The 144,179-nt window shown below is 45.7% G+C and overlaps 1 long non-coding RNA gene across 1 annotated transcript; it reads left to right on the forward strand.

Moving 5' to 3' along the window:
- Positions 1–31,943: 31,943 nt before the first annotated feature.
- Positions 31,944–115,384, forward strand: LOC141048227 (uncharacterized). Its single transcript, XR_012220001.1, has 3 exons — positions 31,944–32,267; positions 32,978–33,282; positions 114,882–115,384. It is a non-coding gene; the product is annotated as an uncharacterized lncRNA (long non-coding RNA).
- Positions 115,385–144,179: the final 28,795 nt, after the last annotated feature.

Consider the following 144,179-nt stretch of genomic DNA (forward strand, 5'->3'; position numbering starts at 1 on the left):
GGCTGAGCAAACGATGGGGCCCAAACTAACTAGAAAGGAAAGGAAAGACACTCTCTGCAACCTGCAAAAAACCCTACAAAAATAATGTCCAACACTTCTGAGAGTAAAATTAACCCTGAAGTCACTAGACTTCTCCCACTATATCAGCACTGTGAAATATTCTGAGACAGAGCAAAAAGAGGCCAAACTAGTAAGGGACAAAAAGCAAATTGGCAAAATACTGATAAATAAGAGTAGAAATTCAGCACAGCCCCCTGCCGGGGCTGGCTGACCACACAAAAAACTGAATAGACCAACAAAATCATGTGTGAACATTAGCAGAAAAACTTAGCTTTAGATGACTGGAACAGAGCTGAAAATCAAGAGCTGACAAGCCAGAAGGAATCACCAGCAACTGAATAGGGCGTCGGCTGTCTTAAATCCAATCTGAGACTCCTGAGGCCCAATCGTCATCCTCATTCTCAGGTGGCAGATCTCCACCGATCAAATCAGCCTCACTACCTCCTGTTACCACCAGAGGGAGTCTGGAAGGAGAACTCACAACTGGTGAACCAGAGAATGAACTCACAACAGACTTGTTATGGAAAAGGTTGAGGTGTACCCCACAGGGGAAAATGTTTGACAGCCAACACACTTAGTGTATGGGCATTCCAAGTCTAGGAGACCCACTCCTTTAAATTGGGCATAGTTTTTAATCAGGCCTTCCTCCATGTCTCATCATCCGCCGCCACTAGATCACCAGCGTTAACGTGTTCCATGCTGCTACAGCCATTGTCAAAATCCTAACAAGGGTGGGTGTTTTTGCTGGCCGTTAAATACTTGTTATGGAAAAGGTTGAGGTGTACCCCACAGGGGAACATGTTTTCCAGCCAGTACACTTAGTGTATGGGTATTACAAGTCTTGGAGACCCGCTCCTTTTTAATGGGACATTTTTTGTTAATAGGCCCTCCTCCATGTTTCCTCCAAGGTTTGATTGGGGTTATTGGTGTGCATGCGACTTGGTAGCAGGGCAGGCCTTGCAGTCAATGCATAAGAAAACAGAATGGGAGTAAAAAATGAATAATGTGAAGTGGATTTTCCTGTGCCTATCCAGTATGTGGGTTCAAAGGCTTATTGGAGTGCATATGACTTGGTAGCAGGGCAGGCCTTGCAGTCAATCCATAAGAAAACAGAATGGGAGTAAAAAAAAAACAATGTGAAGTAGATTTTCCTGTGCCCATCCAGTATGTGGGTTCAAGGGCTTATTGGGGTGCATGTGACTTGATAACAGGGCAGGCCTTGCATTCAATGCAACATTTTTTAGAGAAGCCCTCCTGGACAACTTGTGAAAGGGGTATTGGGGTGCGTCGTAATTCTTGGCAGCCCATCCACTCACTGCATAGGCTATAACAGACCAATTGTTTAATAATGGCCCTTTAAGCAGATTAATGCTGCCTGATCCCCCTGTAAAAATAGGCTCTGTGACTTTAAGGGGTACTTCACACATAGAGAGATCGTTAGCGAGATCGCTGAAACGTCACAGATTTTGTGATGCAACAACGACCTCGCCAGCGATCTCGCTATGTGTGACACATAGCGGTGACTGGCCCCCCCGCTGCTATATAGCTGATCATGCTCGAATGTGCCAGGCCATTTTTTGATCATTGGTGTCCCACTGGCCAGCATGCATCACTGTGTTTGACACCATAACAACAACGAGCGACCTCGTTGGCGACTCAGAACTCACACTTATCAAGGTCTGAGTCATCAGAATAGCTGCTGTGTGACAAGGTCCCAAAGACCGCCGAGGTCGTTGTACAGATCGCCATATCATTGCTGCGTCGTTGAGTAGATCTGCCTGTTTGACAGCTTAAAAGCGACCATGTAGCGACGCACAAGTAATCCTTACCAGGTCGTATCGTTGTCGGGATCACTGGAGCGTCGCTATGTGTAACGGTACCCTAAGAGTCCCTCCTTCATAAATGAAACAAGATATGTTTGCTTATGTGTCACACACCACATGGCCAGCTAGGGTTGGTAAATGTTACAATGACATTTCCCAGTGAATGCATTTGTTTTGGTTGAAAGCAATGTTAAAGTTGAAAAACGCTTAAAAACGCTGCATCTGAACATAGCCCAAGTGGTGGAGGAACATTTTGGTCTGGGATTAATTATTTTGCCTTATATATAAGTCAATAACGTGGAAAGGATGTACCTTAACTTATTTCCCAGCAAAATCTGTTTTAGTTTCGTTTTGGTATGTTTTTTGGTGCACCGGTTAAAAATGGCATGAAACTCTCACAACTGTTTAAAGCTGGGAACTAGGAGTCAGGAATGCTTCCAGGGGCAATCCCCATGATGTCCCCGTGTCATTTGAGCAGTGTTCCATCCTTTTCAGAAGTTTTTAGACCTTAAAATGACCCCCGGGGGGAGATCACAGTAAAAATGCTTGGGTCTCCCATAGACTTACATTGGGCTCGTTGTTCTGTCCGAGTACCCGAGTATTCCAATTTGCTTGACCCGAACAATGAGCACCCGAGCATTTTAGTGCTTGCCCATCACTAATAGGGACAGTTAGGCTTGAGACTCCATTGAAAGTTGTGGCCATTGACTCCACTCCTCTCACCAAGTGGGGAGTCACTTATGTTTCTGAGGTGTTCCTACACAAGGTGGGCCCTGTACATGTGGAGCATATAACTTGATTTGTTTTGGACAATTTGTCTGCGGGTTTGGTTCTGGGTTTTTCCTGGTTGCAACGTCATAATCCTGTTATTAATTGGGAGACCAGAGAAATTGTTCAATGGGGTCAAATTGTGTTAACCAATGTTGTAATTCTATGTCTGTATCGTCTGTTGGTCTGGAGGATATTCTGGAATACCTAAAGGATTTCGAAGACATGGTCTCAGAAAGCGAGGCTGAGTTTTTGCCACCACATTTTGATTTCACCATTGATTTAATTCCGGTTGCAAAATTGCCCAAGGCCCATTTATTTAATCTTTTGGGTACGGAGCAGGTTGCCATGAAGGAGTATATTTCTGAGAGACTTCATAAGGGGCATATCCGCCCTTCTGTTTCTTCTGTGACAGCCGGATTCTTTTTTCTGAAAAAAAAAAAGATGGTGGCTTGCGCCCTTGCCTTGACTTTCGTGAACTCAATTATCACGGTGAGAAACACGTACCCGCTCCCTCTCATTCCCGATCTATGTAACCAGTTGTCCGGGGCAAAATGGTTTTCAACAATAGATTTACGGGGGGCCTATAATTTGATCAGGGTTCGAGAGGGGCATGAGTGGAAGACGGCATTTCTCACGCCCGAGGGTCTCTTTGAGAATCTAGTTATGACTTTTGGCTTGACAAAAGTTGCTTGATGATATTTTGATTTATTCCTCGGACAAGCCCAACTGGGGCAATTGCGCATGGTTCTCCAGAGACTTAGGGAGAATCAACTGTTTGCTAAATTGGAAAAATATTCATTTTTTTGTACAAGAATTGTCATTTTTGGGGTTTATTGTGTATAAGGAGGGTTTTCGCATGGATCCCAAGAAGGTCCAGGCTATCATTGGTTGGGCTCAGCACTGAGATTTGAAAGGTTTACATTGCTTCTTGGGGTTCGCAAATTATTACCGAAAATTTATCAAGGGATTTTCACAGGTGGTTAAACCCTTCACACATCTTACGCTAAAGGATGCTGATGTAAAAAAAATTGGTCAACGTCTGCTGTAGACTCTTTTTTGGCATTAAAGAAGTGTTTTATGTCCGCTCCAGTTCTGGTGCAACCTGATCCATCCAGGCCCTTTATTGTGAAGGTTGATGCTTCTGAGGTGGGGGTGGGGGAAGTGTTGTCACACGGACCCGCCACTTTGACCAATCTTAGACTGTGTGCCTCGTTTTCCAAGAAGTTCTCTCCAGCCAAGAGAAATTATGATGTGGGCAATCGAGAGCTTCTTGCGGTTAAGTTGGCTTTTGAGGAGTGGAGGCATTTTTTGGAGGGTGCGGCTCATCCCATTACTGTGATTACAGATCATAAAAATTTGGCTTACATCGATTCCACCAAAAGGTTAACTCCTAGGCAGGCCAGGTGGTTTTCCTGGTTTCAGTTTTCTATTATATTTCATCCTGGATCTAAAAATGTTAAGGCTGATGCATTGTCCCGGAGTTTGGATCCCATGTCCCCTCCCGAGCCTCCATCCTCCATTCTTCAACCTGGGGTGGTTGTGGCTCATATTTCGTCTGAGTTTCAACGGGAGATTCTTGAGGCCCAGTTGCTTGCACCTAGCTTTAAACCAGTTGGTAAACTGTTTGTCCCTGTAGTTTCACCTCACGCTCCTTCGGGAGTTCCATGAGTCAGTTTTCAGTGGACATCCTGGGATCCCTCCTACTTGTGGCGCCGTTGCTAGGATTTTTTGGTGGCCCTCACTGGTTTCTGATATGAGAAACTTTGTATCTGCATGTGGGGTTTGTGTTCGTACTAAAAGCTCTCATAGCTGGCCAGCCGGGGAATTGGTGCCTTTGCCAATTCCTGATAAAATCCATGGAGAGGTAAGTCCATGGTCTATCACCAATCTCCCTCCTTCTAGGGGTAATACTGTTGTATGGGTGGTGGTGGACAGGTTCACTAAGCAAGTTCATTTTGTACCTTTATCGGCATTGCCCTCCGCAGAGACCTTGTCCAGGCTGTTTATGCAACATGTGGTGCGTTTGCATGGTGTGCTGTTGAACGTGGTGTCTGACAGGGGTGTTCAGTTCGTCTCTAAGTTCTGGAGGGCGTTTTGTAAATGATTAGGATCTACTCTGTCCTTTTCTTCTTCATATCACCCGGAGTTGATTGGTCAGACCGAACGTACGAATCAGTCCTTGGAACAAATTCTGCACTATTTATCCTCTACTAGACAGGATGATTGGTGTGATGACTTGCCTCTGGCTGAGTTTGCATTTAACAATTATGTAAGTCAGACCACTGGTATGTCGCCCTTTCTTGCCAATTATGGATTTAATCCGCATTTTGGGGAGTTCTCACGCTTGGTCTACGGTTGTCCTGGGGCTGATGGGGCTGTGCAGCATTTAAAGGAGTTGTGGGCTAAGGTCCGTCAAAATATTACCAAAGCTCAGAAAAAGTACAAGTTTATTGTGGAAAAGAAGCGAGTTTCAGGTCCAACGTTCAGGGTAGGTAGAAGGTGTGACTGTCCACTCGGAACATTAAACTTAAGGTTCCCTCTGCTAAATTGGGCCCTAAGTTTATTGGTCCATATGAAGTTGTTGAGATTATTAATCCAGTCTCCCAGCCTCTTTCAAGATCTCCAATGTTTTCCACAAATCTCTTCTGAAGCCATTGGGAGCAGTTGACGAGGGTTCTTTGTCTGCTGCTCCCCCGGTCTTGGTAGGTGGTCACTTGGAGTACGAGGTGGGATGTATTGTGGATTCTCGGTGGGTTTGTAGTACCTTGCAGCATCTTGTACACTGGAAGGGTTATGGTCCGGAGGATCGGTCATGGTTCCAGCTCATTCCATACATGCTGATCGTTTGGCACGTGCGTTTCATGTCAAGCATCCTGGGAAGCCTGGGGGGTCCGGTGGCCCCCTGTTAAGAGGGGGTTACTGTCATGGTTCAGGATGGGATTTCCTTCCCTGTCCTGAATTTGTTGGGGTTAACTTTGTATGGCCTCTCTTTTGTTTGGGGAGGTCAGTTGTGAGTTCATTTTTCCCTTCACCAGTGAGGTCTGATGAACTCCCTCTTCTGGCGAAGGAAGGTAGTGAGTCTGATTACCAAACAGCTGAGCAGGTAGATGATGACTGGGTCACAGGAACTGATGACTGGATATAAGGCAGCCGACGCCCTGCTGCCTTGCCGGTGATTTTCCTGCTGGATTCTTGGAGACCAGTCTGATTTCTGCTTCTCAAAGCTAAGTTTTGCTCTGCCTTTTGTACACTTTAGTTCTGGTTTTGTTTGCCTTGTTTTTTGGAGTTCAGCCATCCCTGGCCGGGGGTGAGCTGAATTCCATTTTTGTCTCTGATCTGTTAATCTCTGGCTCTGTCTTCAGAATATACCTGAGTGCTGATATAGTCTTTTTGAAGCCTAGCAACATCAGGGCCTGTTTTTCCTATCAGTCTGTTGGGTCATTTTTGGATAGGGTTTTTGCGGATTGCAGACAGCAGCTTTTCTATCCTGACCTATTTAGTTAGCTTGGGCCCCATCATTTGCTCAACCTATCTTTCTATCTGTGTTAGTGTTTTTTCATCTTGCTTCACAGTCATTTTATGTTGGGGGCTGCCTATTGCTTTGGGGTCTGCTCTGGGGCAGTTTAGATTTCCCCTTTCTATCTTTAGGCTAATTTAGTTCTCCGGCTGTGATCGAGGGGTCTAGGGCACCGTAGGAACCCCCCACGGCTACTGCTAGTTGTTGTGTATAGGTTCAGAGGACTGCAATCCGATAGCTTCCAACTTCTCTGGTTTTCTGGACTTAGCTATTATTTTTGTTTTTTCCTCCTTCGGTGACTCGTCCATAACAGAGGTCTATTTTAACATACTCTTAAGCGGGACTTTTTGCTGTTTGTTCCTCTGTGTGCTTGTACTGTTGTATAATTCGGCTTGTCCCTTGTTTTGCTTCTGTATCCTGATTCTATACAACTGATATCTCTCCTTGCCTGACCCTTGGCTTGTTTTCTTACTTCCCCCTCGTCTTTGTCCCTGGTTACAGCATTCCTGTCCAGTTTCTGACTTTAGCTCGTATTGCACTATTCTCCTGTCTCATCCCTAGGATCCTGCATTACCCTCTGGTTACTGAGCTCGGCTGTTCTGACTATTCTTCCGGCGCTGTCGGCTCTCGCTCTCACTCTCTTGTTCGTACGGGGGATGGCTCCACCTCAAGCCAATCCCCCGGTGGTCACATGTCTCGCCAGGTCCTGCTCTGGTATTGCTTTACACACAGTGGCAGCTGCACGCTCCTTCATGAGACTGCTGTCCCCTTTACAATACTCCCTCTGGTGTGTACACTTAAGATGCACAATCAGTGTGTCTTTACAAAAACTCTGACCAACTTGCGTCAATGTGCATTTTTCTCCAGGAAATTTTAATCTGTGAAAATAAATTAGGAAGTGGGGAATCGCGAGTTGCTCACGGTCAAATTATCTTTTGAAGAATGGAGAGACTTTTTGGAGGGAGATATTCATTCTATTACTGTGGTGACAGATCATAAAAATTTAGCCTATATTGAATCTGCTAAACGTTTAACCCTGAGACAAGCCAGATGGTCCCTATTTTTCTCTAGATTAAATTTTTCCATCACGTTCAGACCAGGGTCTAAGAATGTTAGGGCTGATGCTTTGTCACATAGCCTTGATTCTGTTTCTCCTCCAGAACCTCCAAGCTCCATTTTTCCTCTAGGAATTGTGATTTCTATGGTATCTGCGGAATTGTAAGCAGAAATTCGTCAGGTCCAGTTGTTGGCCCCACCCGCTACTCCTGAATTAAATTATTTGTGCCTGTGTATCTTAGATTACATCAATTGCAGGAATTTCATGACTCTTAAGTGGTCACCCAGGAGTCACTGCTACACAGAAAGCTGTTGCTAGACTCTTTTGCTGGCCATCCATGCGTAACGATATTAAGGAATTTGTATCCTCTTGAGAGATTTGCACACGCGCTAAAGTCTGTCAAACCCGGCCGACAGAGAAATTGGCTCCATTGCCTATTCCAGACAAACCATGGACTCATTTGTCCATGGACTTCATTACGGAAATTGTCATTTGGGTGGTGGTTGACCGATTCAGTAAACAAGCTCACTTTGTTCCGTTATCAGGGTTACCTAATGCTGTAGCACTGTCCAGGTTACTTATCAATCATGTGGTGAGATTGCATGGCATTCCTTTTGATAGAGTATTCAGGGACCCTTCTAATACACACGAAGACCCCTTTAAAATATTTGTTATACAATATGGCTTTCATAGCTAGAATTATGTTAAAGCAATACTTATTGATTCAAGATAATGTTTGTCCACAGTGAACTTTGAATCGTTAGATAAGTTGTACATTCCTCTGGGTCAACACAACTTGACAACTGATAAACACGCAAGTTAGCACTTAGCACAGTATTGATTAAGGTAGCTAATGACAGTTGGTATATAATTAATTAGATAAAGGCTTAGTAACTATGGTGACTAATGATGATTATTAAACTTTAGACTCTCATCCACTTCTAAGATGAGAGTCACCTGGTGATAAGACAGTTATCTACATAATTACTGGATCACTAATGTGTTTTGGGACATTTCACCATAATTAGTAATTCTCTACCTAATTCTGATATGATGTAATGATGTAGTGTGTACGCCTCTTTCAGTAGAGGATATAAACCAAGCCGAGTTCAGTAAATGTATGCAACATCTTGAATTCAGATACCTGTGTCTGTGTTCATTTGTTCATCACCTTGCTCCGATCAAAGTGCTATCCAATTCGAACATCATCTGATATATGGAGTCTTGAGACTCAGATCTGATAAGATCCCTGACACTTTAAACATTGTATCTGATAGGGGGTGCAATTTGTCTCAAAATTCTGGAATGCATTTTGTAAGAAATTGGGGATTGATTTGCCTTTTTCTGCTGCTTATCACCCTGAGACAAATGGTCAGACAGAGAGGAAGAATCAATCGCTAGAACAAATTTTATGATGTTTTGTGGCTGCTCAGCAGGAGGCCTGGTCCTCATTTTTGCCTATTGCAGAGTTCGCCTTTAACAGTTGGGTCAATCAGTCTACAGGAAGCAATCCTTTCTTTTGCAATTATGGTTTTCATCCTCATTTTGGTGAATTCACTAGGATGAGTTTTGGATGCCCTGGAGTGGAGGTGACCATTCAGAATCTTTAGGATGTTTGGAGGGAGGTTCAGTGGAATATTGAGATGGCTCATTTTCGGCATAAACGTAAGGCCGATAGGAAATGTTCGGTGGGTTTCACTTTCAAAGTTGGGGATAAAGTTTGGTTATCGTCGAAGAATATAAGGTTAAAAGTACCTTTGGCAAAGTTGGGCCCAAAATTCATTCACCTGTATGAGATTTTGGAGGTTGTAGATCCTGTTGCCTTTAGATTAAAGCTTCCACAGTTCCTTCATGTCTCCAATGTTTTTCACAAATCCCTGTTAAAGAAGTTTGCTCCGTCTGTGTTGTCTGTCTCTTCCCCTCCTCCTGTTGATGGAGGTTTGGAGTACGAGGTGCAGAGAATTGTGAATTCTCGGAGGGTTTGAAATTCCCTCCAATATCTGGTTCACTGGAGGGGATTTGGACCCGAGAAGAAATCCTGGGTTCTGGCTCATTTGGTAAAGGCTGACCGTTTGGTCAGAGATTTTCGCCGTAGGTTTCCTTGGAAACTTGGGGGTCCAGTGGCCCCCCTCAAAGAGGGGGTACTGTCATGATTCCTCTGTTCAGAGTGTCTGGGACTTTGCGATGGACAGCTCTGGCATCCTATCCTGTGCTGGGGCATGCTGAGCTGTCGGTGCTTTAATCAACAGCTCGGTTGACCTATCTGTCTGGAAGGTGCAGAGGCTTCCACGGGTGTTCCATATTCTTGGTAATTGCCCTGCTATTTAGGGAAGCTGCCTGGCTCAGATCCTTGCCAGTCAAAAGCTTGTCCTAAGCAGGTGCTCTCTGGTGTGTTCGCCTGTACCCGTGCTGTAAGTTATGATCGTCTACTGCTGACCTTTGGACCTTGTTCAGACTACCCATTTGTCATTGCCCCTTTATATCTGATATTCTGCTGCTTACCTTTGGACCGCATTCAGACTAGCCATTTGTTATTGCCCCTTTGCATCTGATATTCCATTGCTGATCTATGGATCGTGTTCTGACTACCCGTTTGTTATTTCCCCTTTGCTTATCCGCTGTTTCTCTGACATTCTGACCTTGGCATGTGACCTGATTGTGACTTTTTATTTTCCCTTGGTTTACTATGTGATCTTTTGGTATTGATCCCGGAATGTCCGACTGCGCTCATTCATGGCCAAGCCGTGGGTTGTGACTAGCGTCACAGGGCGTAGGTTCATCTTCCAGCAGGACAAAGACCCTAAACATACTGCAAGAGCTTCAATGGATGGTTTAGATCAAAGCACATTCATCTGTGTAATAGCCCAATCACAGTCAAGACCTTAACCCCATTGAGAATCTATGGCAAGACTTGAAAATTGCTGTTCACAGATGTCTTCATCCAATCTCACTGAATTAGAGAGAGTGTGCAACGAAGAAGGAACAAAAATTTCAGCCTCTAGATGTGCAAAGCTGGTGGAGACAGACCCCAAAAGGCTTGCAACAGTAATTGCAGCAAAAGGTGGCGCTACAATGTATTAAGTCAGGTAGGCTGAATTCAAATGCACATCACAGTTTTCAGATTTATACTTTTAAAATAATTAGAAGTTCACGGAGTATGAATACTTTTTCAAGGCACTGTATAACTTTACATTTTATTTTTTGCACATCACCAGAGCTTGTCATCTAGGCTTTGGTGTGATTTTATTATTCTGCACTTCATTAGCTGTAATTAACCTCTGGATATGCTGAGTGATGACACACTGGGAAAGACGGTTAATGCCAACAAATAAATGAGATTACTGTTCTTAAACATCAATCAAAGGACAGTAACAATGTAGTGAGACACAAATAAGTGGATACATTGCCCTAACTATAATAGAGATGAGTCTTTAATATGTGACTAACACTTCAATGTACCCTCAGTTCATCAAGAGGACACAAATTATCTATTAATGTAGGTTTTATTTTTCAACTCTCTGTGGAGTATTTTTCACCTTTCTACAGTATATTATGCTTCTACTTTACAAGGTTACGCTAGCTCTTATCAGAGTGCAATTATTTTATACGAGTGGATTAGAGATCTGACTGTCTGAAGTATAAGAATAAACATCATTGCTTTAATTAATGTTTTTGAACTTTTATCAGTGGTAGTGTTTGTACAGAGCCAAAATAACTGTCCCATAGAGGCAAACGGGACCTAGACAGTAATTTCACTGGTCTCAGATTTCATATAAAGACAAACAATGGAAAAATTGGGCAGTTTATAAGGAACTATTCACTGTGGGAGAGAGAATATGCCACCCAGTCTTATAAAATCCATATGTCAGCAAACAGACTGGACAGCTCTGTGCGCTGCTATGCAAGTTCTGCGCCTGTGTGCATTATTATTATTATTATTATTACTCATATAGCACCATTAATTCCATGGTGCTGTACATGAGAAGGGGGTTACATACAAAGTTATAGATATCGTTAACATTAAACAAAATTTACAATGACAGACTGGTACAGAGGGGAGAGGACCCTGTCCTTGCGGGCTTACATTCAGCTCTTATGCCTGTTTTACCCCATAACACAACGAGAAAAAACGAAAAAAACGTCCAATGATAATTATAAATATTTATTGAAAATGAGTTTTCAAACAATAAATGCAGGGGTGGGAAAAAATTACCAAAAGAGGCGACACAGGAGATAGTTTGCACAAATAGAATGCACTCAAATATAACACAACTTCATGAAATATTGTACAAATACAAAAAGAATAAATAAATCATTCCATAAATATGAAAAAATATGAAAAAGTGCAATTAGATAGTTCATAGATAGGCTCAGGTAGATGCAGCATAAGGCCGGGGTCACACTGGCGAGGAATACGGCTGAGTGAGAGGCGCTAAAAGCACGCATTAGACACGGACAAATGATTCTCTATGGGGTCACTCGCACCAGGCGTATATTTCTCATCCGTATTCTACACTCCGTGCCAATCGCAGCATGCTGCGATTGTCAGCGTACTACGCCCATAGTACGCCAATGCAAGTCTATGGGTGCGCAAAAAATACGGATTACACACGGACCAGACGTGTGACCTGCGAGCAATACACAAGTCTTTTGGCTGGTGACAGGAAATGGGCCAATCCATCATCAGGAAGCCTAGACATGCAAATGAGCTCAAAAAGCGCTCCAGACATCCCGGAAGTACGCCTCCACGGAGTACAGCAGCAGCATGGCGTCCACTTACATAAATGTGGAGATGCTCATTGTCCTGGTGCAGGAGCGTCCCGAAATCTGGGACTAACGCGATGCCAATTATGCTAACCAGGCAAGAAAGGAGGCGTCATGGAGGCGCATCTGTCGCCAGATGTACCATGACTTTGGTGACCGACCACGTGAGGAGCAGCATAAAATTCGTAAGTACAAGGTAAAACATGAGTAACCTTAGCGCACAACAAAAAAGGAATATAGAATCAGCACCCCCCTTCCTGTGCATGTACTTTTTGCCTCATGAGGCCGTTAGATTTGGATGTGACACATGGATTCACACAGCCATAATTTGGGTTTAGGCCACAAGCTCCTCATCCTCCTAGACAAACCAATTATTAAGTGTAGCTAAAGAGACCCTGTGTATCTGCCCAATTAGATATGCCACCATGGGTAGAAAGCACACCCCAGGAGGCCCCATGCCTAGACTACTGGTAGCAAATGAGACCTATCAAATATGTGAATTTGACAATATTTCCTGTCACATTGCAGTGGAAGATGTGATGAAACGCTGGCGAAGCATCCGGGACCAGTACCGCCGGGAACGCCAGCAGCGGTCCAGGAGTGGGGATGCGGGATACGTCAAAAAGAAATATATTTATTACGACCGGCTCTCCTTCCTCGCCCCAATTCTGGACCTGAGACCGTAAGTAGATACCTCACACAACATTACACAAATACTTTACAGGGCCAAAAATATTGATGTATTTTTGCCTCTGTTCTATTTCATAACAGAACTCAATCCAACCTTACGGATCGAGGAACGGCCTCAGAGACAGAGCCCATAATAGATCCTGTAGGGGATGAGGTGGCTGGCCCATCTTCTCCCCCTACAAGAAGGATGGCAGAAGATGAGGCATCACAGGAGAACCCATTGGCTTCCCAACACACAACACCACCAGCTGCTACTCCATCACCCATCCTGGAAGAGCCGGGCAACTTGAGCAGCAGCCCAACTGGCCATATCAGGGGATCCCCACAGGCTGCTGTTACATCCCGGCGAACACGAAGAAGGCGCCAGGTCACTGTTCAAGAGAGCAGGACCAATGTGGACACAGGGGTGCTAAATTATTTATCAAGAGTAACTACAGATGATGGGGAGGAGGCCTACTCACGTAGCTTCACCCTTTATCTCCGTGCCCTTACCCGTGAGATCAGGCTCCGTATTAGGGGATGTATTCAGATCCTGCTTGATGCAAGCACCCCCCCAATACCCCCCCAATACCCCATATGAGCTTTTTGAATATCTGGAGAGGTGGCAGCTTTCCCCCAGAAATCGAATGCGCATGAGACCATCCACACAGATGCTTGCTCAAGCAGGGTCCGAACATCCTCTAATACGTGGGCCTACACCTCACCCCCTTCCTCCCACTACCCAACTTTCTATTCAGCAGCCACAAATGTCAGCCTCTAGCCAACCCCACCAATATGGCCACTTGTACCCACCCAGTGTTGGTGTCATGTCGGACGCTGTTCACACCACAGCGTCCGGCAGGCAGAGGTAGTTCCACCTCCAGCCACTATAGCCTCAGTGGCGCCGGCCTGATCTTCAGGCTCTCGGGGGTTAATCCTGCTGGAGACCAGGTTGGATGGTTAGTCACGCCCACGGTCTTTAAATAGTCATGCTGGCCTATGGGCGTCGCCGATTATAGCTTGTGTTTCATACCAAGTGGTTCCGGTCTGGAGTGGAGGTGTTGCAGAGAGAGAGATTCGTATCTGGTGTCGTATGATCCGTTGTTATCCTTTCTCCTTCCCATATTTGTGTTTAGTTGTGCCCTGTTCACATTACTGTATAGTCCTGTGTGTATGCGGCGCGGTGCAGTTTAAGTTCTTCCTGTCTGTCATTATTTGTGTGGGGGCTTTGGTGGTGTGTCTCCTCACTGGGTGGAGGGTGGAGGGTTAAGTGCAGGGCTGAGCAGGAGACAAGGAAAGGGTGGAGGCTCAGGCACTTGCACCATCAGCAAAAACCCTGGGTTGAGGGTCAGACAGGGTTTCCCCTAGTTATAGGGACATCACAGGGCCCCCGGGTATTACAGCCTTAGTGGAACTAAGCCCCACGTGACATTTTAATCGGCCCACATTTTTTCAGGAGTCCATGGATCCATTAGATTCCATAACCCGCCAGTTGGCGGCGCTGTCCTTACAGGTCTCCGAGTTGAAAGGGGCAGTTCAGCAGCAGGGCCTGGTAGTAGCGAAAGTGCAAACGGCATCTGCAGGTATCGGTGCAGAGCCGAAGTTTCCGCTGCCAGAACGTTTTTCAGGGGATCGCAGCAAATTTGTCGTATTTCGGGAGGCCTGCAAGTTATACTTCCGCATGCGGCCAATCTCCTCAGGTAATGAGGCCCAGCGGGTAGGGCTGGTGTTGTTATTACTGAGTGGTGACCCCCAAGCATGGGCATTTTCCTTTCCAGCTGACTCTGCTACATTTCTTTCTGTTGATAATGTTTTTTCTGCCCTCGGACTCATTTACGATGATCCTGACCGACTGGCTCTAGCGGAATCTAAAATCCGCGCCCTCCGCCAGGGGGAGCACTTGGCAGAGGACTATTGTTCGGAATTTCGCCGCTGGGCCGTAGACACACAGTGGAAAGACCCAGCGCTGCGGAGCCAGTTTATGTATGGGGTGTCAGGGAGGGTTAAACAAGCCCTCCTGATGTATGAGTCTCCGGCATCGTTGGAGTCTGCCATGAGTTTGGTGATACGTATTGATCGCCGTTTTTGTCAGGGGGCACAGGAGACGCTACCTCTGGGGGAAAGCAGAGGTGCAAGTGTGGTTGAAGTAGATGAGTCCCCTGAACTTATGCAGATTGCTGGCGTGGCACAGGTTAAGCGTCGCGCTCCGGGATTCCGGAAGCCCGGAGCATGTTTCTACTGTGGTAAAAGAGGTCATTATATTAACGTTTGCCCGGTACTACCTAAGAGGGTCACTTCGGCGGAAAACTGTTAAGCTCAGAGGGTATGGAGGAGACCCAACTGAGCGTATGCATATCCTCCATGATGGTATCTCAATGTATGCTCCCTGCCAAGGTTATTATCGCGGGCAGAGAGCTACCAATATCAGTGTTTGTGGATAGCGGTTCCGCCACCAATCTCATAGATGAGGAGTTTGCACACACCACCGGGTTTAAGATTGAAAAACTTCCTCACCCCATACAGGTGGTGACCATTAATGCTGTTCCCCTCCCTCAAGGGGAGATTACGGAGTTTGTGGCAGAGGTGAAACTCCACATTGGGGTCCTACATTCTGAGTCGGTTACATGTAGGGTCCTCTGTAATCTCCCAGCACAAATGGTCCTGGGTTTTCCATGGTTGTCCAGACACAACCCGGTAATTGATTGGAAAACTCAGGACATAGTACAATGGAGTGGTTTTTGCCAAGACAATTGCTTGGCCACATGTGTGTCCGCCGTGACGCCCAGCCTGCCGGAGGCTTTGCAGGATTTCGCAGATGTTTTCTCTGAGAAGGGTTGCTCAGAACTGCCTCCACATAGAGCCTATGACTGTGCAATCAGGTTAAAACCCGGGGCCAAATTACCTAAGGCCAGGATGTTTAATATTTCTGGTCCTGAGAGACAAGCTCTGAAAGACTACATCGCGGAGAGTCTGAGCAAAGGACACATCCGGCCTTCGTCCTCGCCTGTAGCCGCGGGGTTTTTCTTCATTAAGAAGAAAGATGGGGGGTTACGCCCGTGTCTGGATTTCCGAGAGTTAAACCAGATTACTATCCGTGATCCTTACCCTATGCGGTTAATCCCGGATTTGTTCAACCAGGTAGCGGGGGCGAAATGGTTTTCCAAGCTGGACTTCAGGGGGGCGTATAACCTCATAAGGGTCCGTCAGGGGGATGAGTGGAAGACGGCGTTTAACACTCCTGAGGGTCATTTTGAGAGTCTGGTTATGCCGTTTGGGTTGACCACCGCGCCTGCCGTTTTCCAACATTTTATTAATGATGTATTTGCTCATGTCCTGGGGAGATTTGTGATTGTATACCTGGATGATATCCTCATTTATTCTAGCGATCGGGACACTCATTTGGAGCATGTCAGGCAGGTGTTACAGTTGCTCCGGGAGAACCAGCTCTATGCTAAGCTGGAAAAATGTTTATTTTTTGTCCAGGAGTTGCCCTTTTTGGGATATATTGTGTCCGCAGCCGGCTTTAAAATGGACACCGCTAAGGTGCAAGTGGTGCTGCAATGGGAGAGGCCGGAGAGTCTGAAAGCACTCCAGCGGTTCCTTGGGTTTGCGAATTATTATAGGAAATTTATAAAACACTTTTCGACTATCGCCAAACCGCTCACGGACATGACAAAAAAAGGTGCCGATCTGGCGAGCTGGCCTGAGGTGGCTATACATGCATTTGAGCGTCTGAAGAATAGTTTTGCTTCAGCCCCCATTCTGGTGCAACCAGATGTGTCTAAACCTTTTGTGGTGGAGGTTGATGCGTCGGAGGTGGGAGTGGGGGCAGTACTGTCTCAAGGCTCGTCCTTGAGCGAGATGCATCCATGCGCCTACTTCTCCAAGAAGCTGTCGCCGGCCGAACAGAATTATGATATCGGCAACAGGGAGTTGTTGGCCATCAAACTGGCTTTTGAGGAATGGCGACACTTCTTGGAGGGGGCGGCTCACCAGGTCACAGTCATCACCGACCATAAGAATCTGCTCTATCTGGAGTCGGCTAAGCGTCTGTCTCCTAGGCAGGCTCGCTGGGCATTGTTTTTTACTCGTTTCAATTTTCTGGTGACTTACCATCCCGGGGCTAAAAACACCAAGGCGGATGCTTTGTCTAGGTGTTTTCTGGGGGGGAGAACCTCGGGAAGAGCCGGTACCCATCCTCCAGAAAGGGGTAGTGGTCTCGGCTCTCACGACGGAGGTAGAGGCGGAGATTGCCGAGGCCCAAGAGGAGGTACCACCAGGACTTCCCGCCAACAAATCATTTGTACCCCTGCATCTTCGGCTTAAGGTGTTGAAGGAACACCACGACTCGGTACTGGCTGGTCATCCAGGGGTGAGGGGCACCTTAGAGCTGGTATCGCGTCGTTTCTGGTGGCCCAAAATCCGGCAGGACGTGGTCTCATACGTGGCAGCTTGCATCACGTGCGCTAGGGCTAAGTCACCCCGTACCCGTCCTGCTGGCATGCTACAGCCTCTGGGGGTACCCAATAGGCCATGGACAGAAATCTCCATGGATTTCATCACTGACTTGCCAGCCTCGGCGGGGAACACGGTCATCCTGGTGGTGGTTGACCGTTTTTCAAAGATGGCGCATTTTGTGGCGTTGTCTTCATTGCCCAATGCTAAGACGTTGGCTCAGGTATTTGTGAAGGAGGTGGTCAGACTCCACGGAGTACCGTCGGACATAGTATCTGATAGGGGTACGCAATTTGTGGCGAGGTTTTGGAAAGCTTTTTGCTCACATTTGGGGATCAAGTTGTCACATTCATCGGCGTTTCATCCACAGTCTAATGGACAAACTGAGCGCATGAACCAAAATCTAGAACAATATTTACGATGCTTTGTGTCCGACAACCAGGAGGAGTGGTCTACTTTCCTTCCTCTGGCCGAATTCGCGTTAAATAATCACCGCCAAGAGTCATCGGGAGAGTCTCCATTCTTTTGTGTGTACGGTCAACATCCTCAGTTTTGTACCTTACGTCAGGGTGACTCGGGGGTGTCCCGGAGGAGGATCAGCTAGGAGCCCAATTGTCATCAGTCTGGAGGCGGGTGAAACAGCGTTTGTTGAGCATGAGTGCCAGGTACAAACGGGTGGCTGACAGTAGACGTGTGCCAGGTCCGGACCTGTGTGTGGGTGAATGGGTGTGGTTAGCTACGAAGAACATAAGACTCAAAATTCCATCTTTAAAACTGGGTCCAAGGTTTATTGGGCCTTTTAGGATTTCTGCCATCATTAACCCAGTGGCGTATTGGTTGGAACTTCCTACGGTGTACAAGATACACAACGTGTTTCACAGAGCTTTATTGAAAAAGGTGGTAGGCTCTGTGGACATGACGCCGATGCCACCTCCAGTCATGGTGGATGGCGATTTAGAGTTTGAGGTCGCCAAGGTAGTGGACTCTCGAGTAGTACGCCATACTCTTCAGTATTTGGTGCACTGGCGGGGGTATGGTCCGGAGGAGAGGTCTTGGGTTCCAGCCTCAGACATACATGCGGATCGGCTGGTCAGTTCTTTTCACCGTCGTCATCTGGACAAGCCAGGTCCTATGAGTCTTGAGGGTCCGGAGGTCCCTTGTAGAAGACGGGGTAATGTCATGTCGGACGCTGTTCACACCACAGCGTCCAGCAGGCAGAGGTAGTTCCACCTCCAGCCACTATAGCCTCAGTGGCGCCGGCCTGATCTTCAGGCTCTCGGGGGTTAATCCTGCTGGAGACCAGGTTGGATGGTTAGTCACGCCCACGGTCTTTAAATAGTCATGCTGGCCTATGGGCGTCGCCGATTATAGCTTGTGTTTCATACCAAGTGGTTCCGGTCTGGAGTGGAGGTGTTGCAGAGAGAGAGATTCGTATCTGGTGTCGTATGATCCGTTGTTATCCTTTCTCCTTCCCATATTTGTGTTTAGTTGTGCCCTGTTCACATTACTGTATAGTCCTGTGTGTATGCGGCACGGTGCAGTTTAAGTTCTCCCTGTCTGTCATTATTTGTGTGGGGGCTTTGGTGGTGTGTCTCCTCACTGGGTGGAGGGTGGAGGGTTAAGTGCAGGGCTGAGCAGGAGACAAGGAAAGGGTGGAGGCTCAGGCACTTGCACCATCAGCAAAAACCCTGGGTTGAGGGTCAGACAGGGTTTCCCCTAGTTATAGGGACATCACAGGGCCCCCGGGTATTACAGCCTTAGTGGGACTAAGCCCCACGTGACAGTTGGAGGCTGTTCCCAACCTGGCTGGGGACGTTATGGCTATCTTGGTGGGTATAAGCCACGTGCCTACCACAGCCAACAAGATGCCCCTCCCCATCATTACTCTGGCCAGTATCCCCAACAGTCCCAGGAGGCAGGACACTTCCCACATCATGGGCAACAGTATGGCCCCACACAGGGCGATGTTGGCCACAGTGTCCAGCAGCACCCACAGGCTGCTCTTCCACGTTCCCCTTCCCCAACCTTTGAGGATTTATAAGTCTGATGGCCGTAGATGTCCAGTGCGGTTTCACTGGTGCTCCAAATACAAAGGAAAAAACAGGTGTTCTCCATCACCAAACTTTGTTACAAAATTTAACATTCTAATTTTTTAACAATGTTTTCCAATCATATTAAGAATCCATCATGACAGGCAAGGCTACCTCACACTTTTCAGACAGATATTACATGTGTGTACAAAAGAGAATATTTAAACGCGCTATACTGTAAAGTCAAAGGATGAAAATACACTACTCACTTGCTAATGCCTAGGAAAGGTGTGCTGGCCTTAGTGAAGTAGTCACCTTTTTTGCTAGCAATCTATAGTAACAAATCAAGGCGACCAGCCTTCAGAATATCACGCTCTCTCTATGTCTTAACAAGTGAGTTTTGTTTTTTCATCCTTTCCAGTATAGCATGGTTAAATATTCTCTGTTCTACAGACAGGTAATATCTGTCTGAAAGCCGTGAGGTAGCCTTGCCTGTCATGGTGGAATATTTCTATAATTGGAAAACATTCTGAAGAAATGTGAGTGTTATCTTTTAGCATTAATTTTGTTGATGGAGCTCACCTATTTTTTTCCTTTGTATTTAAATATTCTCATGCAGCAATGTTGTTATTGCCTAATGTTTTTTTGGGTTATGTTACTTTTCAAAAAAGTTTAAGAAGGCAAAAAGGGCAATTTTGCCCATTGCCAAAATGTTCATATGGCAATATTATGTTTGTCTTTAAGAAACAAAAAAAAAGGCAAAACTAAAAATTTGTCTACTATAGTTAACGTCTCTGTGTGATTTCTCAAAAACCCTGTCAACATACTAACATACACTAACCAATGCAATTAAACAGTCATAGAATCATAAGGGGTTGAGTAATATATATTTAGACACACTTAAAGAAACAAATTATAACATAGACACAGCATGCTCTTTCCAAGAAGTTGCCCCCTCAGGTGAGATCAAGTAATTAGTGAAAATATCACGCACTTTGAGGCCAGAGAGCGGTCTACGTTGAGGGTTCATAGGTGGTCTCACCCTGCGCACATTGTCCGGCCTACGCACAACACCAGCAGAGGAGGAACAATCATGTATCCTGGTGAAGTTATGCAGAACCACACAGGCTTTCACAACTTCATTCACATTTTGGTCACTCAACTGAATGGCAGACTGGAGTACCTGCCATTTGGCACAAAGAATCCCAAAGGAACACTCCACCAGTCGCCTAGCACGTGATAGGCGCAAGTTAAAAATTCTGCGCCTGTGGTCAAGGTTGCGCCGGGGATATGGCCTCATGACATTGCGCGATAACTGAAACGCCTCATCTGCCACAAGGACATAAGGGACTGATTCTTCAGGGGAGCCTGGTAGCTGGCGTGGTGGTGGTAGATCCAACTGGTTGGTGCGTAGCCGCCGAGCCATTATGGAAGTATTGAAGACTCTAGAGTCTCCTGTCCTTCCATAGGCCCCAATGTCAACAATTATAAACTTGTATTGAGGGTCTACCAGAGCCAACAATACAACAGAAAAGTATTGTTTATAATTGAAGAATTGGGAGCCAGAGTTCGGCGGCTTACGCACCCGGATACGTTTGCCATCCAGGGCCCCAATACAATTTGGAAACTGGCAGTCCTCCTCAAAGTCCCTTGATATCCTCAACCAGTCTTCCATCCTGTGCTTGGGCATGACCACTTGATGGAGTCTTGTCCAGATTTCGGTACATGTAGACCTCACTAGGCCTGAAATGGTTGATCTTCCAATGAGAAACTCATGGTGGAGGGCGGCATAAGACAGGCCAGTGGACAGGAAGCTGTAGAGCAACAGAAATTGATAATTTTAGAATGCATAAAGTCCGAAAACATCAGTTACATGCCGACCAAACTTGGTAGGAATTGAGATAGAATAACACACACATATTTGGTTGCACAATGACTAAGTGATATGCAGTACATATTAGACATAACATTCTGTTGTGTAAGTTGAACCATATTTGGAGTAAGATGAGGCCATTAAACTTAGTCCAAGAAGGCAAAAAAACATACTTTAGCCCACACATTATGAACATAGAGAATGTGGTTGTGTAGTACATACCGTATTGTGAGTAGAAGTCGCTCCTCTGCAGATATAGCTTTGCGCATCCTTGTGTCCTGAAAGGTTATCCCAGGGCGCACTGTCTCCAAGAGTCGATCAAATGTGGAAATGCTCATGCGACAGTATTGGTAAAATTTCACTGCATGCTCCCGCAGAGAAGAATAGAGGTGGTGAAAATGACCTCTTGTGAGTCGTTGCCTCAAAAGTGGATGGACCCACATGCGTCTCCTCCTCCGCGGATCCACTATCACTGGGTTTGGTTGCCCAAAGCGCCGTGACAAAAGCCAGTTGAAGAGAACCTGTTCAGTTGTATTGAATCTCAGACCCTCTGCCATGTTGCACAAAGAACACCAACACACCTCGTGAAAGCAAGGTCACAAATGGACAGAATGGAGGCAGCCACCTGTTTCTGAGTGTATAAATAGGGTGCAGGCTAATGATTTAAATTGTTAGCAGGCCTCAAAACCGTTAAATGTCCATTTTGCAAGGCTGCGAGAAAATCTCGCCATACGGATTGCATACGGATGCCATACGGATTACATACGGATGCAGACATGCGCAAAATATGCGACCGCACCTTGCTTACGGATGACCTACGGAGCACTATTTAGGGGTCATTCATCCGTACTATGCCTGTAATCTACGGACCGTATATTGCGCAGGTTAGTGTGACCCTGGCCTAATTCATACAAAGGCAGACGCCAAAACGCACGTCGGGCATGGGCGCATCCAGGAGAGCTGTCTGCACATTGGCCTAAGGTATTGTTTGGGCACTCTTATTTGGCACAACCACTACATATTTTTATGAGCGGCATGGATTAATACACAATCCTTTAGGGATCCATTTTTGTCCATATGATTATCCATAATCACTCTCTAAAAAAATCTTTTTTCATTACATGGTTGTATGCCTAAGCCCATGATATTTATATTGCACATTGCACTTTATATATGAATTATGCTGCATCTATTTATTCTTTTTGTATTTGTACAATATTTCATGAAGTTGTGTTATATTTGAGTGCATTCTATTTGTGCAAACTTTCTCCTGTGTCGCCTCTTTTGGTAATTTTTTCCCACCCCTGCATCTATTGTTTGAAAACTCTTTTTCAATAAATATGTATAATTAACACTGGACTTTTTTCCGCTTTTTCTCGTTGTGTTATAGTTTGATACCCGAGTTGTCCTTTTTCCTACAATTGTCCATTTGTGCTTCAACAAGGTTTTTACAAGTTTTCCTTTTTGAATATGCACCCTTTGACCCGAGAATTTTGTTGAATCTGTTTTACCCCATGCAAAACTTTGCTTAGTCTATAACTTTAAATAGGTTTTCCGTGACCAAGATTGGTGAGAATCCAGCAGAAGAAATTCCTTCTCCTTCATTATTAATCAGGCACAATGTGGTTTGTTTTGTAGCACCTGTGCCTGATACTACAACTCGCTCTCACTTGAATTGGATCAATCTGCACACAGCTGCAGGACCAGGCACAGTCACTATTTAGGCTATGGTCACACTATCAGTATTTGGTCAGTATTTCCCATCAGCAATTGTAAGCCAAAACCAGAAGTGGGTCAGAAATGGTGAGGTGTTTCTATTATACTTTTTTCTGATTGTTCCTCACCTGGTTTTGGCTTATAAATACTGATGTAAAATTCAGACAAAATACTGAGTGTGTGACTATGGTCTTAAATGCACTGTGCAATGCCTAGTAAACGATAAAGTGTTAAGTATTAGGCTGTGTTCACACTAAGGGCCTGATTCATGTGTCTCTTAATGAATTAGGGACATCTTGTAACTGCTGTTGACCAGTCAGAAATATTCTTGCAAACAGCAGCTGGAGATCATTTCTGGCATAATTTACGCTAGATTAGACATGCACACTTGGTCCTTCCTCATCCTGCCCTAGCTCTGACCACTTTTCTAAAGGTTGTCAGTGCAGGCCAAGAGTGCAAACAAAAAGTAAACACTCGCAATATTGATGCACAACTCCAAATCTTGGCAACATTTCAAGGTGTTTTACACCAGATAATTTAACCTAAGATTTCTGTGGAGCATTTTTTTAGCTGATCTGCTCCAAAAATCCATCTAAAAATGCTGCGAAAACACCTTACTTATTTTTATGGGAAATCCGAAATGATATCCATTTTTCCTGAAAAGGTTTTAAGGAACTTCAGGTGGGATGAAAAGAAGTACATGTCATTTATTTGAAGCAGATCCTGATGGAATCCACTTCAAAATAGCAACTGTCAAAAGGATTAACAAAAGTATTTCAGCAAGGAAACTCTTCTAAAACTCTTTAAAACTGCTGCAGGAAAATAAAAACTCCTCCAACGTCCCAAAAAAGGAATACGATATTTCTTAAAGTGTTTGTTTTTCACTGGAAAACGTATGTTGCTGTTAAACTCCTTAAAAACTTTGTGCCAATTTGTCTAAATTACCGGTATTATATTGATGGCCTATCAACAGAATTGACAAATAAGCCATTAATAACAAACACCCAGAAAATACTTTTAGATCCTGATTTATTAAGTTTTCTGTTGTAAACTTGAAAACTGGCAAAATTTTAACGCAACTTGAAGATGTGCAAAATTTTTAGGAACATTTGAAATTTTTACACCAGACCCAAGTCGGCTTTGCCAAAGTGGGCAGAGTTTAGGCAGGAAGGAGCATGGTGCTGCTCACCTATCAAATTTTTTATAATTTGCACCACAAACATAGTGCAAATTATTCTAGAAAAATACTTTAGGTAGAGGTAATATTTCTGGTTTAGGAACATGTGTGTTTTAAAGTTCATCAAATGAATTAAGTGAACTGCACCTCTTAACGAAATTGGTGCATCTGATGCCTGTGCACCTTTCATTAAAACTTTGTGTGCAAATTTCCAGCCTTAATGAATCAGAGCCTTAGAATTTTACTACACTTTAAATAAGGAACTCAGTTATTACAATATAAATTGGCACAGCTGGCAGCTGTTTTTCAAGGGTACTTCACTTATCTGATCTCCATGTGCAAATTTTAAACGTGATCATCTAGTACTAACCATAAAACTGCCGTACTGTGTTTATCAGATTTTTTATTAGCCTTATTTTGGCTGTAAGCATTTCTTCCTATTGATAATTTACCATTATATCATAGAAAGCACTTACCACAGTAGTAGTAGAGGCTTGGTATAGTCCACTTTAATAAAAAACCTTTCATCCAATAACGTTCAATTTTTTTAAAAGAGTGATAAAAGAACTGTTCTACTGCATGAAGGCATTTAAGGCCGGGGTCACACTAACCGACGCAAAATACGGTCAGTATTTTACATGCGGAATACGGATGAATGGCCCCTAAACAGTGCTCCGTATGTCATCCGTAATCAAGGTGTGGTCGCGTATTTTGCGCTTGTCAGCATCCGTATGTAATCCGTATGGCATCCGTATGGCGAGATTTTCTCGCAGGCTTGCAAAATGGACATATAATGGAGCCCTATGACAGGTTTTATAACACAAACCAAAGAATAGATATAGACACATAGAATGCATACAGTTGTGGCCAAAAGTATTGACACCCCTGCAATTTTGTCAGATAATACTCAGTTTCTTCCTGAAAATTATTGCAAACACAAATTCTTTGGTATTATTATCTTCATTTAATTTGTCTTAAATGAAAAAAACACAAAAAGATTGTCCTAAAGCCAAATTGGATATAATTCCACACCAAACATAAAAAAGAGGGTGGACAAAAGTATTGGCACTGTTTGAAAAATCATGTGATGCTTCTCTAATTTGTGTAATTAACAGCACCTGTAACTTACCTGTGGCACCTAACAGGTGTTGGCAATAACTAAAATCACACTTGCAGCCAGTTGACATGGATTAAAGTTGACTCAACCTCTGTCCTGTGTCCTTGGGTGTACCACATTGAGCATGGAGAAAAGAAAGAAGACCAAAGAACTGTCTGAGGACTTGAGAAACCAAACTGTGAGGAAGCATGGGCAATCTCAAGGGTACAAGTCCATCTCCAAAGACCTGAATGTTCCTGTGTCTACCGTGCGCAGTGTCATCAAGAAGTTTAAAGCCCATGGCACTGTGGCTAACCTCCCTAGATTTGGATGGAAAAGAAAAATTGACAAGAGATTTCAACGCAAGATTGTGCGGATGTTGGATAAAGAACCTCGACTAACATCCAAACAAGTTGAAGGTGCCCTGCAGTCTGAGGGTACAACAGTGTCAACCCGTACTATCCATCGGCGTCTGAATGAAAAGGGACTGTATGGTAGGAGACCCAGGAAGACCCCACTTCTTACCCCGAGACATAAAAAAGTCAGGCTGGAGTTTGCCAAAACTTACCTGAAAAAGCCTAAAACATTTTGGAAGAATGTTCTCTGGTCAGATGAGACAAAAGTAGAGCTTTTTGGGCAAAGGCATCAACATAGAGTTAACAGGAGAAAAAAAGAGGCATTCAAAGAAAAAAACACGGTCCCTACAGTCAAACATGGCGGAGGTTCCCTGATGTTTTGGGGTTGCTTTGCTGCCTCTGGCAGTGGACTGCTTGACCGTGTGCATGGCATTATGAAGTCTGAAGACTACCAACAAATTTTCCAGCATAATGTAGGGCCCAGTGTGAGAAAGCTCCGTCTCCCTCAGAGGTCATGTGTCTTCCAGCAGGACAATGACCCAAAACACACTTCAAAAAGCACTAGAGAATGGTTTGAGAGAAAGCACTGGAGACTTCTAAGGTGGCCAGCAATGAGTCCAGACCTGAATCCCATAAAGCACCTGTGGAGAGATCTAAAAATGGCAGTTTGGAGAAGGCACCCTCCTAATATCAGGGACCTGGAGCAGTTTGCCAAAGAAAAATGGTCTAAAATTCCAGCAGAGCATTGTAAGAAACTCATTGATGGTTACCGGAAGCGGTTGGTCGCAGTTATTTTGGCTAAAGGTTGCGCAACCAAGTATTAGGCTGAGGGTGCCAATACTTTAGTCTGGCCCATTTTTGGAGTTTTGTGTGAAATGATCAATGTTTTGCTTTTTGCTTCATTCTCTTTTGTGTTTTTTCATTTAAGAATTTGTGATTGCAATCATTTTCAGGAAGAAACTGAGTGTTATCTGACAAAATTGCAGGTGTGTCAATACTTTTGGCCACAACTGTGTATATTTATATATATATATATATATATATATATACACTCACTGGCCATTTTATTAGGTACACCATGCTAGTAAGGGGTTGGACCCCCTTTTGCCTTCAGAACTGCCTCAATTCTTCATGGCAGAGATTCAACAAGGTGCTGGAAGCATTCCTCAGAGATTTTGGACCATATTGACATGATGGCATCACACAGTTGGCGCAGATTTGTCGGCTGCACATCCCTGATGCGAATCTCCCGTTCCACCACATCCCAAAGATGCTCTATTGGATTGAGATCTGGTGACTGAGGAGGCTATTTGAGTACAGTAAACTCATTGTCATGTTCAAGAAACCAATCTGAGATGATTCGAGCTTTATGACATGGCGCATTATCCTGCTGAAAGTAGCCATCAGATGTTGGGTACATTGTGGTCATAAAGGGATGGACATGGTCAGCAACAATACTCAGGTAGGCTGTGGCGTTGCAACGATGCTCAATTGGTACCAAGGGGCCCAAAGAGTGCCCAGAAAAAATTCCCCACACCATGACACCACCACCACCAGCCTGAACCGTTGATACAAGGCAGGATGGATCCATGCTTTCATGTTGTTTACGCCAAATTCTGACCCTACCATCCGAATGTCGCAGCAGAAATCGAGACTCATCAGACCAGGCAACGTTTTTCCAATCTTCTACTGTCCAATTTCGATGAGCTTGTGCAAATTGTAGCCTCAGTTTCCTGTTCTTAGCTGAGAGGAGTGGTACCCAGTGTGGTCTTCTGCTGCTGTAGCCCATCTGCCTCAAAGTTCGACGCACTGTGCGTTCAGAGATGCTCTTCTGCCTACCTTGGTTGTAACGGGTGGCAATTTGAGTCACTGTTGCCTTTCTATCAGCTCGAACCAGTCTGCCCATTCTCCTCTGACCTCTGGCATCAACATGGCATTTCCGGCCACAGAACTGCCGCTCACTGGATTTTTTTTCTTTTTCGGACCATTCTCTGTAAACCCTAGAGATGGTTGTGCGTGAAAATCCCAGTAGATCAGCAGTTTCTGAAATTCTCAGACCAGCCCTTCTGGCACCAACAATCATGCCACGTTCAAAGGCACTCAAATCACCTTTCTTCCCCATACTGATGCTCGGTTTGAACTGCAGGAGATTGTCTTGACCATGTCTACATGCCTAAATGCACTGAGTTGACGCCATGTGATTGGCTGATTAGAAATTAAGTCTTAACACACAGTTGGACAGGTGTACCTAATAAAGTGGCCAGTGAGTGTATATATATATATATATATATGTATTCTATGTGTATATATCTATTCTTTCGTTTCTTTATTAAACCTGTCAGTGTGAGTTTACTGTATAGCGCACTGAATTGCCGGCTTTGCTAAAAGACACAAGGTGCATATTTCTCGCAAGTCACATGTGTGGTCCGTGTGTAATCCGTATTTTTTGCGCACCCATAAACTTGCATTGGCGTTCTACGGGCGTAGTACGCAGACAATCGCAGCATGCTGCGATTGCCACGGACCGTAGAATACGGATGAGAAATATACGACTGGTGCGAGGGACCCCATAGAGAATCATTTGTCCGTGCCTAATGCGTGCTGTTAGCACCTCTCACTCAGCCGTATTCCTCGCCAGTGTGACCCCAGCCTAACTCATAAGTGCAGAGGTGAGCAAATAAATTTGAGTGGGATTAAATTCTACTTAAATACTATAAATACACGAATTTGCTAAAATGCAGATTTTTAGCATTTCACTTTTATGCAAATTGAGCATTATGGCTGCAGTTGGCTGCCATTTCTCTGAACCATAAATGGCCATCAAAAGTTTTTAAAAAAATCCTGTTCCGCTCAACTCTCTGATTCCTCACCATCATCTGTCCAGTCCTCATTGCATCGTTTATTCCCCGCCTCACACACTAGAATCCCAGATGTGACCGCTCCGGATTGGTCCATTGGCAAGGTCCTGTCTGTCTGGACATGAGCCTAAAGGCCCCGTCACACATAGCAATCTCGCTAGCGAGATCGCTGCTGAGTCACAATTTTTGTGACACAACAGCGATCTCACCAGCGAGATCGCTGTGTGTGACAGCGATCAGCGACCGGCCCCCCTGCCGGTATCGCTGCAGGAAAGGCCAGGACTTTTTTTTGGTCGCTGGTCTCTCGCTGGCCACCACGCATCGCTGCGTGTGACAGGCGGGAGACCAGCGATCTGCTGGTAACTAATGTACACATCGGGTATCCAAGGGACGTGCGTCCCTTAGATACCCGATGTGTACGTTAGTTACCAGCGCGCTGATGCAGGGAGCTGGTAACTAACGTACACATCGGGTATCTAGGGATGCACGTCCCTTGAATACCCGATGTGTACGCTAGTTACCAGCTTCCTGCATCAGCGCGCTTGTTACTAACGTGCACAGCGACACCAGGTGCTCAGCGTCGCTGTGCTGATCGCTGGTGAAGCTGTCTGTTTGACAGCTCACCAGCGATCACATAGCGATTCACCAATGATCCTGACACATTGATATCGTTGTCAGGATCGCTGGTGAGTCGCTATGTGTGATTCCAGCCTAATGTATAAAAGGCTCTCAGGGGTGCTAATATCATTTGAGATTGTGTGTGTGTATACTATAACACTCTGCCTACATGTGCTATTCCTCCATTTAGTCTGGGACTGAACTTGAAGGTAGGCAGCTAGCGTCAGTCGGGGCAATTAGCATTGGCGCTTGGCATAGCATCTGAAGTTTGCAGAGTATGTCCAACCCATAGTTAGGGCTCCATACTCAGCACCTATTTTGTTACTGTGTGCTACTCTTAGCCCTTAGACCTCAGTCCAGAGCCTCTCACCTAGCCAAATCAGTTCTCTTACTTTGCACTGACAAGAGCCAATAGCTCGAAACACCGTGTCTGCAAATTGAGATTATGATTTGGCTTTTATCCTAAGTCATATTACAAGACTCGTTAAAGGGTTGATTGTGACTTGTAGGATCACTAGTACCAACAGGTGGCGCTATAGAGTTCAAGTCCTCTTTTTCTCTGAAGAGGCAATTTGCATATTATTTTCCCAGAGGAGCATTGCACAGCGAATAAGCCTCCTTACCTTGACAAGCCAGAGCTGGCATGTCACTCTCCACAAGGAGAAACCTTACCCCTTAGGCCGGGGTCACACTGGCTTGGAATACGGCCGAGTGAGAGGCGTTAAAAGCACGCATTAGACACGGACCAATGATTCTCTATGGGGTCCCTCGCATCAGCCGTATATTTCTCATCCGTATTCTACGCTCCGTGCCAATCGCAGCATGCTGCGATTGTCAGCGTACTACGGCCGTAGTACGCCAATGCAAGTCTATGGGTGCGCAAAAAATACGGATTACACACGGACCACACATGTGACATGCGAGAAATACGCACCCGGTGTCTTTTAGCAAAGCCGGCAATTCAATGCGCTATACAGTAAACTCACCCTGACAGGTTTAATAAAGAAACGAAAGAATAGATATAGACACATAGAATACATATATATAAATATATATATATATATATACACGCATTCTATGTGTCTATATCTATTCTTTCATTTCTTTTGTGTTTGCAATAATTTTCAGGAAGAAACTGAGTATTATCTGACAAAATTGCAGGGGTGTCAATACTTTTGGCCACAACTGTATGCATTCTATGTGTCTATATCTATTCTTTGGTTTGTGTTATAAAACCTGTCATAGGGCTCCATTATATGTCCATTTTGCAAGCCTGCGAGAAAATCTCGCCATACGGATGCCATACGGTTTACATACGGATGCTTACATGGCAAAATACGCGACCACACCTTGATTACGGATGACATACGGAGCACTATTTAGGGGTCTGTCATCCGTATTACGCATGTAAAATACTGACCGTATTTTGCGTCGGTTAGTGTGACCCCGGCCTTAGACCTGTGTGCTACTGACACGGTTCTGTTGCATTGCGAGTTCAGTCCATATGCTTTTTCTTGTGACAGATAACAGGACTTAGCACTTAGTACTCATCTGTGCTTTTCCTCTCTGTGAAGAAACAAATCTTGGAACTCTGCTTTTTGTTCATACTGAGTGGTGTGTATGAGCATCCGCTTGCCATGTGCACAGCCATTGTTCACACTAGCAGCAGTTTAACATCTCTGCACGATGGACCCCGAGTTGTGATTGCACTTCATAATTTATTTTAATTTAGTGCAATCCGCCAACCATAACATAAGGATTATTTTTTATTCAAGGAGAATAGCTTCTTTGCTAATTGAATTTCTCTGAAAAAAAAACATTCAAACAGTCCAATTCAAAATTTGTCTGATCTGCTTAATCTCTGTATGTATTTTATTGGGATGTTATGTATTATTTAAGTATTTGTGAAGGGTAAGGCTCTGTTCACACGTAGCGTTTTTTTTTGCGTTTTTGAGGCAATTTTAAACGCGCAATTTTGCCACGAAAACGCAAAAAAAGAGCATCCCATGCAATCCTATGGCATTCCGCACATGCTGTGCTAATGCTGCGGATTCTTCCGCGGCGGAATTGCATCACGGAAAAATACGCAGCATGCTCATTCTTTGTGCGGAATTGCGGGAAAATCCGCACACATAGGATTGCATTGTTCTGCATACTTTCCACATGTGGCTGTGCACATCATGCGAAAAGTAAGCAGAACATTTGCAGATGGTACCCACGGTCTGGAGGAGAGGAGATTCTCCTCCAGGCTCTGGGTACCATATCCCTGTAAAAAATAGAATTAAGATAAATAAACATTATATTCTCACCTTCCGATGTCCCTCGCAGCGTCACCAGGCCTCAGCGATGCTCCCCGGCAGGTCCTGTTCCCAATGATACATTGCGACAATGACCTTTGACGTCACAGTCTCGCGATACCGCGACATCATCAAATGTCATTGTCGCAATGCATCACTGGGAACGGGACCTGCCGGGAGCATCGCGATGATCGTGAACGCTGCGCGGGACGCCGGAAGGTGAGAAAAACACCATTTTTTATTTTTTTTTATTTTTAGCATTAGATCTTTTTACTACTGATGCCGCATAGGCAGCCTCAATAGTAAGAAGTTGATCACACTTGTCAAACACTATGTTTGACGAGTGTGACCAACCTGTCAATCAGTTTTCCAAGGGACGCTACAGATTGCTTGGAAAACGCTAGCATTCTGCATGCTAATTACGCTTGCAAATCGCTAGTTTTTCTACGGGAAATAGGCGGGAATTAAAATGTGGTTTTCTCACATATTTACCGCGGAATGGAATTCCGGAATTCCCGCGGAAATTTCCGCGGCAATTCCGCAACGCATGCACAAAGCCTTAAGGAAATGATACATTGTTTAAAAAACATTAATCTGAAAATTGTGACTTGTATTTTTGTATTCAGCCCCCTGTATACAGCCCCCTGTAGATCGATACCCCTAAATAAAATACTGAGTGACCTATTGCCTCCAGAAGTCAAATAATTAGTAAATTTAGACCACCTGTGTGTAATTTATTGTCAGTATGGCTACAGATGTTCTGTGAAGGCCTCAGAGATTTGTTTGAGAAGATTTGGGACCAAACAGCATAATTTCTGTCTGAATTAAGAATGACCGCATGAATATTTCTACCCAAGTGTTCAAAATAAATATTGAATGCAAACTCATTACCAGAGGAGAAACAGTCACAATCACAGAGGTTGCGACCAAGACGAGGCCTATGGAGTCAGGGAGCCCACCAACGTCAGTACTGTTTTCTAAATGGCTAAATGTGTGGTACTTTCTCCAAAATGTCGATACATGACTGCCAGCGATTTGTGGGTGACACCTGAGATCTGTCATGAGCCACATGACACCTTGCACCAGGATGGAGCAGGAAGAGATACCGATCGCTGAGAGAGTGGGCTGAGGTAACAATAATTGTTTAATTTATTTTTCAATAATATTGACAGGATGGGGGATGTTGCTACATAAAGAGATCAGGATGGTGGACTTTACTACAAGGGGGCCAGGACAGGGAACATTATTATCAGATAGGTACCAGAATGGGGTACATTTTTACAGGATAGGGTCCATATGGGGGACATTATTACAGCTTGGGGGCAATACTGGATACATTATTGCAGAATGTTGGCAGGATGGGGAGATTATTATAGGATGGTGACCAAGACATGGGACATTATTACAGGATAAGGGCCAAGACGGAAGAAATTATTGCAAGAAGGGGTCCAGGAATGAGGACATTACTTGATGGGGGACATTACTACAGGATGGGGGACATTATTGTAGGATAAAAACACTGTTGAATTAACCATTGATTTATCCTCGTAATCAAATTTTAATGCAATCAACAACGTTTTAAAAAAATTCCCAATTTTATTATTTTATTTCTCAGGAACAAAACTACATCCTCCCATATTTTATAACTGTTTTACACAAACTCTTCCATTCCATAATCCAGGTCTCTTTCCATTTCCATTTCATAGCTAACGTAACCTTGCCTTAAAATGCAACAAACTGAAAAGCTCTTTTCCTCTTTTGAGCACTTCCAATCAAAGCAGCAGTATAAAATTGATGACAAACTCAAATGAGATCCAAATTCTTACTTTCCCCTCTCTAGCTTTATATCCTCTGCAGGGGCGTAGCTACAGTGGTCGCAGCTGCGAGGGGGCCCGGATTGCTTAGCGGCCCATCCACCCATCTAGCAATAGTGAAGGAGAAGGACCCAACCATGTGACTCACAGGAAATAGTCACCACAGGTCCTCCAGTTACATGGGGGAAGATGGATTGAATGCGGTCACCGGAGAGAGGCGTGTCCACAGTTCCTTCAGCTCCCGCTGCTTAAGTGTGAGTGGCTGAGTGCTTTCCATGCTGCTTAAGACCTGCACACCCAGATCAAAGGCTTTGAGGCTCCTTCTTACCAGGTAAGATATAATAGCTATGTTATATGCACCTTTCTGCATGCATGGCATCTCTGTACAGTATAGCTGGTATGTGAGATTGTTCAACTCCAGTGAGCAATTTAATCTAAATTTTGCAGTAATTTATGATGGTATTACAGCTCTAAACCTTTGCAGACTGTTACGTAGGTTGAGGTTGGGGTCTGCGCCCACTACTCACCTTTCCCTTGTGCTCCTTAAGTGACCACACATTTCATAGGAGACGGCACTTGTTTATAGTTCATGATACCATTTATCACCACTCACACACAATAATTGGTATTGGGAAGCAAAGAGGATATCTGTGTGGTGTAATGTTCCTTAGAAGTCCTTTGCTTTATAGGAACCTGTGAGTTGGAATACGGGCAGAGCACTGTATGGCAAGAGCGGAGGACGGAACAGGTGATCGGCCAGTGGTAAGGATCTGCTGCAGCCTGTCCTGGGTGTTGTGTGGCAGCTGTAGTAACGTGTGCAGTTACCGGCTGCTGTGCCCACATCAACAATCTACTATAAAATTCTGTGCCGGGGGGGATGCTGCCCACTGCATGTCAGCACATCACTACTGCCCCCTGGAATCATGATCAAGTCCTGGCAAAAGTTGGCTTTAAGCCCATGAATAGCACACTGGTGCTGGTCTCTCGTGTGTGGTGTGTGTATGGAGAAAACATATATATAACATAATGTACAAAATATATTTATGTCAACTTGATGAGGGTGAGAATTTATGGGGCACTTAGGGTACATGCACTGTGTGCCAACAAGCCTGTGTACAGCAGCTGGGCCCAGGGCTGTGGAGAATCACCAGTTTGGGGTTTGAATCCTCTTGGCAATCCTGTCCTATGCTAATCTAAGCTCCAATATGGGTTGCACAAAAGTGTGTTAATTGTCCTAGTCATGTATCACTGCCAACATGGCAATATTACCCAAATACTGATGTTTTTCCCCACCCCCATGCTGCTCTTTCTGTTCTTCTCCAACACACTTAAAAAGAAACAATTGACTCTACTGGTTCCCATGCTGTGCTATGTCCTCTATACCTGACTGTTGTACCTGTACAGGCAGCACTTGATGCCACTAGTAGCCTCTGGCCGGCAGCAGGTATTGCAGACCAACATCCAGGTGCTATTGGTGTCTGTTGGTTCCCCCCCTCCCACATGGGCCTCTCTTCTGTATTTATTATGATCCTGGATTCTGGGTAGAGGTAGATGTGGTGTGTGCCCAGAGGGTTTTGAGATCCCCCTCTGGCGTTTATCCTATAGTTTTGCCACCACTGATCTATCGGTGTGGGGTTTTTTTTGTTTTTTTTTTCTCCTCACCTTATCATTTTCTAGGAATGTTTATATTTCAATCTTTTTCCTTGCTGGGTGCAGTCACTGCTCAGTGCCAGGATTATGTGATTGTCTGTTTCTTTCTCGCCATGTAAACATCTAACACTGCATCTTGTGCCGATGTAATTGTTACAGTAGGTATCTCACCCATTACAAATCCGTGTACAGGTAAATCCCTCTTAAGGCTTGCAGAAGTGTTGCAACAAAATGGTATAATTAAAAATGTCTGGTCGGCGTGCAAAAAATAAGCCCTCAACCGGCCCCAGATCCCGAAAAATGGTGACTCTACGGGTCTCGGAAAATGGCAACCTTTTTTTTATAAACTATGGAATTTTTTTACCACTTAGACTAAAAAAGAACCTATACATGTCTGGTGTCTACAAACTCGTAGTGACCTGGAAAATCTTAATGGCAGGTCAGTTTTAGCATTTAGGGATCCTAGCAAAAAAGCCAAGCAAAAAACAAGTGGGGATTGCACTTTTTTTGCAATTTCACCACACTTTCTAGTACACGACATGGTAAAACCAATGGTGTTGTCCAAAAGTACAACTCGTTCCACAAAAATAAGCCCTCACATTTAGGTATGAGCGAGCATACTCGTGGGTATTCGGTACTCGGCGAATAATGCGGTACTCGCGGTACTCGAAACATAGCGAGTATTTCACTACTCGCCTCGCATTACTCGGATCTCCCGCCCAGCAGTAGCCAATCACAGTAATGCCGCAGCCTTCTTTGGTTGTGGGTAGTATTACTATGATTGGCTTGCTACCCAGCATCATAGCCTATGAGTCTTCATAGCCTGGCTTTATCTAAGCCCTGCCGCCACCATTTTCTGCACATTGCATGCAGAACACAGCTAGTGTAGGGAAAGTGTGAGCAGCTAATAATGAGAGTTGTGTTTTGCTTGTGTAAATCATCCAGAAATTCTCTGTAAAACCCAAAAGCTCTTTTCAGAGCTGAAAGTATAAGGTCAGGGACTGAGTAGTGACAGTTTTCCCAGCTATTTTTGGTGTCTCATTAACCCCTGCAGGCAGTTTTTTTGTGCTGTTGCTGTGTTCACAGTGACGTAGGCACGGTACTGCACAACTGACAAGCAGCCAGCACCGCTGTCTTGTGTGGTGACTGGGGTGCATAATCTCACCTTAAACCTTAGGGCAGTTTTTTTGTGCTGTTGCTTTTCTGTGTTCACAGTGAATAGGACGCACGCACGGCACTGCACAACTGACACGCAGCCAGCGCCGCTGTCTTATGTGGTGACTGTGGTGTGTAATCTCGCCTTAAACCTCAGGGCAATTTTTTTGTGCTGTTGCGCTGCTGTGTTCACAGCGAATAGGACGCACGCACTGTACTGCACAACAGACACGCAGCCAGCACCGCTGTCTTGTGTGGTGACTGTGGTGTGTAATCTCACCTTAAACCTCAGGGCAATTTTTTTGTGCTGTTGCGCTGCTGTGTTCACAGCGAATAGGACGTACGCACTGTACTGCACAACTGACACGCAGCCAGCACCGCTGTCTTGTGTGGTGACTGTGGTGTGTAATCTCACCTTAAACCTCAGGGCAATTTTTTTGTGCTGTTGCGGTGCTGTGTTCACAGCGAATAGGACGTACGCACTGTACTGCACAACTGACACGCAGCCAGCACCGCTGTCTTGTGTGGTGACTGTGGTGTGTAATCTCACCTTAAACCTCAGGGCAATTTTTTTGTGCTGTTGCGCTGCTGTGTTCACAGCGAATAGGACGCACGCACTGTACTGCACAACAGACACGCAGCCAGCACCGCTGTCTTGTGTGGTGACTGTGGTGTGTAATCTCACCTTAAACCTCAGGGCAATTTTTTTGTGCTGTTGCGCTGCTGTGTTCACAGCGAATAGGACGTACGCACTGTACTGCACAACTGACACGCAGCCAGCACCGCTGTCTTGTGTGGTGACTGTGGTGTGTAATCTCACCTTAAACCTCAGGGCAATTTTTTTGTGCTGTTGCGCTGCTGTGTTCACAGCGAATAGGACGCACGCACTGTACTGCACAACAGACACGCAGCCAGCACCGCTGTCTTGTGTTGTGTCTGTGGTGTGTAATCTCACCTTAAACCTCAGGGCAATTTTTTTGTGCTGTTGCACTGCTGTGTTCACAGCGAATAGGACGCACGCACTGTACTGCACAACTGACAAGCAGCCAGCACCGCTGTCTTGTGTGGTGACTGTGGTGTGTAATCTCACCTTAAACCTCAGGGCAATTTTTTTGTGCTGTTGCGCTGCTGTGTTCACAGCGAATAGGACGCACGCACTGTACTGCACAACAGACACGCAGCCAGCACCGCTGTCTTGTGTGGTGACTGTGGTGTGTAATCTCACCTTAAACCTCAGGGCAATTTTTTTGTGCTGTTGCGCTGCTGTGTTCACAGCGAATAGGACGCACGCACTGTACTGCACAACTGACAAGCAGCCAGCACCGCTGTCTTGTGTGGTGACTGTGGTGTGTAATCTCACCTTAAACCTCAGGGCAATTTTTTTGTGCTGTTGCGCTGCTGTGTTCACAGCGAATAGGACGCACGCACTGTACTGCACAACAGACACGCAGCCAGCACCGCTGTCTTGTGTGGTGACTGTGGTGTGTAATCTCACCTTAAACCTCAGGGCAATTTTTTTGTGCTGTTGCGCTGCTGTGTTCACAGCGAATAGGACGCACGCACTGTACTGCACAACAGACACGCAGCCAGCACCGCTGTCTTGTGTGGTGACTGTGGTGTGTAATCTCACCTTAAACCTCAGGGCAATTTTTTTGTGCTGTTGCGCTGCTGTGTTCACAGCGAATAGGACGTACGCACTGTACTGCACAACTGACACGCAGCCAGCACCGCTGTCTTGTGTGGTGACTGTGGTGTGTAATCTCACCTTAAACCTCAGGGCAATTTTTTTGTGCTGTTGCGCTGCTGTGTTCACAGCGAATAGGACGCACGCACTGTACTGCACAACAGACACGCAGCCAGCACCGCTGTCTTGTGTGGTGACTGTGGTGTGTAATCTCACCTTAAACCTCAGGGCAATTTTTTTGTGCTGTTGCGCTGCTGTGTTCACAGCGAATAGGACGTACGCACTGTACTGCACAACTGACACGCAGCCAGCACCGCTGTCTTGTGTGGTGACTGTGGTGTGTAATCTCACCTTAAACCTCAGGGCAATTTTTTTGTGCTGTTGCGCTGCTGTGTTCACAGCGAATAGGACGCACGCACTGTACTGCACAACAGACACGCAGCCAGCACCGCTGTCTTGTGTGGTGACTGTGGTGTGTAATCTCACCTTAAACCTCAGGGCAATTTTTTTGTGCTGTTGCGGTGCTGTGTTCACAGCGAATAGGACGTACGCACTGTACTGCACAACTGACACGCAGCCAGCACCGCTGTCTTGTGTTGTGTCTGGGGTGCGTAATCTCACTTTAAACCTCAGGGCAATTTTTTTTGTGCTGTTGCGGTGCTGTGTTCACAGCGAATAGGACGCACGCATGGTACAGCACAACTGACACACGGCCAGCACCGCTGTCTTGTGTTGTGTCTGGGGTGCGTAATCTCACTTTAAACCTCAGGGCAATTTTTTTTGTGCTGTTGCGGTGCTGTGTTCACAGCGAATAGGACGCACGCATGGTACAGCACAACTGACACACAGCCAGCACTGCTGTATTGTGTGGTGACTGGGGTGCATAATCTCACCTTAAACCTCAGGGCAATTTTTTTGTGCTGCTGCGGTGCTGTTAGTAAAACACAAAGCAGTACTAGGCTGTAATGCTACCTTCCACAAAGCACTAACTGCTCCTTGTTCCCCAGTATCTGCATCTGAACATCTGCAACTATGGCAAAAAAATCCAAAATTCCTAAAAAGGCTGTTGTGAAGGGACGTGGACGTGGGGTTGTTGGTGCCCAACAAGGCACAGAGTCTGGGAGACCGAAGAAGGTTGATGCATCCAGGTTCCTGGCCAAATTTCCCGGTCTGGAACATAAACGGGTCTGGAAGCCAGAAGAACAATAGCAGATACTGTCTTGGATGGCTGATAAGGCCTCAACGAAATGTTCTAGCAGCACCCAATCGTCCATGACAAAACAGTATACTGTCCATACAGATAATGCTGGGTCATCCTATTCTCAACCTGTTCCTTGTTCATCACCCCGTCAGGAGTCACAGGAAACATTTGACCCCAACCTTGGTCACTCCGAGGATCTGTTTGATCCATTTCCTTGCATTGCCTCTGGCCTCTCACTGCGCAACATTGAAGAGGAATGTGAGGGGGTATCGTTTGAGGATGAAGGCCAAATATTTGAAACCCCACGGCCAGAAGAAAGCCACTTTCATCCAAGTGATATACCGGGTGAAGAGGTGGAGGCTGATGGTGATGACACACAGTTGCCATCTGGCCAGTTACCAATATCAACAAGGAAGGAGGATGACATGGACGACGAGGTGGTCGATGATGAGACCACCGATCCGACCTGGACCATTGGCACGCAGAGCCAGCACAGCAGCACAGAGGATGAAGGTGGATACGTAGCACCAACAAAGGCACCAAGGGCTACTTGTTTGAGCAGAGTGTGAAGTGTGTCAACTGTTGCCAAAAGCAATCCCTCTGTGCCCCAAGTCAAGGCAAGGGTGCGTTCAGTCGCTGTCTGGAAATTTTTTTCCGATAGTCCTTCTGAACCAAATGTTCTCATCTGTAGCATCTGCCATAGGAAGCTGAGCAGAGGCCAGGGCAAAGGCAACCAAAGCACCACCAGTATGCAGAAACACATGGCAGCCAAGCACCCTAGTCAGTGGGCTGAACAACAGGGTACCAAATCAGTGTCTGCGACTGCAGGTCAAACCTCTGCCATGTCGCCTGTAATACGTCCTTTCCAATCTACTGGGCAGGAAGCAGGTGATCATCATACCACTTGCTCACAAGCTGCGGTTGCACCGACACAGGCCACAACAAGCTCATCCACTTGTTTGTCCAAGGAAATACCAAGTTACGCACTCACAAGCACAAATACTGAACGCACACATTGCCAAGTTGCTAGCCGTGAAGATGTTGCCGTTTAGGCTTGTAGGGACACAGTCTTTCTGTAATCTTTTGGCTGTGGCTGCCCCACAATACTCGGTTCCCAGCCGACACTATTTTTCCCGGTGTGCCATCCCCGTGTTACACCAGCACATGTTAAACAATCTAAAGCGTGCTCTCACCAACGCCGTAAGCGGGAAGATCCACCTTACAACAGACACGTGGACAAGTACTTGTGGCCAGGTACGATATATCTCTGTAACGGCACACTGGCTCAACCTGGTGGAGGGTGGGACAAAGTCTCAAACTTGACCATCAACACATATCCTACCCACACCACGAACAGTGGGCCCAATCTCAATCAGGGTTTCCACCTCATCATATACGTCCAGTCTCCCCTCTTCCTCCTCCTCCGCCTCGTCATCCTATGCTGAATTACCCTCCACATCACTCCCAAGTTGGGAGCTGTGCAGCAGCGCATCGGCAAAGTGGCAAAACGCTCTGCTGAAGCTGATCTGCTTAGGTGAAACACCACACACTACAGCAGAGCTGTGGCAAGGAATAAAACAACAGACCGATCAGTGGCTCTCCCCACTGCAACTCCAACCTGGCCTGGTTGTCTGCGACAATGGGCGTAACCTGGTAGCGGCTTTAAAGCTCGGGAAGCTGGTACACGTGCCATGCATGGCTCACGTGTTGAACCTAGTGGTGCAGAAATTTCTAAAAACATACCCTGACTTGTCGTACCTACTTGAGAAGGTGCGCCGTATTTGCGCCCATGCCTGCCACTCCTCAACCGCTGTTGCCGGTCTTGCAACACTTCAAAAGCAATTTAATTTGCCAAACCACAGACTCAATTGCGACCTGCCAATACGTGGAACTCAACATATCATATGTTGGCAAGGGTAAGTGAGCAGCATCGGGCACTTGCTGAATACCAGCTTAAACATGCCCGTCACACTGAGACTCAGCCAAGACACATAACAACTGTCGAGTGGGTGTGGATCGCTTATATTTGTGAGGTGCTTGATAACTTTGAGTACTGCGCCAATCTTGTGATCGGTGATCAGGCTATTATCAGAGTAACCATCCCTATACTATGTCTGCTGAAAAAAATCACTGCAGAATCAAAAAATGTAATCTTTGCGTGCCCAGCAGCTGGGTATGGAGCTAGATTTCACAATGGGTGATCCTACCCAGCCCAGCCAATATCATCAGGTAACATTGGGGGATGAAGATGATGATGAAAATGAGAGGGAGAGGACTTCTTTTTCAGTGGTACTGAGGGGACACCTCATGCAACAGAGGGGAATCTCAACCCCAGCTTCATGTCTATTCAGCATGGGTGGGCTGGAGAGGAGGAGGTGGAGGAGGAGAGTCAGTGTGAGGAGAGGATGGGTATTGTTCCTCCTTCAGGGGTCACAGAACATTTGCCTCTTTGCAGCTTGGCACACATGGCACACTTCACATCTGACTGTCTGTGCCAAGACCCTCGCGTAATCCACATTTTCAATAGCAACCTATCCTGTTTGGCTGTTATGAATGGGTCACCGAGGAAGAGAGCAGGCCCAGGCTAAGCCACAGAAAACCAGAGAGTTTGGTAACTAAGCATATTGCAGACCCCTGATCACACAACTAGCAGTAGCCATGGACCATACCTACAATGATCCTAGACACCTCGGCACAGCCGGAGAGCTAACTAAGCCTAAAGCAAGAAAGGGGAAATCTAAACTGCGAACACAAGAAAAAATAAATTTTCCAAAAATTTACAAAAAACGAACAAATTGTTAGGCAACTCACCAAACCCTGACTAATGCACTGGCAGGATACAGCAAAGCCCCAGTGATAAAGGCTGGGGCAGCACAGGTGCATTCCACTGATAAAGACAGCCAGTTAACCCATCAGGGTCTGGCTGCCTAGTGGGAAATGCACACTAATAAGGCTTGCATAAGACATAAGTCACACTGATAAGTGTGATGCATAGTGTCTGAGCAGCCTATCAATGACGCCAAAATAGGCGGGCCGCTCAGCACTGTATACATGCATCACACCAAATACCAAGCCAACATGAAGGGCTAAGCTGCATCCTGTAGAAATGATAAAAAGTGCAAAAAGATAAATGATAAAAAATATGGGGTATTGGTTACTATTTTGGCCAAAGCAGATAAGCTCACAACCCATCGTCAAGGGTCCCCAGATATTGTGAGTCCCTAACACTGAAGCTAAATGGCGAACACAAGAAAAAATAAATTTTCCAAAAATTTACAAAAAACGAACAAATTGTTAGGCAACTCACCAAACCCTGACTAATGCACTGGCAGGATACAGCAAAGCCCCAGTGATAAAGGCTGGGGCAGCACAGGTGCATTCCACTGATAAAGACAGCCAGTTAACCCATCAGGGTCTGGCTGCCTAGTGGGAAATGGTAAATTTTTGGAAAATTTATTTTTTCTTGTGTTCGCCATTTAGCTTCAGTGTTAGGGACTCACAATATCTGGGGACCCTTGACGATGGGTTGTGAGCTTATCTGCTTTGGCCAAAATAGTAACCAATACCCCATATTTTTTATCATTTATCTTTTTGCACTTTTTATCATTTCTACAGGATGCAGCTTAGCCCTTCATGTTGGCTTGGTATTTGGTGTGATGCATGTATACAGTGCTGAGCGGCCCGCCTATTTTGGCGTCATTGATAGGCTGCTCAGACACTATGCATCACACTTATCAGTGTGACTTATGTCTTATGCAAGCCTTATTAGTGTGCATTTCCCACTAGGCAGCCAGACCCTGATGGGTTAACTGGCTGTCTTTATCAGTGGAATGCACCTGTGCTGCCCCAGCCTTTATCACTGGGGCTTTGCTGTATCCTGCCAGTGCATTAGTCAGGGTTTGGTGAGAAATCTAAACTGCCCCAGTGCAGACCTCAAAGGAATAGATAGCCCCCAAACATATATTGTCGGTGAGACAAACGCAGGCAGGAAAATAGACAGAGCAAATGATGGGGCCCACACTGACTAGACAGGAAAGGAAAGACACTGTCTGCAATCATGCAAAAAACCCTGCAAAAAGTCCAACACGTCTGATGCACAAAAAACAATGAAGTCGCACGACTTTGCCCCCACTATATCAGCACTCTGGTCTCTTTCTGCTCTGCTTTCAGAATATACCAATCTAACAGGGGACAAAACAAACTGGCACAAACAGTAACATATGGGCGGTGATTCAGCACAGCCCCAGCCGGAGCTGGCTGACTCGCACAAAGCAGAGATAGACAAAACCAGATCAAATCCAAAACAGAATAGCAAATGAACCACTTAGCTGAACATGCAGGGACAGAGCTGGAGACATCAGACCTCAGGAGGCACAGGAAGAAAATCACCAGTAGGGATAGAGGGAGTCGGCTGTCTTAAATCCCAATCTGTAACCCCAGATCTCCAATCGTCATCCTCATTATCAGATGGCAAGCCTCTGTCAATCAGATCAGCTCCATTACCTCCAGTAACCACCAGAGGGAGCCCAGAAAGAGAACTCGCAACCCCTCTGTCAATCTGACCAGCTCCACTACCTTCAGTAATAACCAGAGGGAGGCCAAAAAGTGAATTCACAACAGTACACCCTCCTTGAGGAGAGGTCACTGAACCCTCATCCACGCCACCAGGCCGTTCAGGATGGGCCCGGTGAAATGTATGAATGTCAGAAGCAGAGACCCAAGAATTATCCTCCTGGCCATAACCCTTCCATTTGACCAAGTACTGGAGTCTCCGTCTAGCCAAACGAGAATCCAATATTTTCTCTACCTCATACTCCAAATTGCCTTTAACCAATACAGGGTCAGGAGGCGCCACCATAGGAACTACTGGCTCCACAAACCTCTTCAACTAAGATTTATGAAACACTTTATGGATCTTAAACGTAACTGGAAGAGCCAATCGGAAAGAAACGGGTTTAAGGATCTCCAAAATCTTATAAGGTCCAATGAATCTTGGCTTGAATTTTGGAGATGCAACCTTCATAGGAATATTCTTTGAAGACAAACAAACCATATCACCCACTTCAAACCGGGCACCAATGGTCGTATGCCGGTTGGAAAACCGTTGGGCTTTTTCCTGAGAGTGGGACAACTTATCCACCACTTGGTCCCAAATCTGCTGCATTCTCTCTACCACAGAGTCCACACTTGGGCAGGCCAAAGATTCCACCTGCCCTGAAGAAAATCGAGGATGAAACCCAAAGTTACAGAAAAAGGGCCACATCAAAGTGGCAGAACTTGCTCTATTGTTTAGCACGAATTCAGCCAAGGGCAAAAATGAGACCCAGTCATCCTGATCAGCAGATATGAAACATCTCAATTAGGACTCCAAAGTCTGGTTGGTTCTCTCAGTCTGCCCATTGGTCTGAGGATGAAATGCAGAGGAGAAAAATAACTGAATTCCCTGTTTGGAACAAAAAGCTCTCCAAAGTCTGGAAACAAACTGGACTCCTCTGTCCGACACAATGTTCTCAGGAATCGCGTGCAACCAAACCACCTGTTGTAAAAACAAGGGCACCAACTCAGAAGAAGATGGCAACTTTGGGAGTGGTACAAGATGGACCATCTTAGAAAATCTATCACAAATCACCCAGATAACAGTCATTCTCTGAGAGACTGGAAGATCAGAAATAAAATACATTGAGATATGGGTCCATGGCCTCCTGGGCACCGGCAGGGGCATCAACAACCCACTAGAATGAGAACAAGGCTTGGACCGAGAACAAGTCCCACAGGACTGCACAAAATTCCTGACATCACGAGATAAGGCAGGCCACCAAAAAGACTGACTCACCAAATCTCTGGTACCAAAAATACCTGGATGACCAGCCAATGCGGAGCAATGAATTTCAGACATAACTCTTTTCCTTCACTGGTCAGGGACATACAATTTTCCCATAGGGCAACGTTCAGGTTTGTGCTCCTGAAATTCCTCCAGGGCACGTCTCAAATCAAGTGAGATGGCGGAAAGAACTACACCCTCATTTAGAATGGTAGTAGGCTCGGTCACATCAAGAGAATCGGCAAATAAACTCCTAGAAAGGGCGTCCGCCTTAACTTTCTTAGTGCCCGGAAGAAAAGAGACCACAAAATTAAAATGCGTGAAAAACAAGGCCCACCTAGCCTGTCTAGGATTCAAGTGTTTGGCTGATTCAAGATAAATCAAATTCTTGTGGTCGGTGAGGACCACAACTTGATGTCTAGCTCCCTCCAACCAATGTCTCCACTCTTCAAATGCCCATTTCATGGCCAACAATTCCCGATTTCCCACGTCATAGTTACATTCAGATGGGGAGAATTTTTGAGAAAAGAAGGCACGGGGATTCATCTTAGAAGTCACCAGATCTTTTTGGGACAAAATGGCTCCTGCACCAATCTCAGAAGCATCTACCTCCACCTGAAATGAGAGTGAGACATCAGGTTGCCATAGAACCGGAGCAGAAGTGAATCTCCGCTTAAGCTCCTGAGATGCCGAGACTGCCTCTGGAGACCAATTCACCACATCAGCGCCCTTTTTGGTCAAATCAGTCAGTGGTTTAACAATGCCAGAAAAATTACTTATAAATTTACAGTAGAAATTAGCAAAACCCAAAAACTTCTGGAGAGCCATCAGAGAAGTGGGCTGAACCCAATCATAAATGGCTTGTATCTTGGCCCGGGCCATTTCAATAGCAGATTGGGACAAAATGAATCCCAAAAATGAAATCCTCTGTACACCAAAGAGGCACTTCGATCCCTTAACATACAGAGAATTTCCCCTCAAAATCCGGAACACAGTCTGGACATGTTCCACATGAGAATCCCAATCACTGGAAAAGATCAAAATATCATCCAGATAAATGATCAAAACCGTAACCACAAAGTCCCTGAAAATATCGTTCATAAAAGATTGGAAGACAGAAGGGGCATTAGTGAGCCCAATAGGCATCACAAGGTACTCAAAATGTCCCTCCGGAGTATTAAACGCCGTCTTCCATTAATCCCCGTGCTTGATGCGAATAAGATATGTCCCCCTGAGGTCAAGCTTGGGTAACCAACAGGCACTTTTAACTCTGGAAAATAAATCAGAAATCAGGGGTAACTGGTACTGATATTTAACAATGATTTTGTTAAGGGAGCAATAGTCAATACATAGCCTTAATGAACCATCTTTCTTGGCCATAAAAAAAACCCAGCACCTAAAGGTGAAGAGGATGGTCTAATATGACCCTTCTCCAATGACTCCTTGATATAAGATCGCATAGCATCATGTTCAGGTACCGATAAGTTGAAAAGCCGACCCTTGGAAAATTTACACCCGGGCATTAACTCAATTGCACAGTCATAACTACTGTGAGGAGGCAAAGACACAGACTTACTCTCACTAAATACATCAGAAAAATCAGCCAGATAGTCAGGAAAATCATGAGACTGGGGAGAGGTGGAGAAAACAGGAGTGTCACTAAGAACACATTGACAACCCCAACTCACAACAGACACAGATTTCCAATCCAAAACAGGATTATGAGTTTGCAACCAAGGAAAACCCAGAACAATAGTATCATGCAAATTGTGCAACACCAAAAATTTAGAATTTTCATGGTGGTCCGGGGCGACCCGCATTATCACCTGGGTCCAAAACTGGAGTTTATTCTCCGCCAAAAGAGTAGCATCAATACCCTCAAAGGGATAGGAGTCCGCAGGGGTATCATGGGAAAACCACAACGTTTAGCAAAGTCCAAATCCATCAGATTCAAAGCTGCTCCTGAATCTACAAAAGCCTTAGCGGAAAATGTAGACAAGGAGCAGATCAGGGTAATTGCCAAAAGGAACTTAGGCTGTACACTGCCCACCGCAAATGTGTGAGCAAAACGCTTTTCTCATTTAGGGCAGACAGAAATAGTATGAGAGGCGTCTCCACAGAAAAAACACAGCTTATTACACCTTCTAAACGCCTGATGTTGCGACCTAGACAAAACTGTATCACATTGCATGGGTTCAGACGTTCGTTCGAAAGGTGGCAATGCCTCTCGCGTAGTTTTACGTTCACGTAAACGCTGATCAATTTGATTGGCCAATGACATAGAGTCGTCTAGACCAGAGGGAACAGGAAATCTCACCATTACATCTTTTGCGGTTTCTGCCAAACCCTTCCGAAAGAGAGCTGCCAGGGCATCGTCATTCCATTTAGTAAGGACCGCTGTTATGAATGAATCACCGAGGAGGAAAAACAAGAACAAGCTAAGCCACAGAAAACCAGAGAGGTTGGTAACTAAGCGGATTGCAGACCCCTGATCCTATCCACACAGCTAGCAGTAGCCGTGGAGTGTACCTACGATGATCCTAGATACCTCGTCACAGCCGGAGAACTAAATAAGCCTAAAGCAAAAAAAGGGGAAATCTAAACTGCCCCAGAGCAGACCCCAAAGCAATAGACAGCCCCCAAACATGTATTGTCGGAGAGACAAGATGAAAACACAAACACAGATAAAAAAAATAGGCTGAGCAAACGATGGGGCCCACACTAACTAGAAAGGAAAGGAAAGATGCTGTCTGCAATCACGCACAAATCCCTGCCAAAAAATGTCCAACGCTGTCTGATAACAAAAACCCTGAAGTAGCTAGACTTCAATTCCCTATATCAGTACTCTGGTGTATTCTGAAGACAGAGCAAAAAGAGACCAATCTGATCAGGGACAAAAAGCAAACTGGCATAAACAGAGACATAAGAATGGAAATTCAGCACAGCCCCAGCAGGGGCTGGCTGACCACAAAAACTGAGTAAACCAGACCAAATCTCATGTGAAAAATAGCAGAGCACACTTAGCTTGAGAAGGCAGGAACAGAACTGGAAACCAGAACCTCAGGGCAGGAGAAAATCACCAGCACAAAATTAGGAAGTCGGCTGTCTTAAATCCAGTCAGAGACTCCTGATGTCCACTCACAGTCGTCCTCTTCAGGTGGCAGGTCTCTGCAATTTAGATCAGCTTCATTACTTGCTGTCACCACCAGAGGGAGCCCGGATGGAGAACTCACGACTCCTCTGTCAACACAGCCATCTCCACCACCCTCACCAATAGCCTGAGGTAAACCAGAAAATGAGTTCACAACAGACCGCCCACTTTCTGAATTTTTGACAATATAACTCTGCATAATCCTGACCCTGGTTCAATGCCAATAAGGTTTTCTTAGCTTGATCAATAGCATTAGGTTGATCATATAACAACCCCAAAGCTTGAAAAAACACGTCCACATTAGCCAGAATAGGATCTCCTTGTGTCAAAGAAAAGGCCCAATCCTGGGGATCACCGTGCAGCAGGGAAATGACAATTTTAACCTGCTGCACAGAGCTCCCCGATGAGTTAGGTTTCAAAGCAAAAAATAGTTTACAATTATTCTTAAAATTCAAAAATTTAGACCGATCCCCAGAAAACACATCAGGAGTAGGGATTTTTGGTTCAACAGCAGATGATAGGCAGAAATTCCCTGCACTTCAGCAGCAAGCTGCTCAATGCGATCAGACAATTGCTTAGTCTCCATTTAGAGAAAGAAAAAAAAGATCTCCTCCTGCAGCCCCAGAAAAAAAAGAGGAAAAAATATATAAAAAGAACTCTGACACTTTTTTTTTTTTTAAATTCTTTCCTTCTTTAGAGTACCCTAGAGTCTATAGTTAGGCTGTATCCTCCTGTAGATTCTGTTATGAATCGGTCACCGAGGAGGAGAGCAGGCCCAGGCTAAGCCACAGAAAACCAGAGAGGTTGGTAACTATGCGGATTGCAGACCCCTGATCCTATCCACACAACTAGCAGTAGCCGTGGATGATCCTAGATGCCTCAGCATAGCCGGAGAGCTAACTAAGCCTAAAGCAAGAGAGGGGAAATCTAAACTGCCCCAGAGCAGACCCCAAAGGAATAGAAAGCCCCCAAACTTATATTGTCGGTGAGAGAAGATGATAACACAAACGCAGGCAGGAAAATAGACAGAGCAAATGATGGGGCCCACACTGACTAGACAGGAAAGGAAAGACACTGTCTGCAATCACGCAAAAAATCCTGCAAGAAGTCCAGCACGTCTGATGCACAAAAAACACTGAAGTCGCACTACTTCGCTCCCACTACATCAGCACTCTGGTATACTCTGAAAGCAGAGCAAAAAGAAACCAATCTAACAGGGGACAAAACAAACTGGCACAAGCAGTAACATATGGGCGGTGATTCAGCACAGCCCCAGCCGGAGCTGGCTGACTCGCACAAAGCAGAGATAGACAAAACCAGATCAAATGCAAACAGAATAGCAAATGAACCACTTAGCTGAACATGCAGGGACAGAGCTGGAGACATCAGACCTCAGGAGGCACAGGAAGAAAATCACCAGCAGGGTTAGAGGGAGTCGGCTGTCTTAAATCCCAATCTGAAACCCCATATCTCCAATCATCATCCTCATTATCAGGTGGCAAGCCTCTGTCAATCAGTTCAGCTCCATTACATCCAGTACCCACCAGAGGGAGTCCAGAAAGAGAACTCGCAACCCCTCTGTCAATCTGACCAGCTCCACTACCTTCAGTAATAACCAGATGGAGGCCAGAAAGCGAATTCACAACAGTTGGCCACCTTTCTTGACCCACGGTACAAGGACAAATTTCCTTTGCGACTGTTGCAGTCACCAAGGAGTTTCACAATGGAATCCTTCAAGAAGGCAGTTGTTAATCATTTGATGGCAACAGCACCCTCAGACCCTACTGCTAGCAGACATACCAGCTCTGGACAACAGCATGCATTAATGGGGAGAGATACGCCAAGCATGTTCAAAAGAGGTGGTGGTAAAATATCCACAAACTGGGCCATCTTCAATAAACCGGCTCATCACCAAGGACTAGCTGGAACAGTAGCAATGTCAAGGAGGGAGAAGTTGAGTAAGATGGTCAACGACTAAGTGACCATTCCTGATGCTTCTCTACTGTTTAATTACTGGGTATCCAAGCTGCATAGTTGGCCCGACCTCTCTTAAGCCTTGGAGGTGCATGCCTGCCCTGCTGCTAGTGTTATGTCAGAGCGTGTTTTCAGTGCCGCTGGGGCAATCATCACAGATACACGCACACGGTTGACTACAGAGAATGCAGACAGGCTGACTCTGATCAAATTTAACAAGGACTGGATTTTGCAGCAGTATTTAAGCCCTCCAGATGACAGTATCCCAACCTAAAGTCACCCAAAACGTGTTTTTTTTTTTTTAAATTGGTGATCACGTCCATACGTCCATCCCTTCCCATACAAGCCCCTTTTCTTCTTCTTACACATGTTTTCAAAACCTGCTTCTGACACATGTACCTCATGGTCAAAAAGCTAAAAACAATGTTACATTAATGAATATTTCCCATCGGAGACACTTGTGATGAGAGTGAGACCCTTCTTCCTTCATCAACCATGGTATCATGCCCCTTAGGCTAATTTTTGGAGACACTATGACTATGCCTGGCCACTGGGCACTGCAACCTCTATGCTAGTAGTCCTACCTTCATCATAATTGTTTGGCCCTTCAGACCTGTCTTGCTTCCTTCATCAACTATGATACAGCCCCTTGGGCTAATTTTTGGAGGTACACAGGAGTTATTTCAGCTCACCTCACTTTTTCTTTGCTAGAATAATATGATCCGAGTAGAGTTGAGCGAAACGGGTCGAAAAAAATTCAAAAGTCGCCGACTTTTGGCAAAGTCGGGTTTCATGAAACGAAACCCGACCCTAGGATGAGGTCGGCCACGAGGTCGGCGACTTACGCGCCAAAGTCGCGTTTCAAAAGTTTGTTTTGCGCTCTTTTTCAGCCAATCAGGATCCACGGACACTGTGGGCAACGTGATGACATAGGCACGGGTCACCACCATCTTTCAGAAGGGCATGCAAGTGATTGGCTTGCTTTGGTGGGCGTCACAGGGGGTATAAAAGGGCGTGCACGCCGACCGCCATCTTACTTCTGCCGATCTTAGTATAGGGAGAGGTTGCTGCTGATTCTGTAGGGAGAGCGTTAGGCAGGGAAGAAGACAAAAAAACTGATTCTGATGCTAGCGATTTGGCCTGCACAATACACCAGTCACTGTGTGTGCAGTGCAAGGGGAGGCTATATAGTGGTGTATCAGTGGTGTTGGTTGTTGGGCTGCCTTCTAAGGCTTCCTGACATTCCTGCATTGCTGTTTACCCACCGCTCCGCAAACTGCTTTTTTAAAAGCAATCCCAATTTTTTTTCTTTGTCCTGCTGAGAAGAAAAAAAAACTGCTTCTGCTGCTAGCAATTTGGCCTGCACAACACACCAGTCACTGTCTGTGCAGTGCAAGGAGAGGCTATATAGTGGTGTATCAGTGGTGTTGGTTGTTGGGCTGCCTTCTAAGGCTTCCTGACATTTCTGCATTGCTGTTTACCCACTGCTCCGCAAACTGCTTTTTTAAAAGCAATCCAATCTCCCTTATCCTCTAGTCACTTTTGTCACAGCTGTGCCATCGAGCCTGTCACATAGCGCTCAGATATTCATTGGGCCTCACACAATCCAAAAGTGTCCAGTGTCCAAAAGTGTGTGCAGAGATTCAAAATCTCCCTTATCCTCTAGTCACTTTGGTCACAGCTGTGCCATCGAGCCTGTCACATAGCGCTCAGATATCAGTGGGCCTCACACAATCCAAAAGTGTCCAGTGTCCAAAAGTGTGTGCAGAGATTCAAAATCTCCCTTATCCTCTAGTCACTTTGGTCACAGCTGTGCCATCGAGCCTGTCACATAGCGCTCAGATATCAGTGGGCCTCAGACAATCCAAAAGTGTCCATCCAGTGTCCAAAAGTGTGTGCAGAGATTCAAAATCTCCCTTATCCTCTAGTCACTTTGGTCACAGCTGTGCCATCGAGCCTGTCACATAGCGCTCAGATATCAGTGGGCCTCACACAATCCAAAAGTGTCCAGTGTCCAAAAGTGTGTGCAGAGATTCAAAATCTCCCTTATCCTCTAGTCACTTTGGTCACAGCTGTGCCATCGAGCCTGTCACATAGCGCTCAGATATCAGTGGGCCTCACACAATCCAAAAGTGTCCAGTGTCCAAAAGTGTGTGCAGAGATTCAAAATCTCCCTTATCCTCTAGTCACTTTGGTCACAGCTGTGCCATCGAGCCTGTCACATAGCGTTCAGATATCAGTGGGCCTCACACAATCCAAAAGTGTCCATCCAGTGTCCAAAAGTGTGTGCAGAGATTCAAAATCTCCCTTATCCTCTAGTCACTTTGGTCACAGCTGTGCCATCGAGCCTGTCACATAGCGCTCAGATATCAGTGGGCCTCACACAATCCAAAAGTGTCCAGTGTCCAAAAGTGTGTGCAGAGATTCAAAATCTCCCTTATCCTCTAGTCACTTTGGTCACAGCTGTGCCATCGAGCCTGTCACATAGCGCTCAGATATCAGTGGGCCTCACACAATCCAAAAGTGTCCATCCAGTGTCCAAAAGTGTGTGCAGAGATTCAAAATCTCCCTTATCCTCTAGTCACTTTGGTCACAGCTGTGCCATCGAGCCTGTCACATAGCGCTCAGATATCAGTGGGCCTCACACAATCCAAAAGTGTCCAGTGTCCAAAAGTGTGTGCAGAGATTCAAAATCTCCCTTATCCTCTAGTCACTTTGGTCACAGCTGTGCCATCGAGCCTGTCACATAGCGTTCAGATATCAGTGGGCCTCACACAATCCAAAAGTGTCCATCCAGTGTCCAAAAGTGTGTGCAGAGATTCAAAATCTCCCTTATCCTCTAGTCACTTTGGTCACAGCTGTGCCATCGAGCCTGTCACATAGCGCTCAGATATCAGTGGGCCTCACACAATCCAAAAGTGTCCATCCAGTGTCCAAAAGTGTGTGCAGAGATTCAAAATCTCCCTTATCCTCTAGTCACTTTGGTCACAGCTGTGCCATCGAGCCTGTCACATAGCGCTCAGATATCAGTGGGCCTCACACAATCCAAAAGTGTCCAGTGTCCAAAAGTGTGTGCAGAGATTCAAAATCTCCCTTATCCTCTAGTCACTTTGGTCACAGCTGTGCCATCGAGCCTGTCACATAGCACTCAGATATCAGTGGGCCTCACACAATCCAAAAGTGTCCAGTGTCCACAAGTGTCTGCAGAAATTCAAAATCTCCCCTGTCCTATAGACACCTTGTACCTTGTTTTACATTACTATATAGTTTGTTGGATTTTGTCTACATTTCTACCAAAAATGAGGAAGGCTGGTGGAAGAGGCCGTGGAATTGGGCGGGGGTTGGCAGCTGGTAATGATGGTGTTGGTGGTGGATCTGATGGTAGTGGCAAGAGCAAAATAGGACCGAATGCAGGAGGTGCTGACCCTGCGTCATCGTCTGGCTACATAAGGCCTTGAACGCTTAGTTTTCTAGGAGTTGGCAAACCGCTTTTAAAGCCAGAGCATCAGGAAAAAGTTTTGTCTTACATTGCTGACTCAGCCTCCAGCTCTATCGCCTCCTCTTCTTCAGTTGTAAAAAGTAAAAGCACTGAGTCGTCATTGGAGGCTCATGTTCATGAACCACACCTTTCCTTGTGTCCTTCACCCCAACCAAGATTGAAGGATGACGCAGGCCATACTACTGATTACTCCATGGAGCTGTTTTCACATACCATGCCTGGATTATCAAGTGAAATGGTGAATTACCCAGGCCAAGATGAATCTGACATGGAGTGCACTGATGCACAGCCGCTGATGGATGATTCTGCTGGTACATTCACTCAGAGCACTACATTGTCCTCGCAGTGTACAGAGCCAGATTCTGACCCTGATGAGACTCAGGTGCCCCTTCCCGCACACTATACCACCATACACGGTGACACAGAGGAAGGTGCACATGACATAGAAGAGGATGTGATGGATGACCCAGTTGTTGACCCAGATTGGCATCCATTGGGGGAAGAGGGTGCTGCTTCCAATAGCTCAGATGAGGAGCATCCACAGCAGACATCGACATCGCAACAGCTGTTATCTGGCAGGCCCGGAGCACTCCAAAGACAGGTTCCAAACATCAAAAGAGTTGCTTGACATCTTGTCCAGAGGGTCAAAAGATCACAGCGTGCTAGGCCGCAAAATGTCTGCCAAAGTAGGAAGAGTGCAGTGTGGCACTTTTTTGACCAAAATCCTCATGATCAGGCCAAAGTTATCTGTAAGAAGTGCGCAAAGACCTTTAGCCGAGGGAAAAATCTGAAAAATTTGAATACCAGTTGCATGCTTAGACATTTAACCAGCATGCACTTGCAAGCTTGGACACAACACCAAACCTCAAGTGCCACATGTGCAACTGATCACAACGAAGGTAGTCAGCAACGCTACATTGTTTCCCCCACTGTAAGCCCACCGGTTAGCACAGCAGCAAATGTTGAGGTGTCGTTGTAAGACCACAGCAGTCAGGGAATCCCACTGTTATATCAACGAAAGACTGATTCTAGGCCATCAGAAAGAACAACAACTCCATCACCATCATCAACCCTCTCTCAGTCCGCCCTGTCCACCGCTACTTCCACCATATGCAGCTCTCAAGTCCAGCTCACCCTCCCAGACACTATGAGTAGATCAAGAAAGTACTCAGTCTCTCATCCGCGTACACTGGGTTTGAACGCCCACATTGCCAAACTAATCTCGTTTGAGATGATGCCCTTTCGGTTGGTGGAAAGCACAGCTTTCCGCGAACTCATGGCCTATGCAGTACCACGCTATGACCTACCCAGTCGCCACTTCTTCTCTCGCAAAGCCATCCCAGCCCTCCACCATCATGTGAAAGACCGCATTGTTCATGCACTCAAGCAGTCAGTGAGCGGAAAGGTGCACCTCACAACTGATGCATGGTCCAGTCGGCATGGCCAGGGCCGTTACGTGTCCATCACTGCGCACTGGGTTAATGTGGTGGATGCATGGTCCACAGGGGACAGCGGTGGTGGGACAGTGCTGCCTAGCCCACGGTATAGGAAACAGTTGGCTGTAGGCGTTCGACCCTCCTCCTCCTCCTCCAGAAGCGAAAGCTCGTCCACAGAGCGCAGTCGTACGAGCACTCCATCTGCAGCTGCCACTGTTGCACACGATGTGTCCCCCTATCGAGCAGCTAGTGGAAAGCGTCAGCAGGCTGTGTTGCAGATGATGTGTTTGGGCGACAGACACACCGCCGAGGTGCTGGCCGAGTACTTGAAGCGACAAACTGAGTCATGGCTGGGCAGTGTACATCTTGAGGCAGGCAAGGTAGTTAGTGATAACGGCCGTAATTTTGTGGCAGCCATAGCCCTTTCAAAACTCAGCCACATACCTTGCTTGGCTCACACCTTGAACCTGGTGGTGCAGTGCTTCCTCAAAAATTATCCGGAGTTAACGGCCCTGCTCCAGAAGGTGCGAAGACTGTGCGCGCACATCCGCCGGTCGCCTGTACACTCCGTTCGTATGCAGAAGCTGCAGCGATTGCTCCACCTTCCCAACCACCGCCTCATTATCGACATTGCAACAAGGTGGAACTCCACCCTGCACATGGTGGAGCGGCTGTGCGAGCAGAGGCAGGCCATAATGCATTTGTGGGAGGATACACGGCCAGGCACTTTGAGAGTAGACATGGAGTTGACAGGTGTGCAGTGGTCGAAGCTGAAAGACCTTTGTAAAGTCCTTCAGTGTTTTGAGGAATGCACACGGCTGGTAAGCGCAGACGACGCCATCCTAAGCATGAGCATCCCACTTATGCGTCTGCTCATGCAAACTTTGACGCACCTTAAGGAGCAGGCGTCTGCAGCCAATGTTGATGAGGAGGAAGAGGAGGAGGGAATCCTTGATGACATTCAGCCATTGTCTGCTCAGGGACCTCTCCTGGACGAGGTGGAGGAAGAAGAGGAGGAGGAGGATGATGATGGGGATGATTACTTAGGTGAGGAGGATGCATCTCGTGGGGCAAGTGAAAATGTTGGCGTGGCAAGGTCTGGTACACGGTTTGTGCATGACTGGAGGGATGTGGATTTGCCAGAAAGTGCTCCTCCACCCAGCACTCGCAGTGCATCATTGACACCGGGAACATTGGCCCACATGTCAGATTATGCCTTGCAGATCCTAAAAAGGGACCCACGCATTGCCAAAATGATGAACGATGACGACTACTGGTTGGCCAGCATCCTGGATCCACGCTATAAAGGCAAATTACAAAACATCATGCCACAGGAGAACCTTGACCTAATATTGGCTAATAAACAAGCAACTCTGGTAAATCGGTTGCTTGAGGCATTCCCAGCACACAGCAGCGGTGATGGTTCTCACACGAGCCGTACGGGCCGGGGGCAGCTTGGCAGAGGTGTTTGTGGTGCACACAGCAGAAGTGGCGTTGGAGACAGGGGTTTCATGACAATGTTGTGGACTGATTTTTCAAATACCGCTCACACAACTGGTAATACTGCATCGATGGAAAGTGACAGGAGACAGCAGTTGTCAACTATGGTTACAAACTACTTTTCCTCCCATATCGATGTTCTCCCACACAGGTCATTCCCCTTTGACTATTGGGCCGCTAAACTGGACACCTGGCCTGAATTGGCCCAATATGCCTTACAGGAGCTCGCTTGCCCAGCTGCAAGTGTGCTATCGGAAAGAGTCTTCAGTGCAGCTGGATCAATCCTGACAGAAAAAAGGACCCGTCTGTCAACCCAAAATGTGGATGATCTAACTTTCATTAAAATGAACCACGCATGGGTTTCCAAGGATTTTGTCCCACCTTCCCCTGATGACACATAGGGTGACAGAAAAATGGCTTGCTTTGGTCCACCTCTTCCTGGTACTTCACCTATTTTGCCTTTTGCATCAGCTGAATGTCCAACATCAACATATGCCACTTTCTAAAACTCCCTAACTGTGCTGCCTCCCCCCCCATGGCCGGGGTCACCACCTAGCGCACGACACCGTGCGAGTGCCGTTGCCCTGGACAGGTGGGTAGGCCGACTCTTGGGCGCGGGCACTGGCACAGGGTCCCTCATAGTGCAATCAAGTGTCTCTGATGGTGGTGGTGCACACCCGCCGTCAGACACACCACTGTACTATGAGGGGCCCAGTGCCAGTACCGACGCCCACGAGTGGGCCCCCCTTGCTTGGGCAGGGCCCCAGCATTTGCAATCTTTACCTCTCCCTGCTCCTCCGCTGTGTAATCTGGGCCGTCAAATCCATACTGTGCCTGACACCGTCTGAGCCTGCCTCCTATAGACTTATATTTTGAATGTGTACGCTATCCATACATGTTATCCGGGGAAACGGTACCCTTTCTAACCTTTGTGCAATCACGTGCAATCCATACTGGGCCTAACACCGTCTGAGCCTGCCTCCTGAGACATATATTTTGAATGTGTACGCTATCCATACATGTTATCTGGGGATACGGTACCCTTTCTAACCTTTGTGCAATCACGTGCAATCCATACTGGGCCTAACACCGTCTGAGCCTGCCTCCTGAGACATATATTTTGAATGTGTACGCTATCCATACATGTTATCCGGGGATACGGTACCCTTTCTAACCTTTGTGCAATCATGTGCAATCCATACTGGGCCTAACACCGTCTGAGCCTGCCTCCTGAGACATATATTTTGAATGTGTATGCTATCCATACATGTTATCTGGGGATATGGTACCCTTTCTAACCTTTGTGCAATCACGTGCAATCCATACTGGGCCTAACACCGTCTGAGCCTGCCTCCTGAGACATATATTTTGAATGTGTACGCTATCCATACATGTTATCTGGGGATACGGTACCCTTTCTAACCTTTGTGCAATCACGTGCAATCCATACTGGGCCTAACACTGTCTGAGCCTGCCTCCTGAGACATATATTTTGAATGTGTACGCTATCCATACATGTTATCCGGGGATACGGTACCCTTTCTAACCTTTGTGCAATCACGTGTAATCCATACTGGGCGTGAGAACGGCTGGCGAGCTGTTAAGCAAGCTACAGCACCTGTGGTTTGCACACGTAAGTTTTTCATTTTTTCAGGAATGACGATTAGGCCTAATTCCGGAACTGCGGTTGACCTGCACTTACTGGGAAATCATTGTTCGCGGGTAATAATTGTAATCAGTGATCCCCATCACTAACGTTGTTCAGCGGGTTATCTGCACCTGTAAGCGACAAACGCTGGCCTTTTCAGTGTAGCGCACATGCAGCCACGGACATGTAAGGGCATGACACACCAGTTATTGGCCAATCTCATGTGCCAGAGCCTCACGTGTCCCTCTAGTAAGCCGGACTCGGACCGCGGGGCATGACGGAGTCTCGTTCGTTAACGGAATTAAGCTTGCAATGTGTGCATCTGTTCTGTAGCTGGCATGGTTGAGGTTTCCCAGGTGGAGTCGAATTTAACCGTAGGCTCCACTCCTGGTGGTGCCCTTCTGGACATTCCTTTAAGGTTCAGCTTTGCAACCATACTGCCCACGTAAAACAAACACTTTGCCTTCATGAACGCTGTTTGGAGGGTCATGACTCGTGGGAATAACGCCGCCCAATCAGTTAACCTGCTAGAGAGATCCTTCGTTGCTCCCAAGCATGATATCACACTCCTTAGGAAGAAGGTAATGCCACTGTGGCGACCGTACTCCTGGGGGCGACACAAGTGCACTGATGCCCAGCCACTGCTCGATGAATCTGCTGGTACATTGACCCAGACCACTACATTCCCCTCGCACGCTACACGACTTGAATCTGACCCTGATGAAACTCAGGTTACCCTTCCCATATACAGTTCCATCTTACACGGTGACAAAGAGGAAGCTGCAGATGAAAATGCAGGTTCGGCCCACCCGCCATCAGACACACCACCGTACTATCAGGGGCCCTGTGCCAGTGCCGTCGCCAACGAGTGGGCCCCCCCTGCTTGCCCAGGATCACAGCACTTGCAAAGTTGAAATACTGTGCAGTGAGATGGAAGATGGGGACGATGAGGAGTCCAGACAAGTACAGGGATTCCCTAGCGAGGAGACTTATTTGATTGTTTTCAATGTTGGGACAGCAATTTTTGGGGAGCACTATACTCTGGAGAATGATAGATGGGGCCCACCATACACTGGAACATTCCAAAGGTGGACATCAGACACTGGAGCAGCATTTACAGGGTCCATTATACACTAGAGCATTAGAAATGGGGCCCATTATGTTTGGAGCATTATTTGGGCCCATAAGACAGTGGAGATTCATCCATGGGGACCAACATATACTGTAGCATTATGTGGAGCTCATCATATACTGTTTCAAACATTATATGGGACCAATGATTCTGTATGGAGAAATAGATGGGCCTCGTCATGAGATGTAAATAGTGAGGTATTTTTCATTGTACTATACCGCTATTTCTCTGCCGTATTGGAGCATGATGAGTTGTGGTATGTGTTAAAGGGGCGCTCTTTCGCCCAGGGCACATGAAAACCTGGAGCCAGCCCTCCCCCCCCACAGTCTGTAGCCAAATAACCCCCATTTTTCAGTGCGTAACTTGTATTATGAAGTTAATTAAGGTTGACAAGCTTAAGTAAGAAGAATTGATGCTTTTGGCATTCAAATGGGCACTGTTGGTGTGTTTCCTGTCCTCCTCTCACTGCCGACTTTTATTCCCCATTGACTTACATTGGGTTTCGTGTTTCGGGACGACCCCGACTTTTCACTATAATCGGACGATCTTGCTCGATCCGACTTTTGGAAAAGTCGGGTTTCACGAAACGAAACGCAACCCTAAAAAACCAAAAGTCGCTCAACTCTAGATCCGAGCACAGATTGGTCACTGCAAACCTGGAGAATGTTCCAAAAAATGGGGAAATCCAGCTCAAAGGATAAAATTGATTTTTATTTTGACTTCAGTGAAATCATTGATACAAAAGGGCAGCTATGTACAAATAGGTATATCCCATGAAGGGAACGACCTTGGACTGAATTACAGAGCACCTGGGCGCGCTTTGAACACACAGGTTCTTAGACTCAGGAAGTCTGAGTAAGAAGGGGCTCTATTTGTGAAGCGTAAAGGAAATAACAAATGGTTTTCTAGTTATTAAAAAAAATATAATCTGAAAATTGTGACATGCATTTGTATTCAGTCCACTGTAATCTGATAACCCTAAATATGACATCTCAGGCAAGGAAAACACCAAATAGAGAAGGCAAGAGGCCTGTTGTCACTCTGTAGCTGGTGTAGTAGTCCACAGCTCAGGCAGAAAAATCTGTCCACAGGCCAACAATTACTCATATACTCAACAAATCTAATCTTTAAGGTAGAGTAGGAAAAAGAAAGCCATTTTTTAAGCAAGTCTTTAGAAGTCTTGTTTCCAGTGTGCAAAATGCCATCTAGGGGACACAGCGAGCATGTGTAAGAAGCGGCTCTATACATATGAGAATAAAGTGGAACTTTTTGGGCTAAATGCAAAACTCTCTGTGTGGCACACTGTAAAACACCATCCCCTCCATCAAAACATGGTGGTGGCAGCATCATGCTGTGGGGATGATTTTCTTCAGCAGGGATATGGAAGCTGGTCAGAGTTGATGGGACTTGAAAATTGCTCAATCTAAATTCACTGAGCTAGAGCTAGTTTTCAAAAGAATGGGCAAAAATGTCAGCTTTTAGATGTGCAAAGCTGATAGAGACATACTCCAAATGACTTGCAGCAATAATTGCAGCAAAAGGTGGTCTTACAAAGTATTGACTCAGGGGACTGATAACAAATGCAAATGCCAATTTTTAGATTTAAATTTTTAAAATATTTAGAAAACCATGAATCATTTCCCTTACACTTCACAAATACTTACTAATTTTGTTGGTATATTATGTACAAATTTAAATAAATAAAAAAAAATAATAATAATTTTACGTTAGCAGGTGTAATGTGAAGAAGTTCATGGAATATGAATAATTTTTCAAGACACTGTACATCTCTACTCTCCACTGAACATAATCAAAAGCAGAATTTATGACCAGGAATAGTAATCTATTACTGATCTCTTCTATCATTGAGTTATAGGGTATCTTGGGACATAGGCAGGAGTGTGGGACTGTGTTACTCAATCTAGGTGTCTGGTTTCTTTTAGTTTTTCCTTAAATTTCACAATATTGCTATCTATTAGACCGTTTTGTTTCCTCCTGTGTACTCCTTTTGTAGATATCTAGCATCAAGATCCTTGACAGTTTTGCAAACTTGTGTAATTGGACTTCTCTCCAAACATTTCATCTTGAACTGGACACATGATGTAATAGTGGAAGCAGAGCAAAATAAAACTATTTTTAATTATGCCTCTTTGTTGTGGAGATAATAGTAATCAAAGTATTTGGCACCTATGAGTAAAGGCTATTTAAGCCCAAGTGGCTGTTATCAGACAGCTTTCACTTAGGGCTTGTACTTCTTGAATGAGTAAGCCCCCAATGAAAACTATCTGATAACACCCACTTGGACTTAAAAGTTAACTCATTCGGTGGCAAATATTTTGATTGCTAGCTTGCTAAAATATATCCACAACAGAGAGGTTAAATTAAAAAAATGAATAAAAAGAAAGTTAGTATACTGCTCTGCAGTCACTAGTACATTGTATGTCCAGTTCAGCATGAAAAATTTGGTGAAATGTCCTCTCTTACCTTGGGACTGTTGGGGCTACCAGGCATAATGGACGCATAATAGACTGCACTATACTTTAGAGCTTGGTGTCATCTGCAGCAACAGAAACACTATTAATCCCATCATCTATATCAGTATTCATTAATGCTTCCAAATATCCTAGTGTTTCTGACATTACTTTTCGTGACACATTGTACTTTATGTTACTGGTAAATTTAGGTTGACATCAGGGCTGAGCGATATTGCCCGATATTGTATCGGAATTACGATTTCCGATATTGAAAAAATATCGGATATCGGAATTTCCGATTTCCGATATCAATGCAAGTCAATGGGAGAAAAAAATCGGAATTACAAAATGACCGCTACAGTGCTATATAATGGATAAAATGGAGGGGAAACACCTCAGGATAATGGGGAAGGAGTTTGCAGAGGAGCAAAAAAATCGCTAGAAAAATGCACAGAGCGAAAGCTGTAGCTGGAAAACTGGTCACCATCTTCTTAACAGCGGTGTTTTTTCTTTGGGTTAGGATTAGTTGGGGTAGGGTTAGGGTTTATGGTTAGTAGGGTAAGGTTTAGGGTTAGTTAGGGTTATGCTTATGGATAGTAGGGTTAGGGTTTAGGGTTAGGGTTGGTTAGGGTTATGCTTATGGTTAGTAGGGTTAGGGTTAGTAGGATTAGGGTTATGGGTTAGAGTTAGGGTTAGGGGTTAGGGTTAGGGTTATGCTTATGGTTAGTAGGGTTAGGGTTAGTAGTGTTAGGGTTAGGGTTTAGGGTTAGGGTTGGAGTTAGGGTTATGGTTATGGTTAGTAGGGTTAGGGTAAGGGTTAGGGGTTAGGGTTAGCTAGGGTTAGGGTTATGCTTAGTAGGGTTAGGGTTATTAGGGTTAGGGGTTATGGTTATGGTTAGTAGGGTTAGGGTTAGTAGGGTTAGGATTAGTAGGGTTATGGTTAGGGTTTAGGGTTAGTAGGGTTAGGGTAAGGGTTAGGGTTAGTTAGGGTTAGTAGAGTCAGGGTTTACGGTTAGGGTTATGCTTATAGTTAGTAGGGTTAGGGTTAGTAGGGTTAAGGTTTAGGGTTATGCTTATGATTAGTAGGGTTAGGGTTAGGGGTTAGGGTTAGAAGGGTTAGGGTTACGGTTACGGTTAGCAGGGTTGGGGCTGGGGTTAGGGCTTAGGGTTAGTAGGGTTAGGGTAAGGGTTAGGGTTAGTGGTTAGGGTTAGTGGTAAGGGTTAGGGGTTAGGGATAGTTAGGGTTAGGGTTAGTGATTTTACATTATTAAATTAAAACTGCCAGTGGTGGTGTCAATATGCCCTTTGACTGACATGTGTCTGCGCTCAGCTCACCTTGCCTTGCAGGGAGTTTCCAGGAGCACCACGTGGAGGAACGGATACACTCCCTTTAAACCATGCTTAGTCTTCTGCTTTCCGATTTCCGATGTGAAAAAAATATCGGAATCGGAAATCGGAATTCCGATATCGCAAATATCGGGCCGATTTCCAATATTTCAATATCGAAAAGCTCATCCCTATTGACATGTTCTGCATTCTGTTATGAAAATACCTGAAATTTCACAAGAATATCGAAGAATAATCATATTTCAAACTTTGATTCTTTACACTCTTAGGCCTTGTTCATTGGCATATAATACAGATGTGTGCTGTTCGAGTGAAAACCAAACAGCACATTGATCATTGCAACTCAATGGGACTGATCAGACTAACTGTTGATGGAAATCACAGCATGCACTATTCTCGCCCATTAACCCCTTAGTGACAGAGACAATTTGGTAATTATTGACCAAGCCAATTTTTACAGTTCTGACCACTGTCACTTTATGAAGTTATAGCTCTAGAACGCTTCAATGTATCCCACTGATTCTGAGAATGTTTTTTCGTGACATATTGTACTTCATGTTAGTGGTCAAATTTCTTCAATATAACTTGCGTTTATTTATGAAAAAATGGAAATTTGGCAAAAATTTGGAACATATTGCAATTTTCAAACTTTTAATTTTTGTACCCTTAAATCAGAGAGTGGTGTTACACAATATAGTTAATAAATAACATTTCCAACATGTCAACTTTACATCAGCACAATTTTGGAAACAGAATTTTTTTTTGTTAGGACTTTATAAGGGTTAAAAGTCGACCAGTGATTTCTCATTTTTTCAACAAAATTTACAAAACCATTTTTTTAGGGACCACCTCACATTTAAAGTGAGTTTGGGTGGTAAATATAACAGAAAATACCCAAAAGTGACACCATTCTAAAAACTGCACCCCTCAAGGTGCGCAAAACCACATTCAAGAAGTTTATTAACCCTTCAGGTGCTTCATGAGAATTAAAGCAATGTGGAAGGAAAAAATGAACATTTTACTTTTTTTCACCCAAAATTTACTTTGGAACCAAATTTTTTTATTTTCACAAGGGTATGAGGAGAAAATGGATGACAAAATTTGTTGTGCAATTTCTCCTGAATATGCCAATACCTCACCCATATGAGGGGAAAGGCACTGTTTGAGCACATGGCAGGGCTCAGAAGGGATGGAGCACCATTTGACTTTTTGGGTGCAAAATTGGCTGAGATACCTAAACAGTGGTACCCCACATTTCTAACTCCAACCCTAACCCTAACACACCCATAACCCTAATTCCATCCATAACTTTAGCCCAACCCTAACTTTAACCCAACCCTAACTCTAGCCCAACCCTAACTTTAGCCTAACCCTAACTTTAGCCTCAACCCTAACCCTAGCTATAACCCGAACTATAATCCCATCCCTAACCCTAGCCCCATCCCAACTCCTAGCTATAACCCCAACTATAAGCCCAGCCATAACCCTAACCCTAATCCTAATGGAAAAATAGAAATAAATACATTTATTTTATTATTTTTCTTAAGGGTGTGATAAAGGGGAATTTGATTTACTTTTTTTTTATTTTGATCAAAAGTGCGCAGCGCACTCAAAAATCCTACTAGCGCACGGTCAGCTCACGGTCTGCGCACCCTATATAAAAGATAGGGTGCGCAGATCGCATGCGGCCTTGTGCGATAATAGGCGGTGATGTCAGGAGGGGGCGCGTCAGGGGGTGGGGCTTATCGGCGGCCGTGCGCACATGGAAGAAATGCTAGTGTGAAACTAGCCTTAGGGGGAGAAAATTCATTTGTACACGTACATAGTCCAAAATATTTGGTAAGAAGATGTTTCATGTAAAACTCCCTCAAGTTACACTCTGTGCATCTGGGAGAAAAATAGGTTCAATCTCTTTAAGAAACTGCCCTTTTTTTACCATAAGAATGGTTAAAGTATGTTCACACTTTGAATTTTTGTGTGTTTATTCGAGTGGAAAAGAAGCTGCATTTTATAATACCAGCAAAAGTAATGAAGTTTCATAAATTTGATGCACACTCAGGGTCGGACTGGCCCACCGGGATACTGGTGAAATGCCCAGTAGGCCCCTGGGCCCCAGAGAGGAGGAAGAAAAAAAAATTTGACACGGGCCCTTTAAAAGTGAAGGTGGCAGAGGCGCACGCGGGCTCATGCATGCTGTCCCGACCCACCGCTAGGACCAGGCCCAGCGGCACCACCCAACGAACCCAGGTAGGCGCTGGCGGCCCTGGACGAACGGGGAGTGGGACAGACAGCATGGGGTCCAGGCAGCGCTGGCATCAGGGCCCCCTTGAAATACTGACCGTTCCTTGTTCCGGCAGCTGCAGTGTCTTCAAAGCTCTGTGACTCTGCGACGTCTCAGAGCAGAGGGAGCTATGACATCATCACTGTGTGCTCAGCCTCTCTGTCCTGAGCATTGCAGAGTTGGGGAGAGACACTGAGTGTACAGGATCTGCGGTGGGAACGGGAAAGGTGAGTACTTGATTTTTTTTCTTCATGTATGCAGCATTACAGGGGCCCCATAATGAGCTGCATGGTGAAGCAGGGGGGCCCATAGTATGCTGCATGTGGGGGCCATAGTATGCTGCAGGGGGGGCATAGTATGCTGCAGGGGGCCCATAGACATAGTACTATGCAGCATGGAGGAGCAGGGGGGCATTAGTATGCTGCATGGGGGCCATAGTATGCTGCAGGGGGCCCATAGACATAGTACCATGCTGCATGGAGGAGCAGGGGGGGCTGGGGGCCCATAATGTGCTGCATAGAGGAGAAGGGGGGGCCATAGTATGCTGCAGGGGAGGCATAGTATGCTGCAGGGGAGCCCATAGTATGCTGCATGGAGGAGCAGGGGGGCTCATAATGTGCTGCATAAAGGAGCAGGGGGCCATAGTATGCTGCATAGAGGAGCAGGGGGGGCGGGGGCCCATATCATGCTGCATGGAGGAGCTGGGGGTGCTATAGTATGTTGCAGGGGGGGCATAGTATGCTGCAGGGGGCCCATAGTATGCTGCATGGAGGAGCAGGGGGGCCGGGGGCTCATAGCATGCTGCATGGAGGAGCAGGGGGTGCCATAGAATGCTGCAGGGGGGCATAGTATGCTGCATGGAAGAGCAGGGGGGCCGGGGGCCCATAATGTGCTGCATAGTATGCTGCAGGGGGAGGCATAGTATGCTGCAGTGGGGCCCATAGTATGCTGCATAGAGGAGCAGGGGGCCCGGGTGCCCATAATGTGCTGCATAGAGGAGAAGGGGGGGCTAGGGGCTCAAAGTATGCAGTGTCACGATACCAGTGCTGGGTGACCGACACTGCTGGGGTTAATGTTCTGTCCTCAGTGCAGACTCTCACCTGTACACCTGGGACCTATTATAGTGGCCTCTCATTGGTTCTGGGGAGGCTTCTTATAGCGTCAGGAAGCTCCCATCCCCCGTCAGTTATACTTTCACCCTTGGCATTGTGTGGTGACCCCTGAGTGTGTTTGTGCTGTGTTCTGGTTGCATGATTCTCTGTGTATGACTCGGTCTGTTCTCTGGATTCTGCTTTGGATTCTGCCTGGTACCTTCTATGTCTGTTTGGTTTTGATCTCTGCTTGGCTCTGACTATCCGTGCTGTCTCATCCCTGGTACTTTACTGAGATCTTGTGTATGACCTTTTGCTTTGTCTGACCTCCCGTCTGTTTATGTCTCGTGTACCTCGCTTGCCTGTATTGTGCATGACCCCCGCTTTGCCCGACTTTGAGTTTTCTACCTTCTTTGAAAACAGGACGCTAAGCCCTGCCCCTTGTAGTCACATGACCGTAGGTCCTGTGCCTGCTTTCTAAACTTCTACATTCAGGTCCCGTGCATCTTTATTTTCCAGCTGTTGTTTTCCCCAGGAGTACCTACCTTGCGGGTGAGTCCCTGCCTAGCGGAGGCTGTACGCCGGCGCTGTCAGGACCCTGACATTATAACTGACCAGTAAGTTTTTTGGGTGTTTTTTATGCAGAGAGTTATGGATCCCATACAGTCTCTGGCTGACCAGATGAAACGTCTGAGTCAGATGTTTCAGGGTTTATCTCTGGAGCAGCAAGCTCTGGCTCGTTCTCAGCAGCAGGTTTCTGAGACAGTGCGGGGAGCTCTAGCTGCTGGGTCTCTGGGGGCTGGGGCGAGTGATGTTGCTTTGGTGTCCTCAGAACCACCGGTTAAACTGCCTGACTTTTTTTCTGGAAACAAAAAAGAGTTCAGGGTCTTCATGGAGGGGTGCAAACTTTTTCTTAGTTTGAGACCACGTTCCTCTGGGGACGAAAGTCAGAAGGTTGGGGTCATTATGTCTCTGTTAAGAGGGTCCCCACAAGCTTGGGCTTTCTCCCTTCCTCCCACTGCCCCTGAGAGAGTGTCGGTGAATGCATTTTTTGAGGCCCTCGGGCACATATATGATGAGCCTGACCGAGTGCGATTGGCAGAGGACATGGTGATGAGCGTCTGTCAGGGGAAACGCTCAGCTGAGTTGTTTTGTACTGAATTCTGCCGCTGGGCCGCAGAGATCTCGTGGAACAACGCCGCACTCCGAGGACTCTTTCGCAGAGGCTTGTCCGAGCGGCTGCAGGATGCCTTGACGTTACATCCCCCACCTAACTCTCTCGAGGACACCATGACCAAGGCTGTCCGGATGGACCGCAGGCTGCGGGCCAGAGGGGTGATGCAGGTGGAGACTCCATTGTTCCCCAGTGGAAAAGAGACTGCCCCTGAGCTCATGGATGTAGGCGCCCTCTCCCTGAAGGAAACGGAGAGGAAACCCCGGAAGGACAAGCAGTTATGCTTTTACTGCGGTAAAACGGAACATTGGAAAAGGGAGTGTCCTGATTGCCCTTCTTCAACCCGGTCGGCAGGAAAGGACTAGGTCTGGGTAGTCAACCGGGAGACTACTCAGACCCTCAGGTACCCTTTTCCTCGTTTTCTAAAGTCTTACTGCATGTGGAACTGTTTGTGGATGGTAGTTCTTTTTCCTCTACAGCCTTCGTGGACTGCGGATCATCGATTAACCTCATTGACTCCCAATTGGTCACACACTGTAATATAGGGACAGTTAGGCTCAAGGTTCCTATCAAGGTGATGGCCATTGACTCCTCTCCCCTCACTAAGGAGGGAATTCTCTTTATGTATGACTTATTTTCACTCAGAGTGGGTGCTACTCATGTGGAAAACCTAAGTTGTTTTGTTCTGGACAATCTACCTGCAGGGTTGGTGCTGGGCATGCCCTGGTTACAACGTCATAACCCAGTTATTAACTGGAAAGCGGGGGAGATTGTTCAATGGGGGTTTAATGAGTTTAAGTTATGTGATAAATCTGCACTGCTGGTTGAACCTGTGAAATCTGTGTCTGTATCATCTGTCGAGCTGGAAGGTATTCCGGAATGCCTGAAGTACTTCGAAGATGTATTCTCCGAAAGCGAGGCCAAGACGTTACCTCCACATAGACCCTTTGACTGCACTATTGAGCTAGTCCCGGGGGCTAAATTACCTAAAGCCCGTCTGTTTAATTTGTCCGGTCCTGAGCGCTTGGCTATGAAGGAGTACATTGCTGAAAGTCTGCGCAAAGGACACATACGTCCTTCAGTCTCAGGTTTCTTTTTTGTAAAGAAAAAAGATGGCGGGTTACGTGACCGGTCTCGATTTTCGGGAGCTTAATCAGATTACGATACGGAATACGTACCCCCTTCCGTTGATTCCCGATTTGTGTAACCAACTATCAGGGGCAAAGTGGTTTTCTAAACTGGATCTTAAGGGGGCATATAATTTGATAAGGGTCCGAGAGGGGGATGAATGGAAAACCGCGTTCCTCATGACCGAGGGACTGTTTGAAAATTTAGTCATGCCATTTGGTCTTACCAACGCCCCCGCCATATTTCAGAATTTCATCAACGTGGTATTCTCAGATCTCATTGGTCGTTTTGTCATTATCTACTTAGATGATATTTTGATATACTCCTCCGACAAGCATTCTCATTTGGAACATGTACGAACTGTTCTCCAAAGACTGAGAGAAAATCATCTGTATGCCAAATTGGAGAAATGTGTTTTCTGTGTGCAAGAATTGTCATGTTTGGGATTAATTGTATCCGGTGAGGGTTTTTGAATGGACTCCAAGAAGGTGCAGGCCATTGCGGATTGGGTGCAACCCCGAGATCTTAAGGGTCTTCAGCGCTTCTTGGGGTTCGCCAATTATTACCGCAAATTTATCCGGGGGTTTTCGCAAGTGGTCAAACCTCTCCCGGATCTAACATGCAAAGGTGCGGATGTGAGAAATTGGTCCTCGCTCGCAAAAGAGGCCTTTGCGACGCTGAAAAAATGTTCCTGCTCCTGTCTTGGTACAGCCAGATCCTTCCAAACCATTTGTGGTGGAGGTGGATGCCTCCGAGGTGGGGGTGGGGGCATTGTTATCTCAAGGGTCTGCCACTCTTACCAACCTCAGGCCATGTGCTTTCTTTTCCAGGAAGTTTTCTGCTGCTGAAAGAAATTATGATGCAGGCAATAGAGAGCTTCTTGCGGTCAAGTTGGCGTTTGAGGAATGGAGGCACTTTTTGGAGGGGGCCAGTCACCCGGTTACTGTTATCACTGATCACAAAAATTTGTCATACATTAAGTCTGCTAAAAGATTAACACCCAGACAGGCCCGTTGGTCACTTTTTTTTTCTCGTTTCCAGTTTACTATTACTTTCCGTCCAGGGTCAAAGAATGTCAAGGCTGACGCCTAATCTCGTAGTTTTCACCCTGTGTCTGCCCCTGAGCCACCGTACTCCATCCTGCACCCTGGGGTGGTGTTAGCAGGGATCTCGTCTGAATTGGAACGGGAATTTGAGGGGGCCCAGTCGCTGGCTCCTGCGGCCAAGCCAGGGGGGCAAGTTGTTTGTCCCAGAGCAAATTCGCCTTAAACTCTGGCAAGAGTTCCACGAATCCAAGTTGTGTGCTCACCCTGGTATATCATCCATGCGACTGGCAGTGGCTAGGATCTTCTGGTGGCCTACTCTTGGTTCTGATGTAAAGAAATTCACTTCTGGTTGTGGGGTCTGCGCTCGTTCTAAAAGCTCCCATAGCCGGCCGGCGGGGGAGCTGATGCCCTTGGAAGTCCCGAAAGACCGTGGACCCATCTGTCCATGGATTTTATTACCAATCTTCCCTCTTCCAGGGGTAATACAGTGGTATGGGTAGTGGTGGACAGATTTTCAAAGCAGGCTCATTTTGTACCCCTGTCCGCATTACCTTCTGCTGAGACCTTATCTAGATTGTTTGTGCAGCATGTGGTCCACTTGCATGGGGTACCCCTGAATGTGGTGTCTGATCGTGGTGTGCAGTTTGTGGCTAAGTTTTGGTGTGCTTTCTGCAAAAAATTAGGGATATCTCTGTCCTTTTCGTCTGCATACCATCCTGAGAGTAATGGTCAGACGGAACGCACTAATCAGTCTCTGGAACAAATCCTCAGATGTCTGACTTCTGCTAGACAGAATGACTGGTGTGATATACTGCCATTGGCTGAATTTGCCTTCAATAGTCGGGTGAGTCAATCCACTGGTCTGTCTCCTTTCTTGATCAACTATGGGTTTCTTTCCTCATTACGGTGAGTTTTCTCATCTGCATTTGGGGTGCCCCGGGGCTGAGGACTCTGTTCAGCGGTTAAAAAATACATGGGCAGAAGTCCAGTGGTGTATATCTAGGTCTCAAGGCAGGTATAAGTTTTTCGCGGACAGGAAACGAACACCTGGTCCCATGTTTCAGGTTGGAGAGAAAGTTTGGCTCTCCACGCGAAACATTAAGTTAAAGATTCCGTCAGCCAAGTTGGGCCCCAAATTCATTGGCCCGTACAAGATTCTGGAAAAAATCAACCCAGTAGCGTACAGGCTGTGCCTTCCTCTTTCAAGATCCCTAGCGTCTTCCATAGATCTCTACTGAAACCGTTTGAAGCAGTCCGGGGAGAATCCGAGACCGCTGCTCCTCCTGTTTCGGTTGAGGGACATGTGGAATATGCGATCGGTCACATCATAGATTCTAGGTTGGGTACGGCGGTCAGTACAGTACCTAGTTCATTGGAAGGGGTATGGGCCAGAGGACAGGTCCTGGGTGCCGGCCCGGTTGATGCATGCGGATCGTCTGGTTCGGGCTTTCCATACTAGGTACCCGGGCAAGCCTGGGGGTCCAGAGGCCCCCCGTTGAGAGGGGGGTACTGTCATGATACCAGTGCTGGGTGACCGGCACTGCTGGGGTTAATGTTCTGACCTCAGTGCAGACTCTCACCTGCACACCTGGGACCTATTATAGTGGCCTCTCATTGGTTCTGGGGAGGCTTCTTATAGCCTCAGGAAGCTCCCATCCCCCGTCAGTTATACTTTCACCCTTGGCATTGTGTGGTGACTCCTGAGTGTGTTTGTCCTGTGTTCTGGTTGCATGATTCTCTGTGTATGACTCGGTCTGTTCTCTGGATTCTGCTTTGGATTCTGCCTGGTACCTTCTACGTCTGTTTGGTTTTGATCTCTGCTTGGCTCTGAATATCCGTGCTGTCTCATCCCTGGTACTTTACTGAGATCTTGTGTATGACCTTTGGCTTTGTCTGACCTCCCGTTTGTTTATCCCTCCTGTACCTCACTTGCCTGTATTGTGCATGACCCCCGCTTTGCCCGACTTTGAGTTTTCAACCTTCTTTGAAAGCAGGACGCTAAGCCCCGCCCCCTTGTAGTCACATGACCGTAGGTCCTGTGCCTGCTTTCTAAACTTCTACATTCAGGTCCCGTGCATCTTTATTTTCTGGCTGTTCTTGTCCCCAGGAGTCCCTACGGTGCGGGTGAGTCCTTGCCTAGCGGAGGCTGTACGCCGGCACTGTCAGGACCCTGACATGCAGCATGGAAGAACAGGGGGTGCCATAGTATGCTGCAGTGGGGGCATAGTATGCTGCAGGGGGCCCATAGTATGCTGCATGGAGGAGCAGGGGGGCCAGGGGCCCACAATGTGCTGCATGGAGGAGCAGGGGGTGCTATAGTATGCTGCAGGGGGGCATAGTATGCTGCAGGGGGCCCCATAGTATACTGCATGGAGGAGCAGGGGGCCCATAATGTGCTGCATAGAGGAGCAGGGGGCCCATAGTATGCTGAATGGAGGAGCAGGGGGGTCTATAATGTGCTGCATAGAGGAGCAGGGGGCCCATAGTATGCTGCATGGAGGAGCAGGGGGGCTGGGAGCCTATAATGTGCTGCATGGAGGAGCGGGGGGCAATAGTATGCTGCAGGGGGGGCCATAGTGTGCTGCCTGGAGGAGCAGGGGGGCCCATAATGTGCTGCATGGAGGAGCAGGGGGCCCATGATGTGCTGCATGGAGGAACAGTAGGGCCAGTGGCACCACCCGACGAACCCAGGTAGGCGTGGGGGGCCCTGGGCGAACGGGCAGTGGGACAGACAGCAATGGGTCCAGGCAGCGCTGGCATCAGGGCCTCCTTGAAATACCGACCTTTCCTCGTTCCGGCAGCTGCAGTGTCTTCTGTGCCCTGTGACTCCGCGATGTCTCAGGGCAGAGGGAGCTATGACATCATCACTGTGTGCTCAGCCTCTTTCCTGAGCATTGTAGAGTTGGGGAGAGACACTGAGTGTACAGGACCTGCGGTGGGAATGGGATAGGTGAGTACTTGATTTTTTTTCTTCATGTATGCAGCATTACAGGGGCCCTATAATGAACTGCATGGAGGAGCAGGGGGGCCCATAGTATGCTGCATGTGGGGGCCATAGTATGCTGCAGGGGGGCATAGTATACTGCAGGGGGCCCATAGACATAGTACTATGCAGCATGGAGGAGCAGGGGGGCTGGGGGTCCATAATGTGCTGCATAGAGGGGCAGGGGGGCCATAGTATGCTGCAGGGGGCCCATAGACATAGTACTATGCTGCATGGAGGAGCAGGGGGGCTGGGGACCCATAATGTGCTGCATAGAGTAGAAGGGGGGCCATAGTATGCTGCAGGGGGGGCATAGTATGCTGCAGGGGAGCCCATAGTATGCTGCATGGAGGAGTAGGGGGGCCCATAATGTGCTGCATAGAGGAGCAGGGGCCCATAGTATGCTTCATAGAGGAGCAGCGGGGGTGGGGGCCCATAGCATGCTGCATGGAGGAGCAGGGGGTGCCATAGTATGCAGCAGGGGGGGCATAGTATGCTGCAGGAGGCCTATAGTATGCTGCATGGAGTAGCAGGGCGGCTGGGGGCCCATAATGTGCTGCATAGAGGAGAAGGGGGGCTAGGGGCTCATAGTATGCAGCATGGAAGAGCAGGGGGTGCCATAGTATGCTGCAGGGGGGCATAGTATGCTGCATGGAGGAGCAGGGGGGCCAGGGGCCCATAATGTGCTGTATGGAGGAGCAGGGGGTGCTATAGTATGCTGCAGGGGGCCCATAGTATGCTGCATGGAGGAGCAGGGGGGCCATAATGTGCTGCATAGAGGAGCAGGGGGCCCATAGTATGCTACATGGAGGAGGAGGGGGGGCTGGGGGCCTATAATGTGCTGCATGGAGTAGCGGGGGGGCCATAGTATGCTGCAGGGGGGCATAGTGTGCTGCCTGGAGGAGCAGGGGGCCCATAATGTGCTGCATGGAGGAGCAGGGGGGCCCATAATGCGCTGCATGGAGGAGCAAGGGGGCCCATAATGTGCTGCATGGAGGAGCAGGGGAGGCCATAATGTGCTGCATGGAGGAGCAGGGGAGGCCATAATGTGCTGCATGGAGGAGCAGCGGGGCCATAATGTGCTGCAGAGAGGAGCAGGGGAGGCCATAATGTGCTGCATGGAGAAGCAGGGGAGGCCATAGTATGCTGCATGGAGGAGCAGGGGGTCCATAATGTGCTGGATGGAGGAGCAGGGGAGGCCATAATATGCTGCATGGAGGAGCAAGGGGGCCATAGTATGCTGCATGGAGGAGCCAGGGGTCCATAATGTGCTGCATGGAGGAACAGGGGAGGCCCTAATGTGCTGCATGGAGGAGCAGGGGAGGCCATAACTTATGTGGTGCCCATAATACTCTATGGTGGACTATGAGGTGCCCATAATACTGTATGGCGGACTATGTGGATGCCCATAATACTGTATGGCGGACTATGTGGGTGCTCAAAATACTGTATTGCAGACTATGTGGTTTCCCATAATACTGTATGGTGGACTATGTGGGTGCTCATAATACTGTATATCGGACAATGTGGTTGCCCATAATACTGTATGGCGGACTATGTGGTGCCCTTAATACTTTATGGCGGACTATGAGGTGCCTATAATACTGTATGGTGGACTATGTGGGTGCTTATAATATTGTATGGCGGACTATGTAGGCAGCACGGTGACTTGGTGGATAGCACTGCAGCCTTGCAGCGCTGGAGTCCTGGGTTCAAATACCACCACGGACAAACTCCGTGTTTGCGTGGGTTTCCTCCGGGTACTCCGGTTTCCTCCCACATTCCAAAGACATACTGATAGGGAATTTAGATTGTGAGCCCCATCGGGGACAGTGATGATAATGTGTGCAAATTGTAAAGCGCTGCGGAATATGTTAGCGCTATATAAAAATAAAGATTATTTATTATTATTATTATTATTATTATTATTATTATTATTATTATTATTATTATTATGTGGTTTCCCATAATATTGTATGGCGGACTATGTGGTTTCCCATAATACTGTATGGCGGACTATGTGGGTGCTCATAATTTTGTATGGCGGACTATGTGGTTTCCCATAATACTGTATGGTGGACTATGTGGGTGCTCATAATACTGTATGGAGGACTATGTGGTTGCCCATAATACTGTATGGCGGACTATGTGGTTGCCCATAATATTGTATGGTGGACTATGTGGTTGCCCATAATATTGTATGGCGGTCTATGTGGACCCAATCGGCAGAATGTGGAGCTTTTATCCCCATTAGACTGGAGTGGCATGTCTGACTGGATCACTGATCCATTCATTTCCTCAGTGGTTGCACTTGTTTTTTTATAGAAGCCCCAAAGAGAATGAATGGAGCTTCAGTCAGATATCCCACCTGCCGCTCCATTTTAAAATGGGGATAAGTGTCCTATCAGGGATAAAACTTCCTCACTCTTCCGATAGGTGCAGTTTCTAATGGTCGGACCTAAGTGATCATCTTTCCTGTGGAGCCCATGGATCGGTGATAACTTGTTTTAACCAAAGAACCCCATTAATGTAAACTACTATAATTATACTTCCCAGTTATGGTTGCGGAAAGTAGATGTAGAGGAGCCGCCTGTGTTTTACAGCCGATGCTCCACTATAATGGGGATAACGACTGAACAGACATTAAGAGCAGAGGATTATGAGCTTACGTATTTTGGCCAAAATATCAACTAATACCTCACATTTTTTAATATGTTTTTTGCACTTTTTTATTTGGGGTGCAGTTTGGCCCATTTGGTCTTGTAAACTGTGGTGTCTGTTCACATGGGATGCATCTTGATAGCGCTGGGCAGCCCGCCTGATCTAAAAGAAGGGCGTAACTAATAGGCTGTTAACCTGGATGCTGTGCATTGCCATAGTGTGAACAGCGCCACATACAAGTCTTTATTGTGCATTTATATACCAAGCAGCCCAGGGCTGCCACTAGGAATTTCGGGGCCCCATACTGGTAAAATTTTCGGGGCCCCCTTGAGACTCCGCCCAGGCTCCACCCCAGCCCTGCCTCCACCCCTCGAACTGTCCAAAGTCCCACCGCTCTCTCTTGGAAAAACTTCACTTCTCACCAATCATACATTAACGGTTCCCATCACCAGATCACACATATAGCCGGCAGCTTTTGTTTTGGCCAAAAGATTTTTTTAAGCCGCCACCGTAACAGGGTAGACTCTTTTTGCCGAGCTCTATTCTACTGTAACCTATTAAATATTTAAAATATGTGATACAATTTAGGTTTTTTTCTATTTTTCAATTTTTAAAATGACCAATAATATCACATACAAGGGAAAAATACCACCGCACCATGTCCAGACCACATAGTGACCTATAATACCACACACAAGGAACAAATACCGCCAGACCATGACCAGACCACATATTACCACCACAGTGACCGAATAATATCACATACAAGGAACAGCACCGCACCATGACCAGATCACATATTACCACCACAGTGACTGAATACTACAATACTGAACAGTAATAAAAAAAAACGATACTATCACCATAAGTGCCATTATACACAGGAGATCTGTACTTGGTATGCAGTGTTTGTGTACAGGTAATACAGTGATCAATGACATTATACACAAGGTCTCTATACAGTGTATAGTGTCGGTGTATAGGTGACACACTAACTCACCAGTGACCTCTCTAGGTGAAGTCCTTCATCTTTGCTTTTCATCTTTCATCCAGCACAGACCGCCATCACGTCTTCCAGCCAGGGCTCGTCTCTGCAGGAAATAACACAGTTACTTAGAGCTCCGCTTGCAGAACATATTACTTAATTTTCCCAACTTCTACATTACATCACATGAAGAAAAAAAGGCAACATAGTGTCACTCTACATAGTAACAGGACCGCCCTCTCCCCATTTAAAACAGTATACTCAAAAAATAAAATAAATACATCACTGCAGTAATAATATCCCTTAATTAGACCCTGTGGTAATAATATCCCCCATGCTAGCCCCCGTGTGTCTCATTCCTGGCGTCAGCCATACGTTCTCCCATCCCGCCCTCATAAGTATCCATTCTGCCCCATCTGATCTCCCCATCCTGCCCCATCTGTCTCCACCGTATCCATCCTGCCCCATGATCCTGCACGATCTGTCTCCAATCCTGCCCCATCTGTCTCCAATCCTGCCCCCAGTGTCTCCAGTCATGCCATGTCTTTGATCCTGCCCCCTGTGTCTCCAATCATGCCCCATATCTCCAATTATGCCCCTTATCTCATTCTGCCTCTTCCTGTGTCTCACTGTCACATTCTGCCCCCATGCCTCACATTCTGCCCCTTCCTGTGCCTCACTGTCACATTCTGCCCCTGTGCCACACATTCTGCCCCCTCCTGTGTCTTACTGTCACATTCTGCCCCTATTGTGTCCAGCATTCTGCCCCATCGTGTCAAGCATTCTGCCCCCATCTTCTCCAGCAATCTGCTCCATCATGCCCAGCAATCTGCCCCATCGTGTCCAGCAATCTGCCCCATCGTGTCCAGCATTCTGCCCCCATCGTGTCCAGCATTCTGCCCCCATCGTGTCCAGCAATCTGCCCCATCGTGTCCAGCAATCTGCCACATCGTGCCCAGCATTCTGCCCCCATCATGACCAGCAATCTGCCCCATCGTGTCCAGCATTCTGTCCCCATCGTGTCCAGCATTCTGCCCCCATCGTGTCCAGCAATCTGCCCCATCGTGTCCAGCAATCTGCCCCCATCGTGTCCAGCAATCTGCCCCCATCGTGTCCAGCAATCTGCCCCCATCGTGTCCAGCAATCTGCCCCCATCGTGTCCAGCAATCTGCCCCCATCGTGTCCAGCAATCTGCCCCCATCGTGCCCAGCAATCTGCCCCATCGTGCCCAGCAATCTGCCCCATCGTGCCCAGCAATCTGCCCCATCGTGCCCAGCATTCTGCCCCTATCATGACCAGCAATCTGTCCCATCATGTCCAGCAATCTGCCCCATCGTGCCCAGCATTCTGCCCCTATCATTACCAGCAATCTGCCCCATCGTGTCCAACAATCTGCCCCCATCATGACCAGCAATCTGCCCCTCCGTGCCCAGCAATCTGCCCCATCGTGCCCAGCATTCTGCCCCTATCATGACCAGCAATCTGTCCCATCATGTCCAGCAATCTGCCCCATCGTGCCCAGCATTCTGCCCCTATCATTACCAGCAATCTGCCCCATCGTGTCCAACAATCTGCCCCCATCATGACCAGCAATCTGCCCCATCGTGTCCAGCAATCTGCCCCATCGTGCCCAGCATTCTGCCCCTATCATGACCAGCAATCTGCCCCATCGTGTCCAGCAATCTGCCCCATCGTGTCCAGCAATCTGCCCCATCGTGTCCAGCAATCTGCCCCATCTTGTCCAGCATTCTGCCCCCATCATGACCAGAAATCTGCCCCATCGTGTCAAGCAATCTGCCCCATCGTGCCCAGCATTCTTCCCCTATCATGACCAGCAATCTGCCCCATCATGTCCAGCAATCTGCCCCATCGTGCCCAGCATTCTGCCCCTATCATGACTAGCAATCTGCCCCATTGTGTCAAGCAATCTGCCCCATCGTGCCCAGCATTCTGCCCCATCGTGCCCAGCATTCTGCCCCCATTGTGTCCAGCAATCTGCCCCAGTGTTCATCATTCTGCCCCATGTCAAGCAATCTGCCCCAGCGTTCAGCATTCTGCCCATGTCCAGCATTCTGCCCCCATGTCTCAGTCTCCCCTGGGCCCCCCGGATTGCCGCTCTTAAAAATTTAAAAAAATAAAAAAAGTTCTTCTTACCCGGCCATGGTCCAGTGGCGAGCAATGCTCGCGCTCCCTCCACACTGCAGCGCGTCCCAGCCGGCGACTGACGTCCGATGCCGGCAATGTGTGCGCTGCAGCTGACGTCAGCTGCCAGCCTCCTATTGGCTGGTAGCTGTTAACTATTGACGTGCGGGCCCGCATTGTCAATAGCGTTTAGCTGTGGCAGCGCCGAGGGCCCGGTTTACCCACCAGGCCCCATAAGCCAGTCAGGGCAGTAATGCCCTGATGGTGGCCCTGAAGCAGCCGCCACCTCCATGGATTGGTAGGATGTGAGCGGTTGTCTCATCGGTATTCTTGCACCTGTGTTGCTGCCATCTTAGCTCTATGGGTCCACTGCATCCTGATGGAGAGTAGTATCATCTGCCAGCACCTGTGCTCACTGTTAGAAAAAAAGTTAAATTACATACATATTCTTTATTCACATAATACATACATATTGATACATAATAAATACGCAAGCACAAAGAAATAAAAACACATTATTCTCACCCCACACCAAATCCTGGACGCCCTCATCGCCTAACAATAACGTAAAATAATAAACCAACATAGACTCCCTGTCCTCTGTAGTCCAAGGTAATCCAGATTGTCCCACGGCGATCTCACGTGTAGAACAGTCACATCGGGAGATGTGACCGTTCTACCTGACCGGCGATGCACTGCAGGGGTGATTATCTCCTCTCAGTGTATCAGCTGATCGACTCTGTGCTATCACTTATGGCACCTCTGCATGGGAAAGTTCTCACACAGCGGTGATGAACTCCAGTGAACTCTCACGGCGGCTCAGTGATACACTGCGGGAGATATTACCTCCTGTCAGTGTATCACTGGAGGCCGGGTAGAGCACTCACATCTCCCGATGTGGCTGTTCTACATGTGAGATCATCATGGGACACTCGGTAAATGGACTAAATAAAAAGGTGACATCAACCCCACAAATATTACCCCACTTGCCACCACTACAGGGCAATGGGAAGAGCAAGGCTAAGTGTCAGAAATGGCACATTTATAAGATGTGCCATATCTGGGGTGGCTGAGAGCTGATGTTTTTAGTCTGGGGGGCAATATCCATGGCGCCTTCCCAGGCTATTAATATCACACCACAGCTGTCTTCCTAGCCTTTTCTGGTTTGATTTTATAGGGGGACTCCATGTCAATTTTTTTCTGGGGTTCCCCTGTAAAATAGTCAGTAAAGGCTAAGCAAACATCTGTGAGCTGATATTAATGGCCTTGGAACCTTTATGGCTATTGGCTCCTTATTGGCTTTAACCAACATATAAAATCAATCCAGCAAAGGCTAGGCAGACAGCTGCAGGCTGATATTAATAGCCTGTGAAGGGGCCATGGATATTGGCCCCCCAGGCTAAAAACATCAGTTCTTAGCCACTACAGAAATGGTGCATCTTATAGATGCACCAATTCTGGCCCTTAGCCTCACTCTTCCCACTTGCCCTGTAGCAGTGGCAAGTGGGGTAATATTTCTGGGGTTGATGTCAAATTTTATTGTCCATTGACATCAAGCCCATGGCTTAGTAACGGAGAAGCATCTATAAGACACCTATCCATTACTAATCCTATAGTTATATGGTCAATAAAGACACAGCCATAATAAAGTCCTTTATTAATCTTAATTAACCATACTTACTGCATCGCCTAATCCCCGACTCCCTCGATCTCCTGCAACAAAAATAAAATAATAAACCAACATATAATACTTCCTCTCTGCCATAGTCCATTTACCGAGTGTCGCACGACGATCTCATGTGTAGAACAATCACATTGGGAGATGTGACTGCTCTACCCGCCCTCTGGTAATACACTGACAGGAGGTAACACCTCCTGCAGTGTATCACTGAGTCGCCGTGAGAGGTCACCGGAGTTCATCACTCCGATGCTCTCAATTTACGGCAGTACCGCTGTGTGAGAACTGTGCCATGCAGCGGTGCTGTAAGTGACAGCATGGAGCCAATCAGCTGATACACTGCATGGATGATTATGTCCTGTCAGTGTATCGCCGGTCGGGTATAGCGGACACATCTCCCGATGTCACTGTTCTACACGTGAGATTGCAGTGGAACAATCTGGATTACCTTGGACTACAGCAGACAGGTAGTATATGTTGGTTTATTATTTTACGTTATTTCTAGGAGACGAGGGCGTCAGGGATTTCGTGTGCGATGAGCATAATGTGTTTTTATTTCTATGTGAATATGTATATATTATTATTATTATTATTTATAAAGCACCATTGGTTCCATGGTGCTGTACATGAGAAGGGGTTACATACAAATTACAGATATCACTTACAGTAAACAAAATAACAATCACAGACTGATATAGAGGGGAGAGAGAGGACCCTGCCCTTTCGGGCTTACATGCTACAGGATGGTGGGGAAGGAGACAGTAGGTTGGGGGGTTGCAGCAGCTCCAGTGATGGTGAGGCGTTAGCTCCAGTAGTGGTGAGGAGGCAGCGGGGATCATTGCAGGCTGTAGGCTTTCCTGAAGAGATGGGTTTTCAGGTTCCGTCTGAAGGATCCGAGTGTGGTTGATAGCCGGACGTGTTGGGGCAGGGAATTCCATAGGATGGGGGCTATTTGGGAGAAGTCTTGGAGGCAGTTGGGTGAGGAGCGAATAAGTGTGGAGGAGAGAAGGAAGTGTTGGGAGGACCGGAGATTATGTGAGGGAAGGTATTGGGAGATTATTTCAGAGATGTATGGAGGAGACAGGTTGTAGATGGCCTTGTAGGTCAGTATTAGTAATTTGAATTGGATACGCTGAGGGAATGGGAGCCAGTGAAGAGATTTGCAGAGGGGAGAAGCGGAGGAGTAGCGAGGAGAGAGATGAATTAGTCGGGCGGCACAGTTGAGGATGGACTGGAGAGGTGCAAGGGTGTTAGCAGGGAGGCCACAGAAAAGGATGTTGCAATAGTCGAGGCGGGAGATGATGAGGGCATGCACAAGCATTTTAGTAGATTGAGGGTTGAGGAAGGGATGTATTCTGGAAATATTTTTGAGCTGGAGGCGACAGGAGGTGGCGAGAGCTTGGGTGTGCGGTTTGAAGGACAGGTCAGAGTCAAGGGTTACACCGAGGCAGCGGACCTCTGGTACAGGGGAAAGCGTGATGTTATCAATTGTTATAGAAAGGTCGGGTAAGGAAGATCTGTGAGATGGGGGTAAGATGATCAGTTCAGATTTGTCCACATTGAGTTTGAGGAAGCAAGAGGAGAAGGAGGATATGGCTGATAGACACTCTGGGATTCTGGAGAGCAGAGAGGTGACGTCTGGGCCAGAGAGGTGGATCTGAGTATCATCGGCATAAAGGTGGTACTGGAATCCGTGGGACTTTATGAGTTGCCCCAGGCCAAGTGTGTAGATTGAGAAGAGTAGGGGTCCTAGAACAGAGCCTTGGGGGACTCATACAGAGAGAGTGTGGGAGGAGGAGTTAGTGTGCGAGTGGGAGACGCTGAATGTGCGGTTGCAAAGGTATGAGGAGATCCAGGATAGGGTGAGGTCTTTGATGCCAAAGGAGGAGAGGATCTGTAGTAGGAGGCAGTGGTCAACTGTGTCGAAAGCAGAGGACAGGTCTAGAAGCAGGAGTATAGAGTATTGTCCATTAGCTTTGGCTGTATGTAGGTCATTGGTAATTTTTGTCAGGGCTGTCTCAGTGGAATGATGGGGGCGGAAGCCAGATTGTAGATTTTTCAAAGAGCAAGTTAGATGAGTGGTGGGAGGAAAGTTTAGCGTGGACATGTTGCTCCAGGAGTTTAGAAGCGAATGGGAGCAGCGATATTGGGCGATGGCTGGACATGGCTGTTGGATCGAGGGTTGGCTTTTTAAGGATAGGCGTGATTGTGGCATGTTTGAAAGCAGAAGGGAATGTACCAGAAGTTAGTGATAGGTTGAAGAGGTGGGTTAGGTATGGGATAAGAGTGGTGGTGATGTTGGAGAGGAGGTGGGATGGGATAGGGTCAAGTGCACAAGTGGTGAGGTGTGATTTGGAGAGAAGATGGGCAAGCTCTCCTTCAGTCATGTTAGATAAGGAGGTTATGGGGTTTGGGCATTGGTCTGGTATACAAAGAGGTTGTGGTGGTTGGGCAATAAAGACTTGCCGTGTTTGGTCTATCTTGTTTTTGAAGTGTGCGGCAAAGTCCTGGGCAGAGATTAGGGAAGTCGGAGGTGGCAGTGGTGGGCGGAGGAGGGAGTTAAAAGTACTGTTTGGGGTTGTGGGATAAGGAAGATACAAGGGATGTAAAGAAGGTCTGTTTATCAGAGGTGAGAGCTGATTTGAATGCAAGTTTTGCTTGTTTGAGTGCAGTGAAGTCATCTTGTGAATGCGTTTTCTTCCAGCGCCATTCTGCAATTCTGGATGCTTGCCAAAGCTTTTTAGTGGTGTTATTGTGCCAGGGTTGACTATTGATTCGTCGCACTCTGTTATGCATGACAGGGGCGACTGAGCTGATGGCTGATGCAAGAGTGGCATTGTAGAAACTAGTGGCAGTGTCAGTGTTGTGGAGTGAAGCTATGGAGAACAGTGGTAGAATAGAGTCAGAGAGTGTGCGAGTGTCTAGATGTGCTAGGTTTCTGCGGGGGTACGCATACTGCTGGACATGGGTGACAGGTGAGGAGGACAGGGATGAGAAAGTGAGTAGATGGTGGTCAGATAGAGGGAGAGGGGAGGTGGTGAAGTTTGAAAGAGAGCAGAGGTGGGTGAAGACCAGGTCTAGTATATCTCCGTCTGCATGGGTGGCTGAGGAGGACCACTGAGTAAGTCCAAAGGATGAAGTAAGGGACAGGAGTTTGGAGGCTGCCGACTGGTGGGTGTCAATGAGAATGTTGAAGTCACCCATGATGATGGTGAGAATGTCAGTAGAGAGAAAGTGAAGGAGACAGGTAGAGAATTGGTCAATGAAGGCAGTGGTCGGGCCCGGAGGTCGGTATTGTAACGGGGTCTACCAAGCAGGGGTACCTCTTTCAGTACCACCCCGTGTTTTCGGAGGTCCGCTCTGCGTTGGCTGGAGTCTGAATGAATGACGCTGGCTGGAATTCCTTGGTTACATGGGCACATATAAAAGATCACTGCTTCTCCACGTATTTCCAGTCTGACAACACTTTACTCACAGGACACAGAATATATCACACAGATACAGAGGGCAGGCCAATAGAAAAGCGGCAGGCCAGACATACATTACAAAAGCCGCAGGTGGCTGGAGCCTGCCGATGTTTACTGTGGGAATTACAAAGGTGGGGGGAGGGAGGACAAAAGGAGAATATCGTGTCCCCTCTGCCCTGGGGCGCAGCCTGGGAACTGATGCATTAGGGACATGCATCTCACATGGAACCTATTATACATACATATAACTGCACAACATATTCTGGGTGCTGAGTGGTTCTGTAACACGGCTCCTCTTTTCAGCGATGCGATCGGCATACACAGTCTGATCCTCAGCGGATCGGTTTGGGGATGACCGAAGTTTATGGGGTTGGTACAAGTTCCGTTTGTTGACTTAGTCCATCGGCGTTACCGTTTTGTTTGCCGGGTCTGTGGTGGATGGTGAAGTCCAGAGGTTGTAGGGCTAAACTCCACCGCAGCAATCTGACGTTGTCTCCGGAGACCCGATTAAGCCAGACTAGGGGATTATGGTCCGTTAGGAGGGAAAACTGTCGTCCATACAAATATGGTTGCAACTTCTTGAGTGCCCATACTACGCCAGGCACTCCTTCTCGATGGCCGCATAGCTTACTTCACGGGGCAGTAGTTTCCCACTCAGGTATGCTACCGGGTGTTCTTGGCCGTCCGGCCCGACTTGGCTCAGTACTGCCCCTAATCCAAACATAGAAGCGTCTGTGTGAACCAGGAAACATTTAGTTGGATCGAGTGCAGCCAATACAGGGGTATTTGTGAGGGCGTCCTTTAGTTGGCAGAAGGCTTCCTCACACTCTGAGGTCCAGGTTACCTGGCGGGGTTGGTTCTTACGAGTCAGATCAGTGAGGGGCTTGGCTACGCTGCTGTAATTGGGAATGAATTTCCTGTAATACCCCGCTGTCCCTAGAAACGCCATGACCTGGGTTTTAGTGCATGGGATGGGCCACTTGGCTATGGCCTCAATCTTGGCTGGTTCTGGTCGCTGTTTCCCACTTCCCACCCAATGCCCTAAATACTGAACCTCTGCTTTGCCCACATGACACTTGTTTGGGTTCAGGGTGATTCCGGCCTGGTGGATCCTGTCCAATACTGTCTCTAGGTGATTTAGATGCTCTTCCCATGTCGTACTGTAGATGGCGATGTCATCCAGGTAGGCATAAGCATAGTCCTGGAGACCATCCAGAAGCCGGTCAGCCAGCCTTTGGAAGGTTGCCGGGGCATTCTTCATCCCGAATAGCATAACTCGAAACTGGAATAAGCCAAACGGGGTGACAAATGTCGACTTGGGAATAGCGTCAGGACTAAGGGGAATCTGCCAGAAACCTTTGCATAGATCGATGGTGGTCAAATAATTTGCCCCCGCCAGCCGGTCTAACAACTCATCCACACGCGGCATTGGGTATGCATCCGTCACTGTTTTCTCATTGAGCCTACGATAGTCTACACAAAACCGTGTAGTCCCATCCTTCTTGGGCACTAGCACTACGGGGGATGCCCAGGGACTATCTGACTCTTCAATGACCCCTAAATGCAGCATCTCTTGTATCTCTTGTCGCATCCCCTCACATACAGACTCAGGGACGCGGAAGTGGTTTTGTCACAGGGGGGTCTGATCCTGGGTCTCAACCTTGTGTTGTGCCAGGCGAGTGTACCCTGGTCTCCCCGAAAACATCCTCTGTCGCTGCCTCAACAACTCCTCCACCTGCTGTCCCTCCCGGGGGCCTAGGTCTTCACCCAAGTGTACCTGGTCCCATGTTTTAGACTGAGTCCTTTCCCCTAAGACATCCGGCAAGGGAAGTCCGGCTAAATCCTCTGCTTCAGGTGCACCGATGGCCACTACCTCTTCAGGGCGCTCCCGGTAGGGCTTCAGCATATTCACGTGGAACATGCGGATAACCCTAGGGTCGTCACAATCGGCGACATTATAGGTTGTGTCGGCTATTTTCCCACTACCTGGTAGGGGCCCTGCCATGCAGCTTGAAACTTATTCTGCTTAGTGGGCTCTAACACAAGGACCTTCTGTCCTATTTCCAAAGTGCGCTCTCTGGCCCTCCGATCGTACCATATGCGCTGGCGCCGCTGGGTCGCCTGCATGTTCTCACGTACAGCCTGAGTAAGCTCCTGTAGACGGTCCCAGAATTCCAGCACATTGGGTACAATAGGTACCCCTTCTATGAGGCCCTCCCCTTACCAGTGTTCCAGCACTAAGTCTAGGGGTCCCCTTACCCGTCTCCCGTATACCAGCTCGAACGGGGAGAACCCCATGCATTCTTGGGGCACCTCCCGATAGGCAAACAGGAGGTGTGGCAAGAATTTCTCCCAATCCCTGTATGTTCTGGTAAAAGTCCCAATGAGCTGTTTTAATGTCCTGTTAAAGCGTTCACACAACCCATTGGTTTGCGGGTGGTACGGGGCGCTTCTAATGGGCTTTACGCCGCACAGCTTCCACAGTTGGTTGGTCACCTCTGCTGTAAACTGGGTACCCTGGTCCGAGATAATCTCCCGGGGAAATCCAACCCGTGAGAACACCTGGAGCAGGGCGGCCACCACCGTCTCTGCCAGTATGGTAGGTAACGCAACTGCCTCTGGATACCGTGTGGCATAATCTACCACTGTCAATATATACTTTTTTCCTGACGGACTGGGTTTGGCTAACGGCCCTATCAGATCGACCGCTACTCGGCTAAATGGTTCCTCCACAATGGGGAGGGGGCGTAATTTGGCCTTGCATCGTTCCCCCCCTCTTGCCAATGCGCTGGCAACTGTCACATGTCTGGCAGTACAGACAAACATCATAGGTTACCCCCGGCCAAAAGAAGTTTTGTGTCAGACGATGCCTGGTGCGACTGACTCCGAAGTGCCCGGCTAAGGGTATGTCATGAGAGATTCGCAGTAGCTCCTGCCTATACTTCTTGGGAACTACCAGCTGTCGTTTTATAGTGGGGATCGTCCCTGTGTGGTGCTGCTCTGTGATCCGGTAGAGGAGTCCCTGCTTCCATACAAACTGTTCCCCTTCCAGTACCCCTCTCCCCACCTGTGCCCTCCCACGATATCCCTCTAATGAAGGATCCTCAAGTAACTCCCTCTTAAATTCATCTCGGGTGGCCCAAGAAATGTGTCTGGCTATGGGAATACGTGTAGGGCTGGGATGTCTTACCTGGGCCTCCTCTGAGTGTGATTCCGCCTCCGCAGCTCGAGCTTGTCTTCAGGTGGTCACAGGATATGTCTCAGCCAGAGGGGCCACCGAGAATGCAGACAACATGGGCCCCAAGTAATTTCCCAGCAAGACGTCTGCAGGCAACTCCTCCATCAAGCCGACCTCAACAAGGCCATCCCCGACTCCCCAGTTCAGGTGAATTCTGGCAGTGGGCAGTCGATGTATGGCTCCCCCTGCTACACGGACTGCCACTGTCCGGTCCGTTTTCTCTTGGTCAAAGTTGCTCCGAAATCTCTTTGTCCCTGCATATGTTTCCCATTAACCAACACGACCTGTCGATGCTGTTGTCGATTATCTGCCCTGGCTGCCTGCACGGGGTCTACTTCATGCAGCACTTCCTCCATCTCTTCCACCCCTAGGTTAGTCGTAGCCCCCAATGCCGGGTCAGCTTCGCCTTGGTAGCAGTGTACAGCAGCCCGGCTGAAGGTAGCTGTTCCCGCCTTTGGCCACTGGGTATGCTGAGTCCGGTTGGGACATTGTCTTTGCAGGTGGTCCAGCTGACGGCAGGTGTGGCATCGCGCACCAGGGGGACTGTGGTAGGCCGGGTTTCTAGCTGGTCCCCCTACAATATTCGGTGGTTTGGGGCCCTCCAGGTCTATGGGCAGGCCCCTAGTGACCATCTTTGATCCGGACAATTCCGGCCTCCTGGCATCATGATGTTCATCGGCCAGACGAGCGGCTTCCTCAAGAGTCGTTGGCCGCCTGTCCCGAAGCCATTCCTGTGTCTCGGGGGTTAGTCCATTAAAGAATCGTTCTAACAAGAAGAGCTGGAGGACGTCCTCCTTAGTGGTTGCTTGGCTCCTTTGTACCCACTGTAGCAGTGACCGCCGTAATTTACAGGCCCATTCAGTGTGGGTATCGGTTACGCGTTTTATAAGTCCGCTGAACTTTTCGCGGTATGCCTCTGTTGTCAGCGCATACCGGGCCAAGATCACTTCTTTGATCCGCTCATAGTCCATACAGTCCTCATCAGGTAACGTGTGATAGGCGTACGCTGCCCGGCCTGTCAGCTTGCTGGCCAGAATCTGAACCCGTTCCTCCGGCTTCACTTGATGAAGGGCACACTGCCGCTCAAAGTCCTGCAGAAAGCCATCAATGTCTTCCTCTGCCTCCCTCAACTGTCGGAAGGCATTATACTGGATCTTTTTGTGGCTTACTGTTGAAGGTACCTGGTCGAAGGCCAGAGCTCCCCCTGCTCGCTGACTCTCCTCTCTCCACTCTGCCATCTCCATCTTGGCAAGCTCCACTTTGGTCCGCTCTGCCATCTCCATCTTGGCTAGCTCTATCCTGGTCTGCTCGGCCATCTTTTCCTTCAGATCAGTACGCACATCAGCTATCACCTCTCGTATGATCTCTACCACAGGGTTTGGGCCATAGAACACCAATCTGTTCTTTACCTCCCTCTGGAATTCGGTCTCCTCCACGTTCACATTGGGGGGCGCTGCACTGTCGTGTTCCATGATGGCTGCTATCAAATCCGCTTTTGTTTTGTTGCTGGCGATCAACCCTCGGGCTTCCACCAGATCTTTTATTGTAGTCCTCTTTAACTTCTGGTAGTTGTTTTCCATTCATTCCTTTCCTCCTGTAGAAGGGGTATCATATCCCGCTGCTGCCACCAGTGTAACGGGGTCTACCAAGCTGGGGTACCTCTTTCAGTACCACCCCGTGTTTTCAGAGGTCCGCTCTGCGTTGGCTGGAGTCTGAATGAATGACGCTGGCTGGAATTCCTTGATTACATGGGCGCATATAAAAGATCACTGCTTCTCCACGTATTTCCAGTCTGACAACACTTTACTCACAGGACACAGAATATATCACACAGATACAGCGGGCAGGCCAATAGAAAAGCAGCTTCAAAAGGGGGGGACAAGGGAGGGAAGAGGTGGGATTGGGTTGAAGGTGCAGTTGGAAGAAAGGAGAAGGCCCACTCCTCTGCCATGTCTGTTGCCAGGGCGAGGAGTGTGGGTGAAGTGGAGGCTGCTGTAACATAGCGCAACAGTGGAGGCAGTGTTGGAGGGTGTCAGCCATGTTTCGGTGAGGCCAAGGAAGGAAAAGCTATGAGAGGTAAAGAGGTTGTGAATCACATGGAGTTTATTGCAGACAGAGCGAGCATTCCAGAGTGATCCAGAGAGTGGGAGCAGTGTGGTGGTGATTTGAGGTGGGAAAGATTTCTGGTGTTTGTATTGGTTTGGGAACGATAGAAGGGGGTAGTAATGGGAGATATGAGCTGTGTGGGGGTCCAGGTTGGGAGATATGTCGCCAGCAGAGAGGAGAAGCAGAGAGAGGGAGAGCATGTGGGAGAAGGAGAGTGGGCGGCTTGTTTTGTATTTTATTAGGAGAACTCTGAGGTTGAGGAGCAGGTCAGCAGAGGAGGTCAGGTGGGGAGGCAAGAGGGGAGGTGAGATTATTATTTGGTTAACAGGTGCTGGGTTTTGTGGAAAGCGAAGGAGAGTGAGGGTTAAAGGAGCCAAAACTGTTAGAGCGTATGTCAGCATGGTGAGAGTAATTTAGAAGACAAAAGAAATTTAGTACATTTAAACACAGCGTTTAGTCGTACCTTCTGGTCACTTCAAGCTCATTTCATATATTATGTATCAGTATGTAAATAATGAATATATATGTCATTTTACTTTTTTTTTTGACAGTGAGCACAGGCGTCAGTAGATGATACTACTCTCTCATCAGCGGCACCTGCTGTCACTGTTATCAGTGACACCAGACATAGCCAGATGGGAGCAGTAGTCTCATCGGGCCAAGCCTGCTTTTTTGCCACAGGTCGCCATCACAGGTTACAATCAGCTGCGGAATCACGCTGACATCTGCCAGCATGTTCCCCCCAGAGGATTTCTGTCGCTGCACAGCAAGAATCCCAAGCCTTACTTCCAGCGGTCTCCCATTCCTCTCCAGCCGCAGAGGAGGTTGCTCAGCAAACTCGTCAGTCCAGGCGCTCTGCCCAGACCAGCTCCGTGGGTTTGTTTGCTGCTGCCACCTCTGGCACATCTATGGCAATACCTGCTGCTCAGCAGCGAGATTCTCCAAGGACTAAGTCCCCATGTCAGGCCACTGAGCATGCCCGTGGAGTGATCTCCCATTGGAGATCGAAGGTCACGTGCTCAGCTCATGCTCGTGTTCAGATTGGCCCATCCGAGAAGCCAGGAATGTCCTGGACGCTCGCGGCTATAAAAGGTTTGCATGGCCGCTCGGCCATGTGCTAGGATAGACTGTATTTACAGACTATGAGGAGTGAGTGATGTATGCATGTATGAATGTCTCTGGTGAATGACTCATTAAAAAACCCCTACCCTTGGTAGGCATGTGTTGTGCAGCCTAGCCTGCTAGCGCCCAGACTTAGGTGTAGGTAGGACAGAGGTTGAGTCAGGCATCAGTCCTCACCAGGGACTCAGCACGCCTCAGTGCATGTGCTCCACTTCATAGCCAGCGTCTATAGCGGCGCTCGTGGCAGCAACGCCATGCGCTCAGTGGGCCTAGAGGGACTCTAACCCCATGTACTTGGGGTAGAGTTCTGTGGCCGTACACTGTGTGCTCTTTTGGCCGGGCTCTGTGAGCTAAACAGGTTCCGGCATCTATGTTCAGCGGTTGTGCAACTCTGTACATTAACAGAGTTCGCACCTGTTCACATTGGGTGACGTAACCCACATGTGACTGTTTTTACGCCGCTCTATTCTTCCGCCATTACCTAGCAGCAGTGTACCACCTCTGCACGGTGGACCCCGGGCTGCGAACGCACCTACTATTATTTTATAATTTGGTACGTTCCGCCAGCCCTAACATTATCCTAGCGCCAGGGTCTGGCTAGTAATGGCGGACGAACAGCGATTGCTGCAGTACATCCGGTAGCTGCAGGGCAGGTTGGCGGCTCTCGAGTGTCCAGCCTCAGCTGCAGATGTTACTGTGGTCGCTGTTCAGGCAGCCACAGAGGCTGTCTCCCGTGTGACCACTGCCATCCCTGCCCCGACTTTGTCCCGCCTCCCACTGCCCGAGAAGTTCTCGGGTGATAGTGTCTCTTGTAGGGGTTTCGTGAGCCAGTGCTCAATACAGCAGGAGCTGCTGGCAGCACGATTCCCCTCCGAGCGGGCCAATGTTGGATTTATTATTTCCCTTTTGTCGGGCAGGGCTTTGGAGTGGGCCACACCGCTGTGGGAGTGTGGTGATCATGTGGTGCAGAGTGCCTTTCGGTTCCTGGACACACTGAAGCATGTCTTCCTGGGACCTCGAGTCACCCATGACACCGCGCTCTGACTGCTGGCATTGTCACAGGGTTCGTCCATGGTCAGCCACTTTGCCATCCAGTTCCGGACGCTGGCCTCAGAGTTAGAGTGGAGAGGTTTGGCTGGTCATATGAAGGACGCTCTGGCCACTAGGGAGATTCCTGCTACACTGGAGGAGCTTCTCACCATCTCCACCCGTATATACTTTCGCTTTGCCGAGCGAAGGTTGGAGCAGACCCAGTGTAGGCAAAGGTTTAGGTTGGCACCCAGTTTTGCTAAACCTCTGGAATCTCCCGATTGGGTGTCCAAGCGTCAGGGGGCTTCCCGCGAGGGATCCAGGCCCCAGCTCGCTCGAGCCCCTGTGATCTGTCATGGTTGTCGGCAGTCCGGTCACTTTGCCAACCAGTACCCACAGTGGCTGGAAAGATGCTCACCCCTAGTGGCCGTAGGAGGCGGCTCACTAGAATCCGCGGCGTTTTCCTCCAAGTTGTCCTTTAAGGTGACACTTGGGTTTGGTTCTTCCACTCTGGCGGTGGAGGTTTACGTGGATTCCGGAGCGGAGGGCAATTTTATGTCATCTGCCTTCGCTCAACGGAACGCAATACCACTGCTTACGATGTCCAAGCCAGTCACCGTCAGAGTAGTGAATGGAGCGACTCTGCCCTCACAGATTACCCACCAAACCGCTCCACTGTTACTCTCGGTGTCTCCATCTCATCAGGAGACGATATTCCTCCTCGTCATGCCCGAGGGTATCGACCAGGTCCTTCTAGCGGTCCCCTGGTTGCGGTATCACTCTCCCCATATTCTTGGTTTGAGTAAGTCATGTGAAGGTAGATGTCTGAGGGAATGCATCCAGGTTGCCTCCACCGAGGTCCCTGCAGATCTTTCCTCGCTTCCCAAACACTATGGACTGTATACGGACGTGTTCTCCAAAAAGGCAGCGGAGACACTTCCACCGCATCGCCCCTATGACTGTCCTATTGACCTCTTGCCTGGTGCTGAGCCTCCTTGGGGTCGAGTCTATCCCCTATCTCTCCCAGAGACAGAGGCCATGTCTCAATACATCAGGGAGAATCTGGCGAGAGGATTCATTAGGTAGTCAGTGTCACCAGCGAGGGCGGGATTCTTCTTCATCCAGAAGAAGAGTGGGGAACTACGTCCATGCATCAATTACAGGGGTCTAAACGCCATCACCATTAAGAATAAGTATCCTCTACCCCTGATATCGGAGCTGTTTGATAGGCTACGGGGAGCGAGAGTGTTTACCAAACTTGATATGCGGGGGGCTTACAACCTGATTTGCATCCGGCATTTAACACCAGAGACGGGCACTATGAATATCTGGTGATGCCTTCCGGGCTCTGTAATGCCCCAGCCGTCTTCCAAGACTTTGTGAACGATATCTTCTGGGATATGCTTACCACCTCAGTAATAGTCTATCTGGATGATATTCTCATCTACTCTCCAGATATTGACTCCCACCGGAGAGATGTTTGCAAAGTTTTCGACCTCCTGTGGGCAAACTCCCTCTATGCCAAGTTGGAGAAGTGTGTGTTTGAGTAGGAGTCCTTGCCTTTCTTGGGCTATATCATCTCAGCCCAGGGTTTGGCCATGGATCCTGCCAAGCTACAGGCGGTGATGGATTGGCAGGAACCCCATTCTCTCAAAGCGGTGCAGCGCTTTATGGGGTTCATAAATTACTATCGCCAATTCATTCCCCACTTCTCAACTTTGGTAGCGCCTTTGGTAGCCCTCACCAAGAAGGGTGCAAACCCCAAGTTGTGGTCAGAACCTGTCTCCAAGGCCTTCTCCTCTATTAAATCCCATTTCGCTAGCGCTCCCATTCTACATCGCCCTGGTGTGGATAAACCCTTCATTCTGGAGGTGGATGCCTCTTCCATCGGTGCTGGAGCGGTCCTGTTCCAGAAGGACCTGCAAGGTTGGGAGCACCCATGCTTCGTCTTTTCAAAGACCTTCACACCGGCGGAGAGGAATTATTCCATCGGGGACAGGGAGTTGCTAGCAATGAAGTTAGCCTTTTCAGAGTGGAGACACCTCCTGGAGGAGGCTCGCCACCCTTTACAGGTGTTCACCGACCACAAGAATTTGGTCTATTTACAAACAGCCCAGCTGCTGAATTCTCACCAGGCCAGATGGTCCTTGTTCTTCTCCTGTTTCCACTTCACCCTGCATTTTCTCTCCGGGGAGAAGAACATCCGGACCGATGCTCTCTCCCGCTCCGTGGTGTCATCGGAGGAGGACCCTCGGCTGATAGTCCCGTCTGAGAGCCTGAGGACCGTGGCTCTGTTTGCCCTCGAGTCTGTACCTCCGGGCAAGACTTTTGTCCCTGCCCATCTGCGACCGGAGGTCCTCTCTTGGGCTCATTCGTCCAGGCTGGGTGGACATTTTGGGACCAAACGGACCTCTGAGCATCTGGCGAGGATGTACTGGTGGCTGCATATGGTCCGTGACATCAAGGACTATATTCTGGCGTGCGTCTATTGCGCCCAGAATCGACCCTCTCGGCAGCGGCCCGCTGGGTTACTCTACCCTCTGCCGGTTGCTGACAGGCCCTGGGAGATGGTCAGTATGGACTTTGTGGTGGGGCTGCCCAAGTCCAGTGGCAGCACCGTCATTTGGGTGGTCACCGATCATTTTTCCAAGATGGTGCATCTGGTACCACTCTCTCGGCTACCTTCGGCATGAGGCCTGGCAGCATTGTTTATTAAACATGTTTTCCACCTGCACGGCATGTCGGATAAGATTGTCAGTGACCGGGGTCCTCAGTTTGCATCTCGGTTCTGGAGAGAGCTCTGTTCTCTGCTCAGCATCGAGCTAAATCTCTCCTCGGCCTATCATCCTGAGACGAATGGATTGGTTGAGAGAGCCAACCAGACCCTGGTGACATATCTGCGACATTTTGTCTCGGCCAGGAAGGATGATTGGGCACCCTTGCTGCCGTGGGCGGAGTTCGCCTTGAAGAACGCTGTGGCCGACTCCACCGGTCAGACCCCATTCCTCTTAAATTACGGCCAGCATCCGCATGTCCCCGTGTCGTCCACTGACTCTAGGGTGGCAGACTGGGCGGTCGAGGCACGTGACATTTGGGATCGCACGCAGGATACTATCCGGGCCTCCAAGGAGAGTATGAGGTCCTCCGCTGACACTCGCCGGCGCCCGGCTCTGACCTTCGCTCCTGGCGACTTAGTGTGGCTCTCCGCTCGAAACATCAGGCTGCGGGTGGAATACGCTAAGTTTGCACCGCGCTGTATTGGCCCTTTCAAGGTCCTCGAGCAGATCAACCCTATGGTCTACCGCCTGGCTCTTCCACCACACTTTGCTATCTCGAACACATTTCATGTGTCTCTCCTTAAGCCGGTGCACATGTCCCGGTTTTCTGAGCCATCTGCCAGGACATCAGACCTGTCGTCAGATGAGTTTGAGGTCAATGCCATCGTGGGATGCAAGATGATGGGCAAAAAGTTTTACTTGGTGGATTGGAAGGGTCATGGACCAGAGGCTCGGACCTGGGAGCCGGTGGAGAACATCCACGCTCCTCTTCTCATTGCGGAATTTGAGCGGAGTGAGGCTCAGAAGGGGAGGCCTTAGGAGGGGGGTAATGTGAGGCGTCGGATTTCTGTCGCTGCACAGCGAGAATCCCAAGCCTTACTTCCAGCAATCTCCCATTCCTCTTCAGCCGCAGTGGAGGTTGCTCAGCAAACTCGTCAGTCCAGGCGCTCTGCCCAGACCAGCTCTGTGCGTTTGCTTGCTGCTGCCACCTCTGGCACATCTATGGCAATACATGCTGCTCAGTAGCAAGATTCTCCAGGGACTAAGTCCCCATGTCAGGCCACTGAGCATGCCCGTGGAGTGATCTCCCATTGGAGATCAAAGGTCACATGCTCAGGTCCTGCTCGTGTTTGGATTGGCCCATCCGAGAAGCCAGGAAGGTCCCGGACACTCACGGCTATAAAAGGTTTGCATGGCCGCTCGGCCATGCGCTAGGATAGACTGTATTTACAGACTATGAGGAGTGAGTGATGTATGCACGTATGAATGTCTCTGGTGAATGACTCATTTAGAAACCCCTACTCTTGGTACGCATGTGTTGTGCAGCCTAGCCTGCTTGCGCCCAGGCTTAGGTGTAGGTAGGACACAGGTTGAGTCAGGCATCAGTCCTCATCAGGGACTCAGCACGCCTCAGTGCACGTGCTCCACTTCATAGGCAGCGTCTATAGCGGCGCTCACGGCAGCGATGCTGTGCACTCAGTGGACCTAGAGGGACTCTAACCCCATGTCCTTGGGGTAGAGTTCTGTGGCCGTACACTGTGCGCTCTTTTGGCCGGGCTCTGTGAGCTAAACAGACTCCAGCATCTACGTTCAGTGGTTGTGCAACTCTGTGCATTAACAGAGTTCGCACCTGTTCACAATGGATGACGTAACCCACGTGTGACTGTTTTTACGCCGCTCTATTCTTCCGCCATTACCTAGCAGCAGTATACCACCTCTGCACGGTGGACCCCGGGCGGCGAATGCACCTACTATTATTTTATAATTTGGTCAGCGCTAACAGTAGCATTACCGCACACACAGACAACCGCACACACCTGCAGACACCCACACACAGACAACCGCACACACACAGACACCCACACACACATGCAGACAGACATACATATTCTCCGCTAAATTTCAAAATGCATCATTGCTATCACCAGTGACCTGGGAGTCAGAAATGCTTCCAGGGGTCTACCGCATGCTGTCCCCATGTCATTTGAGCACTTTTCCCATAGTTTTATTGAATTTTTAGACTCTCAAAAGACCTCGGGGGTTGGCGGCAAAAAAAGCTCAAGTTTCCAATAGACTTATATTGGACTCGTTACTCCGGTCGAGCACCCGAGCATTCCAATTTGCTTGCCCCGAGCAACAAGCACCCGAACATTTTAGTGCTTGCTCATCACTAGTAAAATCCTTATTAAAAATATGGTGGCGATCTCGAACTTCTGCTATCGGAAGGAGTGAAGATATTGTTAATGTTGGGAATTTCATAAAATTCATGCCACAGCTCAGTCCACTTGAGATCATCAAGGTCGTGTGTGTGGGTTTATCTTAGATAATGATACAAGGTCAAAGAGAATTATGATTGGTGTTCAATGCAATGAAAGATACATCCCAGTGTAGGTTTCATCCACGGTAACTAGACATTTTCAATCGGATTGCTTCCACCTGCTAGCTGAGCCATCTCTGTGACCAACGTAGTAAGTTTCTCTGTTAATTCATTTTATTTTCTGTAACCGTATATGCTGTATTGCTTTGCCCCGTTTGTAAAATCTTTTGTATATTTTTTTTACAAACACTGCCTATTGTTCTGGATTAAATATAAAATGTAATAGTTCTATTGCTTTTGCTCCGTAAACTACTCCCCAAAGCCATACGCTACCTGTCAGGCATCCAGTTGACCTGGTGATGGCAGCGAGTTGTTTTTGGGTTATTGTGGAGCTAGCAGTGACCGTACCGGGGTATTTATATTTTCCACGTATTGGAATTGGAGAGTATATATATCATACACTCACTGTTATTTTCTCAATAACTGGCCTAATAGTGAAAATAGCCTGACACCTCCTCCTGTAATCGTCGGTTTATTGCGTAATTGTATGGATGATAGGGGGCAGCAGAGAGCTGTTCTTGACTAAAAGATAACAGTGGGTGTATCTACGCAAACTACCAGGCTGTGATCCTCCACAATTATTTGCAGCGGTGGGACTGGCGTGGTCTCTCTGGGTTCATTCCTTGACAGTGAACATACCCTTAGGGCTGCATCACTTCTGTACCCTCTGCCTCATCCCTGAAAAAAGCGTCATAAGTGACATCTGTTTCAGGTGCTGGGCTAGTCCCTGCTTTTCTGAGTATGTATCGGATGTCAATCCCAATGTATGCTCAGTAGGTTCTTGTCACTGTGCAATATGCATAGTGACAGTGCGCTCTCTAATGGGCTCTGATCAGAAATAAGGAGCCGAGAACACAGTGCACTGTTGAGTTGGACATCATTGATTACGCTTCAGTTCAGGGTGGATACAGAGGCTGTGGCAGTGACCCTTGATGATGACTCATTTGACTATTCCAGCATGCACTGGGCTTCTCACATGAAGCGTCATCAAAGCAAGTAGTAAAAAAAGCAGTTAGAGCAGCTAGATAAAGAAGTGAAGGAACGGTATGGACTTTTTAAATAAAATTTATTAGAAAAGAGATTAGATTGTGATATTAAATAAACAGGCATTGATGATTAAAATAAATTTTAGTCTCAGACCACCCCTCCAACAACTGATCACAGTGTTACCAAGGTTTTGTCCCTTGGACAGTTTTGAGTGTTCCTGAAAGATTTTTTTCATGCTGAATTCAGAAATGACTTCAGATTTTTACTATCACGGAAGGTTTTTGAGACATGATACAAAACCTTACAATATTCTGTTATAATTCTAAAAACTCATATATGAACTTTTTCTGAAACAGTATATTCTGAATTTTCCACTGAAATAGCATAAATCACTGATCTACACATATGCAAGCACTTATTATGCGAATTCCGCACAGGCGAAGTGAATCATTCGGCTGACCGTGTACTGCACATACCATATCTCCTGGGCAGGGGAGGAATCAAAAGACAATACTGACAAACTTAGATCATGGCTGAATGGATCATGACCTTCAATGCTGCTCACTGTCCCAATGATATGGAGAGTGTAGAGAGATCATGTAACAGATTGCTACTTCTGCCTTACAAATGTAAGAGGATATTCCGCAAAGAACAAGAAATCAATAGAATATCCTAATCTTCCTTCAGCCATAAGACCAGTGCCACATGATGAAAGTCTTCATGTTCCAAAGTCGCCCCAAAGTATGGACAATGGAGTACAATGAAGATGAACAAACAATATCAGTGGAAAATGAAACTGCTGCAGACCCAGACTTTGAGCCTTCTACATCTAATCCATATCTGTTCAGTCAAGCTGATCTGAGTGACTTGGTCAGAGATTTGAAATTGTCAAAGAGGCAGGCAGAATTATTGGGATCAAGGCTACAAGAATGGAATCTCTTATTACCAGGAACAGGAGTTTCTGTTTTTCACAATCATCAAGAAGACCTTAATCAATTGTTCATCCATGTCGACAATTTAACCTTTTGCGACGATGTCTTGGGGTTGTTTGGTGCTCTTGGATGCGAACATGACCCAAAGGAATGGCGACTGTTCATTGACTCGTCAGTTTTAAGTCTGAAGGCTGTTTTACTACACAATGGAAATATCTATCCTTCTCTAGCTATTGGACATGCCGTACACATGAAAGAAACATATGAGAATATGGAGTTACTGTTGGACCACATTAATAGAAATTATAACTGGAACATATGTGGTGATCTAATAGTTGTTGCACTTCTTCTTGGACTGCAGCTTGAATATACCAAGTATTGTTGTGTTATTTGTGAGTGGGACAGTTGAATGCGAGAAATGCACTATTTCAGAAAGGACTGGCCACTCTGCGAAAACCTGGTTGCTGAACAGAAGAATGTTAAACATAATCCTCTCGTTGATCCAGCAAAGATCTTTCTCCCTCCTTTGCATATTAAACTTGGGCATATGAAGAATTTTGTCAAAGCAATGAACAAAGAAGCCTTTTCTTACTTGCAACAGAAATGTCCAAGAATAAGTGATGCAAAGATTAAAGAAGGTATTTTTATTGGCCCACAGATCAGAGATATAATGAATGACAGTAGCTTTGATGGTCTTTTGCAAGGTGCTGAACAAGTGGCATGGAGAGTCTTTAAAGATGTGACCTTCAACTTTCTTGGCAACAGCAGGCCACCGAACTTTGAACAACTCGTGGACAACATGTTCACAGCATATTATTTGATGAAATGCAATATGTCACTAAAAATGCATTTAATACATTCTCACTTGGACTTTTTTCCAGCCAATCTTGGTGCCGTTAGTGATTAACACGGTGAAAGATTTCGCCAAGACATTGCGCTGATAGAGAAAAAGTACCAGGGAAAGTGGAGTACGTCAATGCTGGCTGACTATTGCTGGAAACTTATTCGAGAAGCATCTGACACGGATTATAAATGAAAGTCATCTGCAAAACACTTCTGAACAATTGATTTTGCTACTCACATCGATGCACATGTATGTAGTGTCTCGGACGTCTTAAAAACCTTACGTGATACAGACTTTTGGAGCACATATTCGTGTGCAGCATATCAAAATCTATAAGATACAATAAAATTTTCTCAGGGGACAAGAACTTCCCTGAAATTTGTTGCACAGTGTCATCATTTAAAATGTTTTCTATGTAGGTAATATCATCACAGCTGAGACATCAGCATCTCATTACCTTTACTTGCAAAGTTTTCAACTTTCAAACATGATTTTCTTACTTTCTTAAATCTCATTACTGGCAGTTAATGACTGTGTTCCAGGAGGCAATCATGGAAGTCGTGTCTTCATCTGACCATAGAGAAGAGGGTACTTGAATGAAGAGAATTGTATGTCATGGCCTTCAAACGCAATTATGAAAATATATTCAAGTGGGTGAGAACACATTGATGGCAGCCTGTAAAAGGTGCAATTATTTTGACGAGGATGAGAACATGGACTAACTGTACAGCTGGTATACTGATATTTCTGTCAAAAGTTGCTTGGAATTGTGAGCTGAAGAAGAGATTGACACTTATTGAAACATGCTGAAAGATCACATAAACTACTGCATGCTAACATCTCGTACAGCAATTACCAGCGCGTGGTCTGACATTGATTTAATTTGAAGCGAGAATATTAGCACTATCAGATGACTGATCTTAAAGAAATCCAGACTCTCCATAATCTTAAGATTTGTTAAGTTTTACTTTGTTGCATAGTAAATTCTTGTACACTTAAAAAAAATGAAAGTCAATGCTTAACTTTTAGCAGAAGACTTTTTACTTTGAAACATGGATAGTAAAGAACAAGTAGGTTCTGGAGATCATATTAGTATATTATCATAGCCTGTATAATAGCCTTGGTGCAGGAAGAGAAGAAAATGCTAAATGAAGAGTACGTAGTTAGGTAAAACTTATAGGTAGCTAAAAGCTATATTTCACAATTGACACCAGAATAAGACAACGCAATTTGAAAACGTACCACTTTCTTCATCAGGTTTTCTGATTTTATTCTATTTATATACTTAGTCCCTCACAACCAGTTATCTATGGGTTGGCACCCTAGTGTTCAAACTGAAGAAGGAATTTTCCCACTGTATTACCAAGGAGAAGAAGCCATTTTATGAGATGCCCTAAGTAGGGTTTTGCCTACATTAGCCTTGTAGGTTTGGGAATACCTGTCCAACACACTAAGGATAAATCCACCATATTAGTGGAGCACTGGTTTTGCCTTTATCTGTTTCAGAATCTGTATAATTCTAGAGAAAATAAGAGACAGAGCTGCTGCAATTGTCTGAAACAAAAATAGTGGGGAGGGGAGAAAGCCACACTCACCTCCGAGACTGGTGCAGATCAGGCACAACACTTATCCCAGCAACGTGGTTCTCCTGAAACACTGTTGCACCGTCTGCCGGCCCAAAAATCCTAGCGCTGGAATTCTCACAAGAAGGAAGTGAAGTAAGATAAAAAGGTGGATACCATGATGGCGCTGTGACAGAGGAGACCAGCCACTCTGGATGGTATCCTCCTTTTTACTTCGCTTCACTACCTTCAGAATCTGTATAATAGCTTTGACAGGAAGTGCAGCAGCCATTTCAGGGTGACTAAGAACAGTGATAGAATGTCAGAGATCACAGCTCAGTAATAGATATAGAAAAAGAAAGTCCTAAAGCTTCCAGAAAGTAAGGAGTTATAAAACTGCGAAGAGGAAGTGTGGTAGCATGTAAATTATACATAGATTAAATTGATAGCGGTAGAGAGAAATAGAAGAGGTTACAGCAGCATTGGGAGACTTAGTGCTTAGTGATCAGTGACATGATGTAACTGACATCTATCCTGTTGCATTGGAATTGTAGTTAAATATTTTATTCTTCTTCGCACTCCTGTTTGATCCTGTGTGCAGCAAACGGCTTTTATATACCAGAGAGTGATGAGAACTCAGCTCTATACACACTGACACTGTATATTCCAGCACTTAGCTGATCCATTATCAGTGTGTGTAGAACTGGGGAATTAAATTACACAGCGCTTTAAAGCAAAAGTACCGTAATTTAGGGGGCACAAAGGTGCACCAAGCCATGCCAAGGGTTAACTTAAGTACATTCATTTACATATGTCATAAAATTGCTTTTTTATAAAACACATTTAATTAAATATACAGTGTCATTATGATATCTATGGGGGCTAAATCCCCTATACAGAGGTATAAATAGTTACATTTCAGTTTTAGGGGGTGATAAACTGCATTTAAATATAGTGTTGTACAAAATGTATGGTAAAAGAAAACTTGGCAGTGGCAATGGATGGAATAGTGCAAAAGAAAAAAATCCCATGGCTATGAATGTGGGAGCCAGTAGCAGCAGAAGCACTAGAACCAGCTGTCTAGGTATTACTAGTAAAGGCCTTTATAATAATATTATTGGCCTTCTTAATTGGCCTTCTTTCTCTCCAGCAAGTATTTTAGTGGAGCGGAATTGGAGGGCATTATGGAACATATGGTACATCACTCATCTCAATCACAGTTAGATGATGTTACTCCTGATAGCGACACTGTCAATTTGAGTCAGTGTCCTGCAATGAAGGGTCAGCTTGATCACAAATGAATAACAGGGATACGTTTTGGACCATTTTTAAGTATAAAAAAACATAAAACATCTGTCAGTGTGCTGTGCTATTGAGTGGGCTGTTGGTTACTACCAGTTGCCATCCATTTCTATGCTGAGGTAACTTTGACATTACTAAGGCTGTGTTTGTTTAGAGTTTCAGAGGTTGGATAAAATCCTAGGAGACTTAAGAGTGCTGAACATGCCTTGTCAGGGCAATTGGAGACTTCACAGTATTTTGATTAGCTGGCAAATTTGAATTTCAAAAAATGTAATCATCTAAATGTCTTGCAGGAAAAAAGTAATTTCAATGGTTCTTTTACTTCTTGGGCAAGATTCTTTAAACCCTTTTGCCCCAAAGCCTGATTTCACCTTCCTGACCTTGCCAAATCTTACAATTATGACCAGCGTCACTTTATGTGGTAATAACTTTAGAATGCTTCAATAGATTTCAGTGATTCTGTGACTGTTTTTTGCGACACATTGTACTTTCTGTTAGTGGTAAATTTAGGTTGACTTTTTTTGCATTAATTTGTGAAAATATCGGAATTCTGGTGAAAATTTTCACATTTTAAATTTTTAGATCCTAAAATTAGTTAGTCATGCTGTATAAAATACTTAGTAAATAACATTTCTCATAAGTTTACTTTACATCAGCATAATTTTTAAACATTTTTTGTTAGGAAGTTAAAAAGTGTAAACCTTTGTCAGCAATTTAACATTTTTCTAACAAAATTTACAAAAATGTTTTTTTAAATATCACATCACAAATGAAGTGATTTTGAGGGGTCTTGTGAAGAATATGGGTAATTTATTGGCAGCTTACAATCTTCCTTCAGCATGTGTAGCTGCAACAGGACACCTGGATCAGCAGGTGGTCCAGCCACACCAGTTAGGGTCCCGTTACATTTAGCAATGCACCAGCGATCCCAACAACAGTACGACCCAGTCAGAATCGCTGGTGCATCACTAAATGGTCACTAGTGAGCTGCCAAACAGGCAACTCTCACCAGCAACGCAGCAGCGATCCAGCGATGCTCGGCAGTCGTTCTTACCTGTCACATGGCAGCGATGATGGCGACTTCCGCCTGCGTCCATGCATCGCTAGTCGGCGCCAGCAGAACGCCAACGAGGAGAAAATGGCCCTGGATGTTCACGCGCGATCAGCGATATCCAGCGGGGGTGGTCGGAGGTTCTTGTCACATGTATGTAGCGAGATCGCTAGTGATATCGCTGTTGCGTCACAAAATCGGTGACGCTTTAGCAATATCGCTAGCGATCTCGCTATGTGTAAAGCCCCCTTTAGTATCCAAGCTCATACAAAATGAACTCCTATGGAGCCGACGCTCTGTGACTGCTTCACTCAAACTTCCTCCAGTCAGAGGATATTTTTATAATGAGATGTAAGGAGAATATAGTTATCATATGTATTAGCCACATATCAGTTACATTTTTGAGATCTCTGGAATGGGCCGAACACCATCTAGGGTCTCAATCTATTCTCGAAGTCTAAAGAGGGCCTGGCTGGAACTGCCACCTTATGACCTTCCATATAGAAGTAATGAGCAATCACAGGTTTTGGGGTTTCAGCTGCCAGAGCAAGTAGAAGGGAGACTTGGGTCATCCTGAGGAGCCATGAAAGGAGTGACTGACCAAGCTATTAAGTGCATGTGCCATGATGTGGGCCTTTGTTATCTGCCAAGGCAGGTCACACCATGCAGTGTGTTGGAAGAAACTGGAAATAGATGGCCCCCACACCTTCCATGTGGCTGCCAGCATTCAATGGCCAAACATCAAGCTTGTAACTGACTTTTGTATCATCTGCTTATATCTTTTGTACTTCGCCTGTATTTGCATATCTGACTATGGTATCTGTATAACCATTGTATACATAGTGTATTGTTTCGTGTGCCCTTAAGGCAATTAAATATATAACTTAACTTTGGATTGTTCTTTTAGCTTGATCCACAAATACACATGTCTGTGTTCTCGGGTTTAACTTTCTGTGCTACTGGGGCTGGTTTCTGGCCCGATATAATCCAGGTTTATATTTAACAAGGAGCTGGTTGCAGTCCTACCGGGTTCTTAAGGTTCTGTTTCACTGCTGCTAGTGAAAGGGGCCTGTTAGCCTGTCAGAGTTGTGAGTGAGTGTGGTGCCACATCAGCAACTGCGTGGACCACATTCTCTCACTCCTTGTGCTTCACTGGGACTGTGTGGACAGGGGGCATGTCTGTGTAAAACTGTGCCAAGCTGACCTTACAGGTTCTCAGGGGGTGTGCAATGTCACATTGGTGCAAGTGAGGAGCCCGTACCATGTGATATCTCCGATGTATTAGTGAAGTCAGGCGGGGTGGCGAGCTGCAAGTTCATCAAAGGCCTATATGACAAAAAATAACAAAAGTGACACCATTTTTAAAACTGCAAATGTAAACGTACTCAAAACCATATTCAAAAGTTTATAAATTCTTCTGGTGCTTCACAGGAATTAAAGCAATTTGGAAAGGAAAAATGAATATTCTAGTTTTTCCTACAAAAATGTTTATTTAGCCACACATTTTTCATTTTTACAAGGGAAACAGGTCAAAATGAACTGTACAATTTGTTTTGCATTTTCTCCTGAGTATGCCGATACCCCATTTGTAGTGGAAAACTACTGTTTGGGCACACGTCTGGGTTTGGAAGGGAAGCAGTGCCATTTGACTTTTGAAGCAGAAAATTATCTGGAACAGACAGTAGACAACATGTCTTGTTTGCAGAGCCCCTGATGTGCCTAAACAGTGGAAACTCTTCACAAGTAACCCCCATCTTGGAAACTACACCCATCAAGGAATTTATCAAGAGGTATAGAGAGCACCGTGAACCCACAGGGGCTTAAAAGAATTTTATAACTTTGAGCTGTCAAAATGAAAAAACTACATTTTCCCAGAAAAATATTGCTTTAACCCCAATCTTTAATTTTTACAAGGTTAGCAGGAGAAAATGGACCAATTTAATTTTTCCCACAAAAATGTTTATTTAACTGGAATAGATAGCAGGCACCACATTGTGTTTGCAGAGCCTCTGATGTTCCTAAACAGTGGAAACTTCCCAAAAGTGACCCAATTTTGGAACTACACCCCTTATGGAACTTATGTATAGGTCAGTGAGCACCTTGAAACCACAGGTGTTTCACAGAATTTTATAATATTGTCTTCTTAAGTGATCTTCATTGCTTTCACTGAATGATGGAGTTTTCAATTCTCCCCTCATTACATGCAAATTGTAAGAGAACATGATTTCCTTTAAGAGATGGAGGTTTCACAAGAAATATTCCTGAGATGAACATAAAAGTTCCTATTTTGCAGACAGCAATAAGAAGCAGACACTATGATAAATGTAGTCCTACTCTGACCCATCATTTACTTACCAGTGTATATACTGTATACTACTTTTTAATTCTCTTGCTTTCCCATAAAAGTGATAGATGTTAGCTTTTGTCATATATAAAAACATAATGGCCGTCAGCACTAGTACACATAGAGGCTGATGTCTCTAGATAAGGATTTTTCTTTCATGTGACTATATTTGCACAGCACTGAGGTTTTTCAGTCTTTCTCATGTTAAATTTATTTTCCCACATTGCATCTTTAATAACAGAAATTTTCAAATGCAAATAGAAGCATAGAGGTACTAGAGATAAACTAGATTTCTGGGATTATATGCACTTGAGATTTATACTTTATGGCTACAGTGTTAAAATAAATGTATTTTTGTGAATATGTGTCCTATTACTCTTAAAGAGGATTTGTGGAGAGTTTTTCCGTTTTTTTCCTGATAAGCTGAGGTTTTCTGTTTTTGTTTTTACCTCTGTCATATAGTTCTAGAGATATGAGTTTTCTTATTTAGGTTGCCCAACATGTACATTTTTATAATCTTTACCAAGGTGGCATTCCTCATGGCATGATAATACAGAGCAGTCTAAAGACATCCCCAGCGAATCCCATGAGTAACGCCTGTTTGGTAAACACCATAACATTTGAAAATAGAGCGTACTAAAATAACAACTCCCATATCACTGGAACCATATGGAAGATTAATAAAATAATGTACCTTATATACTCGTGTATAAGCTGAGATTTTCAGCACATTTTTGTGTGCTGAAAATGCCCCCCTCGGCTTATACATGAGTCATTGTCCCAGGGGGTCAGTTGGGGAGGGGGAGGGCGAGTGGCAGGAGCTGTCACATCATACTCACCCACTCCTCGCGCAATCACTGCACGTCCACCCTGCATCTGACATGCCCACCAGGGCCATGGGTTACTCGGAACTGGGTCAGACAGTTCTTTGGGGAAGTCTTGAGGCCGTGACCCGACTCCGTGGCCCTGGCTGTGCCGTAAAATGGGGGCGCCACCTGTGGTGTTCGGCAACAGATGGCCGACACTGTTAAAGAAGACCGCTGGGGCTGATGGTGACTGGTGGAGTGGGGCCCCAGGGCTACCGGTTCTGTTTATGTCAGGCTTCGTGTATCTTGTGGTGCAGGACTCAGGGCGCAAGAGATCATTGGAGGACACAAGGACTGTAGTTTTCTTTTCCTCTACTTGATGGGATGTGGTTATATAAGTCTACCCAATCCGGTAACTTCTCTGGCCACAGGCTACGCTCTTCCAGGGGCAGAGTCTTCAACAGGTTTATTACTACCTGGTTCATTTTCTCTCATAACCCATTGGTCTGGGGATGATACTGTGTGGTTCTTATTTTCTTGCAGCTGTACAGGTTACAGAACTCCTGGAACACTTCTGCTTCAAAGGCTGGGCCTTGGTCGGTAAGCACTCATTCAGGGTAACCGTGCGGGCGACAAAAGTGTTGTTGAAATGCTTTGGCTGCCGTTTTCAAAGTCTGACCCTTCACTGGCACTACTACCAGGAACCAGGAGTAGTGGTATACTATGTTGAGGGTGTAGACATAGCCTGACTAGCTTGGGGCAAGCTTCACGTGGTCCAAGGCTACCAGCTCAAGCGATTGTTTGGTGACTATGGGCTGTAGGGGGGCCCTCTGGCTATCATGGTCTTTCCGTCTCAGATTCTCGACACCATTTCTCGATTGCTTTCCTCATGCCAACCCAGTAGAATCGCTCACGTAGCAGGACTTCCAACTTCTTCCACCCGAAGTGTCCTGCTCCATCATTGCATGCTTCTAAGACCATTGGCATATCCTGCTTAGGGACTACCACATGCCAGACCAGTTTGTGGGTTTGGATGTTGACACTTCTCTGACACAGCTTCCCCTCATAGATGAACAGCTTGCCCTTCTCCTTCCAAAATTGTTGGGTCTCTTGTGGAGCATCTGGACCAGGATGCAAATGAGCTTTTGTCAGCAATACCTTTACTAGGCAGACTGCCGGATCACTGTCCTGCGTTTCTGCCCATCCATGGTGGGGCAATGGGTTAATCGTTGCCTCTTGTATGGCATAGTGCTTGTCCCTCATGCAGTGGGAGCACTGGGCCGCACCGGGGCACTGGAAGGCTGGTAACTTGATTTCTTTGAGTTCCTCCGAGTCTTCTCTCCCATCCGGCAAGTTGGGCATCCTGGACAGCGCATCAGCATTAGCGTTTTTATGTCCCACTCGGTATTTGATGGTAAACTCGTAGTTGGACAGCTGAGCCATCCATCGCTGCTCCAATGCACCAAGCTTCACCGTTTCAAGGTGGGTCAGCAGATTATTAACCGTATAAATAGTAAACTTCACTGAAGCCAGGTAGTGCTTGAAGCGCTCCGTTACTGCCTAGACTATGGCGAGAAACTCCAGTTTAAATTAGCTATAGTTTAAAGGAATTATAGTTCCTTTCAGTTGGATGAAGCTTCCTGCTGGTGTAGGCAATCACTTTCTCTCTCTGCCTTGCTGTACCTGGGACAGCACTGCTCCCAATACCACATTGTTGGCATCCGCACAGAGTATAAAGCGTTGGCCATAGTCAGGGTAGGCCAGGACTTCGTCACCCAAAAGAGCCATCTTCAACTGAGTGAAGGATTCTTCTTCTCTTTTACTCCACTCGAACGGAGGACTTGGGTTCTTGGCCTTCTTGGACTGCCTATTAAGAGGTCCTGCATGGGTGCTGCTATCTCCCTTTATGAATCTCCTGTTGTAACCTACCAGCCTGAGGAACTGCTGCACTTCCTTGATAGTGGAGGGTCTTGGCCAGTCCATGATCACGGTGACTTTTTCATGGTTTGGTGCCACAACTTCGGCGCTTACCATGTGACCTAGGTACTGCACCTTGGGCTTCAACAGGTGGCACTTGGACGGCTTTACTTTCAGGCCAAAACAAGATAAGGCCTCGAACACCTCGGCCAGATGCTCCAGGTGGTCTTCGTACATCTTTGAGTAGATGATGACATCGTCCAGATACAACAAAACCGTTTCAAAGTTTTTATGTCCTAGGTAACATTCCATTAACCGCTGGAATGTTCCCTGTGCATTGCAGAGCCCGAATAGCATGCAGTTGAACTCGCAGAGGCCCATTGGTGTCATAAACGCTGTCTTCTATCTGTCTGCTTCTGCCATGGGAACCTGCCAATACCCACTGGTGAAATCTAAAGGAGGAGATTCCATTGCAGCTTTAAGTCTCCTCATCCCCGCAAGGAGAAACGATACTTCTTGGATATCAGTCACACGCCTCTCACACAGCCAAACCAGATCTCACACTTTGCACTGATGAGGGGCAGTACCCTGAAACAGTGTCAGCAAATTGAGATTCTGGTTTGGCTTTTATCCTAAGTCATGGATCAAGGCTCGTTAAAGGGTTGACATTGACTTTTAGGACTGCTACTTCCAATAGGTGGCACTAGAGTTCTAGTCCTCTTCCTCTCTGAAGAAACAATTTGCATATTTCCCAGAGGAGCAATCTGACAGCCCCTCTGCCTTTGGATGGGAGACCCCCGCGGTGTGACACGGGGTCTCGATCGCTGCCATGGAGACCCAATGTCGTAATGACGACATCCAGGTCTCCAGAGCTGAGAAACTTCCTGTCATGCGCAGTGCATGAAGTTTCTCAGGTCAATGTAAATTATATGCAGCACTGACAGCTTCTATAGCATGCTGATGCTACTTCATCTGCATGCTATAGAAGCAATCAGCCTGCTCAAAATGATTGTCCCACAGTGGGACAAAGTGTAAAACATAGAATGAGGTAAAAAAAAATTAAATAATTGTAAAAATATTTTAAAAAATAAAACATAATAATAAAAAAATCAATATTTATTCTATCAATAAATATTTGAATGAAAAAAAATCTAAACAATAAAAGTACACATATTTGGTATCGCCGCGTCCATAATGACCCGACCTATAAAACTGGCCCACTAGCTAACCCCTTTAGTGAACACCATAAAAAAAAATGCTTTATCATCATACCGCCAAACAAAAAGTGGAATAACACGCAATCAAAAAAACGGATATTACTAAACATGGTGCCGCTGAAAACGTCATCTTGTCCCGCAAAAAAAGAGCTGCAATAGAGTGTCATCAGCAAAAAAATAAAAAAGTTATAGCTGTCAGAATAAAGTGAAGCAAAAACAATTATTTTTTATATAATAGTTTTGAATCTATAAAAGCGCTAAAACAAAAAAATTATATAAATGATGTATCGCTGTAATCGTACTGACCTGAAGAATAAAGCTGCTTCATCAATTTTACCACACGCAAAATGGTGTAAATGCCCCCACAAAAGAAATTCCTGAATTGCTAGTTTTTGCTCATTCTGTCTCACAAAAATCGGAATAGAAAGTGATCAAAAAATGTCTTGTGCCTGAAAATTAATACAAATAAAAACGTCAGCTCGTCCCGCAAAAAACAAGACCCCACGTAACTCTGTGGACCAAAATAGGGAAAAATTATAGATCTCAAAATGTGGTGATGCAAAAACTATTTTTTGCAATAAAAAGCATCTTTTAGCGTGTGACAGACCGATCTCAATTCCAGCCAATTCTGCATTGAAAAAGTCAAACGGTGCTCCTTCCCTTCCGAGCTCTGCTGTGCGCCCAAACAGTGATTTACCCCCACATATGGGGTATCAGCGTACTCAGGACAAATTTCACAACAACTTTTGGGGTCCAATCTCTCCTGCTACCCTTGTGAAAATAAAAAATTGGGGGCGAAAAAATAATTTTTGTGAAAAAAATGATTTTTTATTTTTACGGCTCTACGTTATAAACATCTGTGAAGCACTTGGGGGTTCAAAGTGCTCAACACATATCTAGACAAGTTTCTTAGGGGGTCTAGTTTAAAAAATCGGGTCACTTGTGGGGGGTTTCCACTGTTTACGCAAGGGGCTCTCCAAACTCTACATGGCGTCCGATCTCAATTCCAGCCAATTTTGGTTTGAAAAAGTCAAATGGCTCTCATCCCTTCCGAGCTCTACCATGCACCCAAACAGTGGTTTACCTGCATATATGGGGTAACATCATACTCAGGACAAATTGTACAACAAATTTTGGGGTCCAATTTGTCCTGTTACCCTTGATAAACTAAAAAAAATTGGATCTGAATTACATTTTTTGTGAAAAAAAGTAAAATGTTCATTTTTTTAAACATTCCAAAAATTCCTGAGAAGCACCTGAAGGGTTAATAAACTTCTTGAATGTGGTTTTGAGCACCTTCAGGGGTGCAGTTTTTAGAATGATGTCACTTTTGGGTATTTTCTACCATATAGACCCCTCAAAGTGACTTCAAACGTGATGTGGTCCCTAAAAAAAATGGTGTTGTAAAAATGAAAAGTCGCTGTTTAACTTTTAACCCTTATAATTTCCTAACAAAAAAATTTTGGTTCCAAAATTGTGCTAATGTAAAGTAAACATGTGGGAAATGTTTATTGTTAGGTATTTTGTGTGATATATCTCTGTGATTTAAGGGCATGAAAATTCAAAGTTGGAAAATAGCGACATTTTCACCAAATTTCAATTTTTTTCACAAGTCATATCAAAGAAATGTTACCACTGTCATAAAGTACAATATGCCATGAGGAAACATTGTCAGAATCACCGGGATCCATGGAAGTAGTCAAAATTGTATAAAAATTGGCCTGGTCATTAACATGCAAACCACCCTTGTGGGTAAAGGGGTTAAAGATGCTGGCTATCGCGCAAAGTAATTTTCCCCCTCTACTCCTCCTTGGTCAGGACTCATCTGGAATACTGTGCCTAGTTCTGCGCGTCACATTTTTAAAAAATTCATTGAAAACTGGAGCAAGTTCAGAGGAAAGTGACCAGGATGGTGAGCGGACTGCAAAGTATGTCCTATGAGGAACAGTTAAAGGATCTGGGAATGTTTAGCTTGCCAAAAAAGGCTAAGAGGATTCTTAATAGCTGTCTCCAAATATCTGAAGGCAGGGCCGTATTTGGCCTTCATGCTGCCCTAGGCATTTTTTGTGGTCGCGCACCATACAGACATCACACATTGAGTCTGTAATGCTGTAGATAAGCCCCTTATGTAAACTGAAAGATAAGAAAAACGAGTTATAATATAGTCACTGGGGGGCGGTCCGGTGCGGTCGGGGTCCGATGGGTGTGGCAGTCTGGGTGCCAGTGCCTCCCATCTTCTAGCGCAGACGTCCTCTTCCTTGCTTCTGTGCAGGCATAATTCTCTGCCCTGTTGAGGGCAGAGTAGAGTACTGCAGTGCACAGGCGCCGTGAGAGGTCAGAGAGATCCAATGCCTATGCCTGTCAGCAGCCTTCCCTGTTCACCATTATACTGCAGCTGCCTCCCCTGTCACCAGCCTCCTCTCACCAATATATAGTAGCAGCCTCCCATGTCACCAGCCTCCTCTCACCAGTATACAGCACAGCCTCACCTGTCACCAGACTCCTCTTTTAAAGTGCCCCTGTCAGCTGGATTGTGCACAGTACACAAAGATAGCATCAGGTTGGCGCCGTTATACTGATTAGGGCAGAGACACACTGCCATATTTCTCGTGCGAGAATCGCATTGTAAAACTTGTACTGGCTGTTGGCTCTTCTGACCTGAGCTTGACAGCTGAATAGTAATCCATCATGCTGTCATGGTCGGGTCCAGAGATGTGCCGGCCAGTCCGTGCAGTGCAATGCATGATCACATATGTAATGTGTATATAATTCATTTATTTAAGGTGATCCTGAAATGAAGCAAAAAAATCAGTTTGAAAACTATGCCGGCCGCATCTGCACAGTAGCAGCTATCGGTGTATATAAAGGTGGTCCGACAGCTCTTCCAAGATGGCGCTGCCAGCACCTGTGCTGCTGTCGGAGATATATATAACATTCAGTATGTAAAATAGGGGGCAGTGAGGGTTCAGTGACCATACAAAAGCTGAAGCCATACTGATGAAAACTTAAGCAGCACATGAAGACTTCCCTCAGGTCGTTCCGGAGCACAGGCATATCATTAAAGCGAACCTGTCAGCTGTTTTGACTGATATAAGATGTGACCACTGCCTTTCAGGGCTTATCTACAGCATTCTGTCTGAAGGGATGTCACAGTGTAGAGGGATCTGTTGTGTATTCCCTTGCTCTGATTTCTGAGCCGAAGCTCCCTCTGCTCCCTCTGGTGGTTACTGGGAGTAGTGGAGCTGGCCAGGTTGATGGAAGTTCCCCACCTGACGACGATAATTGAGAACCTGGGATTACTGTCTGGGAGCATATAATTGAGCTGGCTGCTCTTGGTGGTTGATGTTGATTTCTTCCTTGTGCATTTGGAGTTCTTTAGTCCCCTGCCTGATTTGCATGGCTCAGTTAAGTGATTCTTTTGCTAATCCTTTGCATCTAATCTGGTTGTGCCTTTTTTATCCTTTCTGCTTTGTTGCTAGGGTTCAGCGTACTCCCTGCTGGAGGCAGCACTGGGCCCTGCTCCATATGTTACAGCTTGTGTCAGTTTGTTCAGTCCCCTGTTATGTTAGTAACTTTTGCTTTGCTTACAGTTTATACCAGAGTGCTGATCTAACGGGGCTGAGGTCATGTGGCCTCAGGTTTTTTGTATATCACAAGTGTTGGATTTTTTTAGGGTTTTGTGCGTGATTGCAGACAGTATCTTTTCTGTCCTGTCCTGTCTAGACAGCTTGGGCCCCACCATTTGCTCAGTCTGTTTTCTGCCTATGTTTGTGTCTCATCTTGTCTTACCGACAATATGTTTGTGGGCTGTCTATTCTGGGATCTGCTCCAGGGGAAGTTTAGATTTCACCTTTCTGGCTTTAGGCTTAGTTAGTTCTCCGGCTGTGACGAAGCATCTAGGGCATTGTAGGAACGCTCCACGGCTACTGCTAGTTGTGTTGATAGGATCAGGAGTCTTCAATCCACTTAGTTACCAACCTCTCTGGTTTTTTGGTGGCTTAGCCTGTTCCTGCCATCCTCCTCGGTGACCCATTCATAACAGGGATCATCCTTATTCTCATTTGCACATGGAAACATGAGAAGCAATGGAATTAAACTGAAAAGGAGAAGATACAGATTAGATAATAGAAAATACAGTTTGACAGTGAGGGTGATCAATGGTGGAACAGGCTGCAATGAAAGGTGGTGAGTAGGGATCAGCGAGTATACTCGTTAGGATTCGGTACTCGGCGAGTAATGTGGTACTTGAATCCTAGCGAGTAAACTTCTCACCTCACAATATTCAGATGTCCCGCTTGGCATGTGTCAGCCAATTACAGTAAAGCCACCGCCTTCTTTGTTGTGGAATTACTGTGATTGGCTGGCCGCGCAGCATCATAGACATAGCCTATGAGTCATAGGCTATGACTATGTGTGTGCGGTGAATGTGTACGGGGGTCTGTGCGTGGCTCTGCCGAGCTCTGTGGGCTGAGCGGGGCTCTGCCGGTGCTGTGCGGGGCTGTGCCGGCCTCTGCCGGTGATGTGCGAGGCTGTGCCGGCCTCTGCCGGTGCTGTGCAGGGCTGTGCCGGTGCTGTGCGGGCTGTGTGCGGGGCCTGTGCGCGGGGCCTGTGCGGGCTGTGTGCAGGCCCTGTGCACGGTTCATTAATAAACATCAGCCTTGCTACTATTTATCTATCTATCCATAGATAGATCAAAAGATAGATATATCTATGTTGTATGTTATGTGTATGTACTGTATGTTGTATGCTGTATGTTCTGTACATGTTTTTTTTACATTCACCACATTAGCCGGATGATGGGACTACTACTTTCCCATCATCCGCTAATGCTGTCACTGAAGGGGGCATAGCCGGATTGGATAAGTAGTCCCATCGGACCATGCCCGCACAGAGCCTGCACAGCCCGGCACAGACCGCACAGAGCCTGTACAGAACCTGCACAGGCCTCACAGAGCCCGCACAGGCCCCGCACAGCCTGGCACAGGCCGCACAGAGCCCGTACAGAGCTCGCACAGCCCACACAGGCCGCAAAGAGCCCACACAGAACCCACACAGTCCGCAAAGAGCAGGCACTGGCCACACACACCCCGGCACAGGCTGCACAGAGCCCGCACAGGCCCCGCACAGCCCGCACAGGCCCCGCACAGAGCCCACACAGCCCACACAGCCTGGCACAGGCCGCACAGAGCCCGCACAGCACGGAACAGGCCGCACAGATCCCGCACAGGCCCCACACAGCCCAGCACAGGCCCTGTACAGCACCGGCAGAGGATGGCACAGGCCCGCAGAGCCCGGCACAAGCCTGGCAGAGCCCAGCACACACACAGTCCCACAGACCCCCACACACATTCTCTGCCCGCACACATCATCTCCGCCCACACACATTCTCCGCCCACACACATTTTCTGCCCATTACTCGCATTTCCCATAGACTTACATTGGACTCGCTACTTGTTACGAGTACCCGAGTATTAGGAGCTACTCATAACGAGTACAGCAAGTCTGAGTATTTCACTACTTGCTGATCCCTAGTGATGAGTTCTCCTTCAATGGAAGTCTTCAAACAAAGGCTGGACAGACATCTGTATGAGATAGATTAGTGAATCCTGCATTGAACAGGGGATTGGACAACATGACCCTTTGAGATTGCTTCCACCTGTAGCATTCTATGATTCTATGATTCATCTTTATATGGGGAAAACTAGGATTGCAGGTTCCCTTTAAATTTTACTAGCACTGTGTAGTATAGTTACATACAATTGTATTAACCAACTGCACCCCAACATGTAATAGGGTAAGTTATTAATTTTCAGTTTTTACACCATCATTACTAAGCTTGCACTGCTGTATCTCTCTGATTTTACTGACCTCTTGCAGGCTATATATTTGTGGCTGTGAACTTTTGATGCTTTGTCCATAGCAAAAATGCTAGGATTCCTAAGTGACTAAAGTATATGGAGGCAAAGTTTTAATGTGATTTTTATCTATCTTTACTGCCATTACTAATGTAGAACCCAAGGCACACCTCATGTACAGCTGCCAGACAAGGATGTGAATTTACTGAAACTCTGGTCAAATGGACTTTTCTGGCAAAAATGGAACTGGTACGTTTAGGCGTAGAAGGCACTGCGCCGAAACACGCGTTGGGGTGGGTGGAGCAACGGTCCTTTCAGGTAAACTCTTCGGGCATTCATATATTACCTCTTACCTTTGTTCTGCTTGGTTAATTTTGTGGCGGTTTAACCCCTGTGACACCCTTTGTTGCACTTTCAGTGTTGATTTATATGTACACTATTGTTCCCTTATTAACACTATTTACATAATTCTACTTGTCAGCATAATGCACTTTTCAAAGCCGACTCTAATTACAATTATATATTTATCCTGATTGTTTGCCTATTTCTTAGCAATGGCTCCACCTAGTCGACTTTACCACTGTCATCCTTGCTTTGTTTTTACCTCTTTGTATACTTTATCTCATTATTATCTTAATAAAGTTTTGTATTTTTATGTATTCGCATGAGCTGTGCTTCTCCTTATTTGATTCTCTATATGCTTGCACATTGCCTCTCCTGTATATCTGTGCACCCCTGTTTACTATTTGTTTTACTGTTTGTGGGTGCTGGTCTGGAATATTGTTTTTTGTTTATGGAATGGTGGTGTGTATATCTGGCTGCTGTCCCTCTCTGACAACCAACATTCTCAGCATCGGTAACGTCCGAGTAATTGGACACCCATGGATCAGTGCGTTATCTGTTAGATAGGTGATAACTTCTAAACATGAAAGAAAGCTAGGGGGACAGAAAAAGTGCATTAGTATTTATGCCGACAACAGCATTATATGGTGATGTGGCAGTGCTTACCTGGCAATGTTGTCAGAAAGCAAAACACTTTATAGGCTCAAGGTATAAATCCATCTAATTCTGCACAGGTTGGAGGTCCAACGCCAAGATCAGTTGTAGGAGATGCAGATGTTCTGCTATTCTTGCCGGTAGGAAATAAAGGAAAGGAAATATCCAGAGAGTCCAGGGTATAATAAAATGATAATGGTTCTACTTTGCCCTGAACTTTCTGAAAATCTTTTATTTCATACCAGCCAGCAGATCAGCACATGTGCATCTCCTACATCAAAATACGGGAATAACCCTTAAAAGAGAAAATTTTGCCAGGGTTTTCCTATATAAAGTAGGGCCAGCACTTGTAAGTCGACTGTTGCAGCATACTTTAATGCTGTATAAAAAAGGCCCAATTGGCTTTGAAGGCACAAAAAATAGCTTTTATTATGCTTACAGATGGCGCAGTCCGTTTCTGGTCTTGATCCGGGGCCTCCTCTTTTCTTCTGTTAATTATACTCCTTCCTTGTTTTGTGTGGATGATGCATCCTACATCATCCACACAATGTCCTCCATCACGCTCCTGTTTAGGGCAGAGCAAAGCACTGTAGTGCACATGCACTGATTTTACCTATGGGTCCTCGGCGCTCTTTGGCCTTTCCCCGCGCATGAGCATTATAGTACTTTGCTTTGCCCTCAGCAGGGAACAGAGAAATATGCTTGCACAGGAGCTTAATGTAGGACACTGTGTGAATGACATAGGATGCATTATCCACACAAAGCAAGAAGAAGGATGGCGATCGCAAGAAGAGAGGAGGCAGCGGATAAAGACCAGAGGCGCCCATCGAACCCGATCACGGGGTCTATAAGTATGATAAAAGTTTATCTTTTGTGCCTTGCACAGCAGATTGAGGACATACAGCAAACTAAAATGCTGTATATACTGTAACAGAGGGCTGCACTTTATATGGAGAAAACCTGGTAATCGGTTCCCTTTAATGTGTGTACTCAGACTCGTTCCAATGACTGAGTTTGAAATAATCAGCTATTCAATTAATTGTATTTTCTGAAAAACATGCAAGTGTTTAGTAACTGATATTACATCTATTCACATTTGTTTTACAGGGTGAATTCTATTTTCCCACTCATATAGAATATTTTAAGTATAATGCGGTTAAAAAAAACAAAACCTGACGGTTGCTGATCTCATTACCTCTATAATAGTGGATGTTTTTCTCACAGCTGCTATAAGTTTTCTTGCTAACCCTCTGTCCAGCTATGGCTACTGCTGTTGTATAATTCATACAGTATTATTTCCATGTTTTTGCCAAACAGCTGCCATTATGGAGTTGCTCCACATGCATCTACATAATGCTTACAAAAGGGCAAATGTGATTGTATGAATCCCATGAGAACCATTCAAACCTGAACGCCCAAAACGTCCAATGAACAATGTGGTGAGAAGATGTATTTCAGTGCAGCTTGCTGTAAAACAACTTAATATGCTGCAGATTTAAGATTTAGGGATATTAGGGCCTGCTGTCAGACCATTATCCTGGGAACATTGCCATTTTTCTTTCTTTTGCTCAAACACTATCAGAGAATCCTGGAAAGTTTCAGCTGTTATCCAGAATATCATCTGGTTCTAAATCAAACTAGGAAATGATGTGAAATAATTTAGTAATGTTCTTTGCAGCATAGTTTCTAAATCCATCTTCATTTATATTCAAGAAAAGGTAAAACCAGCAGAGATTTTCCTGTAGATGAGGTAAATTCAATATATACATTGCCTTCATTATACTGATACATGACTGCCTGCCTTTGCTAATATAATCCGGTACTTCATACTTTAACATAATGAAATAAACTTGTAATGATAATTACACTGTCAGTGAAATGACTGCAAAATTTCAATCTTTGGCGATCCCCTATCACAACTGTAATTTGCATCTGACAATGGAACAGTGATAACTAGAGTTGAGCGACTTTTGGTTTTTTAGGGTCGCATTTCGTTTCGTGAAACCCGACTTTTCCAAAAGTCGGGTCGACCAAGATCGTCCGATTATAGGGAAAAGTCGGGGTCGTCCCGAAACACGAAACCCAATGTAAGTCAATGGGGAATAAAAGTCGGCAGTGAGAGGAGGACAGGAAACACACCTACAGTGCCCATTTGAATGCCAAAAGCATCAATTCTTCTTACTTAAGCTTGTCAACCTTAATTAACTTCATAATACAAGTTACGCACTGAAAAATGGGGGTTATTTGGCTAAAGTTGTGGGGGGGAGGGCTGGCTGCAGGTTTTCATGTGCCCTGGGCGAAAGAGCGCCCCTTTAACACATACCACAACTCATCATGCTCCGATACGGCAGAGAAATAGCAGTATAGTACAATGAAAAATACCTCACTTTTTACATCTCATGACGAGGCCCATCTATTTCTCCATACAGAATCATTGGTCCCATATAATGTTTGAAACAGTATATGATGAGCTCCACATAATGCTACAGTATATGTTGGTCCCCATGGATGAAGCTCCACTGTCTTATGGGCCCAAATAATGCTCCAAACATAATGGGCCCCATTTCTAATGCTCTAGTGTATAATGGGCCCTGTAAATGCTGCTCCAGTGTCTGATGTCCACCTTTGGAATGTTCCAGTGTATGGTGGGCCCCATCTATCATTCTCCAGAGTATAGTGCTCCCCAAAAATTGCTGTCCCAACATTGAAAACAATCAAATAAGTCTCCTCGCTAGGGAATCCCTGTACTTGTCTGGATTCCTCGTCGTCCCCATCTTCCATCTCACTGCACAGTATTTCAACTTTGCAAGGGCTGTGATCCTGAGCAAGCAGGGGGGGCCCACTCATTGGCGACGGCACTGGCACAGGGCCCCTGATAGTACGGTGGTGTGTCTGATGGCGGGTGGGCCGAACCTGCATTTTCATCTGCAGCTTCCTCTTTGTCACCGTGTAAGATGGAACTGTATATGGGAAGGGTAACCTGAGTTTCATCAGGGTCAGATTCAGGTCGTGTAGCGTGCGAGGGGAATGTAGTGGTCTGGGTCAATGTACCAGCAGATTCATCGAGCAGTGGCTGGGCATCAGTGCACTTGTGTCGCCCCCAGGAGTACGGTCGCCACAGTGGCATTACCTTCTTCCTAGGGAGTGTGATGTCATGCTTGGGAGCAACGAAGGATCTCTCTAGCAGGTTAACTGATTGGGCGGCGTTATTCCCACGAGTCATGACCCTCCAAACAGCGTTCATGAAGGCAAAGTGTTTGTTTTACGTGGGAAGTATGGTTGCAAAGCTGAACCTTAAAGGAATGTCCAGAAGGGCACCACCAGGAGTGGAGCCTACGGTTAAATTCGACTCCACCTGGGAAACCTCAACCATGCCAGCTACAGAACAGATGCACACATTGCAAGCTTAATTCCGTTAATGAACGAGACTCCGTCATGCCCCGGGGTCCGAGTCCGGCTTACTAGAGGGACACGTGAGGCTCTGGCACATGAGATTGGCCAATAACTGGTGTGTCATGCCCTTACATGTCCGTGGCTGCATGTGCGCTACACTGAAAAGGCCAGCGTTTGTCGCTTACAGGTGCAGATAACCCGCTGAACAACGTTAGTGATGGGGATCACTGATTACAATTATTACCCGCGAACAATGATTTCCCAGTAAGTGCAGGTCAACCGCAGTTCCAGAATTAGGCCTAACCGTCATTCCTGAAAAAATGAAAAACTTACATGTGCAAACCACAGGTGCTGTAGCTTGCTTAACAGCTCGCCAGCCGTTCTCACGCCCAGTATGGATTACACGTGATTGCACAAAGGTTAGAAAGGGTACCGTATCCCCAGATAACATGTATGGATAGCGTACACATTCAAAATATATGTCTATACATCAGGAGGCAGGCTCAGACGGTGTTAGGCCCAGTATGGATTGCACGTGATTGCATAAAGGTGAGAAAGGGTACCGTATCCCCAGATAACATGTATGGATAGCGTACACATTCAAAATATATGTCTCAGGAGGCAGGCTCAGACGGTGTTAGGCCCAGTATGGATTGCACGTGATTGCACAAAGGTTAGAAAGGGTACCGTATCCCCGGATAACATGTATGGATAGCGTACACATTCAAAATATATGTCTCAGGAGGCAGGCTCAGACGGTGTTAGGCCCAGTATGGATTGCACGTGATTGCACAAAGGTTAGAAAGGGTACCGTTTCCCCGGATAACATGTATGGATAGCGTACACATTCAAAATATATGTCTCAGGAGGCAGGCTCAGACGGTGTTAGGCCCAGTATGGATTGCACGTGATTGCACAAAGGTTAGAAAGGGTACCGTTTCCCCGGATAACATGTATGGATAGCGTACACATTCAAAATATATGTCTCAGGAGGCAGGCTCAGACGGTGTTAGGCCCAGTATGGATTGCACGTGATTGCACAAAGGTTAGAAAGGGTACCGTATCCCCGGATCACATGTATGGATAGCGTACACATTCAAAATATATGTCTCAGGAGGCAGGCTCAGACGGTGTTAGGCCCAGTATGGATTGCACGTGATTGCATAAAGGTTAGAAAGGGTACCGTTTCCCCGGATAACATGTATGAAAAGCGTACACATTCAAAATATATGTCTCAGGAGGCAGGCTCAGACGGTGTTAGGCCAAAAAGGATTGCACGTGATTGCACAAAGGTTAGAAAGGGTACCGTATCCCCGGATAACATGTATGGATAGCGTACACATTCAAAATATATGTCTATACATCAGGAGGCAGGCTCAGACGGTGTCAGGCACAGTATGGATTTGACGGTCCAGACTACACAGCGGAGGAGCAGGGAGAGGTAAAGATTGCAAATGCTGGGGCCCTGCCCAAGCAAGGGGGGCCCACTCGTGGGCGTCGGTACTGGCACTGGGCCCCTCATAGTACGGCGGTGTGTCTGACGGCGGGTGTGCACCACCACCGTCAGAGACACTTGATTGCACTATGAAGGACCCTGTACCAGTGCCCGCGCCCAAGAGTCGGCCTACCCACCTGTTCAGGGCAACGGCACTCGCACGGTGTCGTGCGCTAGGTAGTGACCCCGGCCATGGGGGGGGGAGGCAGCACAGTTAGGGAGTTTTAGAAAGTGGCATATGTTGATGTTGGACATTCAGCTGATGCAAAAGGTGAAATAGGTCAAGTCCCAGGAAGAGGTGTACCAAAGCAAGCCATTTTTCTGTCACCCTATGTGTCATCAGAGGAAGGTGGGACAAAATCCTTGGAAACCCATGCGTGGTTCATTTTAATGAAGGTTAGATCATCCACATTTTGGGTTGACAGACGGGTCCTTTTTTCTGTCAGGATTGATCCAGCTGCACTGAAGACTCTTTCCGATAGCACACTTGCAGCTGGGCAAGCGAGCTCCTGTAAGGCATATTGTGCCAATTCAGGCCAGGTGTCCAGTTTAGCGGCCCAATAGTCAAAGGGGAATGACCTGTGTGGGAGAACATCGATATGGGATGAAAAGTAGTTTGTAACCATAGTTGACAACTGCTGTCTCCTGTCACTTTCCATCGATGCAGTATTACCAGTTGTGTGAGCGGTACTTGAAAAATCAGTCCACAACATTGTCATGAAACCCCTGTCTCCAACGCCACTTCTGCTGTGTGCACCACGAACACCTCTGCCAAGCTGCCCCCGGCCCGTACGGCTCGTGTGAGAACCATCACCGCTGCTGTGTGCTGGGAATGCCTCAAGCAACCGATTTACCAGAGTTGCTTGTTTATTAGCCAATATTAGGTCAAGGTTCTCCTGTGGCATGATGTTTTGTAATTTGCCTTTATAGCGTGGATCCAGGATGCTGGCCAACCAGTAGTCGTCATCGTTCATCATTTTGGCAATGCGTGGGTCCCTTTTTAGGATCTGCAAGGCATAATCTGACATGTGGGCCAATGTTCCCGGTGTCAATGATGCACTGCGAGTGCTGGTTGGAGGAGCACTTTCTGGAAAATCCACATCCCTCCAGTCACGCACAAACCCTGTACCAGACCTTGCCACGCCAACATTTTCACTTGCCCCACGAGATGCATCCTCCTCCCTTAAGTAATCATCCCCATCATCCTCCTCCTCCTCCTCTTCTTCCTCCACCTCGTCCAGGAGAGGTCCCTGAGCAGACAATGGCTGAATGTCATCAAGGATTCCCTCCTCCTCTTCCTCCTCATCAACATTGGCTGCAGACGCCTGCTCCTTAAGGTGCGTCAAAGTTTGCATGAGCAGACGCATAAGTGGGATGCTCATGCTTAGGATGGCGTCGTCTGCGCTTACCAGCCGTGTGCATTCCTCAAAACACTGAAGGACTTTACAGAGGTCTTTCAGCTTCGACCACTGCACACCTGTCAACTCCATGTCTGCTCTCAAAGTGCCTGGCCGTGTATCCTCCCACAAATGCATTATGGCCTGCCTCTGCTCGCACAGCCGCTCCACCATGTGCAGGGTGGAGTTCCACCTTGTTGCAATGTCAATAATGAGGCGGTGGTTGGGAAGGTGGAGCAATCGCTGCAGCTTCTGCATACGAACGGAGTGTACAGGCGACCGGCGGATGTGCGCGCACAGTCTTCGCACCTTCTGGAGCAGGGCTGTTAACTCCGGATAATTTTTGAGGAAGCACTGCACCACCAGGTTCAAGGTGTGAGCCAAGCAAGGTATATGGCTGAGTTTTGAAAGGGCTATGGCTGCCACAAAATTACGGCCGTTATCACTAACTACCTTGCCTGCCTCAAGATGTACACTGCCCAGCCATGACTCAGTTTGTCGCTTCAAGTACTCGGCCAGCACCTCGGCGGTGTGTCTGTTGCCCAAACACATCATCTGCAACACAGCCTGCTGACGCTTTCCACTAGCTGCTCGATAGGGGGACACATCGTGTGCAACAGTGGCAGCTGCAGATGGAGTGCTCGTACGACTGCGCTCTGTGCACGAGCTTTCGCTTCTGGAGGAGGAGGAGGGTCGAACGCCTACAGCCAACTTTCCTATACCATGGGCTAGGCAGCACTGTCCCACCACCGCTGTCCCCTGTGGACCCTGCATCCACCACATTAACCCAGTGCACAGTGATGGACACGTAACGGCCCTGGCCATGCCGACTGGACCATGCATCAGTTGTGAGGTGCACCTTTCCGCTCACTGACTGCTTGAGTGCATGGACAATGCGGTCTTTCACATGATGGTGGAGGGCTGGGATGGCTTTGCGAGAGAAGAAGTGGCGACTGGGTAGGTCATAGCGTGGTACTGCATAGGCCATGAGTTCGCGGAAAGCTGTGCTTTCCACCAACCGAAAGGGCATCATCTCAAATGAGATTAGTTTGGCAATGTGGGCGTTCAAACCCAGTGTACGCGGATGAGAGACTGAGTACTTTCTTGACCTACTCATAGTGTCTGGGAGGGTGAGCTGGACTTGAGAGCTGCATATGGTGGAAGTAGCGGTGGACAGGGCGGACTGAGAGAGGGTTGATGATGGTGATGGAGTTGGTGTTCTTTCTGATGGCCTAGAATCAGTCTTTCGTTGATATAACAGTGGGATTCCCTGACTGCTGTGGCCTTGCAACGACACCTCAACATTTGCTGCTGTGCTAACCGGTGGGCTTACAGTGGGGGAAACAATGTAGCGTTGCTGACTACCTTCGTTGTGATCAGTTGCACATGTGGCACTTGAGGTTTGGTGTTGTGTCCAGGCTTGCAAGTGCATGCTGGTTAAATGTCTAAGCATGCAACTGGTATTCAAATTTTTCAGATTTTTCCCTCGGCTAAAGGTCTTTGCGCACTTCTTACAGATAACCTTGGCCTGATCATGAGGATTTTGTTCAAAAAAGTGCCACACTGCACTCTTCCTACTTTGGCAGACATTTTGCGGCCTAGCACGCTGTGATCTTTTGACCCTCTGGACAAGCTGTCCAGCAACTCTTTTGATGTTTGGAACCTGTCTTTGGAGTGCTCCGGGCCTGCCAGATAACAGCTGTTGCGATGTCGATGTCTGCTGTGGATGCTCCTCATCTGAGCTATTGGAAGCAGCACCCTCTTCCCCCAATGGATGCAAATCTCGGTCAACAACTGGGTCATCCATCACCTCCTCTTCTATGTCATGTGCACCTTCCTCTGTGTCACCGTGTATGGTGGTATAGTGTGCGGGAAGGGGCACCTGAGTCTCATCAGGGTCAGAATCTGGCTCTGTACACTGCGAGGACAATGTAGTGCTCTGAGTGAATATACCAGCAGAATCATCCATCAGCGGCTGTGCATCAGTGCACTCCATGTCAGATTCATCTTGGCCTGGGTAATTCACCATTTCACTTGATAATCCAGGCATGGTATGTGAAAACAGCTCCATGGAGTAATCAGTAGTATGGCCTGCGTCATCCTTCAATCTTGGTTGGGGTGAAGGACACAAGGAAAGGTGTGGTTCATGAACATGAGCCTCCAATGACGACTCAGTGCTTTTACTTTTTACAACTTCAGAAGAGGAGGCGATAGAGCTGGAGGCTGAGTCAGCAATGTAAGACAAAACTTTTTCCTGATGCTCTGGCTTTAAAAGCGGTTTGCCAACTCCTAGAAAACTAAGCGTTCGAGGCCTTATGTAGCCAGACGATGACGCAGGCTCAGCACCTCCTGCATTCGGTCCTATTTTGCTCTTGCCACTACCATCAGATCCACCACCAACACCATCATTACCAGCTGCCAACCCCCGCCCAATTCCACGGCCTCTTCCACCAGCCTTCCTCATTTTTGGTAGAAATGTAGACAAAATCCAACAAACTATATAGTAATGTAAAACAAGGTACAAGGTGTCTATAGGACAGGGGAGATTTTGAATTTCTGTAGACACTTGTGGACACTGGACACTTTTGGATTGTGTGAGGCCCACTGATATCTGAGCGCTATGTCACAGGCTCGATGGCACAGCTGTGACCAAAGTGACTAGAGGATAAGGGAGATTTTGAATCTCTGCACACACTTTTGGACACTGGACACTTTTGGATTGTGTGAGGCCCAATGAATATCTGAGCGCTATGTGACAGGCTCGATGGCACAGCTGTGACCAAAGTGACTAGAGGATAAGGGAGATTTTGAATCTCTGCACACACTTTTGGACACTGGACACTTTTGGATTGTGTGAGGCCCAATGAATATCTGAGCGCTATGTGACAGGCTCGATGGCACAGCTGTGACCAAAGTGACTAGAGGATAAGGGAGATTTTGAATCTCTGCACACACTTTTGGACACTGGACACTTTTGGATTGTGTGAGGCCCAATGAATATCTGAGCGCTATGTGACAGGCTCGATGGCACAGCTGTGACCAAAGTGACTAGAGGATAAGGGAGATTTTGAATCTCTGCACACACTTTTGGACACTGGACACTTTTGGATTGTGTGAGGCCCAATGAATATCTGAGCGCTATGTGACAGGCTCGATGGCACAGCTGTGACCAAAGTGACTAGAGGATAAGGGAGATTTTGAATCTCTGCACACACTTTTGGACACTGGACACTTTTGGATTGTGTGAGGCCCAATGAATATCTGAGCGCTATGTGACAGGCTCGATGGCACAGCTGTGACCAAAGTGACTAGAGGATAAGGGAGATTTTGAATCTCTGCACACACTTTTGGACACTGGACACTTTTGGATTGTGTGAGGCCCAATGAATATCTGAGCGCTATGTGACAGGCTCGATGGCACAGCTGTGACCAAAGTGACTAGAGGATAAGGGAGATTTTGAATTTCTGCAGACACTTGTGGACACTGGACACTTTTGGATTGTGTGAGGCCCAATGAATATCTGAGCGCTATGTGACAGGCTCGATGGCACAGCTGTGTCCAAAGTGACTAGAGGATAAGGGAGATTTTGAATTTCTGCAGACACTTTTGGACACTGGACACTTTTTGATTGTGTGAGGCCCACTGATATCTGAGCGCTATGTGACAGGCTCGATGGCACAGCTGTGACAAAAGTGACTAGAGGATAAGGGAGATTGGATTGCTTTTAAAAAAGCAGTTTGCAGAGCAGTGGGTAAACAGCAATGCCAGCCTGTCAGGAAGCCTTAAAAGGCAGCCCAACAACCAACACCACTGATACACCACAATATAGCCTCCCCTTGCACTGCACACACAGTGACTGGTGTGTTGTGCAGGCCAAATTGCTAGCAGCAGAAGCAGTTTTTTTTTCTTCTCAGCAGGACAAAAAAAAAAAATTGGGATTGCTTTTAAAAAAGCAGTTTGCAGAGCAGTGGGTAAACAGCAATGCAGGAATGTCAGGAAGCCTTAGAAGGCAGCCCAACAACCAACACCACTGATACACCACTATATAGCCTCCCCTTGCACTGCACACACAGTGACTGGTGTGTTGTGCAGGCCAAATCGCTAGCAGCAGAAGCAGTTTTTTTGTCTTCTTCCCTGCCTAACGCTCTCCCTACAGAATCAGCAGCAACCTCTCCCTATACTGAGATCGGCAGAAGTAAGATGGCGGTCGGCGTGCACGCCCTTTTATACCCCCTGTGACGCCCACCAAAGCAAGCCAATCACTTGCATGCCCTTCTGAAAGATGGTGGTGACCCCTGCCTATGTCATCACGTTGCCCACAGTGTCCGTGGATCCTGATTGGCTGAAAAAGAGCGCAAAACAAACTTTTGAAACGCGACTTTGGCGCGTAAGTCGCCGACCTCGTGGCCGACCTCATCCTAGGGTCGGGTTTCGTTTCATGAAACCCGACTTTGCCAAAAGTCGGCGACTTTTGAAATTTTTCGACCCGTTTCGCTCAACTCTAGTGATAACATTTGGGAGTCACCACAGCAAATTCTTAAAGGGTTAATCCAGCATGATGAAGTTATCACCTATACACAAGATAGATGATAACTCCTAAACTGGTTAGGGTCTGATTGCTGGGACTCCGAATGATCAGCAGAACGGGGCCCTTTATCTCCATTAGAATGGAGTTGCAGTGCAAACTTTTCACCACTGTTCCATTCATTCTTCATAGCAGCCCCATAGGGAATGAATGGAGAGATGGCTGTGGATAAAAGTGCCTCTTTCTGGTGATCAGAGGGGGTTCCAGCAGTCATATTGTTACTGATCTACAAGTTATTATTGATCCTGTATATAGATAAATGCTACCTACCAGAATATCCCTTTACATACTTAAATGGGTTATTGAATTAAAACAAGTTATCTTGTCAGCAGAATACGTGATAACTTACTGATCGGTGGGTGTCCATAGATGAAGAAGTCAGCAAACTTTTATCCCCACTGCTAAATAGAGTGGCATATAAGTCACCTGAAGCTGCTCTTGTCCCTCTCTGTGGGGCTGCTAGAGAAAGTTGAGAGGAGTGCTTGGCTGCCCCATAAGAAATGAATACAGCGCAGGTCCCACATTTGCACTGCTGCTCCATTCTAATAGGGATGAAAGTTTCAAATTCTGCTGATTGATGATTTTTTTTGTTCCGTTTTTATGGAGTTCAAATTAACTAACAGCATCATTCTCCAGGTTAGCACGGTTATGGAAATACCAAACTTGCATAGATTTATTTTTTTAAATTAAAGGGAACATGTCACCTCCCCATGCGTTTTTAAGTAAAAGAGCCACCTTGTGCAGCACTAATGCTGCATTCTGTCAAGGTGGCTCTTTTATTTAGGGTACCTTCCACCGCAGAAATAATCGTTTTTAAAATTGGTCAGACATACCTGATATTTGATAGGGGGGCAGGTCTTTCCCCATCTGACAAAGACAACTCACATCCATCACTCATGTCTTCCTGCATTGTTTGCTCCACCTCCACATCGTTCTTTTCAAATCCTGGCACCTGCGCTGTACTATGTATTCTTGGGCATGCCCAGTTACCGCTGCCCATCCTCTCTCATAGCTTCCTGTCCATCCTATCGCGCCTGCGTGGACGCGCGGCCAGAGATTCCGCCCCGCAGTCGCTTATGGTTTATTCACACTGCGGGGCGGGATCTCTGGCTGCGCGTCCATGCAGGCGCGATATAAAGGCCAGGAAGTCATGAGAGCGCACAGGCAGCAGTAACTGCGCATGCCCAAGAATACATAGTTCAGCGCATGCGCCAGGATTTGAAAAGAACGATGTGGAGGCGGAGCAAACAATGCAGGAAGACATGAGTGATGGATGTGAGGCGTCTCTGTCAGATGGGGAAAGACCTGCCCCCCTGTCAAATATCAGGTATGTCTGACCAATTTCAAAAACGATTATTTCTGCGGTGGAAGGTACCCTAAATAAAAGAGCCACCTTGACAGAATGCAGCATTAGTGCTGCACAAGGTGGCTCATTTACTTAAAAACGCCTGGGGGCGGTGACAGATTCCCTTTAAGTGGTAAAAACTTGTATAAAAAATATACCAAATATGTAGATTTTATTTATTTATTTATTTTTTTAAATAAAGGAGTCTGTGTCTTTATTACAATTAAAGGATTTTTACTGGGTGTCTGTGTTTTCTTTACAATTTGATTAGTATTATTACAATTTGGTTAGTAATAGGGGCATCTTATGGACGCCTCTCCATTTCTAACCTCGGGGCTTGATGTCACCTGAAAGCCCACAACTATTACCCCATATGCCACCGCTACAGGGCAGTGGGAAAAGCAAGGCTATGTGCCAGAATTGGTGCATCTTAGAGATGCGCCTTTTCTGGGGCAGATGAGAGCTGATGCTTTTAGCAAGTGGGGGGGCAGTATCTATGACCCATTCCAAGTCTATTAACATCAGCCCACAACTGTCTGCATAGCCAATGCTGGCTATTAATTATAGGGGGACCCCACACCGTTTTTTTTCCATAAAATAATCTTTTATTAATTAAATACATGTCCAGTACTTTGCACACACACTGTACTAATTGTATTTATTATTATTATCATGCATTTATATAGCGCCGTTTATTCCATGGAACTTTACGTGTGAAAAGGGGGAAAATATAGACAAGTACAATAAACATGTGTAAGACAAGGGACACACAAGTACAGAAGGAGAGAGGACCCTGCCCGTGAGGGCTCACAGTCTACAGTCATTGACATGTATATATCTACCCATTCTATATGGATTTACTGTATGTAATCCATCTCTCCTATCCTGTCGACTCCTGCAGTCATTTTACAGAAGCTGGCAAATATATATATATATATATATATATATATATATATATATACAGTATGTCTGTGTTTGACATCTCCCAATATGGTGCCTCTTCCCTTCTGAGCTTTGCACTGTGCCTCAAAAGCAGTATTCCCTTACATATCGGGTATAGGTATACTCAAGAGAGATTGCAAAATTTGGGGCTAAAATAACATTTTTGTTAGGAAAATGTGATTTTATTATTTTCACAGCTCAACGTTTTAAATTGAGATGATTGACTATTTCAATGTTTGGTTTGGCTCACGATCGCCGAATTTGCAATATTGACCAATTTAATCGTAGAATATAGCCGAACATACACAGCACAAAAGCCGGTGTTTTCCATGACCGTAGCGCATCTGATCGGCGATAAAATCATCCCCGCCGGTCAGAGAGCCACGGTTCCCACGCTGTCAATAAACAGCGTGAGCGCTCAGCTGTGATCGGAGATATAATGTTTACTGTTATGTTTCGGTCACCGAGGAGGATTACTGGGGAATTAGCTAAGGAACCAGGAAACCAGAAAGGTTGGTAACTGAGTGGATTGCAGACCCCTAAACTTAAAAACACAACTAGCATTAGCCGTGGGACGTGCCTACGATGCCCTAGACACCTCGGCACAGCCAAAGAATTAACTAAGCCTAAAGCAAGAAAGGGGACAGCTAAACTGCCCTGGAGTAGAACCCCAAAGGAATAGATAGCCCCCAAACCTATATTTTCGTTGATAGAAGATGAGGCACAAGCGCAGGTAGAAAATAGAGTGAACAAATGATGGGGCCCAAACTATCTAGATAGGACAGGACAGAAAAGATACTGTCTGCAATCACGCAAAAACCCTAAAAAATCCAACACGTCTGATATACAAAAAAACTGAGGCCACACGACCTCTCCCCCACTAGATCAGCATACTGGTGTGAACTGGAAGCAAAGCAAAATATACTAATATAATAGGGAATTAGCAATACTGAACAGAATGACATAAGCTATGACATATGAGCGGGGTCCAGCACAAGTCCCAGCAGGGAATAATGCTGAACCCACACAGCAAAGCAGAAAGCAGAGAAAAGCAAAAACTATATCAAGTGCAAAAGATTCCAGCAAACAAATAACTTATCTGAATGATGCAAGACCAAGGAGGGGAAAAAGCAGACTTCACAATGCACAGGAAGCGAAACCAAATCACCAGCAGCAACTGAAGGAAGTTTTCTCACTTAAATCCTCCCAGTCTGTAGCCCCTGACGTCCAATCATCGTCTTCAGGTGATAGACTTCCATCAACACGGCCAGCTCCACTACCTGCAGCGACCACTAGAGGGAGCCCCGACTCAGAAGTCAGATAAAGAGAGTTCACATCAGTTTACCTTTGGTCACTGGTGTCAGCTGATGGGGCTAAAGCTCCAATCAGCTGACACCTGCTGCCACTAATAACAGTGAGAGGAGGAGCGGTGGATGGGAGTATTCATCAGTCACTCCTGCGCTGTAAATAAATAATTTAAAAAAAATCTGTGTGGGTTACCCTGCATTTTTGATAACCAGCCAGGCAAAACTCACAGCTGGAGGCTGCAAGCCTCAGCTGTCAGCTTCAGCAAGGCAAGCTGTTTTTTATTAATAAAATAAATAATTAAAAAAAACTGCATGAGATTCCCTTGTTTTTGACAACCAGCCTTGCTAAAGCAGACAGCTAAGGCTGGTATTATCAGGCTGCTAAGGGGCCATGGAAATTGGCCCCACAACCTAAAAATAGCAGCCCGCAGCCACCCATAAAAGGCACATCTATTAGATACACCAATTCTGGCGCTTTGCCCAGGTCTTCCCACTTGCCCTGTAGCGGTGGCAAGTGGGGTTCATATTTGTGGGGTTGATGTCACCTTGGTATTAGGTGACATCAAGCCCACGGATTAGTAGTGGAGAGGAATCTATAAGTCACCTATCCATTACTAATCATATAGTTACATGGTAAATAAAGCCAGAATAAAGTATTTTATTGGAAATAAAACTAAACACAGTTTTCCATTTTATTTTAAAATAACAAACACAATTATACTCACCTAAAGTCCTGACGAAGGACGTCAGTTCCGAAATGCGCATCAGGGAGTGACTTGCACCGCCTCATGGGGATCTCCACTATACCACCAATAGGTAACATGCTTCTTTTATTTTGCGCAGCTAGTTTTTTGTTATACCCCACGGTGGTGATTATTTATAGACACCTTTTATGATAGCTTTGTTATTTGAAAAACCTATCATGTGTATATGGACATTTTGGTAGGTTGGTTTATTAGTTTGTTATTTTTCCACCCTTATTGTGTGGTTTCAATACCAGATCATAGTCTAGTATACATACTATTCTACTGCCTTCATATGATATGATCTATTGGTACTTATAATTTATTAATCTTTGCAGCTTTTATTATTGGACCATAATCTAGTGTATGGATTATCTTGCTGTTTGCATATGAATATAATTTATTTACTATTTTTCTACATTTGATTATTAATATTATAATTATCAGTTTTATTGTGATGATATAGTGATTATTATACATATATTCATTCCAAAAAAAAGAAAAAAAAAATATATATATACATATTACTACCTGTTCATATTATATGGTATATATTTATGACCTGTTTGGAGTCCCCTTATATTTTTTTAATTGGTTTTACTTAATGTGTGTTGTACAGGCACTTGTTTATTTACTTCAATAAAGGCATTTTAGAGTGTTGAGTATCACCTGCTTTATTTATTTTTTAGGTCTGTAGTCCAGCAAAGTGTGTCCTTACTTTAGTTAAACCGAATGGTCTGCCATTCAATTTGTGGGTTACACCTGCATGATTAGAGTATTTTAGTTGAACCATACTGTGGTATTTCTTTTATTATTTATTTTTTCTATTTTTCTTGTATACTCTATCGTAATAATCAGTTGTGTCCAATAGTTACTAATTGAACTTTTAACCCTTATAACTTCCTAACAATAAAAAATGTTGGTTCCAAAATTGTGCTGATGTAAAGTAGACACGTGGAAAATGTTACTTATTAAGTATTTTGTGTGACGTATCTTTGTAATTTAAGGGCATGAAAATTCAAAGTTGAAAAATTGTGACATTTTCAAAACTTATATGTGATAATGTGTGCAAAAACTGTAAAGCGCTGCGGAATATGTTAACACTATATAACAAGTAAAGATTATTATTATTATTATTACCTTGCGTCTTGTTGCTGTGCTCAGTATTGCCAACATGACATGAAACTGTCTTGTACAACATCACCTTTTTAGAAGATTTCAGCTGTTCCTCACACAGTTTTAATTGTTTTTATCTGACATAAAAATGATGACTGTTATCACCTGTTTTGTATAATTGATTTCTCGTACAATTGACTATAGTTACACAAAATGATTGACTTTGTGCAAGTGTACCTAAAAGAATTGATGTTGTTATGAAGGCAAAGGGCGGTAGCACCAAATATTGATTTTAGTAAGGTTTCCCTTTTCTTCATTCACTTTGCATTTTGTTAATGGATCTTAATAAACTCCTAGTAACAATTCAATTTTTTTTAAAAAAACATTTTTACTATGCAGAATTTTTTCCACATGTGCCTAAAATTAGTGCACTATATGATATTTATTTTTTAGTTTATGTGTCTATTTTTTAAAGGGTAAAATTGTTTGTGTTTTATCTTAATTACACTCTCCTAAATTCATGTGTACTATGGATTTGTGAAAAATAAATGAAAACAGCAGTTACTTTTTAAGGGAGGACGATCCATAATCTTATTGTATTTAAAGAACAAGAGTGTCTAAATAGATAACAAATTAAAAAAAATATCTTGGCTGTAATAGATAATCGTAATCTACAAAGAGCAACAATAAAGCACATTCTAATATAATAGTATAATAAAAAATCTCCAGGGGATGTACCGTTCATCAGGAAATCAATGCTATATGCACTTGTGCAGGTCAAAATCCAATTTAATGTCTGTAGGCAATATATACAAAATATACTTGTAATACCTTGCTAATAAGTAGTATTGGCAGAGTCTTAGATTGTAATGAGTTCATCCCAAAGAGAGTCATGTACTTTTCTTTTCTGCCCATTAAAATTGTAAACCTGCTAAGAAAATCTATAAAATCATACTTCTTTGGAATTTTCATTACCTATTTTCACCTGTTGTTAAAAAAAAGTGGACACAGTGGTGCTTTTGTCATAGACAAAGGAGTTTTATCTCGAGCAATGTTCACATTTCCGTTTTTTTTCAGTATAGAACAGGCAAATAGAACAGATAACCTGAAGCAAACGGGCTCCGTTCATTAATATATGGGGTCCATCTCATTTCCATCTGGTGCTTTATTTTAAAAACAAAAAAGTCTGATGCAGAAGTGTTTTTCAAATCTAAAAAATATTCCCCGCAATTAAATCTGCTGTAAGCTCTGTGTATAGAAAAAACAACATAGTTTTTTTTTTTTTTTTTTAATTATGCAAAAGTTGCAATACATAAAAAAGTTACATACATTTTTTATCATGGTAACTGTATTGACAGGTAAAATTAATGATAACTCATTAATTAAACCCAAAAAAAAAAAAAAAAAGATTTTAGAATTGCTATTTTTCTTGTTAATTTTGCTTTCCACAGAGAGTAATAGGTAGTAATGAAAAAATTATGTTCAACAAAATTGTACCAATAACGAGTATAGTCTGTAAAAAAAAAACGACACATACTGTAGCTCCACTATAAATTCTCAAAGGTATAACTCTCAGAATATGGCGACCCATAAACAAATGATTTTTTTTCAGACTCTTTTTATTTCACAAAAGTAATGAGACGTATCATAAATAAAATTGTATAAATTTGATGTCAGTATAATCATATCAATCCACAGAATGTAATTAACAATTTGTGTAACCTGCTGAATATCATGACGTTTAAAACACAAAATCATCTGCAGAATTGCTGTTTTGTTTATATTATACAGGATATATTCACCCAAAAAGATTCCAATAAATTTATCCAGAAAAGAAAAAGTGAAGTATTATATGACTATGTCAACAAAACCTAAAAACGATATGACGGACAATACAAACGTATATAGGCCCCAATTCGATAAAACTGGTGTTTTGCTGGCCAGTCTTACTGTCTGGCATGCAGAAATAAGATGCGCCAAATTTATTACTAGGCGCACACCTCTTGATAAATTTGGTGCATCTTATCAGTGACGCGTGCCTCACCAGAAATATTTCTCCAGTGAGGGAATACTTTTAATGTACCATTCAGGCCCTCTGAAGCTAAAACCTATTTTGCGGAGCTGCCAAAAACTGGTTTCTTAATGCTAAAACTGGCAACATGTTTGTGTTACGCGGCATTGTGAACATTTTTTGTAACTTTTCAACATTTTTTATACCAGTTTTAGGGCCTCATATGTGAGGACTAGTGTGTGCAAAGTAAAGAATTGAACTAGATTTCATTTCAAGAAAGTAATAGAGACATTTTATGGCTTGTTGATACAATTGTATTAAACATCCATGTGCTCTCTGTATTGAAAACGGGAAGCATATGGACAGCACAAGGACCGATGGAAGACAATGTGAAATCTCACATAAACATTATACACACATGGTGTGCATGTAAAAAATCACAACATGCACTATTTTGATCTGTATTCTGAATCCAACTCGCACATTATAAGTCAATGGGCGCACATACGGATCACATACAGATTACCATTCATGTGTCATATGCTTTTTATGGGTCTATTACAATTAAGATAGGAAACTGTATTTGACCTTTATTATTTATTACATTGTTCCTGTAAAACCTAGATAATATAAGCATGTACAAAACAGACGTATGGGTAAAAAATGAACATATTGATTTAAATGCAGATATGAAAACTGGACACAGAACATACTGCAAATGAAAACTCATCAGATGTTTTGCAACAAAAATGGACAATTTTTATACAGTCATTGTACTGAAATATGTATTTGGATGGATGTATGACCAGCAGTAAAGCCCCCGTCACACATAGCGATCTCGCTACGCGAGATCGCTGCTGAGTCACAAGTTTTGTGACACAACAGAGATCTCACCAGCAAGATCACTGTGTGTGACACTTCTCAGCGACCGCCCCCCCTCCCAGGTATCGCTGATCGTCCTGGAATGGCCAGGACATTTTTTTGATCGCTGGTCTCCCGCTGGCCAGCATGCATCGCTGCGTGTGACAGGTGGAAGACAAGCGATCAGCGAGCTGCCGCTGGTAACTAAGGTAAACATCGGATTTCTAAGTAGCGCGCAGCGCTTAGAAACCCGATGTGTACCTTAGTTACCAGCGCGCTGGTGCAGGAAGCTGGTAACCAAGGTACACATCGGGTTTCTAAGTGCCGCACACCGCTTAGATACCCGATGTGTACCTTGGTTACCAGCTCCCTGCACCAGCGCGCTGGTAACTAAGGTACACAGTGGGTAACTAAGCGACGTGCGTCGCTTGTTACCCACGTGTTGCTGGTGCTGATTGCTGGTGAAGCTGCCTGTTTGGCAGCTCACCAGCGATCATGTAGCGACACACCAGCGATCCTGACAAGGTAATATCATTGTCGTATCGTTGGTGAGTCACTATGTGTGACAGGGCCCTAACATAGCATCTGCTCTAAGCTGCAGCTCTTCATAAAGGTCATGACCTAAGTTATCCTGAGAAAAGGACAGTTTTCTTGGTCTCAACCCAAGGGGGCTTTCCTGAGAATACACATTTCACACCTTCTGGTGCATCTGCAGTGAGACGCCAAATTGCAGCCTGACACTATCTATTTACTATGAGAAAGAAAAGTTATACAAACAGTGTTCAGAGAAAAATAATGTATTCATTGGTAGAGTTGCCATGATCCAGTCACAAACCAGCAATTAGAATATTAACATGAAAGGCTGGTCTAGAAATCTGATCTCCAGGTTAAATCTACAAATTAGGCCTTTACACAAAGAAAGATGTTCACAGACTGAGGGACTGCCAAGCTGGTGTGAGACATTCAATGTGTTGCCCCCCCTCACGGAGCAGAATGCCAGACTACAAAGTTTAGACATTGAAACATCTGTGTTTAAACATGTATGTGAAAAATGGTATCGGTGTCATCACTACTAGGACAACCCCTTCTTGAACTTAAAATTTGGCCCCGATAAAATAAAAAAACTTATACTCGCCTCCTGTGCCGGTATCACTCCCATGGTGTCATAGAAAAGACAAAAAACTGACTGGCACATCAAGACTATTGCAAATAGGTGCATGCCAGGAGCAGCTACCTCCATATACAATATACAAAAAAAGGTTGCACTCTATCATGCTAAAGCATGTCAATGTGGAATATGTGAAATTTGAATAGCAATATGGCTATGTAGTATTAGGAAAAAATATGTGAAATGCTTAGCATAAAATTTGGCAAAATATTATCTTCCCATCTACCATCGTCAATGTGGTCTCAGTCTGATGGGTCCCTGACTTGTGTGAATACCTCTCTAAGGCCGGCGTCACACTAGAGAAAAATACGGATGAGTGAGAGGCGTAAAAACCACGCATTGGGGCAGCTGCCAACAGGTGAATATTTCTCGGCCGTATTTTACGGTCCATGCCAATCACAGCATGCTGCCCGCAATACGCCAATGCAAGTCTATGGGTGTGCAAAAAAAATGCATTACACATGGACCAGATGTGTGACTTGCGAGAAATACGCACCCGGTGTCATTTAGAAAAGCCAGCAATTCAGTGCACGATACAGTAAAATCACACTGACAGGTTTAATAAAGAAATGAAAGAATAGATATATACACATAGAATATATATATATATATATATATATATATATATTCCCAGCAAAGAAGCACACAGTTAAATGGCAGACTAGGGCACACAACTGCCACATTAACAGGCGGAGCTTTTTATCTGAATTATTGCGGTATATAGTTCAGTCAAAAAACGGAGGTGCTTGCATGAAGAAACATGAATATTTCAATGCATAATGAAAAAAGAAGAAAAATGCAGCATTCACCAATAGAGCTGAAAAACTGCATCTTTATTTCTCATGAATTCCATCAACAGGTATGTGGACATGCAGGACATTAGAGGAATGCTAGGGGAGGGAGGTGCCAGACAACGGCCGATTACTCGCTTCTATGGGTCCACCTGACACCTCCCTCCCCTAGCTTTCCTCTAACGTCTTGCATGTCCACATACCTGTTGATGGAATTCGTGTGCAATAAAGACGCACAGTTTTTCAGCTCTATTGGTGAGTGCTGCATTTTTCTTCTTTTTTCATTATACATTGCTATATATATGCATATATGTCATTGTGACACATATATATATATATATATATATATATATATATAGATTTATATTTCATGGAGTTCTACATAGTAGAATAGCCGCAAAATCAATTGTCGGCTTCTGTAAAATCATTCCCAAACCCGACATGAAATGACACATGGTTTACATACTGTAAACCATTTCATTTCATGCATTTTTTATATGTCCATGACTAATAATTAGATTATGATTTGTGTGTAAAATTTGGGACATCTAGGTGTTAAATTAAGGGGTTAATTTGTTGAAAAAAACACTCATTAGTTCACCTCAGGTCAGCCAGATACGTCAGTGAGGCTACGTGGAGTTCCCTGGCTTAACTAATGAGCGTGGGAAAAAATGCAGAAACTTTCCCATGGTAATTAGTTCTTCTCAGGGTAGCCAGGGAGGCTGCGCAGAGATGAAATAATTCATTCTGGCAGAGGTTTACATGGGGCTGGTCGCATTAGCACCAGTCCCTGTGAAAATCACTTAACCCTTTCTGATGGATTGCAGCAGGGGACCTGACTGAGCAGCGGAAGGTAAGGATATGGTTGCTTTTTTGTTTTCTTTTTTGTTACAGGTCGATGGTTTTTTTTTTTGGATTACCAGAGCAATAAATCTTGTCAAAAACTAGGTGTCTTTATTTCATTAAAATAGTTTTTTTATTAATGCATGTGTGTGTTTTTTAACCGTTTAATAGTCTAGGGTTAATAATGGATAAGTGTCTAATTGACACCGCTCCATTATTAATCGGCTTAATGTCACCTTCCAATTGCAAGATGACATTAACCCATTAATATTAACCCATTAGCTACCGCTACAGGGCAATGGAAATAGAGAGGATGAGTGCCAGAAAAGGTGCATCTTCTAGATACACCTTTTCTGGGGTGTCTGGGGGCAGATTTTTGTAGCCGGGGAGGCAAAAACAAGGGTCTCTCTCAAGGCTTTTAAAATCTGCCCTCACTCACCTGCTTTACCTCTCTGGTTACGATTTTGCCACAGGAGCCCACACATTTTTTTCCAATGAATTACCCCCTTAATGTAACACCTAGACGTCCCAAATTTTACACACAAACCCTAATTTAATTATTAGTCAGGGACATATAAAAAATACATGAAATTAAATGGTTTACTGTATGTAAACCATGTGTCATTTCATGTCGGGTTTGGGAATGATTTTACAGAAGCCGGCAATTGAATTAGCGGCTATTCTGCTATGTAGAACTTTATGAAATGTAAATATATATATATATATATATATATATACATATATATGTCTCAACGACATGTATATATATATATATATATATATGTGTGTGTGTATTCTATGGGTATATATCTATTTTTATTTTTTCGTTTGGGTTTTAACTTGTCATAGGGATCCATTATATGTCCATTTGCAAGCCTGCGAGAAAATCTCGGCATATTTCAAAGAAGGCTTGAGGGCACTACAGATTATCTATGGGGGACTGCAGTCCACACACCTAAACAAGCAGACCATGAGAATGAAAAGAAGTGTGCGAAATGAACGCGATCAACCCCAAAGTACAAAAAATATATAATACATCATAATATTATCAAAGATAGTAAATTTTTATTAGCATACAAAAAAGGGGGACACACACAAGTGACAAGAATGAAATTAAAAACATTTAAAAAGGCCAAAACAAATTAGCCATAGAGGACACTCCAACAACACATGTTCTGCAGTAAGAACCTGGTACATACCCCCTCCAAAGTGCTGGGTAAGGACCTACACAAAAATAACACATGGAAATAGTAAATGTAAACATGAAAAAGGACCTATGTAAACCAAATGCAAGATATAATAAAGTGGCATGAATATACAAAATGCACACAAAATATAAAACAAGGAAATCAAATATAAGATCCTCAATAACCATGAATACAGAGACCGTTATTGTAAAGATGATAATTTACACAAAAAGAAATAAACCCAGTACATGGTTTGCAGTTCCCAAAATAGATTAATCAGGTCGACCATGTGAATGTAATGCCTCCAAGAGGACAAAGAGCCACCCAAATGTACAAACATGTACAGATTGAATGCACAGAAAATCACTGAAATAGAGACATTCAAATACATAAATTGCCTAAGGATTGCAAAAATCATGAGGGTGAATCGTAAAAAGATCCTCAGTGCAAGAGAACATAAATAACCATGAATACAAAGACCCTTATAATTAAGGTGATGATTTACACAAAAGGATGTAGACCCATTACACTGTTTGCAGTTCCCAAAATAGGCTGTTCAGATAAACCATATTAATGTAGTGCCTCCAGGAGAGCAAAGAGCCCCCCAATATACAGACGTATACAAATTGATTGCACAAAAAATCACTGGAACAGAGACATTCAAATACACAAAATGCCTAAGGATTGCAAAAACCATGAGCGTAAATCATAAAGAGGTCTAAAAGTGAGGCCAAATACCCGCAAGGACTAGTAACTGGAGGGGGGATAACACCCCACGCGTATCGCCACCTCTAGCGTGGCTTCCTCAGGGGAAATGGAGGTCATACGGATGCCATACGGACTACAAACAGATGCTTACATGCACAAAATACGCATTTAATACTTGATTACGGATGACATACGGATCACTATTTAGGGGTCATTTCTTCATATTACGCATGTAAAATATGGACCGTATTTCTCGTCGGTTAGTGTGACTCCAGCCTAAGGCTGATGTCTGAATTTCTGGCTGAATGTGGACACCTCTGCCAGCAATGCCTGCATTTATGGGTAAGCAGGGACCCTGATGAAGGAAGCTATTCCGAAATGTGCATCGTGGTGTGCGCGCCATAGTGACCGGGTGGACCTTAAAGGTATAGACCTCCTATTTCCATATTTTATGGTATTATAGCACCATGCACTTTGATTTTATATGTAGGTTTTTTGCCTCACATTGTGACACTGTGTCACATGTCTGGACCCCGAGAGCATCATAGGCTATGTTGTGAGGTGAAATTTTAACCCCGCGCGTTCCAATTCACCAAACCATTTTGCCCCTAGGTAAATAATGGGGGAAAAAGTGTATGTATGTATTGGCATCCGAACCGTCGCAGCTACAGCCACAAAATTTGGCACAGTCACACGTCTGGACCCCGAGAGTATCATAGGCTATGTTGTGAGGTGAAATTTTAACCCCACGCATTAAACAATTTTGTCCCTATCTACTTAATGTGGAAAAAGTGAAAGGAAAAGTGTTGGAGGCAAATTGACAGCTGCCAGATGTGAACAAGGGGGACTTAAAGAATGAGAGCGATGGCGCCAAAGAGTATATACCTTACAGTTGCTAAGGTGGGGACCTGACATGGGATACTCACCACACACGGGGATATGAACACACACACAAAATGCACCACACACTACCACGTGCTTCAACACATATACCACCCTCAGCACACATTTCACCACACATACACCAACCTCGCCACATAAAAGTCGAAACACAAAAGTTGTCACTCAAAACTCGTCACGCTGTCCCAGAGCTGTTTAAAAGATGAAAAATGAGCTGTGATTGGTTGCTATCAGCAACAGTTTTCTTTGTAGACAGTTGTGGTAACTGAGGCCTATTATTCTTATCATTTCTATGGTGTTATCGTCCTTCTGTAAAGCTGGAAATAACACAATTTATTACTGTGCCAACACAGACCACCCTCTGACACAGATTGCAGGGGGAGCCCAGTGTCACACAGGATAGGATTAGATACACAGCTCAGCAGTCAGGATCACACAGGATAGGATTAGATATATAAAAAGAAAATGGTATAAAACCAAAGCCAGCTCACCAACCAGACCATCAGGTGCACGGAACTCCATCCTGATGCGATGTCATCTTGTAATAAGAGAAAAAAAAAGTTTGTTCCAGCTCCTTTAAAAAATGTAATCCTTTAATGATTCCAAAAAAGTTTTCACACGATTAAAGACTCCACAGACAGTGTGCAAACTTTTTTTTTCTCTTATTATACGATTAGATACACAGCTCAGCAGTCAGTATCACACAGGATGGGATTAGATATACAGCTCAGCACACAGTATCACACAGAATAGTATTAGATACACGGCTCAGCAGACAGTATCACACAGAATAGGATTAGATACACAGCTCAGCAGTCAGTATCAAACAGGATAGGATTAGATGCACGGTTTTATGTGCAACATAATCATTATAATTTGTTATAACTACCCACAGTTGGTTACTATGCCCAGGCAACGCCGGGCTCTTCAGCTAGTATTATTATATTTTTTCTTTTGGGAGGTATTTTACAGGTGTCCATATTGTTACTCTGGTCTATATATATTTATAATTTGTGGCTCACCTTTTTTCATTGATTTTATTTAGGTTGTGATTTGAATATACTTTTTAATGTGTCCTATGCCATGTTTTTAATTCAGTATCTCTCTTGCTATTGTATTTAATAAAGGCATATAATTTATTTGTATTATCCTGCCTGGGTTTTTTATGGCTTTCCATAGTTGTTGATATTTTATCTTGCACTGGATGTTGTCATCCCTGCGGCTGGAAAAATATGCACATGTCTCTAGGAGTTATGTATGGACACACGGTCCATGTAAAAACCAGAAATGCAAATAGCCCCATAGACTATAAGGCTATGTGCCCACATTGCAGAAATGCTGTGGAAATGTCCACAGCATTTCCGGAACTCCCAGTTGTGGGTAAAACGCATGTGGAATTCGCATGAATTTTCCCGCAAAACACTAGCATTTTGCAAGCGCTTTTAGCTTGCAGAATGCTAGCGCTTTTCCAAGCAATTTGAAGCATTGCTTGGAAAAGTGATTGACAGGTTAATCACACTTGTCAAGCATAGTGCTTGACTAGTGTGACCAACATTTTACTATTGATGCTGCCTATGCAGCATCAATAGTAAAAGATAGAATGTTAAAAATAATGAAAAAAAATAAAAAATAGAGATATACTTACCCTCTGACGATACGTTCCGTTCCCAGGGATGCATTGTGCGAAGGAGCTTTGTGACGTCACGGTCGCGTGACCGCGATGCCATCTGGGGTGATTTGCGCAATGCATCCCTGGGAACGGAACTTGCAGGCAGCGTCGCTGAGGACTCTGGGTGCCAACAGGGTAAGTACAGCTCATTTTCATTCTATTTTTAACAGGAATATGGTACCCAGAGCATGGAGGAGAGTCTCCTCTCCTCCAGAGCCTGGGTACCATCCGCACATGATGCGCTCACTTTACGCATGGTGGGCATAGCCACATGCATAAAGTGAGCGTTTCAATGCAATCCTATGGCAGCGGAATTGCCGCGATTCCGCAGAAATAATGGACATGCTGCGGATTTTACCGCTACTGCAGAATCCCATAGGATTGCATGGGGATGCGTTTTTAAGCATTTTTTAAGCATTTCTGCGGCTGCAAAAACGCGACGAAAATGCTAAAAAAAGCAACGTGGGCACATATCCTAATGGTTACTTGTCATAGCCATGAAAAAAATGGATACAAGTACGAGTAAGTGCAACATGGACGAGTGAATGAGACCTTAAAGCAGGGAGCTGCTGCTGTCATCGCTGCAATTCCCAATCACACTGTGCCAGTGATTAGTTTTCTCTGTGTTAAAGTGGAATGACAATGTAGCACAACACTCATTTTCTTGTACCTGTGCAGAGTCTTTTGACCCCGCACCCAATATTGCCAATTTTAGTGTGAGAAAGAATTGTATCATGGCATTAAATCTCTTTGTGTACCTGTGCAGTGCCTGACTGTTGCACCCAATATTGCCATTTGAGGGAAATTTATGCTGTAGGGGGAAACAAGTGCACAAAATAGGGTAAAACCTTAATGGAGGAGGGTAGAAAAATATTAATAAGTCGTACTTATACAAAGCCACCATGAAGGCTTCATACAGCAGCTGTTGCTGTCCCATGTAAGGGGGAAGATTGGACCAGATCATTTTCCAAGTTGGGATAAAAACATATTTAAAAAAGTGTCTGTGCTGCTGGAAATAGGAGTCTCTTGCTGCAGTAGTTTAAAGGTTGTTTTATTCGACAAGAGAAATAAAAATACCTTAAAAATTACAGCAGAAATAGAATCTTTCCAGCACATTGTTTTATTTATTTTTATCCCTACTTGGCAATATTGCCATTTGTGTTTTTTTTTGCATCAAACTATCAAAATTAATCACTAATGTTAATGTTTAGTTTTAGGAAATGTTTCGCGCTACAGCTGTAATTTTGCTGCACCTGTGGAATGTTTGACTGTCGCATCCAGTATTGCCATTAATATTTTCTGCATTAAACAGGTAAAGTAGGAGATATAAACCAGGTATCATACACGTCTTTTCTGGCCAAATGAATGTTTTAGAGCATATTATATTCAGTCCAAGTCAATTTTCATTCAAATTGAACCCAAAACTAATTTCTGGAAATTGGCTCATCTCTATCTACTACCAGACATCATCTCAGTTTGTTTGGGGGAATGACTGCAGTGAGATCCTTTCTGCGCTCTGTATTTTATGTTCCAGTCCACATAATAGCTGACTACTAAACAGAAAAGCCCCCAAAACACATCAATTTCTCTACAATCATTATTTCTTTTTTGCATTCAGATCACAATCTAAGGAAGATCCTAAACTCCATTAACAGATATGAAGTCCAATCAGGATATAAAGTCAGCGTTTATGACATGAATTAACATCATCTATTGATATGAAAAGCTTTCTAGCTTTATTGTGTTCATTTTAAAGTAAAGCAATTTACATATCGGCTAAAAGCTTTGAGTATGGAACTCTACACATTACTCTACTGTGCAATTACTCCAGAATACATTAACATGTAAATACAAATGCACAGGATGCGCACCAACAATGCTCCACAACACTGACAATCCCACCAAGTCTAAATTATGTAAATAACTGGAAAAGAGAAATAGACGATTTATGATATAATATTATTTATGTGAAATAAATTATATCAGACTGCCATAA

The sequence above is a fragment of the Dendrobates tinctorius genome, unplaced genomic scaffold (assembly GCF_039654945.1).
Source record: "Dendrobates tinctorius isolate UK_male_01 unplaced genomic scaffold, ASM3965494v1 ptg000133l, whole genome shotgun sequence".
Taxonomy (NCBI): Eukaryota; Metazoa; Chordata; class Amphibia; order Anura; family Dendrobatidae; genus Dendrobates; species Dendrobates tinctorius.